This window comes from Grampus griseus (assembly GCF_964374135.1).
Source record: "Grampus griseus genome assembly, chromosome: 5".
NCBI lineage: Eukaryota > Metazoa > Chordata > Mammalia > Artiodactyla > Delphinidae > Grampus > Grampus griseus.
The window spans coordinates 18725482-18860639 of NC_138998.1; the positions used below are offsets into that span (position 1 = coordinate 18725482).

Here is a 135158-nt window from a genome sequence, read left to right on the forward strand (position 1 = left end):
TCCATCCCAAAACAGCAGATTACACTTCCTTCTCAAGTGTGCACGGAACGTTCTCCAGGATACATCACATCTTGGGCCACAAATCAAGCCTTGGTAGATTTAAGAAAATTGAAATCATATCAAGCATCTTTTCTGACCACAATGCTATGAGATTAGAAATCAATTACAGGGGAAAATATGTAAAAAACACAAACACATGGAAGCTAAACAATATCTTACTAAATAACCAAGAGATCACTGAAGAAATCAAAGAGGAAATAAAAAAATACATAGAGACAAATGACAATGAAAACACAATGATCCAAAACCTATTGGATGCAGCAAACACGTTCTAAGAGGGAAGTTAATAGCTATACAAGCCTACCTCAAGAAACAAGAAAAATCTCAAATAAACAATCTAACCTACACCTAAAGGAACTATAGAAAGAAAAAAAAACAAAACCCAAAGTTAGTAGAAGGAAAGAAATCATAAAGATCAGAGCAGAAATAAATTAAATAGAAACAGAGAAAACAATAGCACAGATCAATAAAACTAAAAGCTTGTTCTTTGAGAAGATAAAAAACATTGATAAACCTTTAGCCAGACTCATCAAGAAAAAGAGGGAGAGGACTCAAATCAATAAAATTAGAAATGAGAAAGGGCAAGTTACAACAGACACTGCAGAAATACAAAGCATCGTAGAGACTACTACAAGCAACTTTGGGTGAATAAAATGGACAACCTGGAAGAAATGGACAAATTCTTAGGAAGGTATAACCTTCCAAGACTGAACCAAGAAGAAATAGAAAATATGAACAGGCCAATCACAAGTAATGAAATTGAAAATGTGATTAAAAATCTTCCAACAAACAAAAGTTCAGGACCAGATGCCTTCACAGATTAATTCTATCAAACATTTAGAGAAGAGCTAACACCCATCCTTCTCAAACTCTTCCAAAAAATTGCAGAGGAAGGAATGCTCCCAAACTCATACTATGAGGCCACCATCACTGTGACACCAAAACCAGACAACGATGTCACAAAGAAAGAAAACTATAGGTCAATATCACTGATGAACATAGATGCAAAAGTCCTCAACAAAATACTAGCACACAGAATCTAACAACACACTAAAAGGATCACACACCATGATCAAGTGGGATTTTTCCCAGGGATGCAAGGATTCTTCAATACATGCAAACCAATCAATGTGATACACCATATTAACAAACTGAAGAAGAAAAACCATATGATCATATCAATAGATGCAGAAAAATCTTTTGACAATATTCAATACCCATTTATGACACCCATTTATGATAGAAACTCTCCAGAAATTGGGCATACCTCAACATAATAAAGCCCATATATAAAAAACCCACAGCAAACATCATTCTCAATGGTGAAAACTAAAAGCATTTCCTCTAAAGTTAGGAACAAGACAAGGATGTCCACTCTTGCCACTATTATTCAACATAGTTTTGGAAGTCCTAGCCACAGCAATCAGAGAAGAAAAAGAAATAAAAGTAATACAAATTGGAAAAGAAGAAGTAAAACTGTCACTGTTTGCAGATGACATGTTACTATACATAGAGAATCCTAAAGATGCCACCAGTAAACTACTAGAGCTAATCAATGAATTTGGTAAAGTTGCAGGATACAAAATTAATGCACAGAAATCTGTTGCATTCCCATACACCAACAATGAAAGATCAGAAAGTTAATTAAGGAAACAATCCCATTCACCATTGCAACAAAAAGAATAAAATACCTAGGCATAAACCTAGCTAAGGAGGTAAAAGAATTGTGCTCAGAAAACTATGACACTGATGAAAGAAATCAAAGATGACACAAACAGATGTAGAGATATACCATGTTCTTGGATTGGAAGAATCAACAGTGTGAAAATGACTATACTACTCAAAGCAATCTACAGAATCAATGCAATCCCTATCAAATTACCAATGGCATTTTTTATAGAACTAGAACAAAAAAACTTAAAATTTGTATGGAGACAAAAAAGACCCCAAATAGCAAAAGCAGTCTTGACGGAAAAAAACGGAGCTGGATGAATCAGACTCCCTGACTTCAGACTATACTACAAAGCTACAGTAATCAAGACAATATGGTACTGGCACAAAACTAGAAATATAGATCAATGGAACAGGATAGAAAGCCCAGAGATAAATTCATGCACCTATGGTCATCTAATCTATGAGGCAAAGATATACAATGGAGAAAAGACAGTCTCTTCAATAAGTGGTGCTGGGAAAACTGGACAGTTACATGGAAAAGAATGAAATTAGAACCCTCCCTAACACCATACACAAAAATAAACTCAAAATGGATTAAAGACCTAAGTGTAAGGTCAGACACTCTAAAACTCTTAGAGGAAAACATAGGCAGAACACTCTATGACATATATATATATATATATAGCAGGACATATACCTTGGGGTAAGACAGTAAAAGTCCATTGCCTCCCTTCTCACGTGAAGGCTAACTGGTCCTGGTACCCCTTAACTAAGGGTATGCTGAAAAAGGCATTAGATAAATATAAGACTCTGTGGTTTGTCTTGAGAGAAAAGGAGCTTGTATCCAAGAGTTGGGCTATGTTTGGAACTGCTGCATAGATACAGGGTGTTACCTTGTATAATTCTCTATAGTCTACTGTCATAAGCCAGGTGCTGTTTGGTTTTTTTCACCAGCAACATAGGGCTATAGAACAGGCTTTGTGCTGGTCTTATAACCCCTACTTTCTCTAATCCCATGATGGTAGCCTTTATTCCTTCCTGTCCCCCTGGTAGACGATATTGTTTTATTGCCACCATTCTCCCAGGGATGGGAAACTTTACAGGGTCCCATTTAGCATGACCCACAATTACAGGCTTGATCGCAGATTCTTTTTTTTTTTTTTTTCGGTACACGGACCTCTCACTGTTGTGGCCTCTCCCATTGCAGAGCACAGGCTCCGGATGCGCAGGCTCAGCAGCCATGGCTCATGGGCCCAGCCGCTCCACGGCATGTGGGATCTTCCCGGACCAGGGCTCGAACCCGTGTCTCCTGCATCAGCAGGCAGACTCTCAACCACTGCACCACCAGGGAAGCCCTTGATTGCAGATTCTTAAGCAGTACTTACTGGTGGTGGTTGTGAGGTCCAGGTCCTGTAGGACATCCACATCCAAAATATATCCAGGTATGGGTGAAATATAAACCAGATAAACACGGGGACTTAATCTTTCAATTTGTACATTCAAGCTCATATGTTTCACCTGCACCATTTGGCCTCCATATCCATCAATGGGTCATATTTCCCCTTGGAACTTGGATGGATTCCCACGGATCAGGGTGCACTGGGCACCAGTATCTACTAAATCCAGAGAAGTCATTTTATTGGTGCAGGAACAATAAATAGTTCAACATTGGGTCTCTGGTCACCCCTTATGACCATACCAAGGAGCAACCCTGGTATCTAGCCCTGATCCCTAGAACTGGGGGTATCTACCCCTGATCTTCATCTATCCAGAGTGGTAGAGTGTGGGCTTGTGCCCCTTCCTCTTGCTGTCAGGGGAGTAAACTGGTTTTCTTTGGGTAATGCTTTCTATAAGGTTAAAAGGACCGAATTAGGTTGTTTATATTTATTCTCTTTAGGGGTCTTGGCTAATACAAGTTCTTGCCATAATTGCTGTGGGAAATTCTAGTTGGGTCCCTTTAATTTCTTCACTATTTGTGGGTTTTTTTTTTTTTTTCTCTTTGGTGTTATCTACCCCTCTATTTCCCATGTGTCAGATCTTTTCAGTCTCACTTAAATCAGCTATCATGGCCACAGTCATCTGAATGGGTTGATTAACAATTGGGGCCAAAACTGAAACTAAGGTCCTTAACCAAGGTCACTAACCAAGTTCCTGGAGTAGTCTTCTGGATACGATCCTTCATACCTGCTGTAAATAACTCTTTATCAGGTCCTCAGAAATTAGGGACATTGATTGCATGCTTCATTCCTAATTCTCGTGCTATTTCTTGTAACTCTTCTATAGATGCCATCCTAGTGGTGGGGACGGCACATCTCACTCAAGTTGGCTAGGCGCCCTTGGCCACATAGAAACGTTGCCAGAGGCCAGGCTGCAGTATAACTAAGGCCATTTTAGACATTTCTGACCCATTTAACATGATGCCATCTCTCCCAGTATTCCATAAATGGGGCATCCAGCCTGCTATTCCTTCCCTACTCTTCTGGTTAAACCTGCTGGTTAATTCTATTAACTCAGCGGAGGAATATTCTGGCACTGTGGTTTTGGGGTCTGTAGGGATCTCCTCTCAATTATCTCCTGGTTCCCTAGTGGCCTGAATTTTAGTTTGGATCAGAGGTTGTGCTTCCTTTTCCTCCTCTATAATTACGTCTTCATCTTCTGACAAGTCATTATCCCAAGGATCACACCTCTTGAAGTCCCAGTTCTGTGAAATAACAGTCCTCACCTTTGAGTGGGGCAACCTATCACCCTGTATTTTAGCTATCTTACATGCCGTCACTACAATATGCTCTTCCTGTTGTATTTTCTTTGACATGAAGTTAGAAGTGGCAGAACATGCCCTCTGGACAGCCCTGTCTAACAACAAAATCTCTTTAGTCTTCTCTAGTTTCCTGCTGAGCTGTAATTCCTTTTCTGTGCTAATCCTTAGAGCATATAATGAAGACCATGCAACAGCTGAGATAGCTTGCTCACTCTTTTTTTTCCACTTTCACTTTCCTGCTGCTTCAGTCAATATATCTAGGAAGCCCTTTGGCATTTTCCAGGCACCCTGTACTCACACAGTGGCCCAAAGTATCCCACAAACCTAGCCAGGTCACCCCACATGGAAGAGGCTGGCCAGCCTGGGATTTCCCCCACCACAGCAGGCTTCCCCCAGCATGACCCCTTTACCCATTCCTGTGTCATTTTCTGTCTCCTGGCTGGCTCACCAATTGTTGGAGGATGGAGGGGATGGAAAGTGCCCACGAACTGAGAAGGTATCTTGACACCAGAAATCGAGGCAGGCAGCTCCATACAATCAATGGATTCATTTATTATAGAGTAAATTCCTCACAGGGTAGGATTGCAGACAAGGATCCAGAAGCATTTGCAGCTGCTCTCCACACCACCCAGGGGCCATTGGGACAATTTTATAGTTAACCTAGGGTATGAGGGTAGTTGCTTGGAAACAGGAGGCACATTTCTACGTCAAGATTTATGAATGGGTAACTAGTCTCACGGGCACTGGCAACATATCAGTGAAGGTCTTCAGGGCACAGGGGCCACCTGGATCTAAAGATCATTAAAAAATATCTATTGACTACAAAGCCCTCGATGATAGATAAGTGATTTCCCGCATAGTACAGCCCTGGGTAAGGTCAGTGGAAGAACAGGAACTGTGCAGTCCCAAGATGGCATCATTTACACCATCAGCCATACACTGGCTCATACAGGGGCTTCATGCCAATTAAAAAGTGCCCCCTCAAAAAAAAAAGTGCCCCCTCTACAAGAATAAACTACTAAAAGATGTTCTCTCTGTGTGGACTATTTGGAAAAAAGAACCTTTCTGGGCACCAATTTTTAAAAGGAACAGCATCTTGCAAGACACAGGGTTTGGCCAGTGGAGTCTGGGCAAGATTTTAGTCCCACTCAGGTCCACTCAGTGGGCATGAGGGCACAATTGTTTAAGGTGCCTCAAGAAGGAGGTCTTGGGACATCCTGGGCATTGTGACTCAATTTTCTGCATCAAGATAATTAGTTAAGATTATTGTTAGCTGGTGAAAGGAGAGACTCCACTATGTGACCTAACATGAGTCATTTCAATTAATTTGAACAATAGCCCTCTGAGGCTGAGATTTTAAAGATGAGGAAACTGAGGCTGCGGTCAAGTATGTATCTTGCCTGGGGTCGCATGGTGTCATCAGATTTTGATCTTCATCCTGCTGTTTTCCTTAGCATTCAGTCTCCTTCTCTGATTTATGTTTCTCTGTAGCACTAGTTGCTAATAATAAATATTTCACTCTTCATTTGTATATAGTTGGTCTCTCCCCAGTAGAACGTAAGTTGACGAGAGTAGGGATTCATGTCTGTTTTATTCACTGCTGTATCCCCACAGTGCTTAGAACAGTGTTTGGCGCAGAGGGCTCATTCAGTAATACTTATTAAATGAATGAATCATTCAAACATTGTGGTGCCTTCTCCTATACCAATCCATTTCTATAAACACCTTTTGGCAACTACTTACAGAATGCATTGAGGTATTCTAGAGAAAAAGATTACATCAGCACAAAATGTGCACTGTTATCATCAGGATTTTCTTCAACTAAAAAATAAAAAGTCTTTTACTCCCAAATTCATGTCCACATCAAAGAGAGAAACCCCAGGTTAATAAACTAGAGCTCTTTCTCTTTACTAAAATCAACTTTTGCCTTTGAAGACAGGTTTATTTATGTCTGATTTTTTCGATAATTAAAACAGAATCATCAACCCCTGTTATTCTCTGCTAGTTATTTGCATATAGCAATACACAATAATCTGATAAACTTTCTATGATGATGTGTTCGGAGCTTACAAAATAAATAAAGCCTTCAAAATAAATTCTTATTTGAGGGTACTTAAATCTGGCATGCTAAATATCATGTTTTGTAGCTTAAAGTTGTAACTAGGTATTGTTAGGCTTTTCGAAAGGAAAGAGGGCATTGTATTGTAGCATATTGTTGGAAGAACAAAAGGAGCATTTAGACATGAACTTTGCCCTCCTGGAATTTACACAATGAATGGTAGAAGCACAGTTATAAACACTCCAGCGCCTCCAACAATAACTGCTGACTTTTTATTTGCAATCAGAGAATCCTGGCAATGGACAACTAAGTTTTCCCTAGGTTTACGAGAACTGAACTGAAGTGGAAAATGTTATTTGCTTTAACGAAATAATTTCGTCTTGTGCAACAAAAAATTCTGTCAATCAAGCAAATAAAGGGAGAAAGGCTTATTTATAAAGTTGCCGGCTTCTGATTTCATTCCGTTGCTTCTCAGGCTCCAAGAGGAAAAGAAAATGAAGACTTCCTTGCTCTGTATTTTTCTAATTTTATGTAGTACCTCAGCCTGGGCGAAAGATAAACATTATTACATTGGAATTATTGAAACAACTTGGGACTATGCCTCTGACCATGGGGAAAAGAAACTTATTTCAGTTGACACGTAAGTCACTATTTTTTCTTGATTATAGACCAAATTTATAAATTATTGATTTAAAAAATAAAGCCAATAAGATGAAATATTTCTTTAATTTGTATATACAAAAACTGCAAAATATGGACTTGAAACATTAGACACTTTAATAAATCTCTAATTCCTGGGATTTTGTTTGTTTTTTGAGAGGCTGCCTTACTCCTTTCCACTTGGTATGAGGAACTGTGTGGGCTTCTTATTACCCCCTCTGGTTCTTATCACATCTCCCATCAGGGTTCAGTCTTTCTGTCTGTTTATGCAGAAGTTCTTTCATCTAAAGAATGACTGTATAAAATTTTATATTTCCTATACCGTTTACTGATTACTAGTGGTAAAAATAAAAGGTTTTTTAATCCTTCAAAGAATCATTTATAGAAATCAAATACAATTTTAATATGACTTTGCCTAATACTCGTTGGGTGACTCTGGACTGTTAATTACATTCATCTTTCTCAGACTCAGCATCCTAACCTGTAAAATGGAGACAATGAGAATACTTCAGGGGGTTGTTTAAAGAGTGGGTGCACGTAGAGCTCTTCGTACAGTCCTTGGCACAAAATACATGTGCAAAAAAATGTGAGATAGTTATTATAATGCCTCCTCAAAAAGCTCTATGTAAATTAAAGGTTTTCTTGTTTCAGTTGAAAGGTCCCTTATTTCCAGAAACATCCACCACATGAAAAACCAGGGGTATAGTTTTCCTTGAAGTTTTTTGTGATAGAAGTTTATCTATACAGAGGTCATCACTTTTAATAATGTTAGTTAAACATTTAACACCAAATTGAAATTTGTTATTCAAAACCATATTCACAACATTTAAAGATGTATTTTGGTGGTGAAAATATATTTTAAAGATGATAAATGTATCTTAATAGTGATACTTAAAAATGTATGTTAATGGTGACAAATGAAACCAATGACCATTAACTGCTGAGATTGTATCTTTAAAAATTGGCTATAAAGTATGCCAAATTTCATGACATTGACTCTGTTGATGGGTATACACTATTCTCATTAATTTTATGTACGTTTGAAATTTTTCAAAGCTGATAATAATACCTAATTGTTAAGTTATTAATTCAGTAATATGCAGTGAGGAAAGTTTCTGACCTAAAGATAACTAATTGTAAAGAAAACTAGTATATCTTACAATTATTTTTTTAAGCCTGGTTTTGAGCTACTGTTCTCTTCTTAGGGACATGACATATTTTTATGGCTTCATAAGGACCATTATTTTGTATGCATTCAGCATTTTCCCTAGCTAAACATAATATAAATTATGCATTTTTAATAGGGAAACTAGACACATTTTTTAAAAGGTCAGACATATTAGGGGAAAAAAAGTACTGTCCTACTCCACGCCCTCACCCACCATCCTTCTGCCATTATTCATGGTCAAAAATCAAATAAAATCAGTTTTACTGGGCATCAACTAAGTGCAAGACATTGCCCCAGGCACACTTTAGTAAAGTCTTCTCTAATTCTAGAAATTTAGAAGAGAAAAAGGCTTTGTTAAGAATTTTTTTGCAGGGAGGGGAGAGAATTCCTTTATTTTTAAATACTCTAAGGATTTTCCTGGCAGTCCAGTGGTTAAGATTGGAAGCCCTCCCTCTTGCAATGCAGGGGGCGTGGGTTCAATCCCTGGTTGGGGAACTAAGATCCCACATGCTGCACAGCACAATCAAAAAAAAAGATTAAATACTCTAATGTCCTGTGTGTGCTGGAGAGGTTATACAGCATTGGCTTGATCATCTTCTTTTGCTTCAGCAACAGCCTAGAGTTGTGCAGACTCTAGATGACAATGTTCACTCTGTCTGTGAAATTTTTAATTCATCTAAACAGCAAATATTGAATAGGCCTTTAGCAATTTTGCCAGTACTATGCTAACCTTTTTGTTTAGATGAGTTTAGGTAGCAACTTTTTGCTTCCTCTTTGTCTCAGATTTGCAGAATGTCCAGCTACTTAATCCATTCAGCCTTCTATAACAAAATACACCAGATTGGGTAGCTAATCAACAACAGAAATTAATTTCTCACAGTTCAAGAGATTGAGAAGTCCAAGGTGCCAACATGGTCATCTCTCTTCCGAGTTCATAGCCTTTTTACTGTGTCCTCACTTGGTGGAAGGGACTAAGGATCTCTTTGGAGCCTCTTTTATAAGGCATCTACCCTGTTCATGAGAGCTCCTCCCTCATGACCTAAGCACATCCAAAGGCCTCACCTCCTAATACAATCACATTAGGGATTAGGATTTCAACATATGAATTGGTGGGGGGTAGGACATAAATATGGCAAAGACTGATGTGATATCACCAGGCATGATTACTGACACTCGTTCTGTGAAGGCTAAAAAGGAGTAGAGATAAATAGGCTGAGAAACAGGTTGAAAGAGTGCAAGATAGTTGTTAGGCAGAGAATTAGGTTTAAGCTGATGTTGACCTTGAAGGTCTGGAACAATGAAGATGAAAGTATGTATTGAGATGGCAGAAACTCCATCTCTTTCATGCACCAGTGATCACTAGTACCTAGAACATAGGACACACTAAATAAATATAATTTTGAGTAAATGAAAGTGAATGAATAAAAGTATATAGGAAGTTAGACAAAATTATAGGCTGTGTTGTAAAAATTTTCCCTTGTTCCTAGTATGGACAGATTCACACCATAAATAAATAAATGAAATAAATCAGAAGATACAACGAAATAAGAAAAGTCAGTTTATGGAGTTATATGTGGGATAGTGGAACTGAAAACACTGGCAGATATAAAAGAGAAAATGTATGGATGTCTTTTAACTAGGAAAATAGAGTTTACTTTTTTTTGTCATATCAGTAATATTTATTTCTAATGGGGTGAGGTAGAAAGCAATTTCCTTATGCTCAGCACTGCCATTTACTTAGGTCTGTGCCTTCTCTGTCATTTCAACAAATCAATAAGTAAAGATCTATAAAATATAGTTCCTGCTCCTAAGTTATTTGTACTTAAATGAGAATAAAAGACATACATATGAAAACAATTAGCAAATGCAATACTTTGTTCTGGGCCCATGGTAGACACTAATTAAATATGTATTGACTGTTGGCTACAGAGTAGCAATAAGTAGCAATACTCCTCTTATCTTCAGGTTACTTTTTTTCCTGGTGACATATAGGATGCTAGAAATAAGTGAAAAAAATCCTTAAACACAAGAAGAGCCTTCACAAAACCCTTTTACACTAACTTCATAGGCTCTCACTCAGGCTTGGTGACTTAATTAACATACAGTTCTTACAAACATTGTTACCTAGTTTTCCAGCCCACTGTAGGTTTGAGAAATAAATCAGAAATATTATAGTGAAGATGTCATCATAAGCAGACCCAATGACCAGAAGAAATGACAGCTCAAATTTTACCCAAAGAAATAGAGAACAAACCAAGAACATTCCACACTATGGTATAATCATAAGTATTATAATTATAATATTGAGTGATCAGGATACCATAAATATTCAATAAATGTTAATGTTTACTATCATTATCAGAAAAGAAGTTGATTTTTTTCCCAGTACACCCTGTTTAAGAAAACAAGGAAGCAAACAAAACATTTTTAAAGAAAAAACTTGCACCGAAGGCATTCATTTTACCCCTTCAAAAATGGTCTTAAAATTTAAAATAATTCTTAAAGAGGTATAATTATGAGCTAAAGTAATCTGGAAAAGTCGCTTACGATGACTCATATTCCAAGGTTGCCAAATAAAAAATAGTAAGCAAAATCTAGTGTGCTATAAACACTTCATATAGGACAGCCTGTGTGCAGGAACTAATGAAGTAACTACACCATTTTATACATTTCAGGCTCTACAATTTATTATCACAGCTGCTATTTTCCCCAAGAACATATCCAAAAGAGGGCTGACACCTAGGTACCATTTTCATGCTGTGTTAATGAAGCCAGGCCAGTGAGAACCTGTAATTCACTTGAGTTTGTGCTATGCATACCCAGGTTAAGTCTTTGCCTGCCAGTTAATTTTTGACTGTTTTCCTTGTGATTCCTGTGTCTAGTAGGCAGAATTTTTTTAATGACCCACAAAGATATCCTACCGTAAAACTCCAGAACCCGTGAATATGTTGAGATATCACTCCCACGATTTATGTTATATTCAGTGATACAGTTGACTTTAAACTAAGGACATGATCTGGGTGGGTCTAGTCCAAAGCAGAGAATTCTCTAGTAGAAGAAAAGGAAGTCAGAGAGATTCAAAGAGGTTTGAGGGGGATTCAACAAACTGTTGCTGACTTGAAGATGGAAGAAGCCACTGGGAAGGAATATGGGTGGTCTTAAAGAACTGGGAGAGGTCCTTATCTGGTAGTTAGCAAGGAAGCAGGAATTTCAGTCCTACAACCATAATGAACTGAATTCTGGCAATAACCTGAGTGAGATTGGCAGTAGACTTCTCCACAGATCCTCCAGACAAGTATTCAGCCCAGCCAACAGCTTGATGCCAGCTGTGATAACCTGAGCAGAGAACCCAGTCATGCCATGCCAGACTTCTGATCCAAGGAACTGTGAAATAATAAATAGGTGCTGTTTTAAGCTGCTTTATGATCATTTGTTACACAGCAAGAGAAAACGAATATACTGTGTCTCAATGAATGAAGCTAAGACTCCAGAAACTTTTCACGTGCATTACCCACATTTTAGTAACCATGGCTTGATCATCTTGAGTGCACTCTGAACTTATGGATGGGAGTAGCATTATTATTATCTTACTAAGGCAGTGTAAAAAATGTTTTAATTCCTCTACCATTAAAAACTCACTTCTGGGTCTGAATCTACCAGAAATTAGAGGAATTGCTATAGGATTATAGGAATTGGGGGCGCTAAAAAGGAAGGATGTGTTTACTGAGAGGGAGACATATCTATTGTAATGAATAGAAGAGAACATGTTACAGTTGCCAACAGAAAGAACTATGATTAATGTGAATTACTTGTTCGGGTCAAAGAACAACCATAATAGGTTTTTTATTAACTGGATATCTGATTGGCAAACTTCCTGCAAGCTTCCAGTAACTGAAGCTTTGTCCCCAAAGCCGTGCTCTTAAAGTTAAATAGACATTCCTTAATGACAGTTTGATGTTTCTTTGGAGACAGAGCATAAGCAAACAGGCCTCCCCCAAGCTATCACGTGATGTGATGTGAAATATTTCCCAATTTGGTTAAGATTTAATTTTGTTTCAGAAAAAAAGACAAGATGGGAAACACATTTTGCATATTGCTGTGTGTATAAAAGGAATTCCAAATGTTAAAAATACTGGATAGATTATAATTTCAGATCAATTATTTTTTTAAGTAATTTTCACACCCCTCCCCCAAAAATCTTTGTACACAAAAAAACGAATTCCAAAACTTAGACAATGCTCCTCCTATTTCAGGAAATGATTAATACAGGAGAATTTCAATATAATGAAAGCATTTTGACAAAGTCTGCTACAGTTTATTGAAAAGGGATGTGACACATTTCTTAATGCTTTAGAGGCACATTTAGGAAATATAAATACACGCTATAAATGAAGTCTTAAGAATGTGAGGTTATTTTAAAACTCTGGCTTTATTTAAGATATGGATCAACAGAGCATGGTAGAACACAGACTAGAATCTTTATTTAAATATCATTGGGACCAATCCCCTAGCAATAAGAGTGTGTACAGACACTGGAGAAAATTTACCTCAAGGCTTAGACGGACCTGTGTGAGACTGACTTGTCCAGGTTCCTCTGGTGTGACCCAAGAGTAATTCCATCCTTGCACCGTAAGCTTTGCAGCTGCCGCTGCGTGCCTGACTGAACTGCCCTCTTCCTGACCTCCTCTCAGCAGTGTGGACTGGATGAATCCGCCTTTAATCTCAGTGGCCTTCAGTGCCTCAGAATTTTGCTGTTGGTAAAACATCTATTTATTAAGAATACTCCTGTCCGTACTAATGCTGCTGTTTCCAGGGAAGAATGTTTTCCTATGTATTTTGATGTCCTCGAAGTCTCTCAGAGTCTTTCTTAATTTTTTTTTTTCTGTTTTGTTCTAACAAAATGGAAACTGCAACGAACAATTAGAAAATGAAAACAAATATGAGAAATAAAGGCTTAAGCATGGATTTGCCATCCTGGGTACAAAAAAAGTCACTTCTTTATTTTTCTAACTTCCAGCTTGGCCCTTCTCCCACCATGATAGGGGAAGGGAACCCCATCTCATTCATCTTTCAGTGAACAAGTTGAGAATCCTGGGGTTTAAACAATCCAGGTTTTAAAAAATTGGGGTCCCTAGTGTGACAACTATGAGATGCTCATTGTTGAAACCCCTTGGTCAATTCAGAACACGGGGGCTCTACTATCTCCAAAGCCTGTTCCCAATGCCCAAATGCAGCCACCAGGACCACTGCCAAGCGGCCCTGCTCACTGGTCCCAGCACTCAGGCTCAATCAGGTGCCCCCATGCTGCCATGCCAGCTGACGTTTGACCACGACCAGGGTATGGCCTGGAAACAGAACCTGCCACCTTTCTGTCTCATGTCCTCCAGGAATCCCACTGCCTGTGGGACTGGGCCGCTTTCTTCCCCTTCCCCTTGCAGCCTCCCTTACTCAGGTTGCCCACGAACGCAGAGCGGCATCACAACACACAGGGGTATTTGTTAGCAAATGCGGATGCCTGACCCTCACACCAACAGCACAGAAGCAGAATCAGTGGGGCTGGGGCCTAGGAACTTGTATTTTATCAAGGTCCTCAGTAGATCCCTGTGCACATGAAAACTTAAGAAACATTAGGCCTGAGCCCTAGATTTTTTAAAAAACAGATCTTTAAATTTGGACCTTGCAACAGAGAAAGTCCAGAGCTCCCAGACAAGCCCTGCCCTCATCTTGAAGAGAGAATGGAAAAGTACCCCTCACTCTTTCTGATGAGCTTCTCGCTGAGGAAACAAGACAAAGTTTATTTCTCTTCAGTCACGTTATCTGGCCTCATATGGGTTGAATGGAAAATGGTAAGGTGTCAAAGGTCACCGAGATCAAAGTAGGCAAAACGCAGGCGCGCGCACACACACATGAACAAACACAGACCCCAGACCATCAGCTGGGGTTAGCAGTTTTTATTCTAGTGGAGGAGACCTCGGTTGTGGAAGGGCTTACCAAAGCCCAGGTTTTAAGTGGGTTCCCCTGAATGGCTAGATGGCATTGCCCACAAATAGATCCCACTGAACTCTCTGGGCTTGCATTAAGGACAATAACTTAAGAATCAGTTCAAAAGTTTGAATATCAAACTTGCTTTCTTTTCTTTTCTTTTTTTTTTTTTTCCTGGCTACTATTCAATTTGCTGATATTTTTAGGAAAGTTTTAAGCAACTATTAATCAGCCACTAACCTGAATATAAACATTCAACGTTCAAGTATTTTTGCTAGCAAGGGATTAAAAAACCACAGGGGTAATTCAAATGCAAAGATAAGTTTAAGACCCACACACATTGATGAATCAATTCCAACTTTGATTTAGTTTTGCTAAAAGAAATTAGAAAGATGGAATTACTTTAGCATTATTAGTTTTACTTTAGGAAAACAATATGCACTTGCTTTCACATCTCACATATCCAGATTGAATGCTTAGAAACTCAGATTTTTCCAGTGGCTGAAAGAGGTATGCCATAAGTGAGAAATGCCTTCATTAACTGCTTTATTTTAATATTTCACTTTAATTTTGTATTCTATCCCACAATGCCTCTGTGTTTTACCATGAAAACCTTACAGGAAATACTCTGGTAAGATGCATTACATTTTTATGGCGCATCCACACGTGGTGGTCTGCCATATAGCTGATGTGTGACACCTCACATAATTAAAATAACAGGGCTAAATGCCAGCGCTCCTCTTCATTTTTTGGAGGCATCCCTACAACAACTGGCAAACATTTAATATGATATGGTCATTCATTTCTCTTTCATCATAATGTTATCCCCAGCAGTGATGGCTTCTAATAGAGTTGTCTTCCTTTCCTTTGCAGGGAACATGCCAATATCTATCTTCAAAATGGCTCCAATAGAATTGGAAAAGTCTACAAGAAGGCCGTGTATCTTCAGTACACAGATGAAACCTTTGGGACGATTATAGAGAAACCTGTCTGGCTGGGGTTTTTAGGCCCTATTATCAAAGCTGAAACTGGAGATAGAGTTTATGTACATTTAAAAAACTTTGCCTCTAGGCCTTATACTTTTCATGCACATGGAATGACTTACTATAAGGAACATGAGGGTAAGTTCAGCTCATATGCTAGCTGGAATTTCCTCTTCCTTTTCAGTAGGAACACTTTTTAATTTCTGAGATTATGGACTTTCCTCTTGGATAAGACCTGTACTATGTTGTTTAGCTCTAAACTATTTTATGAATAAGTATTTTGGTTCATCCTAATAATGCTGTGTTTCTCTGGGTTATACTTGTTTTGTGTGAAGTGTGAATGTGATAGAATTTCTGTGTGGACTCATGTAGTGAGAGTCAGTGAGAGCTGGAACTTCCTTCCCAGTGCCCAACCCCTTTCCAGACACATGGTCAAAATAAGAGAAATGGGCAGTGTGCATTAAAGCCTGGAAAAGACAAAAATCCAGAAGGAGGAAACAGGAAAGAAGAAACAAGAAATCCCCAAGATGAGGATGATCTTATCTCTGAAGTTCCCACATGTGAACGTACTGTAGCCATTGTCACCTTCCATCCTAACTTTGGATAAACTCTGTCCCAGCTAAGGCAGCATGAGTAGTCTCATACAGTAGCCAAGTAGTGCAGGTGGCTGGATGGTCCCAGAGTCACATCTGAGACACAGTTAACCAAAAGGTCATTTGAATGTAGGACTTGGAATCCTTAAAGATGGTACAGGAAGAACGAATATTAGATTTGGTGCTTGTGACCTCATTCTTAGTACATGATGATGATGATGATGATGATGAAGGGAGATGGTGTTTTGTTGTGATTAAGAACAAGAGCTTCAAACTTAATAGACCGATGTTTGAGTGCAGCATTGCCTTTTATTGACTGAATGACCTTGGACAAGTTAACTTAAATTCTCTGTGCTACAGTTTTCTTATCTATAAAATAGGGACAATGAGAGTACACAATAATAGCTCAATAAATGTCAGCTATTATCATAGGCAAAAATGCCGAGACCATGTTCATTGAAATTATAAGGATCAAGTTTGGAAATTAGGATAAAATTAGTTTTAATTAATTATTGGTTTTCTATTTAAAAGAGGTATTGCTTTACAGGGTGAATGTTTTGATCTTCTATATTTTTAAATTTGTTTTTCTAAACCAAACAATTACATTCATAGCATAAAAGCTGACTGCCATCTTATTTATTTTTTACAATTTCATGATATATTATGGTTTTAATCATTTTTAAGGTATGAGCATTGTATTGTGGATATGTTAGAAGAAAAAAGAGTTCTTTTAGAGATACATACTCAATTATTTATGAATGAAATGATATGATGTCAGGGATTTGCTTTAGAATAATTCACTGATGATGACTAATTCACTATTAAGAGTAGGTGAGGGTATAGATGAAACAAGATTGGCCTTGAGTTGATCATTGTTAAAGCTGGGTTGTTGGGCACATGGAAGTTGATTATATTATTCTCTCAGCTTTTGCGTATGTTTGGAAATTTACAAAATTAAACAATCCCATGGTTACTTCACAGGCAAAAATCTGATATCATACAAGAAGCTTCAAGTGAGAGGAGAAAGTAGCCATTTTGCTCTTACTTCCATACCATAACCCCAGGGCAAAAGTGGTTCTTTAAATTGCAAACCAACAGTCATTATGCTGCTGACATATCTATTACTGCTCCTTGAAGGCTCAGTCAAGTATAAAAAATGATAACATTTTCTGTGAAACTTCCACACCCTGTAGCCATTTGCCTTTTATTCTTCTGTGCTCAAATAGAACACCACTGTGTTCCCACGGGGATACATACTAGATGTTGAATAAGTGTTTGCTGAATGAATTAATAGACCATCTATTTTCTCATTCAAGCTCAAACACATTCAATTTGTAATTTCATTGCATGTCATTTCCTAGGGGCCATCTACCCTGACAACACCACAGATTTTCAAAAAGCAGACGACAAAGTGCGGCCAGGTGAACAGTGTATGTACATATTGCATGCCAACCCAGAACAAGGTCCTGGTGAGGAAGACAGCAATTGCGTGACCAGGATTTACCATTCCCACATTGATGCTCCAAGAGATATCGCCGCAGGACTCATTGGGCCTTTAATACACTGTAAAAAAGGTACATTGTCTCATTATTATTCACAATAAATGACCAAAGACAGTAGAGAGGGAGGTTTGTTTTTTAAATATACTTTAAGTCTTATGTGTTATGATTGAGTAGGTAAGGTAGAGAGGCAGTGAGTCTAGAAAAAAAGGAACGGAAGAGCAGGGAAGGGTAAGGAGAAAAATGGATACGTGGAACAACATTCAGGTTACTGAACGTAAATTCCCTAAATGTTTCCAAGTCTATAAAACCGAAGTGACTGGTTTAGATTTCTGGTTTATTAGGAAAATAAATACAAAAAAATTTTTAAACTATAAATCACATGCTAAAATTCATGCTAAAAATTAAGTTCTACTGAAATAGTAATTTTCACTTCAGATTCTCTGGATAAAGAAGAAGAAAAAAATATTGACAAAGAATTTGTGGTGATGTTTTCTGTTGTGGATGAAAATCTCAGCTGGTACCTAGAAGACAACATTAAGACCTACTGCTCTGAACCAGAGGAGGTTGACAAAGACAATGAAGACTTCCAGGAGAGTAACAGAATGTATTGTAAGATTACATAAGATCTGTTAACTTTATCTTATTTTTCTCGGTCCATTAATTCTGCTACTCTTATTCCCTCACATGAATAAGTAGCATGTTTCTAATCTATGCCCTTGGTAACAAAGCATATTGGATGTGCAACCTGATATTCAGCTAAACAGGTCCAATCAAAACTCTGAGCAGGTAAAGCTGGATACATCAAATTGTTTCCAAACCATTATCAATTATGGTTAAATGTATATGCATGTTATATTTGTATACTTTTTATTCTCCCAACTCATTTTAAAAATTATTTGAGGCAGCCTAAAATTGTTAAATTATATTGTAAAGTATTGCACTATAATTAAGAAAATAGTTCAAACCACTAGTTCTAAAAGGTATTTCTTTTACATACATATTGTTCTTCACCACCCGTGCCCCCCCGAACCTTGCATCATTTTTTCCTACATTTTAGTTCACTTTATTTCTTCTAAAAATGTTTTCTTTACTGCCTGGGCTTCTCCTTGATTCTCAGACACAAAATAATGGGGTTAGTAAGATAGTCCATCACTTAGAATGTTTAGCTTCTTAAAAATAACCCTTACTCAGAAACTAAGGACACAAAAGTAACTGTACTATCAAAGAAGAAAAATTAATTAACAAAGTACGGATTTTTATTTCCAACTTTTGCTTATTTCTGGCTGAAAGATCCTCTTTCCATATTTTAATCCAGCCTCTGTTATGTGCTAACCAAAATAGGCGTTAGAGACTCAAACTTCTAGTCTGGCTAAGTCTGGTTTGGTATCCCTGTTGCATCTGGTTACCTCGCAATACTTCCCAGAACTGATTTCTATCTTAACTCTAGGACCTCTCAGCTTGAGCAGTGGCCCTTAGTTTCTTTGAAGAATCAGGCTATCCTGCTTTTGACCTCTTAGGTCTTTGTGGCTCTAGTCACTTGTTCCTACTGTCCTTTCCCTGCATTTCTTCTTTCCTCTTTCACATTTCTTCCAATTTTGTCTTTTACTCTTTAAAAAAAAAAGCTTCCCCTGTGTTCTTATTACAAAAGCAATCCACATTCACTGTAGAAAATTGGAAAAGTTCTGATAAACAATAACAAAAAACACTGACATCATCCGTACCACCACCACCAACATGATACATGATTGATTCCTAAATAAACTTCAGTGTTTTTTCTATTTACTGTATGTGTGCACATTTATATATACGTATGTATATATGTACACATTTGTATTTACAAATATACACATGAACATACCAAGGTGTAGAGTTTATAACAAAGAGAGCAAATAGATTTCATCTTCAGTGTTGTGTTCATGTGCTAATATTGTGTTGACAAAAATCTTGAGGCTGAATTCAGGTCCAAAATGAAAGAGTACTGTGATTGATTAACAATGTCTGATGGGGGTACAGGAGGGAAGAAGAGCAGCATGTGTGCCAGATATTTTCAATCCCAAACTGATTTTATTTAGAGGTAACTATCAATATCCCAGTCACCAATGTCTGTTAGTCACAGTCTCTGCTCTTGACTTACAGCTGTGAATGGATATGCTTTTGGAAGTCTCCCAGGACTCTCCATGTGTGCTGAGGACAGAGTAAAATGGTATCTTTTTGGTATGGGTAATGAAATTGATGTGCATGCAGCTTTCTTCCACGGGCAAACGTTGACTAATAAGAACTACCGTGTTGATACAATCAATCTCTTTCCTGCTACCCTCTTTGATGCTTTTATGGTGGCCCAGAACCCTGGAGAATGGATGCTTAGCTGTCAGAATCTAAACCATCTGAAAGGTAAGGCATCTTTACCTGAAATTAGCTGTCAGTTGAGAAAAGAGTCATGTCTCAGTTACACTATTAATGGGGTGATGATTGGAAATCAGAATCTAAAAGCTAAATAACTTTGGAATGATCTAAGCTTTGAACTGGTAACTTAATTTTATTCCTCTGACAGTATGCATCATAATGTAATTTTTTAAAAAGACTGGAGCATTTATAAAGTAATCAAAATTGAAAATATGTTAATTTTTGGAAAAGAAAAAATTGGCCCTGATGTATAGTCCTACCCTAAAAGTATAATACTGCATACAGCTTCCCAGATTTGTAAAATACACAATATTTTAAACACCAGAAGATTTGTATATTGTGCTGAAAAGTAGCTTGTTGTGTTTTTCTTGACTTGTTCTATTAAATATAACCAACTTTGTCCTTTGAGTCCAGCTATTCCTTAGCTTAACATGCTAAATCTCTCCTCCATCTCCTTAATATAAGGTAATAAAATACCCCCAGTTCTTGAAAAATATTAGTTTGCAATATTGGTCTTCTGAAGAAATTAGGTTTAATCTGGGTCTCTGAGCATGTTACTTTGACTTTCAAACACGATCTTATTCATCAAATGTGACCATGGCGGCAGAAGGCTCAGCACAGCAGGTGTATAGCCATTTTATCTAAGAGCACAATACTAATAACGTGCTCATTCTATTCCTCCCCCTCCACCCCACCATATCCCCTAAAACAGGGCAGAGCATCTCTTCATCACTTATCTATGTTTTCTCATTACAGCATTATTTATTTCAATGCTGACTCACTGATAACATAAAACAGCGAGGATATTCCCTGGCGGTCTGGTGGTTAGGACTCTGCATTTTCATGGCCAAGGGTCTGGTGGTTCAATTCCTGCTCCAGGAACTAAGATTCCACAAGCCACGTGGCGTGGCCCCCCCCCCAAAAAGTGAAATTAAATGGTGAAAGTTCATTTCTCCCCACATCACTTATCTATTAATGTGTCTTTTTTTTTTTTCTTTCTCATCGAAAGACTTCCCAAGCGAAACCCCACAGAAACTGGTTCCACATTTTTGAAAACACTAGTAGTATCACTTCTCTGTGCCACCTAGAGAATTGTTTTTCACTGCTTGACTTTTCCATGAGTGATTTATATACAACTGATTACTCTAGTTTATAGTATTGTTTCTAGCTATCTATTTCTTCAGTTTCCATCTGTCATTTCACCAGCAGCATTTACAAGGCAATAAGAGAGACAAACATTGGCTTCATTAACCAGTGTCTCCTCCTGTGTGGTTTTTAGCTGGTTTGCAGGCCTTTTTCTGGGTACAAGACTGTAAGAAGCCTTCATCTGAGAACGATATCCATGGCAAACATGTTAGACACTACTACATCGCTGCTGAGGAAATCATCTGGAACTATGCACCCTCCGGCATAGACACCTTCACCAAAGAAAACTTAACAGCACCTGGAAGGTAATTCAGAAAAAAAGATATTATTTCAAAATATGCTTTCCCCCCAAAAAAATCATAAAAGGCTGATTCAGTGATTAAAATTTTAATTGGTACCTGAAATTGAGTAACTAGACTGCTAAATATTTATTAAGGTTTGGTAGTGAGTCCAAGTTTGAGAAATAGGACTTTTGAGTCCATGAAAAAGAATAGATTTAAAAGTTTTCAAATGCTCAACAAAACTCTCAGAAAACATTGAATACAATTAGATCACTTCATTTGCTTTCCATTTCTGAAAACATAACATTGTAAAATCCAGCAGCATTAAGTACATTCACAAGGTTGTATAATCACCAGCACTGTCCATTCCCAGAACTTTTTCATCGTTCCAAGCAGAAATGCTGTGTCCGCTAAACAAAAACTCCCCATCCCCTGGTAACTTCTATTCTACTTTCTGTCTCTATGAATTTGCCTATTCTAGGCACCTTATGCAAGTAGAATCATGTAATATTTGTCCTTTTTCATTTGGCTTATTTTATTTAGCATAATGTTTTCAAGGTTCATCCATGTTGTAGCATGTATCAGAATTTCATTCCTCTTTAAGGCTGAATAATATTCCACTGTATTCATATACCATGTTTTATTTATCCATCTATCTGTTGATGGACATCTGGGTTGCTTCTACCTTTCAGCTGTTGTGGATAATGCCACTATGAACACTGGAGTACAAGTATATGTTTAGGTCTCTGCTTTCAGTTCTTTTGGGTATACATCTAGGAGTAGAATTGATCATATGATAATTCTATTTTTAATTTTTTGAGGAACCACCATATGGTTTTCCACAGCAGCTTCACCATTTTACATTCCCACCAGCAATGTACAAGGGTTCTAATTTCTCTTCTAATTGCCAACTTTTATTTTCCATTTTTTAAAAAAATAGCCATCTTAACAGGTGCAAAGAGGTATCTAATTGTGGTTCTGATTTGCATTTTCCTGATACTTAGTGATTCTGAGCATCTTTTCATGTTCTTGTTGGCAATTTTGGAGAAATGTCTGTTCAAGTTCTTTGCCTATTTCTTAATTGGGTTATTTCGGTTTTTTTGTTGTTGTTAAGTTATGAGTTCTTTTTATATGCTGGATATTAATCCCTTATCAGATAGATCTGCTTTGCAAGTATTTCCCCTTATTCTGTAGGTTTTCTTTTCATTCTCTTGACAGTGTCCTTTGATGCATACAAGCTACCTTTGGTACATGTCTGATGACTTCCATGGCCCCCCAGCTGTTTTTCCTGCCTCAGTCTTCCTTTCCTACTGTACATTCCTCATAAAACAGCCAAAGCAGTCTTTCAAAAATGTCAGTGAGATTATGCCACACCCCTGCTCCAAGTCTCTGCCCAAACATCACCTCTTTAGAGAAGCCTTGTTTGCCACGCATCTACTTGGAAAGGTTAAGTGATTCACTCAACGGCAAACAACAGGTCAATTGCTGGGCCTGACTCTACCCAAGGCTGTGACTACTGAAGCAGAGATTTAAGTCCCCGCCACACTGACATTCAGTTGCAATGACTCCCAAAACGGTATCTCCAGCCCGGAAGGCTCTTATAAATTGCAGATTTGCATTATGAACTGCTTAGTGGACACTCCACTTGGATGAGGCTCCTCCAAATCAATATGTCCAAGTCTGAATCCATTGTCTTCCCCACAAATCTAAGTTTCCCTCTCTGCATGAATGGTGTCGCCATCCACCCATCACACAAGCTCAAAGCCTGAGCACCACCCTTCATTCCCTCCCTCCTTCACTAATCCCTCCTTCTCTCCTCATCAAATGCTGCCTCATTATATCCTAAATATCTTGGAAAGTTGTTTGCTTCTCTCCAACCTCTTTGCTAATACCTCTGAAGTCATCACTACCTCTCACTGAGATTTTAAAAGAAGGTTGCTGACCCGTCTCCCTACCCTGCCTGCTATGCTCCTGCCCTAGTTTATAAGAGATGCCATGCTTGCTGTCTTCTCTGAGCCTTCCCACAGGCTGTTTCCTCTTTGCAAATACCCGCCCCATTCTCTCCACACACATATTCCATCATTTTAACTCTACTTCACCTCTAGATAATTTTAAAGAAACTCTTCCTCTGGAAAGCCTTTGGGGCCTCTCCCATCACTTTCCCCAACCCTAGGAAAAATGTTTCATAACACTCTGTGCTTATTACATGTTATCATATATATATATATATATATATATTTTTTTTTTTTTTTTTTTTTGCGGTACGTGGGCCCCTCACTGTTGTGGCCTCTTCCGTTGCGGAGCACAGGCTCCGGATGCGCAGGCCCAGCGGCCATGGCTCACGGGTCCAGCCGCTCCGTGGCATGTGGGATCATCCCGAACCGGGGCACGAACCCGTGTCCCCTGCATCAGCAGGCGGACTCTCAACCACTGCGCCACCAGGGAAGCCCTACATGTTATTATATTGATTGATTTGTAGTCTGTCTTCTGGGACAGATGTAAAGTCCATGTGGACAGGGACGGGTCCAGCTTGCTTATGGGCGTGTCATCAGCATATAACAGGGTTCCTGGTAAAGAGCAGATGTTCCATACATTTGTCAAATGGGAGAAGAGATGAATGGGGTGGCTTTGGCAAGTCAAATGCCTTTCTGAGATTTCATTTTTTCATTTATAAAATGGGGAGAATGGGGAGCCGATGGCAGAGGAGTAGTACGTGGAGCTCACCTCCTCCCAGAAATACATCAAAAATACATCTACATGTGGAACGATTCTCATAGAACGTCTACTGAACGCCGGCAGAAGACCTCAGCCTTCTTTAAGGGCAAGAAAATCTCCACGTACCTGGGTAGGACAAAAGAAAAAAGAAAAAAAAAGAGAGAGAGAGAAAGGACTTGGGACAGGACCTGTGCCCCTGGGAGGGAGCTGTGGAAGAAGAAAGGTTCCTACAACCTGGCAAGTCCCCTGACTGGCGGGGAGATTAGCCAGGACAGAGGGGGAGCTTCGAAGCCTCGGAGGAGAGCGCAGCAACCCGTTTGCGGAAGGTAAAATGGAGAGAAACCTGCAGGGATGGTTGGTACCTCCACCCTGAGCTCCCCAGCCTGGGACACTCGTCCACCGGTGTGGGTGGGGACTGGTGGCTTTAGCTCAGGCTTTGGAGGTTAGACCTGGGGAGAGGACTGGGGTTGGCTGAGCGAAGACAGCCTGAAGGCAGGGTGCCATTGTTGGGGGTTGCGCGAGGGGAGGGGCAGGACTGCCAAAGGAGCATCTTTCTCCCCGCCCCCCCCCCCCCCCAAAGCATGCGCTCTCAGGCAACAGGACGCTGCCTACGCGAGCTCCAGGGGTGGGGGCGGGCTGGGCCTCCGCCGCTGAGAGAATCGGGAGCCAATCGCTGCCTCCGTCATCACAGGGCCCGGGAGGGCACGCTGGTCACCACGTTTGCACGCCCTCTATGCAGGCGATAAGGGCCAGCACGTGCTGAGGAAAGAGGTAGAAGGCATCCCAACTAAAAGTGGCCCTCACGCCAGAAAATAGTAAAACCACACCAGCTACGCAGGGATGCTCCCGCATATAAATAACCTTCCAAGACTACGGTAGGTAACTGTTTCTCCTAAACTCACAGAGTAAGAGCAATATAAGCAAATGAAGAAGCAGAGGAACCACTCCCAGTTAAAAGACCAAGAGAATTCCCCTGAAGGAACAAACAATGAAACAGACCTCTTCAGTCTAATAGACACCGAGTTCAAAAAGGAGGTAATGAAAATCCTGAAGCAATTAAGGAAGACTATTGACAGAAATGCAGATTACTGTAAACTGGGGAGGATAATACCAACTTGTTACATTGTCATGTGAGTTTCAGAGGATAAATGAAACCTTCTGAAGGCTAATATGCAACAAACAATAGTTACTGTATTTTTAGACATTTCATACTTTATTAAAAAGATTCTATTGCAGGACAATTTATTAACTCTCAGGGGTTGACATGGACCCTCTTGAAATTTTTTTCACTTTGCTTGAAAAAATAAAATCTCTATGCCATGAGTCTCCACCCCTTAAGTGAACATCCTTCTGTAAGGTGCCTAGTACTATCTGCTCCTCTGAGGAGTATTTGGTAAATAATGGGTAATTTCTAAGCACAGGTCAGAATTTTTCTCTTCAGTTAGTATCCTATGTGACAACCTGGCTCTGTTCTGCTTTCAACTCCAGAATTAAACCTTTTTTCTTTTGACAGTGATTCAGAGGTATTTTTTGAACATGGTTCTACAAGAATCGGAGGCTCATATAAAAAGCTGGTTTATCGTGAGTACACAGATGCCTCCTTTACAGACCGAAAGGAGAGAGGCCCTGAAGAAGAACATCTTGGCATCCTGGGTGAGTCTGTGCAGAATACACATGACTAATGTACTCTTCCCCTGAGCTACAATCAACCTCAGGAAGAACAGAAGCTTCAGGACCTGTGGCATGATTTCTACGTATAAACTATGGACATGGAAGAGGAATCATCAATAAAATGCAGCAGCTTTTCCAAATGTAAATTACCCATAGTAAGTCTTCATCATTAAAAGCCAGGCTGACTTCAAATGATTACTTTTTTTTTTCTTCAAAGAGGTAAGGGGTTTGTGTGACTTTGTTTAAATAGCCGGTAAAGCTATTAGTTTCCTCTTTTAGCCAAATGTACATTCCCTTAGAAATAAAATTCAGCTACTAATGAGACAGGTTGGGTTTGTTTTAGAGCCTCCTACAGGCTGCCCCCAGGCAGAGCCCAGAGACCTGTTTTGCTCAGGCACTTGGGCAGAATAGCAAGTGAGTGGATTCAGACTGTCCTCACTCTTCACCTATTAGCTGTGTTACCTTTGAAAGTACTCAACTTTCTGTGCCTGTTCCCTTTCTGGAAAATGGGAACAATAATAACAATAGTCCCTACTTCATAAAGCTGTTGTAAGGATTAAATGAGTTAATTCACATAAAGACTCAGAAGAGCACATAAGAAGCTCTCAATAAGTATCATTTTATATATTACATAAAATATTTTTGTACTATATTTCTGTTTTTGTTCTATATTTAGTAATAATATTGATTTTGGTGATGGGAAATCCACAACAGTGGTGTTACTTTTCACAGCCAAGACAATTTAACTTACCCCCCTTTGGGTGGTCAAGGTTTATGGCATTCTCCTGACTCTTTGGACAAATAACACACATCTGGTCCACAGAAAAACAGGGTGAGGAGAGTGTAGATACTCTGAACAGTAATTTATAGACGTATGAAGCTTGCGAACTAACTTGGATAAAAATGGTAACAAATTTCATTACCTGAAGTTAACTTAGAAAGCCCCTCTCATCTTTTTCTGGCCTCCTCATGTCAAATTGATAATGGACTTTTTAAAAACCAAGCTTTCCATTTGCAACAATAAGCATGTTGCTTCCAGTGGTTCTTGCCAGAGGACAAGGCAAAGAAAACAACTGTCTTATGCATTCTGTATGCTATATATCAGGGAGGATAATAATTCTCTCTTTGTCCCTAGGTCCTGTCATTTCGGCAGAGGTGGGAGACACCATCAGAGTCACCTTCCATAACAAAGGAACATATCCCCTCAGTATTGAACCGATTGGGGTGAGAGTCGATAAAAGCAACGAGGGCACGTACTACAATTCAAGCAGAAGTGAGTACAGCACTTTGTAACCAAACAATAATGTTTAATAACCTACTGTGCTGGTCACCCCCAGGGAAATTGTCCTGCAAAAACCAAAGGCAGGAACTTCTGAGGAAACTTCTCATATACCGTTCTCAGAATCATGCCAGGAAGCGAGTAAATCTCTTCCTACCATTTCCAGTATGTTTGTGGAATTCTGTCCTACCTTAATTGGATGATTATTGACAATGCTGCTAGTAACTGATTTGGATTGCATCAGTTATACATTTCCGGAGTTCTATTTGGGTGATTGTTAAATTTGAAAAATATTCTTGCAATTATAAGATTCGATGTACATTTTAGAATATTTAAAAAATATAAAAAGGTGTAGCCAAAAATATTATCCATAGTTCTATAGACAACTGCTATTATATTTTTGTATGTCCTCCACTCTTTGATCTGTGTAAATAATAATTACATGTGTTTGAGATCATAGAATATAAATATACTTATCACTATAATTTTATACCCAGAGTTCGCTTTCTTAGCACTATAAACATTTTATAAATATAATTTCAGTGATGCAAAACATTCCATTACATGAAAGTATTTAGGTATTTTTGTATGTCAAGGCTGACAAATGAAGACCCTATTCTGGGTCTCAGACTTCTTGTATCCTCACGTGGAGGAAGGGGCTAGGGAACTCTGTGGGATCTCTTTCGTCTGGGCACTAATCCCACTCAGAAGGGCTCCACTCTCATGACCAGATTACCTCCTAAACACCACTTCGAACACCATCATATTGCGCCTTAAGATTCCAATATGTGAATTTTGGGGAAACATAAACATTCAGACTATAGCAGGCACCAATCTCAGACAGAGGTTTAGCGGAGACTTCCTGGAGAAAATTATTCCCATTTGTGACCTGACACTGGTAGGATTCCACTCTAATTCATAAAAGGAGCACAGAAGTGGGTTATCCTAGACTAAACGCAGTCTACTCCATGGCTCAAATGATGACATTAGAAAGCGTACTTTACCTCTCCAGTGTGACCTTTTTTACAGGTGCGCCTCCTTCTTCAGCCTCCCATGTGGTACCCGAAGGAACATTCACCTATGAATGGACTGTCCCCAAAGAAGTAGGACCCACTTACAAAGATCCTGTCTGTCTAGCTAAGATGTATTATTCTGCTGTGGATCCCACCAAAGATATATTTACTGGGCTTATCGGGCCAATGAAAATATGTAGGAACGGAAGTTTACTTGCAAATGGGAGACTGGTAAGTCCAATGAGGGAAAATGAAAATGATTTTCCAATCCCTTTGAATTATCATTATTATAAGGAAAATTCTGGGGTTTGAGGCAGTGAGGGTTCTACGCCTAATGTTTATTATAATTTTTACTTAGGCTTATATCTATATTGTGCAGAGATTCTCTGGCTAACGTGATTGTTCCAAGATGAGTTGGAAACAAGATTTTCCTTGGAATCCAAAGTCTATTATGATACCATTAGACTTCAACACACACATTTAAAAAAATCACCTATTAATGATAATAAGTCACTCAACATTCACTAAGGAAATATTGCTTAAAATATTTTTTATGTGGCAGCCTGGATGGGAGGGGAGTTCAGGGGAGAATGAATACATGTATATGTATGGCTGAGTTCCTTTGCTGTGCACCTGAAACTATCACAACATCGTTAATTGGTTATACTCCAATATAAAATAAAGTTAAAAAAAATGAAATGGGAAAATGACCCTTTGATCTATAAATAGAAATCCCTAATCCCACCATTGTTTTTAGCTCTAAAATAAATACTTTAATATAAATCTTTAAAAGAGAAAGATTCTTTTTAAAATGCATTCAATACAGTTATCACATCTTAAAGCATCATCATAATTCCTTAATATCATCAAATTTCCAATCAATGTTCACATTTTAACTGAACATTTGTCCTTTAATTGTTTCAAGTTTGTTGTGTGGATAGGCACTCAAATAATTACATACAGTACAATCAGTTGATATTTTTCTCAAGATATTTTCTTGCGTTTTTCTGTTGAAAGAGTCTTTTATCCTGTAGAAGTTCTCATGTCTAGATTTTACTGATTGCATTCCTGTGGTGTCATTTAACATGTTTCTTTCTCTTTTACTCTATTTCCTGTAAATCAGTGGCTAGATCTACAAGCTTGATCAGATTCAGGTTAGATTTTTTTTATTTTTTGCAGTACTACTTCATGTGTGGTACTGGGTACCTCGATCAAGGAGTATATAATGTATACTTGTCTCTCAGTCGGGGATGTTGTCAGCTACTGATAAACATTTCCTAGATTCATAAACTAATCAGGTGTTGAACAATAGTAATATTTGGATTCCATCATTCCTTCTGTGTTTATTAGCTACTATATTTGTATAAACAGAAACGTCTCTTAATGGACTATTTGGTTGCCCTGAGGTACATGTTATACAAGAAAGGAATGACAAATGCTTGATTCTTTCCCTTTATTTACAAGTTTTAGAATTACTAGTTCTCTCCTAGCATACTTCAAAGGTTTTTAATAGTTTATTTTATTTTATTTATTTTGCGGTACGTGGGCCTCTCACTGTTGTGGCCTCTCCCGTTGCGGAGCACACGCTCTGGACGCGCAGGCTCAGCGGCCATGGCTCACGGGCGCAGCCGCTCCGCGGCATGTGGGATCTTCCCAGACCAGGGCACGAACCCGTGTCCCCTGCATCGGCAGGCGGACTCTCAACCACTGCGCCACCAGGGAAGCCCTTAGTAGTTTATTTTTAAGTACTATTGTAAACTCATGGATTTAAGCATATTTAGTATGCTTCAATTCATTACTATTATACTTATTGATGCTCAAAATGTCCTATTTTTTGCCACTGGGGGACTTGCTCAGGTTGACTTCATTTTTACATGAACTTAGTAGTCTTTGAAGCTTCTTTGACTTCTAGTATAAAAAGCAATTTCAGGTTCATATTGTACATTTTCGGAGCCAGACCTGAAATCAGTCATTTCTCCCAAAAAGTCCTGGTTCTTTTCAGTAAGAAATTATTTTTAAAACTACAGTCAGGGCATTAGGGGTCCTCAGTGCTATTGTATTAATCATTGTTCCTAAGCCTTTTCAGTGAGCAGAATTGAAAGAAACGTTTTTTAATAAAATTCATCATGGGTTCATACTGATACTTTCTATTCAAATTCAGGTCTATGGATTTTGTTTGTTTGTTTACTTAACCTCATTGATCTTATATCTGTACCTCCCTTCAACTGCACTGAAAAAGCTGAGTTCTCAATAATACCAACATAAATATGCACTCATTTCATCCCACAATATAGACACAACAGTCTCAGGATTAGAATTATAACACTACAGCCAACAATATAATTACTGAAAACAGTTTTGCAGCCCTTTTTGTCTTTAGAGTGGATCCCACTAAGGATGTTCAGTCAAATTACAGATTTAAAGTCACTTGGAATAGTTCCTCCCTGTGGAGTTTTGCCACCCACAAAATACACAGGTTTATTTATTTATTTTAATGTATTTATTTTTTATTTTTTTAGGGATTTCTTTTTAAACTGTAACATTATTTTATAATTACGGAAAACATTTGCCTGACTCCAACATCGTATCTACAAAAAGCAGATTCAAAGAAATCTAGCGTCTATCCTTTCTTCCCTTTCACCTATCCCCTCACTATAGATAACTTTTTAAAACTTTATTCTTTTATTTATTTTTCACTATTATTTTTATTAACTTTATTTTTTAGAGCACTTTAATGTTTACAGCAAAATGGAGGGTAAAGTTCAGAGATTTCCCGTATACCTCTTATTCCCCCACACACGCCCTCCCCCAATATCAACATCCCCAACAGAGTAGATCCATGTATCCATCATTACAGTATCATACAGAGTATTTTCACTGCCCTAAAAGTCCTCTGTGCGCCATCTATTTATCCCATCCTTCCAACCCCCAACTCCTAGCAAGCCCGGTCTTTTCACTCTCTCCAGAGTTTTGCCTTTTCCAGATTGTCATATAGATGGAATCATACAATGTATAGCCTTTTCAGATTGGCTTCTTTCACTTAATAATATGCATTTATGTTTCCTCCAAGTCTTTTCATGGCTCAGTACCTTATTTCTTTTCTTTTCTTTTCTTTTTTTTTTTTTTGCGGTATGCGGGCCCCTCACTGTTGTGGCCTCTCCCATTGTGGAGCACAGGCTCCGGACGCGCAGGCTCAGCGGCCATGGCTCACGGGCCTAGCCGCTCCGCGGCATGTGGGATCTTCCCGGACTGGGGCACGAACCCGTGTCCCCTGCATCGGCAGGCGGACTCTCAACCACTGTGCCACCAGGGAAGCCCAGCTTATTTCTTTTTAACGATGAATAATACTCCATTGTCTGGACGTACTACAGTTTATCCATTCACCTACTGAAGAACATCTTGATTACTGCCAAGTTTTGGCAATTATGAATAAAGCTGCTTTATAAATAAACATCCATATGAAGGTTTTTGTGTAGACATAAGTTTTCATTTCCTTTGGGGAAATACCAAGGAACCCAATTGCTGGATTATATGGTAAGAGTAGGTTTAGTTTAAAAAAAAAAAAAAAAAACCTGCCAAACTCTCTTCCAAAGTGGCTGTACCATTTTGCATTCCCACCAGAAATGAATGTTAGAGTTCCCATTGCTCCACATTCTTGCCAGAATTTGGTGTTGTCATGTTCCAGATTTTGGCCATTCTAATAAGTGTGTAGTGGTATCTCATTGGTGTTTTAATGACATGTGACATAGAGCATCTTTTCAAATGCTTGTTTGCCATCTGTACATTTGTCTGTTAAGGTCTTCTGCCCATTTGTTAATTGGGTTGTTTTCTTAATGTTGAGTTTTAAGGGTTCTTTTTATGTTTTGATAAACAGTCTTTTATCAGGTGTATCCTTTGTGAATATTTTTCTCCCAGTCTGTGGCTTGTCTTCTCATTCTCTTGACAATATTTTCTTCAGAGCATAAAATTTAATAAAATCCAGTTTATCAATTCTTTCTTTCATAGATTGTGCCCTTAGTGTTTTGTCTAAAAAGCTATTGCCATATCCAAAGTCATCTAGACTTTCTCCTATGTTATCTTCCAGGAGTTTTACAGTTTTGCACTTTACAGTTAGGTTTATGAGCCGTTTTGAGTTAATTTTTGTGAAGAGTGTAAGGTCTGTGTCTAGATTCATTTTTTTGCATGTGGATATCCATCTGTTATAGTACCATTTATTGAAAAGACTATGTTAGCTCCTTTGTCAGAGATCAGTTAACTAAATTTATGTGGCTGTTTCTTAGTTCTCTATTCTTTTGATCTATTGATCTATTCTTTTACAAATACCACACTGTCTTGATTACTGGAGTGTTATAGTAAGGTTTGAAGTTGGGGAGTGTCAGTCCTCCAACTTCATTTTTCTTCAATATTATGTTGGCTATTTTGGGCCTTTTGCCTCTCCAGGTAAACTTTAGAATCAGTCTGTAGACATCCACAAATAATTTGCTAGGATTTTGATTCAGATTGCATTGAATCTATAGATCAAGTTGGGAAGAACTGAAACTTGGCAGTATTGAGTCTTCCTATCCATGAACATTTATTTAGTTCTTTAATTTCATTCAGCAGAGTTTTAGTTTTCCTCATATAAGATCTTGTACATATTCTTTTAGATTTATAACTAAGTATTTCATTAGGAGGATGCTAATGTAAATGGTATTGTTTTTAATTTCAAATTCCACTTTTCATTGCTAGTATATATGAGATTGATTGACTTTTGTATATTAACCTTGCATCCTGTAACCTTACAATAATTGCTTATTAGTTACAGGAGTTACCTTGTCAGTCCTTTTGGATTTTCTACATAGATGATCATGTGATCTGTGAACAAAGACAGTTACTTTCTTTCTTCCCAATCTGCATACGTTTTATTTCCTTTTCTTGTCATATTGCACTAGCTAAAACTTCCAGTATGATATAGAAAAGGAGTGATGAGAGGGGACATCCTTGTTTTGTACCTGATTTTAGTGGGAAAGCTTCTAGTTTCTCACCATTAAGTATTATCTTAGCAGTAGCTTTTTGGTAGATATTCTTTATCAAGTTGAGGAGTTCCCCCATTCTTATTTTACTAAGAGGTTTGTTTGTTTGTTTGTTTTGATCATGAATGGGTGTTGCATTTTGTCAAATGCTTTTTCTGTATCTATTGATATGACCACATGACTTTCCTTCTTTAGCCTATTGATGTGATGGATCACATTAACTGATTTTTGAATGTTAAGCCAAGCTTGAGTACCTGTGATAAATCCCACTTGGTCATGGTATAGTTCTTTTTATACATTTTCAGATTCTATTTGCTAATTTTTTAAGGTATTTTACATCTATATTTATTAGAGTTATTCATCTCTAGTTTTTTTGTAATGTCTTTGTCTGGTCTTGGTATTAGAGTAATGTTGGCCTGCTAGAATGAGATAAGAAGTATTCTCTCTGTTTTTGTCCTCTGATGGATTTAAAGAGAGTTAGTATAATTTCTTCCTTAAATATTTGGTAGAATTCACCAATGAACACTTCTGGGCTGTTCTGGAAGGTTACTAGCTATTGGTTCAATTTCTTTAGTAGATACAGGCCTATTCAGAGTGTCTGTTTCTTCTTGTGTGTTTTAGCAAATTGTGTCTTTCAAGGAATTGATCCATTTCATGTAGGTTGTCAAATTTATGGGCATAGATTTGTTCATAGTATTCCTTTATTATTCTTTTAATGTCCATAGGATCTGTAGTGATATCCCATATTTCATTTCTGATATTAGTAATTCGTGTTCTCTTTCATTTTTTCTTAGTTAGCCTGACTAAAGACTGATTGATTTTATTGATCTTTTCAAATAATCAGCTTTTAGTTTCACTGATTTTTTTCTATTGATTTACTGTTTTCAGTGTCATTGATTTCTTCTCTAACTCTTATTCTTTTATTTAAAGAATAAAAGAATTCTTTTCTTTTATTTTATTTAAAAAACAAACGTGTGTGTGTATGTATTCATATTCTAACTTTCTTTTTTCACTTAACAATATAATCTGTAAGTCTTTATACTGTAATATATGGAAATATTCCTCATTCTTTTTTTTTTTAACATCTTTATTGGAGTATAATTGCTTTACAATGGTATGTTAGTTTCAGCTTCACAACAAAATGAATCAGTTATATATATACATATATTCCCATATCTCTTCCTGCTTGCGTCTCCCTCCCTCCCACCCTCCCTATCCCACCCCTCCAGGTGGTCACAAAGCACCGAGCTGATCTCCCTGTGCTATGCGGCTGCTTCCCACTAGCTATCTACCTTACGTTTGGTAGTGTATATATGTCCATGCCTCTTTATCGCTTTGTCACCGTTTACCCTTCCCCCTGCCCATAGCCTCAAGTTCATTCTCTACTAAGTCTGTGTCTTTATTCCTGTTTCACCCCTAGGTTTTTCATGACATTTTTTTTTTTTAAATTCCATATATATGTGTTAGCATACGGTATTTGTCTCTCTCTTTCTGACTTACTTCACTCTGTATGACAGACTCTAGGTCTATCCACCTCATTACAAATAGCTCAATTTCGTCTCTTTTTATGGCTGAGTAATATTCCATTGTATATATGTGCCACATCTTCTTTATCCATTCATCCGATGATGGACACTTAGGTTGTTTCCATCTCTGGGCTATTGTAAATAGAGCTGCAATGAACATTTTGGTACATGACTCTTTTTGAATTATGGTTTTCTCAGGGTATATGCCCAGTAGTGGGATTGCTGGGTCATATGGTAGTTCTATTTGTAGCTTTTTAAGGAACCTCCATACTGTTCTCCACAGTGGCTGTATCAATTTACATTCCCACCAACAGTGTAAGAGGGTTCCCTTTTCTCCACACCCTCTCCAGCATTTATTGTTTCTAGATTTTTTGATGATGGCCATTCTGACTGGTGTGAGATGATATCTCATTGTAGTTTTGATTTGCATTTCTCTCATGATTAGTGATGTTGAGCATTCTTTCATGTGTTTGTTGGCACTCTGTATATCTTCTTTGGAGAAATGTCTATTTAGGTCTTCTGCCCATTTTTGAATTGGGTTGTTTGTTTTTTTGTTATTAAGCTGCATGAGCTGCTTATAAATTTTGGAGATTAATCCTTTGTCAGTTGCTTCATTTGCAAATATTTTCTCCCATTCTGAGGGTTGTCTTTTGGTCTTCTTTATGGTTTCCTTTGCTGCACAAAAGCTTTTAAGTTTCATTAGGTCCCATTTGTTTACTTTTGTTTTTATTTCCATTTCTCTAGGAGGTGGGTCAAAAAGGACCTTGCTGTGATTTATGTCATAGAGTGTTCTGCCTATGTTTTCCTCTAAGAGTTTGATAGTTTCTGGCCTTACATTTAGGTCTTTAATCCATTTTGAGCTTATTTTTGTGTATGGTGTTAGGGAGTGATCTAATTTCATACTTTTACATGTAGCTGTCCAGTTTTCCCAGCACCACTTATTGAATAGGCTGTCCTTTCTCCACTGTACATTTCTGCCTCCTTTGTCAAAGATAAGGTGACCATATGTGCGTGGGTTTATCTCTGGGCTTTCTATCCTGTTCCATTGATCTATCTTTCTGTTTTTGTGCCAGTACCATATTGTCTTGATAACTGTAGCTTTGTAGTATAGTCTGAAGTCTGGGAGCCTGATTCCTCCAGTTCCTTCTTTCGTTCTCAAGATTGCTTTGGCTATTCGGGGTCTTTTGTGTTTCCATACAAATTGCAAAATTTTTTGTTCTAGTTCTGTGAAAAATGCCAGTGGTAGTTTGATAGGGATTGCATTGAATCTATAGATTGCTTTGGGTAGTAGAGTCATTTTCACAATGTTGATTCTTCCAATCCAAGAACATGGTATATCTCTCCATCTATTTGTATCATCTTTAATTTCTTTCATCAGTGTCTTATAATTTTCTGCATACAGATCTTTTGTCTCCTTAGGTAGGTTTATTCCTAGATATTTTATTCTTTTTGTTGCAATGGTAAATGGGAGTGTTTTCTTGATTTCACTTTCAGATTTTTCATCATTAGTATATAGGAATGCCAGAGATTTCTGTGCATTAATTTTGTATCCTGCCACTTTACCAAATTCATTGATTAGCTCTAGTAGTTTTCTGGTAGCATCTTTAGGGTTCTCTATGTATAGGATCATGTCATCTGCAAACAGTGACAGCTTTACTTCTTCTTTTCCAATTTGGATTCCTTTTATTTCCTTTTCTTCTCTGATTGCTGTGGCTAAAACTTCCAAAACTATGTTGAATAAGAGTGGTGAGAGTGGGCAACCTTGTCTTGTTCCTGATCTTAGTGGAAATGCTTTCAATTTTTCACCATTGAGGATGATGTTTGCTGTGGGCTTGTCATATATGGCCTTTATTATGTTGAGGAAAGTTCCCTCTATGCCTACTTTCTGCAGGGTTTTTATCATAAATGGGTGTTGAATTTTGTCAAAAGCTTTCTCTGCATCTATTGAGATGATCATATGGTTTTTCTCCTTCAGTTTGTTAATATGGTTTATCACATTGATAGATTTGCGTATATTGAAGAATCCTTGCATTCCTGGAATAAACCCCACTTGATCATGGTGTATGATCCTTTTAATGTGCTGTTGGATTCTGTTTGCTAGTATTTTGTTGAGGATTTTTGCATCTATGTTCATCAGTGATATTGGCCTGTAGTTTTCTTTCTTTGTGACATCCTTGTCTGGTTTTGGTATCAAGGTGATGGTGGCCTCGTAGAAGGAGTTTGGGAGTGTTCCTCCCTCTGCTATATTTTGGAAGAGTTTGAGAAGGATAGGTGTTAGCTCTTCTCTAAATGTTTGATAGAATTCGCCTGTGAAGCCATCTGGTCCTGGGCTTTTCTTTGTTGGAAGATTTTTAATCACAGTTTCAATTTCAGTGCTTGTGATTGGTCTGTTCATATTTTCTATTTCTTCCTGATTCAGTCTTGGCAGGTTGTGCATTTCTAAGAATTTGTCCATTTCTTCCAGATTGTCCATTTTATTGGCATAGAGTTGCTTGTAGTAATCTCTCATGATCTCTTTTATTTCTGCAGTGTCAGTTGTTACCTCTCCTTTTTCATTTCTAATTCTATTGATTTGAGTCTTCTCCCTTTTTTTCTTGATGAGTCTAGCTAGTGGTTTATCTATTTTGTTTATCTTCTCAAAGAACCAGCTTTTAGTTTTATTGATCTTTGCTATTGTTTCCTTCATTTCTTTTTCATTTATTTCTGATCTGATTTTTATGATTTCTTTCCTTCTGCTAGCTTTGGGGTTTTTTTGTTCTTCTTTCTCTAATTGCTTGAGGTGCAAGGTTAGGTTGTTTATTCGAGATGTTTCCTGCTTCTTAAGGTGGGCTTGTATTGCTATAAACTTCCCCCTTAGAACTGCTTTTGCTGCATCCCACAGGTTTTGGGTCGTTGTGTCTCCATTGTCATTTGTTTCTAGGTATTTTTTGATTTCCTCTTTGAGTTCTTCAGTGATCACTTCATTATTAAGTAGTGTATTGTTTAGCCTCCATGTGTTTGTATTTTTTACAGATCTTTTCCTGTAATTGATATCTAGTCTCATGGCGTTGTGGTCAGAAAAGATACTTGATACAATTTCAATTTTCTTAAATTTACCAAGGCTTGATTTGTGACCCAAGATATGATCTATCCTGGAGAATGTTCCATGAGCACTTGAGAAAAATGTGTATTCTGTTGTTTTTGGATGGAATGTCCTATAAATATCAATTAACTCCATCTCATTTAATGTATCATTTAAAGCTTGTGTTTCCTTATTTATTTTCATTTTGGATGATCTGTCCATTGGTGAAAGTGGGGTGTTAAAGTCCCCTACTATGAATGTGTTACTGTCGATTTCCCCTTTTATGGTTGTCAGTATTTGCCTTATGTATTGAGGTGCACCTATGTTGGGTGCATAAATATTTACAATTGTTATATCTTCCGCTTGGATCGATCCCTTGATCATTATGTAGTGTCCTTCTTTGTCTCTTCTAATAGTCTTTGTTTTAAAGTCTATTTTGTCTGATATGAGAATTGCTACTCCAGCTTTCTTTTGGTTTCCATTTGCATGAAATACCTTTTTCCATCCCCTTACTTTCAGTCTGTATGTGTCTCTAGGTCTGAAGTGGGTCTCTTGTAGACAGCAAATATATGGGTCTTGTTTTTGTATCCATTCAGCCAATCTGTGTCTTTTGGTGGGAGCATTTAGTCCATTTACATTTAAGGTAATTATCGATATGTGTGTTCCTATTCCCATTTTCTTAATTGTTTTGGGTTTGTTATTGTAGGTCCTTTCCTTCTTTTGTGTTTCTTGCCTAGAGAAGTTCCTTTAGCAGTTCTTGTAGAGCTGGTTTGGTGGTGCTGAACTCTCTCAGCTTTTGCTTGTCTGTAAAGGTTTTAATTTCTCCATCAAATCTGAATGAGATCCTTGCTGGGTAGAGTAATCTTGGTTGCAGGTTTTTCTCCTTCAACACTTTCAATATGTCCTGCCACTCCCTTCTGGCTTGCAGAGTTTCTGCTGAAAGATCAGCTGTTAACCTTATGGGGATTCCCTTGTGTGTTATTTGTTGTTTTTCCCTTGCTGCTTTTAATATGTTTTCTTTGTATTTAATTTTTGACAGTTTGATTAATATGTGTCTTGGCGTATTTCTCCTTGGATTTATCCTGTATGGGACTCTCTGTGCTTCCTGGACTTGATTAACTATTTCCTTTCCCATATTAGGGAAGTTTTCAACTATAATCTCTTCAAATATTTTCTCAGTCCCTTTCTTTTTCTCTTCTTCTTCTGGAACCCCTATAATTCGAATGTTGGTGCGTTTAATGTTGTCCCAGAGGTCTCTGAGACTGTCCTCAGTTCTTTTCATTCTTTTTTCTTTATTCTGCTCTGCAGTAGTTATTTCCACTATTTTATCTTCCAGGTCACTTATCCGTTCTTCTGCCTCAGTTATTCTGCTATTGATCCCATCTAGAGTACTTTTAATTTCATTTATTGTGTTGTTCATCGTTGCTTGTTTCATCTTTAGTTCTTCTAGGTCCTTGTTAACTGATTCTTGCAATTTGTCCATTCTATTGTCCATTCTATCTCCAAGATTTCGGATCAACCTTACTATCATTATTCTGAATTCTTTTTCAGGTAGACTGCCTATTTCCTCTTCATTTGTTAGGTCTGGTGGGTTTTTATCTTGCTCCTTCATCTGCTGTGTGTTTTTCTGTCTTTTCATTTTGCTTATCTTACTGTGTTTGGGGTCTCCTTTTTTGCAGGCTGAAGGTTCGTAGTTCCTGTTGTTTTTTGTGTCTGTCCCCAGTGGCTAAGGTTGGTTCAGTGGGTTGTGTAGGCTTCCTGGTGGAGGGTACTAGTGCCTGTGTTCTGGTGGATGAGGCTGGATCTTGTCTTTCTGGTGGGCAGGTCCACGTCTGGTGGTGTGTTTTGAGGTGTCTGTAGACTTATGATGATTTTGGGCAGCCTCTCTGCTAATGGGTGGGGTTGTGTTCCTGTCTTGCTAGTTGTTTGGCATAGGATGTCCAGCACTGTAGCTTGCTGGTCGTTGAGTGAAGCTGGGTGCTGGCGTTGAGATGGAGATCTCTCGGAGATTTTTGCTGTTTGATATTATGTGCAGCTGGGAGGCCTCTTGTGGACCACTGTCCTGAAGTTGGCTCTCCCACCTCAGAGGCACAGCACTGACTCCTGGCTGCAGCACCAAGAGCCTTTCATCCACAGGGCTCCTTAATTTGGGATGATTCGTTGTCTATTCAGGTATTCCACAGATGCAGGGTATATCAAGTTGATCGTGGAGCTTTAATCCGCTGCTTCTGAGGCTGCTGGGAGAGATTTCCCTTTCTCTTCTTTGTTCTCACAGTTCCCAGGGGCTCAGCTTTGGATTTGGCCCCGCCTGTGCGTGTAGGTCGCCGGAGGGCGTCTGTTCTTTGCTCAGACAGGACGGGGTTAAAGGAGCCGCTGATTCGGAGGCTCTGGCTCACCCAGGCCGCGGGGTAGGGAGGGTCACGGAGTGCGGGGCGGGCCTGCAGCGGCAGAGGCCGGCGTGATGCTGCAGCCTGAGGCGCGCCGTGCGCTCTCCCGGGGGAGCCGTCCCTGGATCCCGGGACCCTGGCAGTGGCGGGCTGCACAGGCTCCCCCGAAGGGCGTGTGGCTAGTGACCTGTGCTCGCACACAGGCCTCCTGGCGGCGGCAGCAGCGGCCTCAGTGTCCCATGTCCGTCTCTGGGCTCCGCCCTCCCAGCCGCGGCTCGCGCCCCGTCCCCGGAGCCCTCCCAAGCAGCGCTCTTAATCCCCCTCCTCGCGCACCAGGAAACAAAGAGGGACGTAAAAGTCTCTTGCCTCTTCGGCAGGTCCAGACCCCTCCCCGGACTCTCTCCCGGCCAGCCGCGGCGCACCAACGCCCTGCAGGCTGTGTTCACGCCGCCAACCTCAGTCCTCTCCCGGCGCTCCGACAAAAGCCGGAGCCTCAGCTCCCAGTCCCGCCCGCCCCGGCGGGCGAGCAGACAAGCCTCTCGGCTGGTGAGTGCCGGTCGGCCCGATCCTCTGCGCTGGAATCTGTCCGCTTTGCCCTCTGCACCCCTGTTGCTGTGCTCTCCTCCGCGGCTCCCAAGCTCCCCCACTCCGCCTCCCGAAGTCTCCACCCGCGAAGGGGCTTCCTAGTGTGTGGACACTTTTCCTCCTTCACAGCTCTCTCCCGCTGGTGCAGGACCCGTCCCTATCCTTTTGTCTCTGTTTAGTTTTTTCTTTTGCCCTAACCAGGTACGTGGGGGGTTCCTTGCCTTTTGGGAGGTCTGAGGTCTTCTGCCAGCGTTCAGTAGATGCTCCGTAGGAGTTGTTCCACGCGTAGATGTATTTCTGGTGTATCTGTCCCTCATACTTTTTTACAGTGGATATTACTCCCTGGTGTAGACATGCCTCAGTTTATACAATCGGTCCACTATTTGGCAGGTGTTTCCGCTCTTTCCAGTCTTTGCTCTTACAAATACATTTGTTACAGGTAGCCTTGTTCATATGTCTCTTTGTATTTTGACAACATGTCTTTGGGATAAATCTGGTTCTGGTGGGGCAAAGGATAAACACATGTACTCTTTTGCTAGATATTGCCAAATTCCCTTCCATAGGAATTGTACCATTTTATACTCCCATCAAGTATGAGATTGGATTATCTGTTTTCCACAGTTCATAAGTGTATTGCCAAATTTGGGGATTTTTACCAGTCTGAAAAGACATAAACAGTACCTCTGTAATTTTAATTTGTGTTTCTCTTATTATTATTTGTTGAACATTTTTTCAAATCATTAAGAACTATATTCACTTCTTTTCCATGAATTGTTCGTAACCTTATCCCATTTTTCTATAAGGTTATTTTTCTTCACTGATTTAGAAGCTTTCTATATATTAGTTATAGAAAGTCTTTGTTTGAGATATTAGCTGTAAATATTTTTTATCTTAGTTTATCATTTGCCTTTATACTTTGCTTATGGATGTTGTTGTTTACCATGTGAAATTTTTATTTCTATCATCTTTTCCTTTATTGTTAATGGATTCCAAGTCATAGTTAAGAAAGTTTTCACAACTCTCAGGTTATAAAGGAATTCACCCATTCTGCCTTCAAGTACTTGTAAGGTTTCATTTTTCACTTTTAAGTCTCTGTTCCACTTAGAATTTATGCTGGTGTACAGTTAAGGAATAGATCAAATTTATCTTTTTCTAAATGGCTATCCAGTTATCTCAACACCATTTATTAAAAAGTCACACTTTAGGGGACTATGAGATTGATTGACTTTTGTATATTAACCTTGCATCCTGTAACCTTACTATAATTGCTAGTGGTGGTCTAGTGGCTAAGACCCCACACTCCCAATGCAGGGGCCTGGGCTCGATCCCTGGTCAGGGAACTAGATCCCACATATATGCCACAACTAAAGATCCCACACACTGCAACTAAGAGCCCGCTGGTCACAACAAAGGTCCTGCACGTGGCAATGAAGGTCCTGCTTGCCACAACTAAGACTTGACGCAGCCTAAATAAATAGATAAATTTTTTTTAAAAAAGTCACACTTTAGCCCATTGATTTAAATGCTCCCCTTAATCAGATACTAAATTTTCATACACAATTGAGTCCATTTCTTGATTTTCTATTCTATTCCATTGTTCTCTATCTATTCATGCACCAATACCATACTATTATAATTACAGAGCCTCTATAATGTGTTTAAATGACTTGTAGCCATACCTCAAGGCACTTTTTTCATCATTTTAATGGCCATTTTTGCTTACTTATTCTTTCTAATGAACCTTGTAAAAACGTACTTGGCTCCAGAAAAAAAAAAATCCTGAGAGTGTTTTATTGGGATTGTCTCAAATATACAAATTAAATTAGGAAAAACAGCCATTATTATAAAGTTGAGTAACCCTGCACAAGAACATATGTCTTTCCACTTGTTCAAGTCTACTTTTGTGTTTTTCAGGAGTATTTTATAGTTCCCCTTATATAGGTTTTGGATTTTTTTAAGTGTATGCCTAGATATTTTATTTTTATTTGTCTATTATAAATGGTAATGCCATCATTTAAAATTTTTAAATATGTTACTGAAAAAAATGGTTTTCTACCTTTTTTTTTAACGATTTTTACAACCATTTAAAAAAATTTTATCTATTTATTTATTTGGCTGCATTGGGTCTTAGTTGTGGCACGTGGGATCTTTGTTGCGACATGTGGGATCTTTTGTTGTGGTGCATGGGCTCTTCATTGTGGTGCGTGAGCTTCTCTGGTTGTGGTGCATGGGCTCCAGAGAGCGCAGGCTCAGTAGTTGTGGCACGGGCTTAGTTGCCCCACCGCATGTGGGATCTTAGTTCTCTGACCAGGGATCAAACCTGTGTCCCCTGCATTGGAGGCGTATTCTTAACCACTGGACCACCAGGGAAGTCCCTGGTTTTCTACCTTTAAATTCCATTATTTTATCTTGTGCTTACCTTGGAAAGGAATAAAAGGAGACTAATGTTTATTGAACTCCGTTTAGGCACTTTTGCACATTTTACTTCATTTAACCTTCACAGCAACCCAAGAGGCTAAGTATTGTTATCCCCATTTTTACAGAAGAGGAGCTGAGACTCAGTGAGTTGAGATTTAAAATGTGAGGTTTTTTCTCTACATATTTTGTTTTCTTCATTTGTCAAATGAGAGTCACAACACAGGAAGGTCTACAGGAACTATTAAAAGTCCTCATCCTGAGGACCTTCCTGGCAGTCCAGTGGTTAAGACTCTGCCCTTCCAATACAGGGAGTGCAGGTTTGATCCCTGGTCGGAGAGCTAAGATCCCACATGCTGCAAGGTGCAGCCAGAAAAAAAAAAAAAAAGTCCTCATCCTGGTTTTTTCATGTATTAGCCATGTGGCTTCAGATTGGATAAAATATTCAGAGTAAGTTAAATAGTACCTTGTTTAGTGTCTGAGATTAATGAAAATATCTCTATTATTTTACCACTAAATATGACATTGGCTATTAGTTGTTACTTTTTATTCTATTTCTGGTTTACTGGCACTGTGTTTTCTGTTTAAAATCACTTGAGCTGCTCAAAAAAAAAAAAAAGAAAAACCAAAAATAAAAAAAAGTACTGTGCTAGGCACAGAATTCATTGGTAAATAAGACCTGCTCTAATAGAGTTTATATTCTAATGTGTGGTGTAGCAGAAAGGAAGGGGCAAAGGGAGTGATGGCATGGAAAGGAGAGGAGATAAGCAAACAGAAAAAATAAAAATAACCTCAGGAATTGATATGTGTTTTAAAAAAACAAAACAGGGTAATGTGATAGTGAATAGAAATTAAAGTTTAGATAATGTGGAAGTATTATTTGAGGTGAGATCTAAATTTTAAAGAGGCAGCCTTGCAAAACTCTGAGGGAAACACAAAAGGAACAGCTACTGCCAGAATGTCAAATTTTATAAAAATTTATTTTTAGATTTCCTTGAATTATTACCTATCTTTTCTCCTTTGACCAATAAGTGTGACCAAGTACATTAAGAATTTCCTATTGAACCATCCTTGCAGTTCTGGGGAAAAAAATATTACTTTGAGCATGTGTTTTTTTAAAATGTATTTCTGTGTTGAATTTGATGGTGTTTTATTTAGAATTTCTCATCTAAGTTATAAGTAATATTAGTTTAGATTCTGTGTGCTTTTTTAGTGATATATCATAGTTGTACTATCTGCATTAAATAAATCGGGAAGAATTTTAATACCTTTACATTTTTGTAAATTTCTTTTGCTTTTATTAACTCATTTCTTTTTATTTTTCTAAAATTTTCAGATATTTACAATATTTATTTTTATTTGGCTTTGCTTAAAATAAACATTTCAGACTCTCAGTTTATATGTTTAACTATTTTCCATACATTATGACTTGTAGTGTTCTCATGGACATTACTTACTAAATTCTTAGAAATTCAATTTTGTTTCTTCTTTGATCTGAGTTATTTGGACAAAATATGATTTTTTTTTTTACTTTTAGTCCTTTTATGAGTAATTTTCAGTTTTGTTGCATTATAATTAGGAAATGTGACCTGTAAAATTTTCACTGAGGTTTTCTCTGCAGGTCAGTATGTAAGTGATTATAGAAGTTCCCTGCTGGAATCCTGACACATCTGAAAATGTCACTTTGTTGTGCTTTGCCTGTATAGAATTTTTCAATCATAATCTTTTCCCCAAAAAATGTAATTGCTACTCTAACTTCCTCTGACATTTATTGTACTTGAGGAGTCCAATGTTCATGGTAACTTTTAAAATGGATTATTGTAGAAATTTGTCTCTCTGAAATCCAAAATTTTTACCAGTACATTTTTAGGTATAGTTCTATATTACTAATTTTGCCTTGTTTTCAGTGAGGTTTTTGAATCTGAATACTCTAGTCTTTTCCCTTTATAGTGGTGAATATTTCCACCATTATTTATTATTATTATGTCTCACCCTTTTATAACGTCTCTCTAAAATCATTACTAGGTATATATTTTTCATCTTTGAATCTTTTCTTCTGACTTATGGGAGCTTTCTTAAGACCATCTGCATCAGTGATTCAGTTGTCTGCAGGATCTAACCTTCAGGTTAGTTGGATTTTTAAAATTTGATAAGCATGTTTTTCATCCAAAAAAATGATCTCAGGAAAAAGATATGCAATAATCTCTCAAGTTTTCTCTTCTTTAAGAGAATAAGTTTTCCTCAGGGATTCATATGCTTTGATTCTTTAGACCAATTGCCTTCGTGTCAACTACTGAATCATTCCATAGACCAGATAATGTTTCTGCTTCCTTATTTTTCACCAAGGATAGGGGAAGGGGAAGTGAGAATGTCCAGATGGCTGGAGATTGAGTGAATTCTTTTTCTTTTTTTGTAATTTTTGAATTTTATCTTTTTATACAAAGTGTTCTTACTACTTATCCATTTTAAACATATTAGTGTATATATGTCAATCCCAATCTCCCAATTCATCTCATCACCACCCCGACCCCTCTGTGGCTTTCCCCCCTTGGTGTGCATACGTTTGTGCTCTACATCTGTGTCTCAATTTCTGCCCTGCAAACCAGTTCATGTGTACCATTTTTCTAGGTTCCACATATATGCAATAATATACGATATTTGTTTTTCTTTTTCTGACTTACTTCACTCTGTATGACAGTCTCTAGATTCATCCAGGTCTCTACAAATGACCCAAATTCGTTCCTTTTTATGGCTGAGTAATATTCCATTGTATATATGTACCACATCTTCTTTATCCACTCGTCTGTTGATGGCCATTTAGGTTGCTTCCATGACCTGGCTATTGTAAATAGTGCTGCAATGAACATTGGGGTGCATGTGTCTTTTAGAATTATGGTTTTCTCTGGGTATATGCCCAGTAGTAGGATTGCTAGGTCATATGGTAATTCTATTTTTAGTTTTTTATGGAACATCCATACAGTTCTCCATAGTGGCTGTATCAATTTACATTCCCACCAACAGTGCAAGAGGGTTCCCTTTTCTCCACACCCTCTGCAGCATCTGTTGTTTGCAGATTTTCTGATGATGCCTATTGTAACTGGTGTGAGGTGATACCTCATTGTAGTTTTGATTTGCATTTCTCTAAACATTAGTGATGTTGAGCAGCTTTTCATGTGCTTCTTGGTCATCTGTATGTCTTCTTTGGAGAAATGTCTATTTAGGTCTTCTGCCCATTTTTTGATTGGATTGTTTATTTTTTTAATATTGAACTGCAGGAGATGTTTATATATTTGGGAGGTTAATCCTTTGTCCATTGATTCGTTTGCAAATATTTTCTCCCATTCTGAGGGTTGTCTTTTCATCTTGTTTGTAGTTTCCTTAAGCTTCCTTAGGACCCATTTATTTATTTTTGTTTTTATTTCCATTACTCTAGGAGGTGGATCAAAAAAGATCTTGCTGTGATTTATGTCAAAGTGTGTTTTTCCTCTAAGAGTTTTATAGCGTCCGGTCTTACGTTTAGGTCTCTAATCCATTTTGAGTTTATTTCTGTGTATGGTGTTAGGTAGTGTTCTAATTTCATTCTTTTACATGTAGCTGTCCAGTTTTCCCAGCACGACTTATTGAAGAGACTGTCTTTTCTCCACTGTATATCCTTTTCTCCATTGTATATCCTCCTTTGTCACAGATTAGTTGACCATAGGTGCGTGGGTTTATCTCTGGGCTTTCTATCCTGTTCCATTGACCTATATTTCTGTTTTTGTGCCAGTACCATATTGTCTTGATTACTGTAGCTTTACTGGCTATTGTATATCTACTATACTACTGTAGATTACTGTAGTATAGTCTGAAGTCAGGGAGTCTGATTCCTCCAGCTCCGTTTTTATCCTTCAAGACTGCTTTGGCTATTTGGGGTCTTTTGTGTCTCCATACAAATTTTAAGATTTTTTGTTCTAGTTCTGTAAAAAATGCCATTGGTAATTTGATAGGGATTGCATTGAATCTGTAGATTGCTTTAGGTAGTATAGTCATTTTCACAATATTGATTCTTCCAATCCAAGAACATGGTATATCTCTCCGTCTGTTTGTATCATCTTTAATTTCATTCAGCAGTGTCTTATAGTTTTCTGCATACAGGTCTTTTGTCTCCCTAGGTAGGTTTATTCCTAGATATTTTATTCTTTTTGTTGCAGTGGTAAATGTGACTGTTTCCTTAATTTCTTTTTCAGATTTTTCATCATTAGTGTATAGGAATACAAGAGATATCTGTGCATTAATTTTGCATCCTGCAACTTTACCAAATTCATTGATTAGCTCTAGTAGTTTTCTGGTGGCATCTTTAGGATTCTCTATGTATAGCATCGTATCATCTGCAAACAGTGACAGTTTTACTTCTTCTTTTCCAATTTGTATTACTTTTATTTCTTTTTCTTCTCTGACTGCCATGGCTAGGACTTCCAAAACTAAGTTGAATAATAGTGGTAGAGTGGACATCCTTGTCTTGTTCCTGATCTTAGAGGAAATGCTTTCAGTTTTTCGCCATTGAGAACAATGTTTGCTGTGGGTTTGTCATATATGGCCTTTATTATGTTGAGATAGGTTCCCTCTATGCCCACTTTCTGGAGAGTTTTTATCATAAATGGGTGTTGAATTTTGTCAAAAGCTTTTTCTGCATCTATTGAGATGATCATATGGTTTTTATTCTTCAATTTGTTAATATGGTGTATCACACTGATTGATTTTCGTATTTTGAAGAATCCTTGCATCCCTGAGATAAATGTCATTGATCATGGTGTATGATCCTTTTAATGTGTTGTTGGATTCCGTTTGCTAGTATTTTGTTGAGGAGTTTTGCATCTATGTTCCTCAGTGATATTGGCCTGTAGTTTTTTTCTTTGTGACATCTTTGTCTGGTTTTGGTATCAGGGTGATGGTGGCCTCATAGAATGAGTTTGGGAGTGTTCCTCCCTCTGCTATATTTTGGAAGAGTTTGAGAAGGATAGGTGTTAGCTCTTCCCTAAATGTTTGATAGAATTCTCCTGTGAAGCCATCTGGTCCTGGGCTTTTGTTTGATGGAAGATTTTTAATTGCAGTCTCAATTTCAGCACTTGTGATTGGTCTGTTTATATTTTGCATTTCTTCCTGGTTCAGTCTAGGAAGGTTGTGCTTTTCTAAGAATTTGTCCATTTCTTCCAGGTTGTCCATTTTATTGGCATAGAGTTACTTGTAGTAATCTCTCATGATTCTTTGTATTTCTGCAGTGTCAGCTGTTACTTCTCCTTTTTCATTTGTAATTCTATTGATTTGAGTCTTCTCCCTTTTTGCCTTGATGAGTCTGGCTAATGGTTTATCAATTGTGTTTATCTTCTCAAAGAACCAGCTTTTAGTTTTATTGATCTTTGCTTTTGTTTTCTTTGTTTCTATTTCATTTATTTCTGCTCTGATCTTTGTAATTTCTTTCCTTCTGCTAACTTTGGGTTTTGTTTGTTCTTCCTTCTCTAGTTCCTTTAGGTGTAGGTTAGATCGTTTATTTGAGATTTTTCTTGTTTTTTGAGGTAGGCTTGGCTTGCTATAAACTTCCCTCTTAGAACTTCTTTTGCTGCATCCCATAGGTTTTGGGTCTTTGTGTTTTCATTGTCCTTTGTCTCTAGGTATTTTTTTGATTTCCTCTTTGATTTCTTCAGTGATCTCTTGGTTATTTGGTAACGTATTGTTTAGCCTCCATGTGTTTGTGTTTTTTATGTGTTTTTCCCTGTAATTGGTATCTAATCTCATAGCGTTGCGGTCAGAAAAGATGCTTGATATGATTTCAGTTTTCTTAAATTTACTGAGTCTTGATTTGTGACCCAAGATGTGATCTATCCTGGAGAATGTTCCACACGCACTTGAGAAGAAAGTGTAATCTGCTGTTTTCGGATGGATGTCCTATAAATATCAATTAAATCTATTTAATTAAATCTATTTAATTAGTCTATTGTGTCATTTAAAGCTTGTGTTTCCTTATTAATTTTCTGTCTGGATGATCTGTCATTGGTGTAAGTGAGGTGTTAAAGTCTCCCACTATTATTGTGCTACTGTCGATTTCCTCTTTTATAGCTGTTAGCAGTTGCTTATGTATTGAGGTGCTCCTATGTTGGTTGCATATATATTTATAATAATATAAATACAGGTTTATCCTGTATAGGACTCTCTGCGCTTCCTGGACTTGGGTGACTATTTCCTTTCCCATGTTAGGGAAGTTTTCGACTATACTCTCTTCAAATATTTTCTCGGGTCCTTTCTCTCTCTCTTCTCCTTCTGGGACCCCTATAATGCGAATATTGTTGCGTTTAATGTTGTCCCAGAGGTCTCTTAGGTGTCTTCATTTCTTTTAATTCTTTTTTCTTTATTCTGTTCAGCAGCAGTGAATTCCACCATTCTGTCTTCTAGGTCATTTATCCGTTCTTCTGCCTCAGTTATTCTTCTATTGATTACTTCCAGTGTAGTTTCATTTCAGTTATTGTATTGTTCATCTCTGTTTGTTTGTTCTTTAATTCTTCTAGGTTTTAGTTAAACATTTCTTGCACCTTCTCGATCTTTGCCTACATTCTTTTTCTGAGGTCCTGGATCATCTTCACTATCATTATTCTGAATTCTTTTTCTGGAAGGTTGCCTATCTCCACTTCATTTAGTTGTTTTTTTCTTGTTTCTTCATCTGGTACATAGTCCTCTGCCTTTTCATCTTGTCTGTCTTTCTGTGAGTGTGGTTTTTGTTCCACAGGCTGTAGGATTATAGTTCTTCTTGCTTCTGCTGTCTGCCCTCTGGTGGATGAGGCTAGCTAAGAGGCTTGAGCAAGTTTCCTGATGGGAGGGACTGGTGGTGGGTAGAGCTGGGTGTTGCTCTGGTGGGTAGAGCTCAGTAAAACTTTAATCTGCTTGACTGCTGATGGGTGGGGCCGGGTTCCCTCCCTGTTGATTGTTTGGCCTGAGGTGACCCAACACTGGAGCCTACCTGGGTTCTTTGGTGGGGTTAATGGCAGACTCTGGGAGGGCTCACACCAAGGAGTACTTCCCAGAACTTTTGCTGCCAGTGTCCTTGTCCTCACGGTGAGACACAGCCACCACACGCCTCTGCAGGAGACCCTCCAGCACTAGCAGGTATGTCTGGTTCAGTCTCCTATGGGGACACTGCTCCTTCCCCTGGGTCCCGATGCGCACACTACTTTGTGTGTGCCCTCTAAGAGTGGAGTCTTTGTTTCCCCCAGTCCTGTCGAAGTCCTGTAATCAAATCCCACTAGCATTCAAAGTCTGATTTTAGGCATTCCTCCTCCCTTTGCCAGACCCCCAGGTTCGGAAGCCTGACGTGGGGCTCAGAACCTTCACTCCAGTGTGTGGACTTCTGTGGCATAAGTGTTCTCCAGTTTGTGAGTCACCCACCCACCAGTTACGGGATTTGATTTTATTGTGGTCGCGCCTCTCCTACCGTCTCACTGTGGCTTCTCCTTTACCTTTGGTTGTGGGGTATCTTTTTTGGTGAGTTCCAGTGTCTTCCTGTTGATGATTGTTCAGCAGCTAGTTGTGATTCTGGTGCTCTCGCAAGAGGGAGTGAGAGCACGTCCTTCTACTCCGCCATCTTGAACCAATCTGTGTGTGAATTCTTGTTCCAATTCACTTGCAGGCTATTTCTGCACTTAAGATGTATCTGCTTCCACGTGCTCTGCTTTACAGGAATTCTTTGAGCTTTCATGACTGTGAATAGCACCTTCCCTAATTTCTAGCACAAGCACAAAACCCCTGCCCCATTTTAACAATTAAATGCCCCATTTTAACAATTTGGGGGTGGGTTCAAGTGAAACTGGCAGAGCTGGCAGAAAGGTAGGGAGAGGAGAGTCAGAACTTTTAAGTGCAGAGAGAGGCTTAGATTATTGTGTTGAGCCAAAAATCTACTACGCAGATACCAATCAAAATTCTGGTGGTCAACAGGAGTATATTGTGAGCTCCATTCTCAAACAGGAATGGAAACTTCAGTTCTTGTCCTTCCTTTAGCATGTTTGTGCATAAATAGTATTGTATATATGGAAGTCTTTCTGCTTTACTTATTCTGTCTTCACCTCACTGTTCTTGTTTTGATTTACAGAAGGATGTAGACAAGGAGTTCTATTTGTTTCCTACAGTGTTTGATGAGAATGAGAGTTTACTCCTGGATGATAATATTAGAATGTTTACAACAGCACCTGATCAGGTGGATAAGGAAAATGAAGACTTTCAGGAATCTAATAAGATGCACTGTAAGTACTGTATCATCCACCAATATCAAGTTATTTCAGTGCTGCACATGTAATGCTTTTTTTTTTTTTTTTTTGCTGTATGCGGGCCTCTCACTGTTGTGGCCTCTCCCGTTGCAGAGCACAGGCTCCGGACACGCAGGCTCAGCGGCCATCGCTCACGGGCCCAGCTGCTCCGCGGCATGTGGGATCTTCCCAGACTGGGGCACGAACCCATGTCCCCTGCATTGGCAGGCGGACTCTCAACCACTGCGCCACCAGGGAAGCCCTGTAATGCTTTTAATTAAACCAAAATACTAATAGCTTTGCCCATTGATTAATTTTCAATAAATGATTAAATACCATAGTGCTCTAAGGGTAGTACTGTTGATTATTTAACATGTAAGTCAATTGAATCTTCGTTTCACTTAATTCAAAATAATAAAACATATAATATATGCCAATTAGATGCATGGTCCTTAAAATGTGGTCCCTGGGTCAGCCACCTCAGCATCACCCAGGTACTTGTTAGGAATGCAAGTTCTTGGGCTCCATCCCTGACCTACTGAATCAGAAACTTTGGGTGTGGGGCTAGAAATCTGTTTAACATATCCTCCAGGTTGTTCTGATTTATGCTTAAATTTGAGAGCAATTGGATTAGATGCTTTTCTCATCTATGGCTTAATAATGACAGGCTCCTTTTATGATCTCTGCTGTCAAGAACTTCAATGATTCTCATCCTTGACTACATGTAAGAATCCCCTAGGAATTTTAACAAACTATTAAAACTATTTTTTAAATCCTCAGGACAACCTCCAGAGACTTTTATTTAATTGAAACAGCATCAGATTAACTTCTAGTGTAATTCTAAAATACAGTTAGAGGGACTTCCCTGGCGGTCCAGTGGTTAAGACTCCATGCTTCCACTGCAGAGGGCACAGGTTCAATCCCTGGCAGGCGAACTAAGATCTCACATGCCGAGGGCATTGCCAAAAATAAATAAACAAATGGTTGACTTATATGGTATGTGAATTGTATTTCAATAAAGCTGTTAAGAAATAAAATTTTAAAAAAAATAAATAAAATACAGTTAGAGTTTAGAGATAGCAAGCTGATTGATCATAATGTCCACGCCACTAATGGACAACATATGAAAATCACTATAACTAGAAGGAAAAAAAGTAAAGTTGTATTACAAACTGATGTTGTTTTTTAAATTGAATTGATAATAGTTACACCACCCACAATCTTTAAAATACTTCTTTTGATTTTGGAGGAGTCAAGAATATTATCTATTAAAAATAGCAGTGAGGGACTTCCCTGGTGGTGCAGTGGTTAAGAATCTGACTGCCAATGCAGGGGACATGGGTTCGAGGCCTGGTCCGGGAGAATCCCACATGCCACAGAGCAGCTAAGCCCGTGTGCCACAACTACTGAGCCTGTGCTCTAGAGCCCGTGAGCCACAACTACTGAGCCCGCGTGCCACAACTGCTGAAGCCTGCACGCCTACAGCCCATGGTCCACAACAAGAGAAGCCACTGCAATGAGAAACCCGCGCACTGCAACAAAGAGTAGCCCCCGCTCGTTGCAACTAAAGCCCATGCGCAGCAACGAAGACCCAACGCAACCAAAAATAAATAAATAAATAAAAGGATCTATCAAACTGGATGGTAGAGTTATAAAATAAAAAAAGAGCAGTGAGAGGAAACTTCCTGCATATACTCTTCCCTGTTATTCAAGATGAATCAGAGAATTTTCCATCTAGAGCAACAAACACATTCCCAGCCTACAGTGCCCTGGAAGAGCTGTTATTATCCACCCATTTTGGTGCTCACAAATACGGCCCTTGAGAGAACTGAGAAGTGACTCGCTGGGAGGAACAGTGAGATTCCCAGGGCCCAGAACTTCAAGAACCCTGCATTCAGCTCTACGTCTTTCAGCCCAGGCCTGCCTGGAAGTGCTGGGTACAGCAAGGAGTTGCAGAGACACTCCTGAGACATAAAGGGGTGGGCAGGCCTGAATGGGTCTTTTAAAAATTAAATAAACCCAGTTGGCTCTGGAAAGTCTGGGAGGTTGTCATGAAGTAGGACGTAAGATTAAACCACTTTCAAAATATCATTTCCCAACCTTTACAGCCATGAATGGATTCATGTACGGGAATCAGCCTGGTCTCAACATGTGCCAAGGAGATTCAGTTGTGTGGTATTTATTCAGTGCTGGAAATGAGGTTGATGTACACGGGATATACTTTTCAGGAAACACTTATCTGTCAAGAGGAGAAAGGAGAGACACAGCAAACCTCTTCCCTCAAACAAGTCTGAGGCTCTTCATGCAGCCTGACACGGAAGGTATATTCCTTTAAAGTCAAGACAAGTTTCTGTTGGATCGATTCGTGTGGTTTCAGTTTAAAATTCAGTGTTGGAGGATAAGCTCATCCCTTCTCCAAGCCTCCCAACTACTCTTCCTTCCCTTGGAAGATATGTCTGGGCTATTGTCAGCTAAGTATATGCCAGAGAGGTCCATTTCCTGTTTGTTGGGGGGAGGGAAGGGAGTGACAAAAGTGTACTGAGGTTTCTCCCATTTCAACCTAGTCAAATCCTCAAGATGGTCTCCTTTTCAATTATGGGCCTTTAAAGATAGCTGGCAAATCAGACTAGAAAGGGAATGACTCCCACAAAGGCTTTGCATCTAAACTTTTTGTCCCCTAGATGTAGTGTTGGCTTATTAGTTGTCTACAATTGAATAGGCTATATTAGAACTCTAGCCATGCAAATTCAGAGACACTGACAGAACTGTCTCTGAATGAGTAAAACACACTAAAACAAAAAAGAATTTTAACCAAAACATGAAAATATGCTAACTTGCCTCAGGTTTTATTTGGTTCATAAGATGCCACTGAAACGCAGGACATGTTCAGTGTCACCTTTCCTTTATTAGGCAAATGTAAATACAACAGTGAGCAAAAGAGATATATCAAGTATCTGCTTTCATGGAGATGAAATTCTAATGCAGGGAGACAGACAACAAGCAAGTATATTAATGCGTATATCAAGTGGTTATAAGTACTATGAAGAAAAATAGGGAAGGGAAAGGGGCTGATGACTGATAGGGAAAGGTGGGTAAAAATACTCGGAGGAGGTGAACTGCCTTTTTATTTACCATTCCAGGGACTTTTGATGTTGAGTGCCTCACAACTGACCACTACACAGGTGGCATGAAACAAAAATACACTGTGAACCAGTGCAGGCAGCCATCTGAGAATTCATACCACTACCTGGGAGAAAGGACCTACTACATCGCAGCGGTGGAGGTGGAATGGGATTATTCCCCAAGTAGGAAATGGGAAAAGGAGCTGCATCATTTACAAGAACTAAAGTAATTCTCCAGATTCCGATTCCCAATTTTTTTTAGCTTTCTCTTTCAGTAGTAAGAATTATGCTAAATTAAAAACCAACGAACAGTTGCATTAAACAATAACAACAAAAACAACAACAAAATTCTTCCTAGGGACCCTCCTCATTCATTTCTGCTTCTCTCAATTTTCTCACAGGAAAATTTTCATTGATCTCATTTGATTCTTTGCAGTTACTCATCTTATTGTTTTCTATTAGACTCTCTTCTCATACTCATGTGCCCTTGTCAGATTTTCAAACTAAAACCAAAATTAATGCCTACATTCAGAGCTAAAATAATTTTCTTTACCAACTATTTGTTGCTTATCTTTAGTCCAGATATTTCATTATGAGTCTAGTAATCAGTTATTTCACATTCTTAAAACTATTTATTATATATGGAAGAATATTTTAAATTCTTGAGGGCACTACAGCAGATATGGTCTCTGCTCTCTAAGAACTTACAGGATAATATGCTTCAAAAACCACCAATAACATGTATGCTGTGGAAATGTAAAAGTGAGGTCAGTGAACAAATATAAGTAAAGGATGGTTATTGGAGCTTCAGAAACAATACATTTAGTGCAGCATCACCTGACACTTCCAGGTGTAGCTCTTTTATACTTTGCCAAGCACTCTCCCCTCTCCCATCTCCCATTATGCACTAACCCTTTGGGGATATGATTTGAGAGATCAGGGTAGGCTTATGTTCAGATCTGGAGTGCACAACATGACTGGTAACCTACAGCAAGGCAGGTGGTTAGCTGGTCAGTTTGACAGCCATGGTGAGTGTGATTTGTGCTGTAAGGGAGTAAAAGTTTATTTCAATGATTGGGATAGAACTGTTAAAAGTATGCAGAGCTGTTAGGAGTCAATGAAAGCTTTAGATCAGGGAATGGCTGGATAAAAAGGCCATTTCTGTTCCTATAGACCAGAAATACTGCAGTAAGCAGAGAACACTTCATTGATGAAATCTGGACTCATAACATTTTAGAGCCATATAGAAAACTTAGAGATGACCTCATCGAATACCTCATTTTTTTTTTTTTTTTTTTTTTTTTTTTTTTGTCATGCTGCGTGGTTTGCAGGATCTTAGTTCCCCGACCAGGGATTGAACCTGGGCCCTCACAGTGAAAATGCAGCGTCCTAACCACTGGACTGCCAGGGAATCCCCTTGAATACCTCATTTTAGGGATGAAGAAACTAAGGCTCTGACAGGCAATGACCAGCTAGACATCATTTTAGCTAGTGACAGAGTCAGGGCCAGGACTCCGATGACTCCACTCCTAGCTAGGTACAATTTCTACAACACCTGTCTATTGATAAAGTCTTATTCTTTCTTGCTCAAATGGGACAGTGATATTAAAAACTAGCATAATTAAATAAAAATATATTTTTGTTCAAAATTTAAAACTTAACTTCCACTTTCCTTAAGACAAATACTAACCTTAGTCGTGTGTGTGTGTGTGTGTGTGTGTGTATGTGTTTTAAGTCTTTCAAATGCATTTTTAGATAAGGAAGAATTTTACATAGGCTCAAAGTACAAGAAAGTTGTGTATCGGCGATTCACTGACAGCACATTCCAAGTTCCTGGGGAGAGAAAACCTGAAGAAGAACACCTGGGAATTCTAGGTACTGCCCTAGCTCCAGTTCATCGGGTGTGGGTTGGTGATGTGGTAATCCATGCAGTGAGAGTCAGTCCATGTCTATGGGCTTCATTTTCTTGGTTCATTTATTAACATTATTCAAATAAAAATGAAAAACAAAATCTATTTAATAAAATGAGAAGCCTATATTTTCTAAAAATATGGCATAAGAAAATATTACTTACTTCTATCAGAAACAATGTATAATATCCCATGTACTAATGCAATTATATATATTTGGTGTTTATCAAATTGATGCCTTTATTTTTGATGAAATTGCTAGAAATTACTTTCTACTGAAATTCTTAACCAAGTTCTCCCTGTTATTCTACTACTCCCCCCCCAAAAAATCATAGCTATTTACTTTTAAAATTAAGATGTAAATGATCAACTTTAAGAAGAAGTATACATATAAACAAGGAAATAAGGAAAAGGGAAAAGTTTTATGGTGCACAAGGCTGGGGAAAAGTTGACTTCAATTTTTCAGGAATCACTTTAAGACAGAATGTCTAAGAACTCCACCAACACTGGTCTTGGGAATTTTCTTTAAAATCATCAAGTGAAGGGGAAGCCATTCCCAAGCCCACTGTGTTCCTACACTAACAGAATTCCCTGGGGCTTTCTTATCCTCCATTCCTGGAGTAAGACACCCAAGGGAGAGTGGCATTGTTTTTGGGTCACAGAAATTCTCTCAGGCAGGAGACAAGCTAAAATTGGCTAGAGGGTAGGAACGGGTCGGGTAGCCCCACCCATCCTTTCAAAGGCAGTACTGTCCTTAATTCACAGGAAGGTCTAGAACTTTCAGGCCAGAACCTCCCCTAGGACTCTTGATGAGAGATGCACCCATAGTCTCCATCTTTAGAGACAGCCATAACCAGTGTTTTTATCCTGAATCCTCTGGGACCGGGTATCGATCCAAGAGTACTACAGCATGAAGCGAGGCGGCAGGGGGGACACGACAAAGACCACATCCTTAACGATAAAAAAAGTTACCTGATCTTTGCTTTTATTACTGAGTTAGAGCTTCCAATCTGATAGCTATATAAGCCAGTCTTCCTTTTCACTCTTGCCAGGTCCACAACTTCATGCAGATGTTGGAGACAAAGTTAATATTATCTTTAAAAACATGGCCACAAGGTCCTACTCAATACACGCCCATGGGGTGAAAACGGAGAGTTCTACAGTGACTCCAACCGCACCAGGTATTCACAGTGTGGGGAGGGGTACATTTTAATAGACGTTACAGCCTTTCCACAAACACCTGTTATCCACGTGAGTGCGTCTAGAGAGAGTGAAGAAGCAGGTGGTTGAGAGGGCACACACAGAGATGCGGCTGTGTGATATATGCCTACATGCACATACCAAAAAAAAAAAAAAAACCCACAGAACTGTAAAGAACAAAATCTGATGGTACTGAACACGCTCACATACTCAAGGTTGAGTCAGCAGAGATGATCTCCCCAGGCTCAGCTAGAACACATCCCAGACAGCATCTATCATGTGGCTGAAAGTTTCCATGCCTGTATCCAAAGACAGGGTCCTAAGGGCAGATGCTGCCACTTAGAATTTCAAATCCCTCGAATCTAGCCCAATATCTGGCATGGACTAGGAACTCAGTAAATGTCTCTTTAATTAATACAGAGTAATAAGTGCAATAGATTAAATACATAAATGTGTATTTTCTTTAATAAAAGCTATATTTTTCTTCTATTCGTTGGAAAGTTGGCTTCCAGGAAAGGACCATTTCTCAGTAATTTAGCAGTTCTCAAAGTATATCAAGTGAGAAAAAATAAATTACTCTAGAGAGTTGGTCTTGTCAGTATAAGGGAATAGAAATAAAAGGCCCTGGCTTCATTACCCTCACATTCTTCCAAGATAAACAGTAAATAAATATAGATATAATATCAAATTGTAGAAAGTGCTATGACAAAGATTAAGGCAGATGAGAGAAAGTAAGCAAAAGGGTGTTATTTTAGGTAGGGGGTTGGTCAAGAGGGCTTCTTTGAGGTGCCACTGGTGAAGACACCTAAATGATGAGTAGTAATGAGCCTCAGGGAGTTGTAGAGGGAGAGCATTCTAGGTCCTGAGATGGAAGTGGACTTGGTGTGTCTGAGGAATGGCCAAAGGCCAGAGCAGAGCAAACGGGGGCACAATGTGAGGAGATGAGATCTAGGCAGGTCAGGGAGCCGGATGCGGTAGGAGGGAGGGGGACATCAGAGGCCATGGTTACGACCTTACATTTCATTCTGAAATCCCATGTGAGAGTTTGAGCTGGACAGTGATGATCCGATGAACACTTTTTAAAGCGGCAGTCCCCAGCTTTTTTGGCACCGGGGACCGGTTTCGTGGAAGATGATTTTTCCACAGACAGTGGGGCGGTGGAGGGGGACTGTTCAGGGGGTAATGTGAGCAGTGGGGAGCGATGGGGGGCGGCAGATGAAGCTTCACTTGCTTGCCCGCTGCCCACCTCCTGCTGTGCGGCCCAGTTCCTAACAGGCCGCGGACAGGTACCGGCCCGCAGCCCGGGGGTTGGTGTGTGAAAAAGTGACCGTAGGGGACAAGGGCAGAAATCAAGGCTCAGTTAGGGGACTATCGCAATAATCTGGGTAAAGAATTAGTAAGACTTGTACCAGGGTAGAAGCAGCTGAAGTGGTGAACTGTATTCTGGTTCCATTTTAAAGGTGGTGCTAAAAGGACCTGCTGAAAGGTTGGCTGTTAGGGCAAGAGTCAAGGACAAGCCCAGGGCTTGGGCATCAAACACTGATGGCAGAGCAGGTTGGGGCGGGGAATGGAGAAGAGACAATAGGAGTTTAGATGAAGAGACAAAATGTTCAGGTGATGAATCTACTCTTTAAATTTTCAGTGAAACATTCTGTTTACAAAAAGGGTGAGGACACAGGGGCGGGTAAGATGGAGGACTTGAGGAAAAAGGAAAAAGTCTACCATATCCCGAGACCGTCCCTCAAGTCCTGCTTGATTCCCTCGTAAAGGAATTTGTCAAATTCTAGCTAATTAAACTCCGACAGCTGGAATATATGATGGTGAGGTCTGCATAAATAGACAGTGAGTGGCCATGGCTGAAAGTCAAGGTCTTGTGAGTAGTTGTACAGGATGCCGTGAGGTGACTGGCAGCAAAGATCAGGCTGGAGAGAAGCCCAGGGCAAGTGGAAGAAGGTAAAGACCTTAGGAAGATAGGAGGGTGGAGCTACTTGAAAGTGTGAAGGTCCAGGGTGTGGTCGTGTCCTGTATGTGACAGAGTTGTGACAGAACAGTGTATGGTATGACAGAATGGGGCGGACAAGAGAGGTCACTGACAGGTCAGTGACCCATGAGATCAAGCGGTCTAATGGTTCCTTGCCAGGAACTGTGAAATCACTGAGGATAATGGTGAAAAAGGAAAACAGGCAGGCAGTGGTGAAGCTGTAGGAATTACACAGGATAGTCCAGAAACACAGACACAAAGAAGGCAGCGGGGAAGCAGCTAGCACTGGGGGAAAATCGCTTAAGAGTTGAAAAGAAAAAAGTGTATTAGAGAAGCAGACTTCAAACTAAGTCTAAGGAAAGATCTATTGTGAAGTTTCTTCAAATTGTGATACTGAATTGCCACCTCCTGGCTTTGTAGCGTGGCCTGTGTTTCATGGCTAGTTAATTTATAACTGAAAAAGAATATATAAAAGTGTGTCTTACAGTTGGTCTTAAAACTAAATTCTTTTTTTTTTCCAAATTCAGACAAAATTTACTTAGAGAAAATTATGTTTTAATTGTTGGCTTCATTATCCTTTAGGTCAGAGGTGTAACAATTTTCCTTTTTAATATTCCTTTCATCATTGAAGACAATGAAACTTCTGCCTGTTTTCTGAGAAGAAACAAATAGTAATGGATGGTCACAGGCCTGAGCACTGGGATGCCTGTGATCTGTTGTACTTTTGCTATTTATTAGCTTTATAACATAGAGCAAATATCTTGTGTGCTCCTGACTTTCATCATCTCTGAAATAATGGAGGTTATTATGTTTCCTTCTAGTAAAACTAAATTCTTGAAAACAACTTTGAGTACTGCTGCTTTTTAAAACTAATTACTGTGACATTTCCAGTTTCTGGGTCTTTGGTTATCAAGGCTTTGATAACAATTTGACATACATACATCAAATACATACCAAATATAACCAGATACATTAACACTTGATTAATTTAGGTGAAACTCGCACTTACATATGGAAAATCCCAGAAAGATCTGGAGCTGGAATAGAAGATTCTCCTTGTATTCCATGGGCTTACTATTCAACTGTGGATCGGGTTAAGGTAAACTCTAAATCATTTGTGTTTTGTGCAAATTCCCAAAATAGACACACAGTTGAAGGAAGATGAGGTTAAGAGTTTTCCTGTGGTCCAATTTTATGTTAAAATTATAGGAAAGTAAGCTGCTCTGAAATTCACTTTGGGTTTTTGGGGTTTTTTTGGTTTGTTTAAGAATATAGTTATAAATGTATCAACTCTGTAACTGCTGATTATGGGTACCACAGGATTAAGTATTAATAATGGTATTCTATTTCCCTTTTGATATGAAAATACATACTAAAGAACTGAGGTACATGATTTCAGAGCTCTATTATCACATAATAAAAATGCTGATCTCAGCAGTAAATCACAGCACAGCTACAGCTGCTGTTTGATTAAATACTTCAAAGCCAAAAAAGCACTCAACAACTATAAATCAGAGCATGTACCAAGACTCTTTTGTAGAATTAAACCTCTAGTCCAAATCTCTCTCCTGAGTTCCAGACCTGTCTATATACCTGCCTATTGAACACTTCTACCAGCATGTCCCACAGGCACAGAAACTCAGCAAGTCTACAATGGAAACTGAGATCTCCCTCCACCTCCTCCTGTATTCCCAGTTGTGATAAATAGCACAAGTACCAAACCTAGTCATTTGTTCAAGCTAGAACCCTGGATATAGAGTATCTAATTCTTACCCCTGGCTCACCCAGGCAATTCACCCACCTATACAGAGCTCAGTCCATTCCTTCTATCTCCACAGATCAGGTGCTAGTAATTTGCCTCAACTACTGCAGTGGCCTCCTAGTCTCCAGTCTCTTCCCCATCCAAACCTTCCTTCACTCTACCACCAGGATCACTGGTCTAAAATGCATATACTGCCATTCCATGTTCAATATTTCAAGGACTACTTATGACCCACAAGACAAAATCTAAAATTCCAGAACATAATACAGCTCAAAGGCCATTCAAGATCTAATCTGCCATTACTGATGCCCAGTCAAACCAAAGTTCTTGTAGATTTAAGTCCACTGTGGTGTTCCCTGTGTTCACTGGCACTTTTTTGTACCTCCATCGCAGCAAGTGGTTCATTTCTTCCATTCATCTATTGTCCCTAGTAGGAGGTAGGGTCTTTGTTTGATTCATCTCTGGATTTTTAGTGACTGGCATAGTCCCTGGCTTATGATTCCATAAGCAAACCAGCACTGTTCACTTGGGGCTCTTTTCAACTGCTGCTCATTAGCTGAGCCAATATTTGGCCTCTGCAACACATTTCTGTTACTTGAGCATCACCCACACAAATTCGACATTGTTCCAATTTAACTACTCCAAGTGGAAAGTTACTGACTTGACAGAACCACATTGGGCAAAGTCTACTACCTAAATCAGTCCCTCCAAAGTTCCTGAGGTCATGGGGGATAAGGTCCCAGTTCTCTGAAATCCCGACCTATATCAAAAGGATGACTAAGTTTTTGCTTGTTTTCAGGATCTCTTTAGTGGATTAATTGGCCCACTGATTGTTTGTCGGAAACATTACTTGCAAGTATTCAATCCCAAAAAGAAACTGGAATTTTCCCTTCTGTTTCTTGTTTTTGATGAGAATGAATCTTGGTACTTAGATGACAACATCAAAACATACTCTGATCACCCTGAGAAAGTAGACAAAGCCAATGATGAATTCATAGAAAGCAATAAAATGCATGGTATGATACATTATTCTAAAACCTATTTTTTCCCTTTTCTTCTTTCAAATACTATGGAAACTATTCATTTGTTTTATAATAAACCACTTCTGCCACACTTCACATGTGAGGTAGAATTCTGTTCAAAGCAAAAAGGGGACTACATTTGAAATCATCCATTAACTTCTCTCCCAGTTCCAAAGTCTCAATCCCTTTTAAATGCAAAATTAGGAATAAGTCTTTTGGTGCTAAGTGACTATAAAAGTAGTGTGATATTATTGACCTTAAAGTACCCATTTCCCCTATCTGTAGTGAAATAAGTTCTATTATCTCAAAAAGATCCCATATATTAACCTAATAAACCTATTTTCTGTGAAATAGCTGTTGGTTTAAAATATCCTGGAAGGTAATAAAAACTCATGTGTCTTCCCCAGCTATTAATGGAAGAATGTTTGGGAACTTACAAGGCCTCACAATGCATGTGGGAGATGAAGTCAACTGGTATCTGATGGGAATGGGCAATGAAATAGACTTGCACTCGGTACATTTCCATGGCCACAGCTTCCAATACCAGGTAAGGGCCAACCATGGTCATTATTCCTGCTCTATTGGAAAATGTTTTAAAGCAAATGAAGAAAATATTTCCTCAGAGAGACTTATGAAAAGTTTAAGGTTTTAAGAGACAATATTTTACACATGGTACTGCATTTATGTCAAATATATATAGCACAGGGAGCTCAGCTCGGTGCTCTGTGATGACCTAGATGGGTGGGATGGGGGTGGGGGATGGGAGGGAGGTCCAAGAGGGAGGGGATACAGGTATACATATAGCTGATTGACTTCGTTGTACAGCAGAAACTAACACAACATTGTAAAGCAATTATACTCCAATAAAAAAAAAAGAGAGAGACAACTAAATTATTTTCAGAGTGTGACACACAGCAATTTCAGTCACCATTACGAACCTTTTTACACCTTGGGCTCTCCCTTAGATTTCGTTTTTACTGGATTTTCTTGGAGTTCTGCTCACATTTTCCTGGGCAAGGCCTTTGAACAGAATTGTCAGCAGAGAGGGTAGGAATGTTCACGTAATGATGGATTAGAGAGTAGAGACAAGACTTTATTATAACCTTTGCCTCTTCTAAGTTCTGGATCTCAAATAGCCTGAAGTGAACAAGATCGGCACAAGATTGGTGTCAAGCAACTGATTGGTCCCTAGATCTCAATCCTACTTTGACTTCTCACCCAGTGCTGATTTCAGCAGGAATCAATAACCCTTTTGGAATTGCTTTTGTCTCACCTTCACGTTAACACAGAAAATTCAGAAGCTACCACAAAGCACACTGCAGAACCATTTTATTCTCGCTTTTTGTTTGACTTATTAGCAGACTTTCAATTCCATCCCTGCCGAAATACCGCCCAAATACTCTGTCAAGACTCTACCTGAACTGCCCCTGGTTTGGGCTTCTCCATTGGCCTCCTTTCCTGCTCCCTTCATTACCTACCAACCTTAAAGTTTAACAGACAAGCTCATCTAGGGTAGGTTCGGCAAGAGTGAGATTTAAGACTGAAATGAGGCCACAGCTAAATTCCTTTGTGTAACTCAAGTGCTCTGATAAAAAGGCAAACCAGGCCTTCCCTGGTGGCGCAGTGGTTGAGAGTCGGCCTACCGATGCAGAGGACACGGGCTCGTGCCCCGGTCCGGGAGGATCCCACATGCTGCGGAGTGGCTGGGCCCGTGAGCCTGCGTGTCCGGAGCCTGTGCTCCGCACCAGGAGAGGCCACAACAGTGAGAGGCCCCCATACCGCAAAAAAAAAAAAAAAAAAAAAAGGCAAACCAGAGTCAGATGTTCCTGACTGATGAATTCACTTTCATCGTATCTTTCCTTCACACGCATTTAATAGCCCACAGTGCAAAGGGTTTAGCAAAGACCACTACCTCATTGTTTGTATTAGACATAGCAATGTGCAGGGTCTCTTTCTTTTTTTAACGGATTTATCCATTTTCTAATATCCCTGAGCTGGCCAATGAAATGAACTCTCACATATAATAAACATTATATTTTTCTAATTAAGCACAGGGGCATTTATAGTTCTGATGTCTTTGACATTTTCCCTGGGACATACCAAACCTTAGAAATGTCTCCAAAAACACCTGGAATCTGGTTACTCCACTGCCATGTGACTGACCACATTCATGCTGGAATGGAAACTACTTACACCGTTCTACCAAATGAAGGTAAATATCCACTTAGTAATTCTAGAAGGTATATATCACAAATATAATTAAGATGTACTACTTTGCCTATATATCAATACTTCCCCCCAACTGAAGCTTTTTTGAATTTGCTGCCCTGATTCTTCCTTCTCTACCTCCAAATAGGAATTTTTTTTACTGCTAAGTGGTGTGGGATACTGCTTATCTTCTGACAGCTGGTACTGATAACAGCACCAGTAGTCTCTACACTAATACAAATTGACACCAATTTGATGCAGTGTAATTAATATTCCTAAAACTGACATGTGTAAGAGAGTAGTTGTGACTTAACAAAAGACATTTAAAATATAATTTCTTTCTTAATAGAAAACATTAACTTTTATTCTAGGAAGTACCTGGTACAGGAAAAAGCATCCCCCCCCCACAAAAAAACCCCATATAACTAATATAATTTCAAAGAGTCAATCAGGCAGAACAGTGTCTTTCTGTGCTTCTGGGGGAGGGGAGGAATTACTGATTATTGTTTTGTCAGTGATTGTCTTAGGCCATTCGGGCTGCTGTAACAAAATACCACACTGAGTAGCTTATAAGTAACAGAAATTTATTTTCCTAGTTCTGGAGGCTGTTAGCCTGAGGTCAGGGTGCCAACATGGTTGGGTTAGGGTCCTTTTCCAGGTTGCAGACTTATTATACCTTCACATGGCAGAAGGGACAAGCTACTTCTCCAGGAGCCTCTTTTATCAGGGCACTAATTCCATTCACCAGGGCTCCACCCTCATGACCCAATCACTTCCCAAAGGCCCCACCACCTAACACTATCACCTTGGGCATTAGGCTTTCAACATATGAATTTTGGGGGCACACAAACATTTAGACCATAGCAAAGATCCAGGAAAAAAAAAACAGAATCTATTTTTAGATTCTAAAATCTTGCTGCTTCGCCCACCCCAGCAAGAACACTCCCTCCTATGCAGGCACATGCATATACACACACACAATAAAAACACAGGAAACAAGCAGCCCTTTTATGGATAAACACTAAAAACTAAAGAAATGCATTATATAAAGAGTAAAATTCCTGCTACCAACAAGGGATTAATTTCCAAAATATACAAACAGCTCATACAGCTTAATATCAAAAAAAAAACCCAATCAAAAAATGGGCAAAAGACCTAAATAGACATTTCTCCAAAGACATACGGATGGCCAATGGACACATGAAAAGATGCTCAGTATCACTAATAATTAGAGTCATGCAAATCAAAACTATAATGAGGTATCTCCTCACATCAGTCAGAATGGCCATCGTTAAAAAGTCTATAAATAGGGCTTCCCTGGTGGTGCAGTGGTTGGGAGTCCGCCTGCCGATGCAGGGGACACGGGGTCGTGCCCCGGTCTGGGAGGATCCCACATGCCGCGGAGTGGCTGGGCCCGTGGGCCATGGCTGCTGGGCCTGCGTGTCTGGAACCTGTGCTCCGCAGCAGAAGAGGCCACAGCAGTTGAGAGGCCCGCGTACTGCAAAAAAAAAAGAAAAAAAGTCTACAAATAAAAAATGCTGGAGATGGTGTGGATAAAAAGGTACCATCCTACATTGTTGATGGGAATGTAAATTGGTGCAGTACAGAGGTTCCTTAAAAAACTAAAAATACAGTTACCATATAATCCTACAATCCCACCCCTGGGTATATATCTGGAGAAAACTCTAACTTGAAAAGATACATGCACCCCAATGTTCAAAGTAGCACTATTTATCAATACAATAGCCAAGACACAGAAGCAACCTAAATGTCCATCGACAAATGAATGGATAAAGAAGATATGGGGTGTGTGTGTGTGTGTGTGTATATATATATATATATATATATATACACACACACACATACATACACACAATGGAATATTACTCAGCCATAAAAAACAAAATAATGCAATTTGCAGCAACATGGATGGACCTACAGATTATCATATTAAGTGAAGTAAGTCAGACAAAGACAAATATCTTATGATATCACTTATATGTGGAATATAAAAAAATGATACAAATGAACTTAGTTACAAAACAGAAATAGACTCACAGACATAGAAAACAAACTTATGGTTACCAAAGGAAATACTGTGTGGGGGGAGAGGGGCAGGATATAAATTAGTAGTTTGGGATTAACATATACACACTACTATATATAAAACAGGTAAACAACAAGGACCTACTGTATAGCAGAGGGCACTATACTCTGTATCCTGTAATAACCTATAATGGAAAAGAATCTGAAAAAGAATATATATATATTTGAATCACTTTGCTGTACACCTGAAACTAACACAACATTGTAAATTAACTATACTTCAATTTTAAAAACTGAGGTTAAAAAAAAAAGTAAAATTCCTGCTTTTTGGTTGCAGGCTTTGGTGTTTCCTGAGTCTTCTGAGTTCAGAATTGTTGGAATTGGCAATGGCAAATCCAATGAGGGGAAATGATGTAGAGAAAACAACTTGTGTTTCCTCCTCACACTGGCATAAAAGAGAACATATAAATGGAAGAAAATACAGAAGTAAATATATTTCAAAACCTAAAAATCACTGAAAGATTACCTGTCAGTGCAAACGAAAAGTTTTAATTTCTGTTCCTGGGTCTTACACAAAGACCTCATAACATGAAAAACTATTTCCACTAAAACTCTTTATTACAAAGTGTGGTACTGAGAGCACCAGAACACCAAAGGCTCAGACAAATATATAAACCACTGGGTCTAATGCCAGTAACTGCTGAACAAGGTGAAGAGTCAAACATGAGAAAGAAAACCTTAAGTAGAGCTTAAAGAACATTAGCACACATGTAAACCACACAAAAGGATGGTCCTGCTCAGACTGATAATCAAAAGTGAAGGAATACCAAGGCAGGCATTCTGGAAATTCATGTGTGCAAATGCCTGACATGTAGAGGATGCTGCTACAGGCTAAGCCTACACACAAAGACCATGAAAAAATTCCTCCTGTAGGATAAGCCTGGAAGGAGATAAGCGAGATGACTGTTTCCTTGGTTAAGAAAGGGGAGACTGTTTTAAAAGCCCTACTAAAAACTGTAGAACGATTAGCAATGCGAAGGCAAAACACATGTTGGAAAAAAAGATTAAAGGGAAATTTGACTTTTACTAAGAGAAAAGGTATTGCATGGAACTGAAAGAAGCAGTAATGAACAAAAAAGATAGTTTGAACTATTCACAGAAAAATGAGGAGCCACATTTATCAGTCTGAATTATCTTTAAATGAAAGTTTGATAAAGCTTTGGCCAAGTTTACCTTAATTCTAAATCTTAGAAGAATTTCAGCCTACCACGACAGAGACAAGGGAGAAATCAAGTTATAGTGAAATCTTTCAATATTTTGCACAGGGAGACAATTTTCTCCACAAAGAAAAGAATCACTAGAAAAGAATTGTGGATATCCTGTCATGCTTAATGTAATGCCTTATTTCTACCAGAGGAAGCATAATAAAGACCTCCTCTGACAAATATAAAAGGTACTTTTTTTAGACTGACACTTCCATGACAGTTAGATAACCTCTTGGAGCTGTCTGAGGGGGAAAAGCTTACTTAGCTCTAAGGTCCTTATAGGCAGGGAGTGTATATTCTGTACTTCTAGTAGGTGCACAAATCCAATCCAATACCCTGCTTGGTAAATATCTAACCACATATTAACTCAATAAAAAGGAATTTTAAAAACTTTTTTGGACACAACGTCAGACTTATAGAAAAGTTGCTAGAGCAGTACCAAAAAAATTCCTGTATACCCTTTACCCAGGTTCCCCAAATGTTAACATTTTGCACAGCATCATGTACTTTCTCGTCCTTTCTCCTATCTCCGTATCTCTTTATACACACACAGACTACAGAAATTGTAAATACATATACTCCTATTTCCTAAGAACAAGAATATTCTTATACATAAACAAAGTACACCTATCAAAATCAGGAAATTAAAAACAATCCAATACTACAGACCCCTTCCATATTTCACCAATTATTCTAATCATGTTCTTCAGAGAAAAAGAAAATCCAACTCATGCCCTGAGTTCAGCTGACATGTCTTCTTGTCTCCTTAGTCTGGAGCAGTTCCTTGGTCTTTGTCTTTCCCAACTTTGACATTTTTAAAGAATACAGGGCAGTCACTTTGTAGAATGTGACTTCAATTTGGGTTTGTCTAACGTTTCCTTATGATCAGATTCGGATTATGCATTTTTTGGCAAGATTCTCCCAGAAGGGATATTGTGGTTTTCTCAGCATACACGTCAAGAGACACAAGATGTTGATTTGTTCCCTTACTGGTTGTGTTCATTTTGAGCATTTGGGCTTATGGTGGTGTCTGCCAGGTTTCTCCACTATAAAATGACTAATTTTCCCTTGATAATAAATAAATATCTTGCAGGGAGGAAAGTTAATTTGTCTTTAAATAAAGCAGTACTAGAGTGAGAGATGTGTTTTAAATATATAAAGAGCAGAAAAATATAAATGAATCAAGAATAAAGAAAATAACTTTTAAAAAACTAGAATATATTTAAAGCACCATGTGCCATTTTTTTTAACCATATGATATATACTATTTTTAATAATGGTCTTAAAATTTCTTTTTCTATAGAGACCAAGTCTGGATATAAGAAATAAATTGGTGATAAATGAAAAAAAAAAAAAAGAAAAAACAATGATTCATAACAATGTTATGTGAAAGTGTTGAATAGAAGGCTTACTTGGAATGGCTATAAGCATTAAAAAAAAGACTGAAAACATATACTTTTGTGCATTTATGGGGATAACTGTGTTACACTGTTGCATATGAAAAGATCAATAGACTGTATTATGACACATGACTGACTCTAATACACATATCACCACCATTAGGGCTTTACAAAACTGTATTAAAAAAAAAAATCTATGAGCAGATGTTGTCCTGGACAGTCCTCAAAGGATCACTATTAAGATTCAATGATTTCAATAATAAATAAAAAAATAAACAAACAAATAAGATCCAATGAAATGTTTCCAAACTTCGGCTTCCCATCAATCCCTCTAACATACTGCTGACATCAGTCCTCATGGACCAGTGGAATAGGGGCACAGGTGTAGAGGAAGTAAAATGAAAAATTAAACAGATAAAATAAAATATTAGTAATAAAATTTCAAAACGGTGAGGCCAATATTGAACTTCTAATCTACAGAACTGTAAGATAATTAAATTTTGTGTTGTTTTAAGCCACTAAGCCTGTGATAATTTGTTACAGCAGCAATAGAAAATCAATAGGGTACCCTTTGAAGATGTCAATTATACCTAAATAAAACTGGTAAAAATTTTTTTGTTAATTTTAAATTAAAAAAATGTTTAAATAAAATAAAACAAATTTTTAAAATAAAATAAAATGTTGCCAATCTGAGTTTTGTGAACCCTCGAAATGATGATCAAAAGGAAGTTAATATGGAACTGGAGAAAGGCAGAGTTGAGAAACAATCTATAAATTAAATCCTGGCAAAGACGAACGTTGCCATCAGGAGAAAAGTTTTCAAAATATCGTTGTGGAAACATCAGGTGAGTAACATTTTTGCCCAGTCTTAACTAAAGTCAAAGCACACTATCAAGGAACTGAACTGGGACTCAAAATTATTTAATAAGAGGCTAAAAAAAAGACACAGTTCTTTATATTTCTTTATTTTCACATACACTCTGGCTAAAAGAGCAAGAGTCCACATCAACAAAAAATGGAAACAAGGCTTTGGCTGAAAAACATGCACTCAACAAATCACGTTAATAGCCAGACAAGAAGAAAGTCAGCTTTGTAAACTTCTATTTCATTTGATTCAGAGAGAAACTTAGCATGTATTTTAAAAGTAACAAGAAAATAAAGTTTGAAATCTTTTACTGTGGGAAAACATTAACATCTTTCTCAAAGAAAATAACTGTTTTTAAAAGGGACCCAGTAGAAAAATCTGGAAAAATCAGAAAGGTTAAATTGTGGACCACTTGGAATGACATTCTTTCGAGCATACTTACAAATTGTTTGTGTTCCCGGGATGAAAAAGATTGTCATGTCTCCAACAACAGTAAATTGATGTTCCTTGGAATAGAAGTCAGTCTCTACCTTTAAAAATATATGCCTTCTTTGAGGAAACTCCTATATCTTGTAGCTTTTTTATATTCTGGACAATTAAATGGACTCAGGTCATAAATTATGAAACTAATACTATCACTGAGGTAAGCAGCCTGAAAGCATTTGCAATATATGTACATGTTCAATATAAAAGTCCTTTATATATATATTTTTTATCTGGCATTCAGTTTTGAAAAATTCAGTCTCATGTGTGGTATATTTCAAATGATACCTTTAAGTCAATGATTTCTTTCGACTGCAGTAAAGAAGATATGGCAAGAAAAATGCTGCAGTGCCATCTTCTGGGAGGACATTTAAGAAATCCCTTAGTTGTAGTTCCACAGCAACAACTGACAGTGTTTCTGTTTGTAGGAAAGAATATCTGAGTTAGAACTGAAATTCTGTCTTTCATCCTATTCTCTTATCACTCAACCAATTAGAAGCTAATTCAGGTGACAAAATGTTATAACTACGAGAGAGAGAGGAAAAAAACCCCAGAAAACCAGTCTTTTAAATCCAGACTGCTTAATGGTTCTAACAACTTCTTATTTATTCTTTCTACAATCGTTTGTAGGAAAATACAATCAATTGAACACTGTTTTTAATGTTAGGACTATATTGCAGCTGATTTATAAAGACTGTTTGCTAGGACAGGAAATACTATTAATTGTTGGATGACATTTTCCTAAATCAGTTCCTCTCTATTATAAGATTTTTATGTTATTAATAAGCACGAATATGTTTTCGAGACCATTTACTTTGTTTCTCAAACTGCAAAATAATGTGTTCTAATGAATATTTTAAATATTAAGGAATTTAGTAAACATTTTTGTAAAGGTAACTATGTTATTTTATGATTCTGTTGTTTCTCGATGCATGCATGCTGCCCTCTGCTGGGAAGAGAAGGGGGTGACATTTAAGAACAACGTTCCCAAACCTTCTTCAGTCCATTCCGTGTGTGATTCTTGCATGCCCACCACTTATTCTATTTGCAGAGTAACCGGAATATAAAATCTCTGGCTCAGGTGTGCGTGCATCCATCCAAAGTCATCTGTCCAATATCCAGCAACCTAAACCATCCCTTACACAAAGGAATGACATGCTCTTGTGGCTAACAAGTTAATGAATAGGGTGACGTATGAGAAAGCTCCCTAGCTCTGGAATCGTACAGACTTGGGCAGCGATCACACGCTTCTACTTATGCTCTGGGTGACTTTAAGAAAGTCAACCTCCTGGGTCTTGGTTTCCTCATTTATAATGTAGTGGTACCATCTGCTAGCTTCCAGAGTCCTTTGTGAATCAATTTAAAATACAATGATGCACATCTGACACAAAATAGAACTTTAATAAACAATAACTGCTAACTAATTTGTAAAACCCATGAATTACCAATGTTTTCCTATCAAACGAGTTTATTTTGCCTAAACGTGGAACCTGTAAGTAGTATCCTAGATACAGAAAAACTGAGGTGGGGGCCAGTGTAAAGTAGGTATAGAGCCAACAAAAATCTTGCCACTGCTCTATTCTCCTCTTCCTCCAACTAGTGACAGGCTAATACAGGTTACAACTCCAAGAACAAGGTCAATATCTTAAATCCACAGAGTACTTTAAATCCTCCAGTGTGTCTAGAGAATACGTGTCAAATGTTGAAAATAGTTATTTCTGGCTGGTGAAGTTTAAAATGACTTTTTAAACTTTGTAATTGACTATAGTACTAGAATTTTTATTGATAAGCACAGCTCACTGTCACAAAAACAGTCATAAGTACTGCCTTGAAACAAAGAAGTCAACCACTAACCCCAGTTTCAATGGCTCTGCATTAGTGCAACAGTTCTCAACTAGTACAGTTTTGTCCCCCAGGGGACATTTGGTGATGGCTGGAGACACTTCTGTTTTAACTGGGCAAGTGCTGTTGGTATTTAGTGTATTTAGTGAGTAGAGGCCAGGGATGCTGGTAACACCCTAAAATGCACAGGGGACACCTACACACAAATTATCTGGTCCAAGATGTCAGCAGTGACAAGGCTGAGGAATGCTGCATTAGAGAGTAAGAAATCCAAGCTCCTAAGCATATTATGTAAGTCCCTGACCTCCATCTCCAACCTCACCATCTTGCAATTTTTGCCTAACATTTTACTCTAGAGTCAGTCCTGAACCTCCCATTGGTCCCAGGCAATTAAAAAAACTGGCTTGCTTCAGGATACTCAGTAAGTAGCAGACTTGGAACTCAGTTCCAATTCTCCTAATTCCAATCCTGGTCCCTTCTTGGTATACCACAGCTGCCAACAGAGAGACTCCCCATGAAAACAGACCTGAGGTTATTCAGGTGTCTTCCCTTCAAATCAATCAATAGTTATAGAATACTCCATATGGAGAAGCACGTTGCTGGCAAGGAAAGTGCATCATGAAAAATGAATAAAACACTATACCAGCTCTGGAGGTATTACAATAAAGGTAAATCCCACACAGCATTTAGTTCCCATAAGCCACACACATACACACATGCACATGTGTGTGAATACACACATATTAAAGACACAGAAAAATGGAACATTTGGAGGAAAGATTATGGGGTAGTTATGAGTTTGTGGGTGTGGATCAGAAAAGGATGAAGAAAGAGTCGTTTGACTAAGATAATGATGTTACTGGGGTGTGAAGATGTGGGCTATCTGTACTGGAAAGTGATCGACCAACAAGAATAATCAGTTCAAATTTATGTGATAAATTTGGTGCAGATGGGGCTGGGCAATCAAACACCTGAAGCTTCCACCTTCTGACAACCAAAAAATCACTCAGAGAGGTGGGTAGGACAAATAGTACAAAGGCCCCTCCCTGTCTTCCCAATCAAAAACATACAACTTAATGGGAATTTCCAGAAAAACACCATCCAATGGCCACTTGGCTTTGCCTAACACTTTGAAAGTCAATTCCCTCAGCTGGAAAATACAATTCCAACACTGTCAACTCCTAATATTTTGTGCACACTGGTATCAATATAACCATACTTTTGTCATCAGGCCAACCATTAACTGGTGATATTAACACACAAGAGTAGTGAAACTGATAACCATATAGCTATCAAGATTTATAAATGACTATGAATTATATAAAAATTCAAACAATAACTACCTACGCTGTAAAATACTGCATAATTTAGACACACTACACTTCTAAATCTTTGAGAAATTTATCATTCCTCAGTACTTGCTTACAATTATGATTAATAATGAAAATAATTTTAATTTCCTACATGAAGTAAATTAAGCACCCAGACCATTAATATAAAACGGACTTTAACGGCTATTCCAATTTTTAAAATACTGAGGCTGTGAGTTTCTCTGACTGCGATACTTTGTTAAGTGTCTGGAAAGATTAACTTAAAAGCATCAGCTCTAGAGCTAAAAGAGATAAATGAATATCAAATGTGGCGGCGGGAGCACATGAATGTTAAAAATAAGCTCTCCAGTTGATTCTGTGAAGACCCTCTTCCCCACACTTGAGAATCACATGAAAAACGAGAGACAGCAAGGCTTCAGCCAGTTATGGAAATGAGTACCCTCAACTCAATTTATAATCAAGCAAAAAAGATTATTTTACCTTTTAGTGATGATAAGTAAAGTTGATATTTCTCTCCACCACATTTTATTCTCTGACAAAGTTCAGGCAGCAGTTTTTTCCACCACAAAGTCTATCTTAGGGAAAAATGAATACTTTTTAAGTTTGATGCATTTTACACTCAGATTTCCAACAAGAAGAAAAAGATTGTGCAGGGAAGCCCAGGGCAAAAATATACATCATCTTGGTTAAGGAACAGACTTTGTTAGAACAGTCTTCTGCTTAAGCTAGAGCATAAAAGTCAGATCTGTAACTTGAAAATCTAATAATATATACACTGTACATATGTACACCGCTGTTTTCAAGAAGAAACATAGACGTGTCTTGTTTCCATCTCTTAGGTAGCAAGAAAATTCTAAAGTCAAAAACTCTTCTAATTTCTAAAGACCAGAGAGTCCACAAAGAATTTTCCCATCATTTATTATGTTTTCCAAATCTTCAGGTAATAGCCTACTTCATTGCCAAACAAGAGACCTTTAGTGAAGATAACATACAAGCACCATAAATTTTAACCGCCTCTAATGGTACTCAAAACATGTAACATATGGCTGCTGAGCCTGCGCGTCCAGAGCCTGTGCTCCGTGACGGGAGAGGCCACCGCAGTGAGAGGCCCGCGTACCGCAAAAAAAAAAAAAAACATGTAACATATATGCTCTTTTAAGCCACACAGCCCTGTGAGGTTGGACTGGCATAATCTGTCCCCATGTTGCAGATAAGGCAACAAGATTAACATTTGATTATCACTGATAAAGCCTAAAACCATAATCTGAAAAGCATACCCGATTCTCTTCTTTCAGTTCATGATTAGCATATGGGATGACTGCCTCCGGGCATCTCTCTAACAGCCTGTCTATGCACCGTTCATACTCTTCCAAACGCGTACGACACAGAACATGGACGCTGAGGCCAGCAACAGTGTCTTCTGAGAGTGGCTCCAAGAATGGAATAATGGAAGCTATGTCAAATGAAGGACCACATATGAGAGACTATGAACAGAAAAGTGAAATGTTATGGAATGAGGCACCCAAAACACTAAAGCACAACATACAGAATACAGTTTTTAAAAAGAATAAATCTCACTCACCAAAAAAAAAACAGAATGTAATTTTAGAGCACACGCATATATTTACTTAGTAAGTCTAATTAGACCAAAGTATTAAATAATCTTGAAACCACTTCTAGTTTAAAGAAAAAAAGATCTGTTTAATACAAAGCTATGATTTTTTAAAATAACGGGGTTGTGTTTGCTCTGAATAGACTGTAAGTTTAAACTAATGCGAATGCTTTAAGATTCTATCCTTAGGATAGAATCAACATGGTGGTCAAGATTTATGTCCAATGATGTTCACCTCAAGAATATTTATAATACTGAAAAACCAGAAGAAATCTAAGCATTAAATAAGAAGGGATGAGTAAATAAATGATGATATATTCAAATGATGGTATATTTTATAGCTATCAAAATTGTTTTCAAAGGACAAAATGCTCATGATAAAATTAGTAAAAAATCTCAATACAGGGCTTCCCTGGTGGCGCAGTGGTTGAGAGTCCGCCTGCCGATGCAGGGGACATGGGTTCGTGCCCCAGTCCGGGAGGATCCCACATGCCACGGAGCGGCTGGGCCTGTGAGCCATGGCCGCAGAGCCTGCGAGTCCGGAGCCTGTGCTCCGCAGCAGGAGAGGCCACAGCAGTGAGAGGGCCATGTACCGCAAAAAGAAAAAAAAAAAAAAATCTCAATACAAAATTATATTCAGAGCATGGTCAGTTGTATAAAATCTACATAGGTACATGCACATCTAGAAATGCCTTTGGAAGAGCATCGAAATTTGAAACAGAGACCAATTCACTGGAATGGGAGGACAAAGCCAACTTTCTTTTTCACACTTCCCTGTATTTTCCAAGGTTTCTAATAATAAGCATGCACTACACGAAGAACCAAAAATAAAATTTCACATTTAAGAAAACTACAGCAATCGTTAAGAACCTAATAATTTGTATCAATACCGTTTGCTACAACCTGAATGACACAGAGCAGCTATTATTTCAGTAGTCAGAACTTGACAATATTTTACTTTTAAACATTTAAACTATAAATACTACTTTTGATTCCGCCACCAAAATAATCTCTGCTTTCCCTTTCTTCTGGATAAAAAATGAAATGCTCATATCCTGATTTTCTTCTTCTTGTATCCTTTTTACTGCAGCGTCTTCTCAGACTCACAGGAGGACATGGAACATGAACTATCCATTTACAGTCAGCATCGTGATTTTATTCCAAATATCTACCAAGCAATGGCTAGGAGAGTAAGGTTGGTCCCTTTCCTTCCTGCAAGTTTAATATTCACCTTCATCTGAAAAATTTCCTGACAATAAGATAGCAAATATGAAATAAGGTGGTTAAAGTGAAATGAGTCAAAGCTTGGTACAAAATGGGTTACCCATGAACTTTTAAGTAGTTATATCCATATCATCAAGAAGTTTAAAAATAAGAAACACCAGGGAATTTCTTGGCGGTCCAGTGGTTAGGACTCCGCACTTTCACTGCTGAGGGCGTGGGTTCAATCTGTGGTCGGGGGACTAAGATACCAGAGCCACACAGGGCGACCAAAACAAACAAAAACCCTCAAAATAAGAAGCACCAGACAACACATATATCACTGGATAAAAAACGGCCCACAGGTTACTACTACTCTTTAAAATACTCTTAGTGTTGTGTGCTTCTTAGCAGTGTGTTCCTTTCTTTTTTTTTTTTTTCAATATTGGAAATGGACTCTCCACCCCCAACACAGGCACTATTTATTCCCTTTTCTGATCTACATCCCTCATGCTCAGCTGGCTCTGCGGGGCTGGAACCCACAGAATTCTCTACACAGTCACACCTGTGGCTCTAAAAGGGGTGGATGGCAAGAAGGCGGGGGGAGGGGACCAGGACAATTCTGGTAAAAGGCAGGGCACTTACTAGTTACTGTGTCATTCTGAATAGTGGCTTTTTGACACATAGATGATTTATAGATTGTTTTTAATTCTTGCACAAATATACTATTACAGTGATTAAGAACAAGGGACAAAGATTTATCTCAAATCTGTGTGGTGGTGGTGGGCTGGTGGGTAGAGGGAAGACATACAATTTTGAAAAAGCTCTCCAAGTGATTCTGAACCGACCCCCCATTCCTCTAGGTAAGAGCAGGTGAGATCTTTTTGTTTCTTGATGGTTAGTTTTTTCTTAATGACTAAGACTAATTGACCCCAGATAATTTAGAAAGAGTTATAATTAGGAAAAGGATTTAGAAAAGTTTAGACTGACTCAACTTTCTATCCTTTAATGGCAAGGATTCCCAGAAAGAAGATACTCTTATTATTTATTTTTTATAAATTTATTTATTTTATTATTATTTATTTTTGGCTGCCTTGGGTCTTCGTTGCTGCACACGGGCTTTCTCTAGTTGCGGCGAGAGGGGGCTACTCTTTGTTGCAGTGCGTGGGCTTCTCATTGCGGTGGCTTCTCTTGTTGCGGAGCACGGGCTCTAGGCACGTGGGCTTCAGTAGTTGTGGCGCATGGGCTTAGTTGCTCTGTGGCATGTGGGGTGTTCCCGGACCTGGGATCGAACCTGTGTCCCCTGCATTGGCAGGCAGATTCTTAACCACTGTGACACCAGGGAAGTCCCAAGATACCCTTTTTAAATACCTTAAAATGGATTCTAAAGATCACTGAATTATACTTTTTCAAGCAGAGATTATAAATATGCTTTGAAGATTTATCAGGGGATATTTTAAAGCACTTATTACAATTAGCATTTTAAATATGTAATTAGTACATAAATTATAGGAGGGCAAGGTCTTGCCTGCCTCGTCCAATGCTGTACATCAATCACATTTACAGTACATGATTGAGGAATATTTGTGGAATGAACAAATCTGAGACTAAGTGCTCGGCAGCCTCTGTAGCATAAGGGTACTAGAGATAAGAACCAACAAGAACCGCCTTTGGCAATTTAAAAAAAAATGTAAGTAACTCTATTCCTGGTGACATCACAGGCTGTCTAGAGGCTAAGACTAAGCAATATGGTCTCTTGAGCTTCGCATCCTGACACCCCATCCCCAATTTGACATTTTGGTTTCTATAAGCAATAACCACACTTCCACTAAGTTCCCAGAGTAAATCAGGGGTTGCACACTCAAAAGCTTAACAAGGTCAAACCAGACGATGAAAACCAGATGATGAAAACACACGAAGGCGGCTGAGTATAAGGAAAATGGATGCCAGACACTGAATCTGGACCAGGGAGACATGGAGGTGGAACTGTGGCAGACAGGACAGCATGAGCACTGCCCAAGGAGGGGAGCCAGTAGGTGGCTCCGACCTTCAGGTCTCAGGCAGTGAGGGCCCAGGGTTACTGCTGAATGCAAGTTCTGCTGAGTTTCTCAAAGAGGAACTTGAAACTCAAAATTCTGAATTTGAAATCTCAATTTTCATATGTTGGCAGCTACACTGGGAAGACCAAACACAACAGATGTGAGGATTATACTCAGTCCTTAGGCCACTGATTACATTAAACAAAATCACATCCACATTGAGCCCAGCCCAATCCACCAAGTCAAATGTGGACTTTATTTCTCATTCTCAGTCAAAAACATTCACATTCAGAATTCTTGCAGGATGGTCTACATTCTCTTGATCATGTTTCTTACTTTTAAAAAAATCCTTTCAGGAGCCAGAGAAGCTAGCTACTTTGACCTATCTCCTATAAGACAGATAGTAGTGCTCGGTTTGGGCTAGAGGCCTAAACTGTGTGAGTGAACACTAAAATAAAAGTGAATCTCGTCAATGAAAACACCGCGAAACACTTGCCATACTTTCATTTCACAACGTGTTTTTAGGCACGTCCTGAGAATGAGGCAAGAGTCACAGGACTTGGAAGCTCACTCACCGACTGGCAACAAGACCAGACTTCCCGTCAGCAGTTTCAGGCAGAGGCAGGAATTCCCTCCACAGCTCTTGAGTATGCCTAACTATAGATTCTGTCCCCAGAATGATACACTCTAAATTAACTGGACACCCAGGGTCTTACCAAATTTAAGTCCTATACTATATGGTAATATGCATATTCATGAGAAAAGGAGGCATTTTTATTTACCTGTAATTTTGAAAGGTCTTCCATATAATTTTTATCAGCCAAGGATTCAGAGGATATTAAGACATTAACCCACGGACTGATTAAGCCATAATGACTACAGGTGTTTATCTAAAATGTAAAAGAAATTTATCATAAACAAAAATACAACAAAACAAGACTTTCTTCATCCATCCCACAAACAACAAGCAATCCCTAACATTCTGCCGTGTCCCAAAATTTGGTATACATTTTCCTGGTAATGGGAAGAAAGTCTTAGAATGCATTCCCCTGGAAAAGGTTTTAGTTTTGCTGCTTCTCACTGAATAAATCCTCACTAAATATTTCCTAATATTTTAACTTTCAAAAAACTGCAAAGAGGCACTTTCTCACAAAAAGGGCAATACTTCCTTTAAGCTAATTACACTCAAAAAAAGTTAACAGTAATACTGAAAATAATTTTTATTTCTACTACTTTCCTTGGGAGGCAAAATCTCTTCCATAAGTTCTCAAGACAATTCCCATAAAGACTCCCTTATTCAAGCAAACCCACATTAGCCACTCTGTCACTGTGAGGGACAAAGGGGCTGCCAGGGGTCGGGGGGAACAGGAAAGATAAGAGTAGAGTTGTTAGGGCTGCTGCAGACTGCGGAACAGCTCTTGTCTGTGCAGCTGACAGGAAATGGAAGTCTGGTAAGGAAGTCTCTCTCCCACAAGCCTTCTGCAGTTCCTCTCCCAGCAGGGAGGTCTGCAGATGTCTCTTCTCTCATGTTCCGCTTCATGACTGTCGCCTAAGGGAGCACAGATGGATTTGGGGAAAAGCCCTTTCTCCCACACTTTGGCTACTGAAGTACCACTGTAGGTAAGTAATACAGGAAGAGTAGAAGGCACTCTTTAGGATACAAAAGTGTTTAAAATGTGGGCAACTTCACTCACAGACAAGTTTTAAATGTATTTTTAACTCTTGCTTTAAAAAGATATCCGGTAGGGCTTCCCTGGTGGCGCAGTGGTTGAGAGTCTGCCTGCCGATGCAGGGGACATGGGTTCGTGCCCTGGTCCGGGAAGATCCCACATGCCGCAGAGCGGCTGGGCCCGTGAGCCATGGCCGCCGAGCCTGCGCGTCCGGAGCCTGTGCTCCACAACGGGAGAGGCCACAACACTGAGAGGCCCGCGTACCGTAAAAAAAAAAAAGATATCCGGTAATATGAATTACAACTGATTTTATGCCGTTAAAAATAAGAAGGGTCAACAAAAATTAAAATAAAAAGAAATAAAATTTTAACAAAAACATAAAACACACACAAAAAAACCCAAAAACAAACAAACAAACAAAATAATAAGGGTCATTATCATAATGTGTAATGTACATAAAGTTTAATTCACTGTACTATTCCATTATCTTACCAGATCCTCTGATGTTCTCAATGGTGTGGTGTCAGGTGGCTGCCTCTTAGATAATCTCCAGATGTACTGTGATGTGAGCTTGAAAAAGAGTTCCTGAAGTACCACATCTGGGAGACACGCTACCAGCTGAGCTTCCCAAAAGTCTACTAAGAGCTGAGGAATCGTATCTTCATCTTTACCACAGAGCACCTTGAGAACAGTGAAACAAGCCCCCATAGCTCAGATAAATATAGTACTGATCAAGTTACAGCTGGTCTGAACAGCACTCCATCATGTGGGCCATGTATTCAATAATTTATCTCTAGCATTAGTGCCATGGCAAAAGCGAATTTAGACATTTTAACAGACTCCAGGTTGCATGAACAGAATTTTTCTAGATACATTTTCTTAATCTGTACTTTTATAAGTGGTTATGTGTAAGCCTCATTTTTCAATAAACAAATGAAAACTCACTTCTCTTATTCTGCTCCCCGTCCCCCCCACCAACTTCATCAGGCCATCCAGAACAATTGCATTTTCAAAGTGACAGACCTTAAAGAAGGAATCTGCTTCTTCAATTCCAATTTTGTTGTTCTTCTGTAAGCCAAGGACTGAAGCCACAAGCAATCCAGGCTGAGTCTCCTTCAAGTGAACTGCAAATTCAGTTGGAACAATCTGTCCTTTCCTCTGTTGAATCAATAGCCGAGGTTCCAGAATGAAGCCACATACCAACTTCATCTTCAGATAAAAAAAAATTTAGGAACAGAATAAACATTGCATTCATCTTGGAAATACACGCTAGTGAATTCAAGAATCAATGATAAGCCATTAATAATTTATTGTAATCTTAATTTTTTCTTTACAAAGACAAGTTCTAAGGACATCATTGGTAACTGTCTTTGTAGAAGTTATTATTACTTAATTAAGCATCAAGATGTCCTATTTTGTAGACAGCTTTAAATTGAGGTCTATATAGGATTTTTCAAAATTATGAAAAGAAAATTCATCTTTCTAGAATTCTACTCTTCAAAGTAGAGGACATCTTAGTGCTAACCTGAGACATAATAAGTGCTCAATTAATGTCACTTCTTAATTTCTTTCTCTACTGATTAACTTTTTTGGCTTATGTCCCTAAATGGCCTCTTTTCCAACGGGAAGCTACCTTTTCTTTGATACACCATTCAAATGCCTAATCTCCCACACAGGCATTTGTGATCTTCCCAAATGCAGGCTATTTCTGCAACTACTGGACTCCTAAGACTCAAGGTTAATAACCTACTTGCTGTACTTGAATATACATCACTGTTCTGTTTTCAGGGAGAAACCACACCACCCCCTCGTGCCAGGTCAGACTGTCAGCTCAGGGCAGAGCCTGTATACTCTTCACTGCCAAGCACTGTGTTCTGAACATACCTGACACTAAGTTGAAAAGTCTTTGGATACCCATTGCTGCCATTTATCTTTCATTTTTCTTTTTCATTTGCCAAATCCAAAGCCCAAGCACTCCCACTTTGGGCCACTTCCTTTTTAATACTAAGTCTATCTTCCCTTACAACTAAGAAAAAAAATGAGCTACACAGAAGCCAGAAGAAAACTAAACACCTCAGGACCACTGAGTCCTATTTTAGCTTGCTGTTAATACCAGGCAGGGCACCGTACCTCTGAATGGCTTTTCATTTCATTTCTGTGCATGTCAAGATCTCTCATTTTCAAAGCCATTGCTGCCTTGGTCAATGTCACTAAGACTGATGAAAATCCAGAAGTATCCAGCTTCCTTAAATAGCTTATGGCAGTTAAAGGATCAATACTCTTCATAGAAGGACTACAGAGAATATGGGGCAGTTGCTTCGGCTCAGCGACATAAAACATCTGAACCACTTTTGCTGCCAATTCCTTTGGTGAGCGTAAACAAGAAATAAAAGGTCAGTCAGCTGATAGAAAGCAACAAAATCAGCAAAAAAAAAAAAAAAAAAAGATAAAAAGCCAAGATACAAACATTCCAATTAAGATAAAATTACAGTACTATGCTTCGATTTAAAAAGAGTTTGATGGTGATAGCGTGGGAGAGCTGAGATGACCTAAAGTGATCTCTTTGCTGAGTTATAATGAAGAAAAAGCAGGGAAAGTGTATACCAAGTTGTGGCCAGCATTTCTAATTTTAACAAGAGTTCAGAAGAAGAAAACAAATATTGGATTAAATTATACTCAAAAGTCCATTATAGAAAATTACTGTTTAATACAAAATTTACTTATATTTAATGTACAAAATATACTTAATATTTATAAGAGAAAATTTCATTTCTCTTAAAACCTTAAAACACTTGGTATCACAATACCCAACTTTGCATACTGGCATTCAACTCTTTAAAAATACATGAGGAGCTAAAAATGATCCTTGATAATGTCTGAAGGTTGCTGGGCCAGGATTTCACAAGGGAAACTTTGGACACCTGGAGAGTGGGGCAACTAGGGTTGTGAAAATGGCTGCAGATGAGAAGAAGGCAGGCAAAGCCCAGGTTCTATGTCATTCTTCTAAAGACATGCCACTGTCAAATTGGGCAGGTCACTCAACCACAGTGGACCACACCCCCCTGTCTATGTAATGAGAAAGTATGAGAAGATGATTATAAGTTCTCTTCCAAGCTGTAATTCTGAGTATTATTAATGAAGAAAAGGGCACACTAATTACCTTTTTTAGGAAAAAAAGACTATAATACCAATGAAAAATACTTGGAACTTGATTTCTCAACAGAATTACATAAAATAAATTGCTAAAATGAAAAATTAAAAATATTAGATATAACTAAATAGAAAACTGTATTCACTTCACTTAATTCTTCATCCAGGTTTTCATAAAGTGAATGATTAATGTAAAAGATTAATCCCCTCTCGTATTTCTGCGTTCCATCCTCTAATGCCCAGTCCACTCGGGCCAAAACTTCAGCCATAGACAAACCAGACATCTTATAGTATGGCAAGGCGAGGTGGGAATACTGGGTGTCAAGCCTAAAGGGAAGGAAGTAAAAAAAAAACAAAAAAAACAACTTCAGATTTGTCATGTTTAAGTTTGGATGTCTAACACATTTAATAATAAAACAGACATGATTTCCGGAAGACATAAATCTCAAAATACTTTTCTACAGCCATTAGGAGTTGGAACAAACTCCTGAGTTTTGTTCTGCAAAGTCATCCTAATTAATGTAGCTTCTTTTTGCTTGCTCATAAGAAAAACAAAAACAATTCATTAAGTGAATTTTAATATTCATAATGTGGCTCTAAAATAATGGTGTTTATAAGTAGGAAAAGTCTTTTACCAATTTATAATGATTCCCATGGGTCAAGTAAGCCTTGGAAACAATTATATATGAAAAATATTATAAAGATCATTCTCATCTGGACAATGGCTACAGGATTTGTTCATTTTGTGAAAATTATTGTGACTTGTACACTTATTACTTGTGTACTCTTCTACGTGTATAACTCCATTAAAATTTTTTTTTAAGTTTCCTCAAAAAGCTTAAATATTGAGTAATGGTTACCATTAAATCTATTAACATAAAAAAAAAGATCATTCTCAAAAAGAGAAATCACTATTGATCCTAGTGTCCTTTTCTGACATCATAAAAGCACTGACTACTAAGATTAAAATCACAGAGTGTCCAACTTGTATCTCTCCCTTAAAGCTCATAGTAATATGGTTGTCTCAGGGATGTTCACTGGTCATGCCCCACCCCCACCCAAAGGTCTGAAAAGAAACTTCAAATTCCTAAGTTAACTGATGGGAGACTCATGAACTGCTCATCCAATAAACTGTAAGTCCTTGAAGGCAGGCAACAGGTCGTGCTCATCTCTCTAAGCTTAGCCCAGTACCTGACCCACAGGATGTGCTAAACAAATGCTGTGGCATAAATGAATAACTAAACCACCTCCCCTCATGCGTCCTCCCATTTGTCAGGTAACTGCCAGAGGTGGAAAAGTTAGTAAGCACACCTGAAGCTCAGGATGGCTTCTCTGACAAGTTTCCAAGTAGCATCACCAACCTGCTGTAGCAGTCTCCAAGGTGCCCACAGCTTTCTTTAAATGCTTCTAAAAGCTCGGCTTTTTCTCCAGGTTCCAGCTGTCTGGCATCCATCAGGGCAGCTCTCACTAACAGGTGAGCCTCGCTGAGAAGGTGGATGCAGCTCTGCGTTTTTGCAGTCTTGTAGGTGTTACTGTAGTCTACCTAACACAAAAAAGGCAAGCAGCTAATGTTGCTTTAGACATCTCCCCAAAGTTTCCCAGTTCTTAAGAATATCTACCCAGTTGGTTACTAAAGTCAATATCTGAACACATTAAATCCTAAAAAATAAAAAGTGGTTATTTGTCATTCTGATAAGGCCTAGCTAAAGTGGTTTTCTTTTCCCCCACGATCTATGAGCCAGTTTAACACACACATGATTGTAACTATTCTCTTGTTAAACAGTGCTAATCATTAGAGAAGGTACAATTAATACTGTAATGCTAATAATACTGTTAACTTAGCAATAATTTGATCACAATTTGATAAGGCTAATGAACATATCTGAAAACCTTAACTTTATTTTTAAGTTCTATGATTTAAATCTTTCTCAAATTCAGATTGAGTATGCTTCCTTTATCTTAGTTTCAATCTGTGAATTTAGGTTCTGCTAGATCTATTTCTGTAACTTACAGTGGGCTTATAAAAATTATCACTAGCTAGGACTTCCCTGGTGGTGCAGTGGTTAAGAATCTGCCTGCCAAGGCAGAGGACGTGGGTTCGATCCCTGGTCTGGGAAGATCCCAAGTGCCTTGGAGCCACTAAGCCCGTGGGCCACAGCTACTGAGCCTGTGCTCTACAGCCTGCGAGCAACAACTACTGAGCCCATGTGCCGCAACTACTGAAGCCTGCGCACTCTAGGGCCCGTGTGCTGCAACTACTGAGCCCGCGTACCGCAATTACAGAAGCCCAAGCGCCTAGAGCTCGTGCTCCATGACAAGAGAAGCCACTGCAATGAGAAGTCTGTGCACCACAACGAAGAATAGCCCCTGCTCACCGCAACTAGAGAAGGCCCGCGCACAGCAATGAAGACCCAACGCGGCTAAAAATAAATAAAATTAAAAAAAAGATTATCACTAGCTAATCTGAGTCAATCAGTATTTTTAGACCCCAGTAGGCAAATCACCTAGATGACGTCTAAGACTTTCAATTAAGCAAGACTGAAAACACAGAACAAAGCTGATAAAATTATCAGCATTAAAATGCCAGGGCCAAATCAGGCAAAACCTTCACCCGATGACCAAAATTAACATTACTAGTGAAGGGCAAATGAATATTCTGCACCTCCCAGTGTGATACTCTGAGAAAGATACGTCACCTACACAATGTTCTGGCCAAGAAGAAGAATATACAACCTGAATCTAATCATGAGAAATGATATGAAATGAGAAATGAAATGAAATGAAAAAATAAATTTTTAAAAGGTGGCAGGGGGAGAAATATTTTTCAAAACTGTTATAAAACGAAGAGTGGAATCTAAAAATACAACAAGCTAGTGAATAAAACAAAAAAGACACAGACTCACAGATACAGAGAACAAACTAGTGGTTACCAGTGAAGATAAGAGAGGGAGATTAAGAGGTACAAATTACTACGTATAAAATAAATAAGCTACAAGGATATATTGTACAACACAGGGAATATAGCCAATATTTTATAATAACTACAAATGGATTATAACCTTTCAAAACTGTGAATCACTATGTTTATACCTGTAACTTATAATATTGTACGTCAACTATACTTCAACAAAAAAAAACAAAAAAAATTTTTTTAAATAAAACAAAGAAAGGCTGTGAACATATTCTGGATTAAAGGAGCTAAAGAGACGTGACAGTTAAATACATTACTTGATGGATCCTGGACCTGGGGCAGGAGGTGCTGGGGGCTTCTACTAGGCCATTATTGAGTCAATTGACAAAACTGGAATATGAACCATAGACTAAAGTATTGTGTCATTGTTAAATTTTCTGAAGCATGTGTGTGTGTCCTGTGGTTATATAAGCAAATATCTCAATTCTTAGGAAACATGCACTGAAATATTTAGGAGCCTTAGGCTATGACGTATGCAATATACCTTCCAATGGATCAGGAGAAAATAGACATGCGTGCTTGCGCATTTGTACAAGAGTGCAAAAAAGAAGAAAAGAGAGGGAGAAACAAAGGGAGTATAATGTTGGCTATGGGCAAATCTGTGTGGGGAATACACAGGTTTTACTTGTACTATTCTTATTCTTGCAACTTTTCTGTAGGTTTGAAATTATTTCAAAATAAAGAGTTGATAAAAATTGTCAGGGATGAGTAGGCAGTTGTCACTCTTAGAAGAGGAAGAAGGATGCCTATGGGACAATGCTACAAGTGCTGCAGTGCCCTGGGACTATCTGCTAATATTTCAAAGAAGTGTGAGACAGGGACATATGATCTAAGATTTCTTTCGGCTCCATTTCATGGTTCTCTTTGCTAGGGTTCAAAATAAAGGCCAAAGGCTACTTATGTTTAGACTGGCTAATCAATTCTCATAGAAGAGTGGGTATGAACAAGGGAATCTTATTTTAGTGAAGGGAATTTCTCCTGGCTCCTCAAATATCAGGAGCTGTGAAAACAAGAAGGTGAAGATAATACACTGTACTGTCAGACAGAGCCTGGAAGCTGGCTGGCTGTGGCATTCTGCATGTACGATAATTAGAATCAATTTCTAGTCATCAATTAGACTCTAAAAATTTCTACCAGTAAGAATTAGAAGTCTGAAAGGAATACCATTTCTTTGTACAGTTGCACTGGTGAGATCGTATTCACAATATACAAATTCCACCCAGCCTCAGCTACAGGAGGTGTTTTGAGATTAACACTGGTACCTTTTCTAGAACTAAAAGCAAAACAAAGGACAAGAATTATAAGACATATTATTAATAAACGGGAATTTTAAATGGTAAATATTAGATACCTAAAATATTGTAATTATGATATCATTTTCATTTAGTATTTTCTTTGTTGATTAACTACACAGTCGATTTTTAGAGAACATTAGTGCACAATGCTACGTAGGCCAAACAGCACTTAACATACTGCACTCTCGCGGACTGATAAACCAAGCACTTGCAATTCATTCCACAAGTATTGTTAAATAGGCAATAAGTTCACAGAACAGGCAAGAGTCCTCAAAAGGAAGAAAGGCTTGGATATGGCCTTCATGAGGCCAAGGGCTGCTGGGAAAATGCAAAAGACAGAACTGAACATCTGCTGGAGGCACACTACCTTATCTCTTGCTTTCACTACATGATGCATTTTCTGTAGTATGCAATCTTTTAAAAATGCAGACCCTAGACCAAATGCATTTTCAAATAAATCAGAATTTTTTGAAAAATCATTTAAAAATATATACTACTTTTAAGATGTCAAATGTGTGAGATTACAAGCTATTTTTCCTCTCGCCAGAAAGCTTTTAGGATCAGTCAGTCTCAGACCACTTTGTGCACACTCTAAGTGAGCAGTTACCCAAGGGAACCTGGTTATTCCTGCCGGTGGAACAAAGCACAGGCACAAATAATTCAGAAAAGCTTAAACTTATGTTGAAAATGGAAAACAATGTTAGACTTGAAATACAATCTGTGTTCCTCTCCTGCAAACAGATTTCTTTCCTACTTCATTTTCCATAGAGGACTGTTCAAATTAGATTGCATTCCCTACCACTAAGTTCACAGTATAGAAAACATCGAATAGAAGCATTAACCTCTCTGGAATTAAGCATTCTATTCCAAACAATGTGAAAGCAAAAAACCGAAGTGTCAACCTGAGATTAGAATAATAATGCACTTTTACTCTAAGGTAGATTAACACATAATCTATACATCATGAATGTGCTTTAAGGTAAGAAATGCATTGTTAATTTCTTTTTCATTGAAATACCAGAAAATAATCTTTGGATAAAAATGTAGCCACTTAAAGGCCAAAGAAGAAAAATAATAAAGAGCCTTGTCACTTGGATCAGCATAAGAGGCTCTGTCTTACTTGTTAATTACACAAAAAAGGCATGCCCTTTAACTTCTTATCTAAAACACCACAGATATTTACTGAACTAATTTTATACTTCACCTTCTTCTAAAAGTTCAAGGTCAATTATAAAGGATATTATAGAGATCATCAGAAACTTCTTTTCTTACTCTGGAATAAGAACACCTAGAAAAGCTATCTGATCATTCAAAGCTTTCATTTAAAAAAATATCAACAAAGATGTATGCAAAATATAGCAGTAACAATTCATTGCAGAAACTTTCGCAGGAATGTCTGGGGGTGAGGGGATGCTTACAGAAGCCTCTTGGGTGACTCTCTTCTCTCAGGAATTGTTTCAGGGTCTGCCTTGGTCAGAAGTATAATGTGGTTTTTAAAGTGACAGATGGCTTTCAAGCCTATGAAAAGCTGTATTCTTAAAGCACAGACATCCATACTGACAGGTGGGCAAGCCTAATAAGGAAAAAAAATCGGAAATTTAGCTAAGGAATAAAGTGCATGAATTTTAATCTTCAAAAATCAATGTATTTGATACAATGTCTCCTTCCCCCTCACTCTCCTCCCAAATAATTCAAATTCCTATTCTTATCAGAGTAAGAGGTTATCCTATCTAAACTATTTAACCAACTATCTCATCCATGTGTCTGCCAAAGGGCTACTTAGTATCTGTTGACTTTGATTTAAGGAATGCAGAGAGTGGGTTACACCTGAGGCCCCTCAAAGCTGCGGGAACTCTCTGCCTTACAGAGACCCTCCAGGAGCCCAGCCCTGGGCTGATTACCTGCCACCCAGGAAATTCCCCACTAACAGTGGGCTGGCTCAGGGTACGTTCAAGTGGCCTCTTTAGACAAAACGAGACACTATAAAAGGACATTGTACTTCAGGTAGAGTACATAAAATGGTTTCTTAGTGGTTGCGTGTGTACGAAAGAAACACTCTCATGTTCCGATGGCTTCTGTTAGCTCTGTAGATGTGAACCCTGCCTGCAACAGCCAACAGGCTGGGGTGTGTCAGGCAAACTGGAGGAAATCCTGGACCAGGAGCCAGCCTCCTGTCCTTATAAGGGACCATTCACTCAAGTAGAATGGATACGGAATATAATGGAAGAGCTCTTTCTGCGACTCACAAAATGATGCTGCCAGGCCTCCCCCTCTCCTCCATTAATGCTGTTTTGATTCTGAGGTCATCTTCATTGTCCCTTTTGTACAAAGCACATGGGGGAAAACCTCCATCTATTTTGACATTCCTAAGAATAGTTAGGTTGGCCTTGGCGATGCTGAGCCAGCATCTCAGAGGAAAGGGAAATGAAGATCGCGTGTACTTTGGTCCCGACTCTGAGGTTGTGAAACCTTTCTCAGACACCGCAGCTCCCAAAGCCTGAGTCAGCAAGGGAGCAAAACGATGGTGTGCTCATTCAGGGGCATCTAGGATTTCAGAATGGTGGAATCGCAGGGAAGGGGGAGCCGGGAGGTGTGATCACCGTCCTTCCCTCTGCCACCTTCGGGAGGACTGGCCTCAGGGGCAGCGTTCCCCACCAGCTGCCCATCTCTCCTCTTTTCTACCTTCCTTTCTTCTGTGTTCCTTCCCTCTGGTTTTATGAGACTCTGAGAAGGCCTAGAACTGAGATTTATTTCCAAATGCAGATTGATCCTACCTCAATCTGTTATGTACCCCTCACTCCACCATCACTACCTACACAAGTCTATGTCTCTCTGAGGCTTAAAGCAAAAAACAAGGGGCTTCCCTGGTGGCACAGTGGTTGAGAGTCCACCTGCCGATGCAGGGGACACGGGTTCGTGCCCCGGTCTGGGAGGATCCCACATGCCGCGGAGCGGCTGGGCCCGTGAGCCATGGCCGCTGAGCCTGCGCGTCTGGAGCCTGTGCTCCGCAACGGGAAAGGCCACAACAGTGAGAGGCCCGCGTACGGCAAAAAAAAAAAAAAAAATCTCCTGAAAAGGCTATGTGTATATCTTAAACACAGACAGAAAGGCATGGGAAAGCTATGATTCTTATTTCCCAAGAGGCTGAGGGTAGGCAGTAAGCCTGGTCAGCAGCAGAAAGTGATAGGCAGCCCGTAACAAAAAAGAACTCAGACACAATTTCCAGAAAACGCCAGTGCATTTCACAATTTGGGTGACAGTGATAATGGAAGAGTGCCTCGGACACATTAAGTACTACACACCATCATCACTGAACATTCATTTTTCCAGAAAAAGGCGTTCCAGGTGCCAGATGGACATTAACATGTGAAATAGAGGCCATCATAACTTGGGGGTTCCCTACAGCACGGATATGCACAACAAACACCCATTCAAATAGCTTATGCTCCGGGGGTAAAACTGCACATGAGGAGTATGATGCAAATGATCAGCGTATTTCTGAGAACAGAAAATTCAAGGTCAGAAAACAGAGAATTTCATCATAACACTGCCTCTGTTTATTTGGCGGTCAAGAGCTTTTCAGAGACTAAGCGTATTACTACTCACTAAAAACGAGGTTATTGATCTAGAAGGTCCATTTACACTAGATCAAAACTACAGAACTACAGGAAAGTTGTTGAAGGCTTTGTAAAACGATTAAAGAATTAAAGGCATATCTGATAACAGTATAAATAAATCATCCGAATGCACTGTATTCACTTTTGTGCTCTTGAATATACTGATTTCTGTACTGTTTTGTTCACAGCTCTATACAATGGCCACCAATACTTCTATTAAATGAATAAAATTGTAGTACACCATAGCTGTGAAGTGCTCTCTCTGAAGTTACACTATATATATATTCTTTACCAAATTTTTAAAACTATGCATTCTATCTAAATTCTGAGTAAAATGCTTTCAAAGTAATCTTAAAAATTACCATCTACACCACGAATCACAAAATGCTTATCATTTTACATTCCAACATTCTAATTGAAAAAAACAAGACTTTAATGTTTGCCAGGCTTAGACACAAAGAGCAAATTTGCAAGCACTCATACTGTGATCTTTAGGTTGCACCGTCATAAGCCAGCTCTAACCTTCAGGGTGGTGTCCACATACGGGTCCTCCTCCCGAGCGGCCGCCGCACTGCACCGCACTGTGTAACACTGCAGGTTGTTACTGAGGAAGAGGAGAGATGCCACTGAACAAACTGGAGGCCAGGAACCAATGTGCCCACCGTTGGGAGGATTTCACAGGAGCACAGAGCAATGGCAGGGGTCGGGGAAGACCCAAGTATGTGTCAATGCTGACAAGTTAGGCTACTTCTTAACAAGGAGAGTACCTCAGAAACCCTATGGAGTGCTTTTTAAATACATGACTGGTCCCCACTCACTCCTACCCAAATCATAATCTCTAGGGGCTGAATTAAGACACATATATTTCTACAAAGCTCCTTGTGTGACATACACTCCTAGTTAAGAACCATGGATCTGGGTCAATACCCTCATCTTATAGACAAAATGATGCCCCTGGGATCTGCCCAAAGTACAGAGAGGTGACTATTAAAGCCAAGGTTAGAACCCAAGTTTATTGATTATTATCTCGGGATGAAATGGAGCCTGGATTATGCTGCCCAACACACTTAGATTATGCAAACCCAATCCAATGGTAGAGAAAATCAGAGACTGTCTGAAGGAACCTTCAGAATTACCTAGTCCAGCAGCTTGTTTTTAAAGATTAGGGCCTGCAAGGTACATGATTGGTCCAAGTCCTCTCTGGAGAATGGAGTTAAATTAGACCCCAGGTCTCCTCACTCTTCACACTCCTCTAGCTCTTTCCACAACCCCAGGCTATGTCTGCACAGCAAAGCAACCCGGAGACGCCACAATAAGTGCTTGGAGACTTACAAGTCAACCCTCCAACACTGACATTGAAAACCATCAATGTTTAACTTAGAAATTGATACAAAACCCATCTTGTCGTGGGTTCCCAGGAATGATTTTTAAAAACAAATCAGAGGGCTTCCCGGGTGGCTCAGTGGTTAAGAATCAGCCTGCCAATGCAGGGGACACGGGTTCAAGCCCTGGCCCGGGAAGATCCCACATGCAACTAAGCCCGTGCACCACAACTACTGAGCCTACGAGCCACAATTACTGAAGCCCGTGCGCCTAGAGCCTGTGCTCCGCAACAAGAGAAGCCACGGCAATCAGAAGCCCATGCACTGCAACGAAGCGTAGCCCCTGCTCGCCACAACTAGAGAAAGCCCGTGCGCAGCAACAAAGACCCAGCGTAGCCAAAATAAATAAATAAATAAAATTTTTTAAAAAATCAGAACGTGAGAGAAGTAAAAATGAACTCTATTGAAATAAAGAAATGAAGGACTAAAGCAAATCTAACAATAACCTTAAAATAGAAGAAATACTTCTTTAACAAGAGAATCATTCTGACATTTTCACAGCTGCGAGACTTGGCACGATGTAGAGGCGTCAGTCAGGACTCTCCATCTGTTTGCTGGGGCTTCCACTTTGGTCTCAGCCCACTGTCAACTGTGTCCATGTCCAGAGAGCTCTAGGATGTGACCTCTGGAGTCATGACAATAGCTGGGACGGTAGCACCGCCGCTTAGAAATCTGGGGTAGAGGGTGCCCTCACGAAGAAAACTAAACAGAAGGGACTTTGAGATACTGCGAACCAAAAGAAGTACCTGCAGTGGGGCCAGGATGACAGGTCAGAGTAGCTATGACCACAAAGATGACCTTTAGGTTCTAGAGAGAAAAAGGCTGCATCCTCCAACTCACCTCCAGCAACATTAATCCAGCTATTAGCGGTCGCTGGAATACTAAGCAGCAGTATAAGAGAAGAACAAAGTGAACTGAAGTGTGCTGGCCTGGAAAGACGTCCAGGATACGCTGCTAAGCGAAGCAGCAAGTTGCTCAAAAGTGGACATCGTACGATCCACTTCTGTAAAAATCAAACCATAGCTGTTTATGTATTCTTTTAAAAAAAAAAAAGTTGGATGAATATAGACCAAGTGTTGACAAGGTTGACTCTGAGAAGGCAGATTATGGGAGGCCTTCCGATTCATGTATGTCTACGAGGATAACATTTTATTACATGATTTTATATTGTTCTTAGAGTCTTTTAAAAAACATTTTATTGCTTTTTTTTGAGGGTATATAAACATATCACTATTCAAGAAACTTTTCAAGACAAACTTATGGATCAAGATATTTCTAAAATACTATCTATTGGGTAAAATAAAAAATATGTAAAAATTAGTTCAACAATATAGGAGTTTAAATATAGGGGTGGGGAATCTTTATTAAGAATCTGAATTTACATATAACAACCGCTATTCTAATGTCTAATGCTTCCATAGTCAGGTTAATGATGGCAGAGTATCTTTTGGTGCTAATATTACGAAAAGCTTCAATAATTTCCCACCTGGAAGCAGGCCAGATTTTAAGTCTCTTCAAGCCCTCACTATACTATGTTTTCGGGACTCTACATTCCAAACTAGTTCATGACATACTCTGGGTGGAGGGGCATTTAGAGGGTCCACTCACTAAATTCTCAGTGTCCTGTACATTTATACAATCAGATGGATAAAAGATAGTCTGTTGTACAAATATTTGGGGGCAGAAATAAAGATTGTCTTCCTTCTTTCTCCCTCTAATTTTTCCTTGGTTTCTGAGAAGCTGTAGTTTTCTGGATTCTTCCGCATCTTTACAGACCCTTCTCTTTTTCCCCTCGCTTTCTAAACATGACTTTCACCAGTTTAGTTCTCCAACTACTTTTCTCTGTCTACACATTCTTGGGGTCATGATCACTACTTTGATAATGAGCTCTTTTTTGTTGGTAATAAAAATATCTAACCTTTCCTCTTTTCCCTAATCTTCAGTCCTATGTGTCCAAAAACCTATCAACATTTCCTCTTGGTATTCCCTAAGCACCTCAAACTCCAATGTCTAAACCAAACTTTTCTTTCACCCCATGCCACAGCAGCCTCCATTCTTTCATAAAAGCAGGCTCAAAACTGGTGGGTTTTCTCATGTCTTCTCCATTCCCAGTATCCCACTAGACATCAAGTCTTGTAATTCTCTCTCATCCATGCTTCCTTCTCTTCTCACTGCTACTGCCCAGCCCAAGTGCAACCCCTCATTATCCTTACTGAACCATCCCAATAGCTCATTATCTATGTTCAAACCATCCTCCACAGTGGCCACCACTCATTTTCCTAAAGCAATGCTCTATTCACATCCCTTTCTTTGGTCAAAATCTCAAAATATTCCTTAATTTCCAAAGCCCTGAGTTCTCTCTCAAGCACTGTTTTCCCCATTTCTCTATGTTTCAGCTCCTTTACATTTAAAGGACATAACTACACAACACTTTGGAAATTAAAAAGACTAGCTACCTCCACACTGTTCGTTTAAGGAACACACAATAGCATTTCTCCCTACACCACCAGGGAGTGAAAAGGCAGGGGAGTACCCCCGCTAGGAGTGGGTGTCAGAATCTCCAGGTGGGTCCTGTGCTGTGTGAAATACACTCCAGCACCTGCTGGAGATTCTGATATTACCACTCAGCTGAAAACAAAACAAAACAAAACAAAAATCACTGTCCTATGCAATTAATTATTGGACACTCCTGCAAACCTGGACATAGCTTTGTTTATAGCTTTCCCTCTATCTAGAATGTCTTTCTCTTCCAATCTCTATGTGTCAAATTCTAACTAGCTTCCGGGCTTCACTTCAAACGCAAAAACCTTACCCGTGTGACTCAGCCAGAAGTAATTTCCCTCCTCCCACAGCCTACGCCCCTTTCACGAAGTCTTAAGACATTTTTCACTAATCTCCTAGTGTTTGCGTCCCTGGTCTCTGGCCCTCTCTTATGTTGTTGCTTCAGAAAGCAGATGGTGTGCCTTATTCACAGGTGGTTGGCCAGAGGGCTTAATGCAGTGCCTTGACTATAATCTAAACTGAAAAAACAGGAAATAAAACCATAAGCATCACTTACTGCTGAGATAAAAGGAAATGACATTAAAGCCCTGCTCAGGAGCCCAGTTTACATGCCAGATTACTAGGGTAAGGCAACTCAGAAGACATCCACCACCAGTTAGCCACATGACCGTGACCACCCCCAACCTCTGGATCCTTTCCCCATCTACGCTACTCAGAGGGTAGAATCAGGCAGTCTTTCTGGCCTCTTGACAGTCCTACACCATTATCAATTAACTCAACTCATACGGAAAAGATAGAACAGCAGTGAAAAAAAATTAGGAAATCTAAAACAAAGTCTAAAGAGATGCCCTGACTGGCCCCACTGACCTTTCATTAGAATTCCCTATGAAAATCTTCCCTCATGAAGAACTTTATACTTCCTTAGAAAGATCCCCATCCAGGCTAAGAAAATAAAACAAAGGCAAAACCGGAATCTACATCTCTGACATTAAAAAGGCAGGTACGGGCCATTAAGAAAAGAACAAAAAACCCACAGATGTATATCATTGATGTACAGTGCCATGCGACGGTGCACATAATTCTCATTTAAGGATTTAGAAAGCACCTCAAGAATTTACAGAGAAATAAGTGACTCAGAAGCCAGCAAGTGACTGGAACATACCTCGTGATGACATGCAAAAACTGTGGTGTGAGCACCGCCTGCTGAGACTTCTCAGGATACTGGTAGACTGACATTAATTCAACAGATTTGACAACCATGTACAGATAGCCCACATGAGGTAATGAGAAAAAACAAAAGAGGCTCAGCAACTCTTTCTCCTGAGATGAATGTTTTCTCTCAGAAGTAAGAGACCCTGCATGAAGAAAACAAACAAAAAAACAAACCAACCATGAAACCAGTAAATAAAGGGAACCAATATTTTGACTTTTCTATGCAAAAAAGTCTATAAATGGAGAACCAAAGAGTTGCTTAGGGGAAGTTGCTCTTTATATAAGAATGCCAGTAAAAAAAGAAAAAGGAGGGCTTCCCTGGTGGCGCAGTGGTTGAGAGTCCGCCTGCCGATGCAGGGGACACGGGTTCGCGCCCCGGTCCGGGAAGATCCCACATGCCGCGGAGTGGTTGGGCCCGTGAGCCACGGCCGCTGGGCCTGCGTGTCCGGAGCGGGTGCTCCGCAACGGGAGAGGCCGCAACAGTGAGAGGCCCGCGTACCGCAAAAAAAAAAAAAAAAGAAAGAAAGAAAGAAAAAGGAGTGATATAATGTCACCATTTGAAACCCCTAATAAATTAACAGATCTAGGTGATCACCATCAATGGTTGTCAACCATTGATTAACCAATGGTTGTTAACAAAAAGAGCCAACCTAATACTATGTACCTTCCAAGAGAACTCAACACTACTTGTTACCAAAAAAATCATGATCATCACCATCACCTGATCAAGCCTGTCTAGAACAGCACTGTCAATAGAACTATAACGTGAGTTACATATGTAATTTGAAGTTTTCTAGTAATCACTTTTTAAAAAATAAAAAGCAGGCCAAATTTTAAAAATATATTGCATTAATCCAACACATCCAAAATATTATCATTCTAATAAGCAATCAATAAAAAATTGAGATATTTTACATTTTTTGTTGTACTAAGTCTTTAAGACCTAGTGTTAATTTTACATTTACAGCATATCTTAATTTAGACTAGTCACATTTCAAAGTGCTCAATTGCAACATGTGACTAATGGCTACCGTACTGAACAATGCAGTTTTAGATCAGAGGGAAATACAGGGATACAGGAACATGTTAAATGACACTGTGGGGAGTCAATCAGCAAAATCCAGATTGTGGGAAATTCTGCAGTTATAGTGCAGTTTCTTGCTAACTAAATTGCAAAGAAAAAAGAAAGAGAGGGGAAGGCAGAGCCTACATATTAAGAGAGGTAGAAGACATCAGAACCAATTGCAACGTATGAACCTTACTTGAAATCTGATTCAAACAAGTAAATTGCAGAAAAAATTGTTTTAGACAATCAGGGAAATTTGAACTGACGGGTATTTGATGATATCAAGCCATCTTTAAAAAATGTGAAATTACATTTGGGGTTTGTTTAAATAAAAGAATCCTTTTCTTTTAGAAACACATGCTGAAATATTTAGAGATGAAAAGGTATACACTCTTGGATTTGCATAAAAATAATCTGGCATGGGGTGGGGGGTGGTTATGAGGCAACACTGTTGAAGTTGTGTGATGGGTACATAGGGGTCACTGTACTATTTTCTCTACATCTGTGTGCTTGAAATTTTTCATAATCAAAATGTTTTTAAAAAAACATATAGCTCTGATTGATACCCTTCAAGGACACCATCAATAACAGAAGAAAGTTCAATTATGGCACTTCCACAACTGGCCCAAAGCAACTGATCCAGTTTCTACTGCCTCTTCTTTCCTACACACATCTGTGCTCTAGTTAGACAGAGCTGCTTGCTAGTCTCCAAACACACATGATGGTTTTACACCTTGCCTGTGTTGGTTCCCTTTATGTAATACCTTACCAAAATGTCCAACTTCTAAAAATTTTACTCATCCAGCAGGGCCCAGCTCATACATGTACTACCCATCCCCTCATCTGTCCACTAAGTAAACATCCATCAGACACCTCAGACACCTACTACGTGCCACTGTTCCAGGTTCTGGGTATACCACAGTGCACAAGACAAAGTAACTGCATTCATTCTAGTGAGGGGGAGTGGGGTGGAGAATAAACAAACTCTGCAGTATGTGGAGAGGGAACAGTTTAAATAGAGAAGTCAGAGGAGTTCTCTGTGGCAAGGTGATACGTGAGCTGTGAATTGAAGAACTGGAAGACACCAAGTAACGCAAGCTCTGAGGGAGGTTCCTTCTGAGCACTGGAAGGGTAAATAACAGGTCTTAGATAAGAGTGTGCTCGGTGTATCTGAGGAAGAGAGAAAAGTCACATGGATGGAGAATTGTAAGAGGGTGAGTGGGACAAGAAGAGCTCCGAGTCAGGGTCACGGAGGCCATGAAAAGGATTTGGGCTTTTGTTCCAGGTGCTGGGGGAAAACCCTGGATAAAGAGCTAACCCTCTAAGGTGGCTGTGTGCCCTCTGGTCTCCTGCCTCATGTTACACCTCCCTCTCCCTTGCTTCTCTCAGTTCCGCAAAGATTCTCCCTCGGCCACAAGGCCTTCACTGCTTCCTCTGTACCAACCCTATCCCCAAATCGGCCCCTATTCACTCTGCAGATCCTCTTTCTCAGGAAGCCTTCCCTGACCCCAGGAGGAGGTCAGGATCTTTTGTTATACACTCTCGAGACAGGGTTCCTCTCTCACAGAGTGCTCAGGTCAGAGTGTAATTGTGTACTCTTTCTTGTGATCATTCCATTCATGTCTGCCTCCCCCCCGCGAGACAACAGGCTCCCTGAGTACAAGTACTCTGCATACTTTTGCTCATTATTGGTTCCCTAGTATTCAGCACAATACCCGACATAGTAGGTACTCAGTAAATGTTTGCTAAAAGAAAGAAAAAAATAATGAAGGTTATAAACCCATTTAATCAGAAAAATATTCCTATCTTTCCCTAGGCAACTCCTAAAGATATTAAGCGGGCCAGGACTAAGTACAAAACTTAACAGTGATTCTTAATCTCGGTTGCCCATCATATTGCTGGGGAGGTTTTAAAAAATACTGATGCCCAGGCTGCATAGCTGACCAATTAAGTCAGAATCTCCAACACGTAAAGACTGGGCAACAGTATCTTGAAAAGCGTCCAAGTAAGGCCAATGTGCAGTAGGGTTGAAAACCACCGCTCTAAATGGATTTCCATTCAGTCCACATTCTCCCACCTGGCTCACAAGGCCATCATAAGCAGCTCTGGCAAATGACCCAGCTGGACCCAGATGAACCTTAGCTATAACAGGGCTTCCATTTCCCTTTTGGGACCTAGAGACCATTTCAAACAGGGAAATGGGTTCTGTCAGTCACATCCTCTCCATGGCTTCTCCTAGCAGTCACGACTTCCCTTTCTAGCACTTACTGTTATTTGCTAAGGAATCTGCCCAAGGCCACAGGGAGCCTCAGTAGAAGAACCTAATCTACTTCCCACACCGGTCTCCCCTCCCGTCCGAGGGCTTTTTCACCTCATTGCACCGCAGCACTGTCATGCTTACCAGTTTGGTAAATGGGCAGCAGCTGAAGTGAATGCAACTTGATGTCATCCGACAAGACACAGGATGAAATATCAGGAGCAAAACGTCTGTGAGTTTAAAGAGAGAGAGAGGGGGGAGAGATCTAATTTCCATGTACTTTAAGTAGGTAAATATATATTAAATGCTGGTGAATAAAAAGCTTTCTAGTACCTATAGAGCAGGTGCTGAACGTGGAAATATTTTATTTTTTCATCAGCTAATCCTGTTGACTCCAGTGTAACAGCTATTCCAGACTGTTTGCTTTTTTCACCAAGAAGTTCCATGGGCTTTTGGCAGATAACAAAATCATCTGACTCAAGCTGCAAAGTCTCATTACTGATGTCTTCAAAAATAAAATTGAAGAAAATTATTTAGTAACTCCAAGTACCCCTCCAATGCAAATCAGATTGCACAATATCCCCCCACCAATTAAATAGACATAGGAATAATTTATGCACACACATCTCACGTATTTATAAAGCACTATGATTTTGAAAAGTCTCAGCACTTGCTCATTTATCCCTCACAACTGATAAAGTACAATGGGCTATTATCATCATCCCCATTTTACACACGAGGAAATTGAAACTCAGAGATGGTATTCCTAACTCGAGGTCATTCAGCTAGTAAACATGAGGACTGGGTCCAGAACTCCTCATCCAGCAGCAGCTGTTTCATTATTTCTCATGACAGATATATGTGGAAATACATTTACATGCTACAGAATAAGATATGGGCAGCCAGAAGATAAATCCAAATCCCATGTATTAGGAACAACTACATCATAAATAATGTGGCTTGCAATACACATACTAGAGCCTTTCAGAGATTGCCAGAAATAAGGGTTTTCTCTGCACCCAACACAAGAAAGTAAGCTAAATTCATTATTTACCTTCTGACAGTTTCACTGGATTGTTGGTCTTACGTGGATGGTGGTTAACACGCTCTCCATTTTTGGGGTCTGACTCCAGTTTTAGGATTAAAACCTCTAAGTCTGACATGACAGCGACATATCCAATACAAAAAGAAATTTCAACAGGGGTGATATTATCTATATGGATAATTAAAGAACGCTCAAAGTCCAATATTGAGAATTCTTCATTAATGATCTGATACTTCAAACTAAATAAAACTAACTTATTTGTGCAGCCAACAAGAAGGTCTCCTTTCACAGGGCAACAGGAAATGCACAGGGGGGCCTCAGAAAGCGGCATTTCCACAATAGACATCTGGTCTCTGAAGGTTTCACTGAAGGGTGCCTCCACGTCATGTCCGACCATTCGGATACACACTCGGGAGTTTTCAGTCCTTTTACTTCTCCAGTTCACATAAGCGCGCAGAAACGTAGCTTTGTTTTTCTCTTCAATTGCTACCAAATAGTCTCCTGAGAAAGAAATAAGATTATACTTAGAATTTGTAATTAGAAACCACCACTTACCTTGCACCATGAAAAGGAACTATAACTGAATCTAATGTGAATGTTTGAATTAAAGATTGACTAGAACGAAACTCTAAGTAACAGGATCTTAGGTGTATTTTTAACTAATAGACATTTAGATTCTGAAATACAATTTCCCCCCATTTTAATGTCTTCAGATAACGCATTAATTATTCATGAAGCTTACAGAGAAATTCTACGATTTATTCCTATGAGAGCTCTAAGTGTTACCGCAGCTCTGAATCTACAGCTCTAACGAAGTTCTCCTGACATAAAGAGTTTGGTATTAGTGTGATGTTAAAATTAGGTATAAATTCAGGAACTCTGAAGAGGTTAGCAGAACTTATACTACAACCTTCCCCTTCCCACAAAAGTCGTATCTTTATGTCAACTCTGAGAAACAGGATAAAGCCATACATATTAAATAAAATTTCAATCTAAGTTAATTTTCCCTTAATTGTTGATTTTCTTGGATTATTTTAAATTACAAAGTAATTTTGGAATCACTCTTTGTTGTGAGAAGTCAAAGTGATAAAGAGGTGCAAAATGAAAAGTATTATGATCTCTCCCCGGCAGTCCGATCCACGAGGAGACAATGTTAACACACACAGCCTAAACCCGTGTCCTTCTAAACCTTTCTTTCATATAAACCTAGATCATAGAGTGGTAGTTTGTCATTTTTGTTTTTGTTTTTACCAAAATGGAATCACACTAAATATATTTAACCATCTGCAACTTTAAAAAATTACCAATGTATTACCAAAAGATTACCAAATATCTTTCCCTCCAGGTTAGATAGATATCTAACATCCTTTTCAACATCTGCAAAATATCCTGTATGTACATGTGCCATAATTTATTCAACAATTCCCCTACTGAGATACTACATTCAAGTATTTCCAGGGTTTTTTTGCTACTATACTTTATACTGTAATAAATTGGCCTATACCGCTATATTTATTTAGTGGCGGGGGTAAGTTTCAACGGCATAGATTCTCAAAAGTAAGACTATCAGGTCAAAGGGCAGGTGCATTTTTAACACATATTGCCAGATTATAAGCACAGTTATGTAATAGAGATTCATGTTGTCAACAGCGCTGTTTAAACAGCACTACTTTCCCACATCTTCACTAGAACTGACTCCATGTGATGGGGAAAACATGGACTCTAATGGTTATTATAATTTATATTTTCCGGACCACTTATAAAGCTGGCCATCTTATCCTATGTTTATTCAGCCATGTATAATTTCTCTTCTGCAAGTTATCTACTATTTTATTAGGTTGATTTTTCTTATCGAGGAAGAGCAGCTCTCTGAGTAAAAGTGATAATTAATCCTTCATTGGCCATGAAGAGCAAATCATTTTTGGTAGTCTATAGTTTGACTTTTGACTTTGCTATGGTTTGACTTTGTATGGCATCTTTTACAATATGTAACCAGCTATGTATCTTTTCCTTCTTGGCTTCTGTGTTTCCTAACTTGCTTAAACAGTCTCTTATGTTCTCCAATTACATAAACACACACTTACATATTCTATTTTAGTGGGTTTTTAAATTTAATTTTTTTTTTTTTTTTTTTTTTTTGGCTGCATTGGGTCTTCGTTGCTGCGTGAGGGCTTTCTCTAGTTACAGCGAGCGGGGGGCTACTCTTCATGGCGGTGCACGGGCTTCTCACTGCGGTAGCTTCTCTTGTTGCGGAGCGCAGGCTCTAGGCATGAAAGCTTCAGTAGTTGTGGCATGCAGGCTCAGTAGTTGTGGCTCACAGGCTCTAGAGCGCAGGCTCAGTAGCTGTGGCGCATGGACTCGATTGCTCCACATCATGTGGGATCTTCCTGGACCAGGGATCGAACCCGTGTCCCCTGCATTGGAGAGTGGATTCTTAACCCTGTGCCACCAGGGAAGTTCTCATTTAAATTTTTAATCTTTAGAACTTTGTGGGTCAGAGGGTATAAGTCAGTGTTATTCTGAAAAGAGAACTTACTATATGCTAAACATTATTAGGTAAACAAGCCCTTTTCCAATGAATTGAAACTGAAATGCTGCTGTTAGCACACGAACTTCCCATATACAGATGCAGCAAGCAAGCGGGGGCAGCCCCTTTCTGCAGACACCAAGTGGGCTGGCCAAGCCCCTCCTCCTCCAGAATGAACCAGCCTTCAACAGAAGCAAACCTTCTCCTGTGCTGGTTCCTTTGATGCCACAGAGGTGGAGCCTTGTACCTGTTCTCTCCCCAGAGATCTTGGTGGAATGCCTAAATATACCCCGTAGGCCCCATACATTTGCTCACTCTGTTCCAGAGAAGCAGTCTGATGGAGCTGGGGGCAAAAGATGCCTTGTGGCCTCCATCTTCCTTGAATTCCCTCAGTAAATACATTAAACAAAAATTTTTATTGTGGTAAAATATAAGTAAAACTTACCATTTTCACCATTTTTAAGTGTACAACTCAATGACATTAAGTACATTCACACTGTTATACAGCCATTACCACCACCTCCAAAACTTTTTCATCTTCCCCAAAACTCTGAATCCATTAAACAATAACTCCCCATTCCTACCCTCTGTACACGGTTTTTATTACTTAAATAATACAGTATAGCACCAATGCTGAACAACATGATTATGTGCAATACATAAATATGAACTATTTGTACACATCTGCAGATCTAACTCAGAACTAAGGTACATAAAATTGAAAGCAAAACTAAGTGCATTAATAATAAAAGTGAGGGGCTTCCCTGGTGGCGCAGTGGTTGAGAGTCCGCCTGCCGATGCAGGGGACACGGGTTCGTGCCCCAGTCCGGGAAGATCCCACAAGCCGCGGAGCGGCTGGGCCTATGAGCCATGGTCGCTGAGCCTGTGCGTCCGGAGCCTGTGCTCCACAACAGGAGAGGCCACAACAGTGACAGGCCCCCGTACCGCAAAAATAAATAAATAAATAAAAAATAAAAGTGAGGGGGTGGAGTCAAGATGGCGGACTAGGAGGACGAGGAATTTGCATCTCTGCATGACCAAGGCACCTACCAGGCACCGGTGGGGGATCACAGACACCTAAGGGGACAGGAGGAACCACCAGCGACCGGGTCCTGAGCCTAGGCACCACCCCATGCTAAAATGTCACCCCCCCACTGGCCGAGGTCCCACCCCACCCTAAACCCCACCCTTGCCTAAATTCCACCCCTGCCTAAACTCTGCCCCCACAGCCAAGACTTTTTTTTCTTCTTTCCTCTTTTACATTGGGGTTCTGTTTTACCTTGCTGATTCATTATTGTTGATTCATTTATATTTTTATTTTTCCTAATAAATCTTTTATTTTTCTAACTTATTTTATTCTTTATACTTTGTTATTGATCTCTCCTTTTGGCTTGTTCCCCCCCCCCCTTTTTTTTCTTTTCTCTGTTGCAGTTTTATTTTACCTTGTTGCAGTTGTATCAATTATATTTTTATTTTTCCTAATCTATTTTTTATCTTTCTAATTTTTTTTTTATTCTTTGATATTGTACTGATCTTTTTTTCTTTTCTTTTCCTTTTTTTTTTTTTTTTTTTTTGCCACAACACAAAGCTTGTGGGATTTGGTTCCCAGACCTGAGGTTGGGCCCAAGCTCCTGTGGTGGGAGCTCTGAGTCCGAAATGCTGGGCTAAAAGAAAACCTCAGACCCTAGGGAATATCAACCAGAGTGAGGCCTCCCAGAGGTCCTAACCTCAGCACCAAGACCTGGCTCTGTCCAGCTCCCTGCAAACTCCAGTGCTGGACGCCTCAGGCCAAACTACCAGTAAGACAGGAATACAGCCCCACCCATCCAAAAAAAAAAAAAAAATGAAATGACAAAAAAATACGTTACAGATGAAAAAGCAAGGTAAAAACCTATAAGACCAAATAAATGAAGATGAAATAGGCAACCTACCTGAAAAAGAATTCACAGTAGTGATAGTAAAGATGATCCAAAATCTCAAAAGCAGAATGGAGAAAACAGAAGAAACATTTAACAAGGATCTAGAAGAACTAAAGAGCAAATAAACAGTGATGAACAACACAATAACTGAAATTAAAAATACTCTAAAAGGAATCAATAGCAGAATAACTGAGGCAGAAGAATGGATAAGTGAGCTGGAAGATAAAATAGTGGAAATAACTGACAGGGAGCAGAATAAAGAAAAAATAATGAAAAGAATTGAGGACAGTCTCAGAGACCTCTAGGACAACATTAAACACAGCAACATTCAATTACAGGGGTCCCAGAAGAGGAAGAGAAAAAGTAAGGGACTGAGAAAATATTTGAAGAGCTTATAGTTGAAAACTTCCCTAACATGGGAAAGGAAAGAGTCAATCAAGTCCAGGAAGCACAGAGAGTCCCATACAGGATAAACCCAAAGAGAAACACGCTGAGACACATATTAATCAAAGTATCAAAAATTAAATACAAAGAAAAAATATTAAAAGTAGCAAGGGAAAAACAACAAATAACATACAAGGGAATCCCCATAAGGTTAACAGCTGATCTTTCAGCAGAAACTCTGCAAGCCAGAGGGAATGGCAGGATATACTTAAAGTGATGAAAGGAAAAAAACCTACAACCAAGATTACTCTACCCAGCAAGGATCTCATTCAGATTCCATGGGGAAATTAAAACCTCTACAGACAAGCAAAAGCTAAGAGAGTTCAGTGCCACCAAACCAGCTTCACAACAAATGCTAAAGGAACTTCACTAGGCAGGAAACACAAGAGAAGGAAAAGACCTACAAAAACAAACGCAAAATAATTAAGAAAGTGGTAATAGGAACAAACATATTGATAATTACCTTAAATGCAAATGGATTAAATGCTCCAACCAAAAGACATAGACGGCTGAATGGATACAAAAACAAGACCCATATATATGCTGTCTGCAAGAGACCCACTTCAGATCTAGGGACACATACAGACTGAAAGTGAGGGGAAGGAAAAAGATATTCCATGCAAACGGAAATCAGAAGAAGGCTGGAGTAGCAATTCTCATATCAGACAAAACAGACTTTAAAATAAATTATTGTAATAAATTACAAGAGACAAAGAAGGACACTACATAATGATCAAGGGATCAATCCAAGAAGAAGATATAACAATGGTAAATATTTATGCACCCACAATAGGAGCACCTCAATACATAAGGCAAATGTTAACAGCCATAAGAGGGGAAATCAACAGAAATACAATAATAGTACGGGATTTTAACACTCCACTTTCACCAATGGACAGATCATCCAAAATGAAAATAAATAAGGAAACACAAGCTTTAAGTGATACATTAAAAAAGACGGACTTAACTGATATTTATAGAACATCCATCCAAAAGCAACAGAATACACTTTCTTCTCAAGGGTTCATGGAAAATTCTCCAGTACAGACCATATTGTGGGTCACAAATGAAGCCTTGGTAAATTTAAGAAAATTGAAATCATATCAAGTATCTTTTCCGACCACAACGCTAAGAGACTAGATATCAATTACAGGAAAAAATCTGTAAAAAATACAAATACATGGAGGCTGAACAATACGCTACTAAATAACCAAGAGATCACTGAAGAGAGCAAAGAGGAAATCAAAAAATACTGAGAAACAAATAACAATGAAAATACGATGACCCAAAACCAATGGGAGGCAGTAAAAGCAGTTCTAAGAGGGAAGTTTATAGCAATACAATCCTACCTCAAGAAACAAGAAAAATCTCAAATCAACAACCTAACCTTACACCTAAAGCAATTAGAGAAAGAAGAACAAAAAAACCCCAAAGGTAGCAGAAGGAAAGAAATCATAAAGATCAGTTCAGAAATAAATGAAAAAGAAATGAAGACAACAATAGCAAAGATCAATAAAACTAAAAGTTGGTTCTTTGAGAAGATAAACAAAATTGATAAACCATTAGCCAGACTCATCAAGAAAAAGGGAGAAGACTCAAATCAACAAAATTACAGTTGAAAATGGAGAAGTAACAACTGACACTGCAGAAATACAAAGGATCATGACAGTTGACAACAAGCAACTATATACCAATAAAATGGGCAACCTGGAAGAAATGGACAAATTCTTGGAAAAGTACAACCTTCTGAGACTGAACCAGGAAGAAATAGAAAATATAAATGGACCAATCACAAGCACTGAAATTGAAACTGTGATTAAAAATCTTCCAACAAACAAAAGCCCATGACCAGATGGCTTCACAGGTGAATTCTATCAAACATTTAGAGAAGAGCTAACACCTATCCTTCTCAAACTCCTCCAAAATATAGCAGAGGGAAGAACACTCCCAAACTCATTTTATGAGGCCACCATCATCCTGATACGAAAACCAGACAGAGATGTCATAAAAAAGAAAACTACCCAATATCACTGATGAACATAGATGCAAAAATCCTCAACAAAATACTAGGAAACGGAATCCAACAGCACATTAAAAGGATCATACACCATGATCAAGTGGGGTTTATCCCAGGAATGCAAGAGATTCTTCAATATACACAAATCAATCAATGTGATACACCATATTAACAAATTGAAAGATAAAAACCATATGATAATCTCAATAGATGCAGAAAAAGCTTTAGACAAAATTCAGCACCCATTTATGACAAAAACTCTTCAGAAAGGGGGAACAGAGGGAACCTAACTCAAAATACTAAAGGACATTTATGACAAATGATGATCCAACATAATTCTCAATGGTGAAAAACTGAAAGCATTTCTTCTAAGATCAGGAAAAAGACAAGGTTGCCCACTCTCACCACTATGATTCAACATAGTTTTGGAAGTTTTAGCCACAGCAATCCAAGAAGAAAAAGAAAAAAAAGGAATCCAAATCAGAAAAGAAGAAGTAAAAGTGTCACTATTTGCAGGTGACGTGATACTATACACAGAGAATCCTAAAGATGCTACCAGAAAACTGCTAGAGCTAATCAATGAATTCGGTAGAGTAGCAGGATAAAAAAGTAATGCACAGAAATCGCTTGCATTCTAATACACTAATGATGAAAAATCTGAAAGACAAATTAAGGAAACACTCCCATTTACCATTGCAACAAAAAGAATAAAATACCTAGGAATAAACCTACCTAAGGAGACAAAACACCTGTATGGAGAAAACTATAAGACACTGATGAAGGAAATTAAAGATGATACAAACAGATGGAGAGATATACTGTGTTCTTGGACTGGAAGAATTAACATTGTGAAAATGACTATACTACCCAATCAATCTACAGATTCAGTGCAATCCCTATCAAACTACCAATGGAATTTTTCACAGAACTAGGCAAAAAATTTCACAATTTGTATGGAAACACAAAAGGCCCCGAATAGCCAAAGCAATCTAAAGAAAGAAAAGTGGAGCTGGAGCAATCAGGCTCCCTGACTTCAGACTATACTACAAAGCTACAGTAATCAAGACAATATGGTACTGGCACAAAAACAGAAATACAGATCAATGGAACAGGGTAGAAAGCTCAGAGATAAACCCATGCGCATATGGTCACCTTATCTTTGATAAAGGAGGCAAGAGTATACGATGGAGAAAAGACAGCCTCTTCAGTAAGTGGTGCTGGGAAAACTGGACACCTACATGGAAAAGCATGAAATTAGAACACTCCCTAACACCATATACAAAAATAAACTCAAAATGGATTAGAGACCTAAATGTAAGGCCAGACACTATCAAACTCTTAGAGGAAAACATAGGCAGAACACTCTATGACATAAATCACAGCAAAATCCTTTTTTGACCCACCTCCTAGAGAAATGGAAATAAAAACAAAAATAAACAAATGGGACCTAATGAAACTTAAAAGCTTTTGCACAACAAAGGAAACCATAAATAAGATGAAAAGACAACCCTCAGAATGGGAGAAAATCTTTGCAAAGGAAGCGACTGACAAAGGATTAATCTCCAAAATATACAAGCTCATGCAGCTCAATATCAAAAAAAAAACAACCCAATCCAAAAATGGGCAGAAGACCTAAATAGACATTTCTCCAAAGAAGATATACAGATTGCCAACAAACACATGAAAGGATGCTTAACATCACTAATCATTAGAGAAATGCAAATCAAAACTACAATGAGGGGGGACTTCCCTGGTGGTGCAGTGGTTAAGAATCTGCCTGCCAATGCAGGGTACATGGGTTCAATCCATGGCCCAGGAAGATCCTACATGCCGCAGAGCAGCTAAGCCCGTGAGCCACAACTACTGAGCCCGCATGCCTAGAGCCTGTGCGCCACAACAAGAGAAGCCACTGTAAAGTAGAGTAGCCCCTGCTCGCAGCAACTAGAAAAAGTCCACACACAGCAAGGAAGACCCACTGCAGCCAAACATAAATAAATAAAATAAATAAATTTATATAAAAAACAAAACTACAATGAGGTATCACCGCACACCAGTTAGCATGGCCATCACCAAGAAATCTACAAACAATAAATGCTGGAGAGGGTGTGGAGAAAAGGGAACCCGCTTGCACTGTTGGTGGGAAAGTAAATTGATTCAGCCACTATGGAAAACAGTATGGAGGTTCCTTAAAAAACTAAAAATAGAACTACCATATGACCCAGCAATCCCACTACTGGGCATATACCCTGAGAAAACCATAACTCAAAAAGAGTCACAGGGGCTTCCCTGGTGGCACAGTGGTTGAGAGTCCACCTGCCGATGCAGGGGACACGGGTTCATGCCCCGGTCCGGGAAGATCCCACATGCTGCGGGGCAGCTGGGCCCGTGAGCCATGGCCGCTGAGCCTGCGCGTCCGGAGCCTGTGCTCCGCAACGGGAGAGGCCACACAGTGAGAGGCCCACGTACCACAAAAAAAAAAAAGTCACGTACCACAGTGTTCACTGCAGCACTATATACAATAGCCAGGACATGGAAGCAACCTAAGTGTCCATCAACAGATGAATGGATAAAGAAGATGTGGCACATATATACAATGGAATATTATTCAGCCATAAAAAGAAACAAAATTGAGTTATTTGTAGTGAGGTGGATGGATCTAGAGTCTGTCATATAGAGTGAAGTAAGTCAGAAAGAGAAAAACAAATGCCATTTGCTAACACATATATATGGAATATTAAAAAAATGGTTCTGATGAACCTAGGGGCAGGACAGGAATAAAGGCGCAGAGGTAGAGAATGGACTTGAGGACATGGGGAGGGGGAAGGGTAAGCTGGGACGAAGTGAGAGAGTGGCATGGACATATATACACTACCAATTGTAAAACAGATAGCTAGTGGGAAGCAGCCGCATAGCACAGGGAGATTAGCTCGGTGCTTTGTGACCACCTAGAGGGGTGGGATCTCGAGGGTGGGAGGGAGACGCAAGAGGGTTATATGTATGCATATAGCTGATCCACTTTGTTATACAGCAGAAACTAACACAGCATTGTAAAGCAATTATAATCCAATAAAGATGTTAAAAAAAAAGAATAAAGCTGAAAACTAGGGCTGAACACTGCAATAAATCAGAAGTAGTGCCTCGAGTCCACAGACACTGACAACAGCATTCCACTCTGTCTCTGTGAATTCATAAATTGAATAACACAATATTTGTCTTTTTGTGTCAGGCTTGTTTCACTTAGCAAAATGTCATCAGGGTTCATTTGTGGTGTAGCTTGTGTCTGAGTTTCATCCATTTTTAAGGCTGTATGGATATCGTACATTTTACTTACCTGTCAATGAACATTTGGGCTGCTTCCACCTCTTGGCTCTAGTGAAAAATGCTGTGAACACTGGTGTACAAATATCTGCACAAGTCCCTGCTTTCAATTATTCTGTGTACATACCCAGAAGTGAAATTGCTGGATCATATGGTAATTCTATAAATTTTTTGAGGAACCATCATACTGTTTTCTACAGTAGCTCTATCACTTTCCACTCCTACCACCAATGTACAAGGGTTCCAATTTCTCCACATTCTCATCAACACTTGTTATTTTCTATTTGTTTTGATAATGGCCAACCTGAAGTGGTATCTCACTGTGGTTTTGATTTGCATTTCCATGATGATTAGTGATGCTGAGCATCTTTTCATGTGCTGGTTGGCCACTTGGAAAAATGTCTATTCAAATCCTTGGCCCACTTTTGAATTGGGTTGTTCTGTTGTTGAGTCATAGGAGTTCTTTATACATTCTGAATATTAATCCCTTATCGGGTATACGCTTTGCAAATATTTTCTCCCATTCTGTGGGTTGCCTTTTCAATCTGTTGATAGTGTCCTTTGATGCACAAAACTTTTTAATTTTGATGACATCCAATTTTTCTATTTTTTTCTTTTGTCAGTGCTTTGGTGTCACAGTCAAGTTACTAAATGAATTTTAAAACTAAGAATATTTGTTTAGTTATAATAAAAGCTTTCTATCGTATGTCTATAAATATATGCTTATTTCATTGGTAAAGTCTATATAGCAACTGTTTTATATATAATTTGCAAACTATAGATAGTGCCTATGCTGTCTTGTATTAATATGTTTTCAAATTAATAACTTGTCTTACAAATGATGAACTAGAACTTGCTGTGTCTACCTGGTCAGCCTTTTGAACAGAGCTTTAGAGTTCTCTCAGTTAATCCTCACAACTCTTAAAGACATTATATCCTTCTCCATTTTATAGATCAGGAATCTGAGACTCAGATAAGCTGAGTAACCTGCCTAAGGCAACACAGACAACAAACGGATGGCATCGGGGTTTAAACCTTGATCTGGTTAGCTCAAAAGCCAATGTTCATTCCACGCTGCCTCTCAAAATGTTCCAAAGGAGATATAAGTCTAGAGGATTCTGTGGAGGTTATAGCCCTTTATAAGAGAAAGGAATTAAACTTTTTGAGGTATTATGTGCCCAGGGCCTTATCTTACTTATTTTACAACAGCCTGTCTTCATTAAGTAAATTAAAAAATCATCCTTATATTTATCCTTAAGCTGAGAGTCATTGATTTTTTTTAAAAATAAGTAAACTTTTCCTTTTATGCACAAGATCATAAACCTGGTTAACACTAATACCAGATTAACGAAAAGGCTGCACTCCTACGACAAAATGGATATCAGAAGGCAGAAATAACATACAGTGTATGAAAATATGTTTTATGATTTTAAAGAAGTTGAGGGAGGGTACGGCTTGGGGGGAGATAATAGACATTCTAGGGCTCTTTAATGTACTTGTGCTAAAGGACAGGCAATGAGGGTCACAAGGTCTTGTCCTCTCTGCCTCACCACCTCCAGACACCCCATAAGCAAGTGTCCAGCACCAGAGCTCCCCACACAGCACTCAACCCTGGCCACCAGGTCTTTCTCCCTCAAGAGCGAGTTCTCACATCTCCTCTTCCTCCCTTCACACACAAAACCTATATTAAACTTCCATTACTGATGATGATATTTAGGGCCCATCCTTCAAAATTTTGACCTACATTCTAATACCCCCAAACTTTATGAAAGGAGACTGGCATTCTGCTAATTAGAAATGGAAAAACAACACAAAAACTTGAAAATGTTTTCTGTTTGGATAAAAGACCTGCAAAGCATTTACAGTAAATATAAATCCCTGATCTAAGATTCACTTTGTTTTTGACAGGGTGGGGGGGGTGGAGGAGACCCTGGGCTGAGAGCAGGAATCCCCATGTCCATGTTACTGTGAGTGGAAGGACAGAGACAAAAAAGAAAAAGCTGGAAAGTGTAAGACGAGTTATCTGGCTATCAGCATAGCTAGGAGTCCACTACCTGTGGATTGATAGAAGCTGTACCCAGGCATTGCGTTCAAGCTGAAAGTTACCCTTGAGCTATCTGACTCATGCTAATGCCACACCACAGGACTCCTGAAGTTTCTTAAGACAGCCAACTGAATTACAAAAATATCTTTGTTTTTCAAGGCTTCAGTACCATACTACTCACCACCTACAGCAGCCAGTAAGGCTGTAGGTCAGTGATTCTCAATCCTGACTAAACACCAGACTCACCCGATGCTGGGCCACACCCCAGGAAACACAGTTTCTCTAAGGTCGTGGTTCAGGACACAAGTAGCGGCATCAAAGGATTCCCCAGAATCACCCCTACTGACAGACAAGAAAGCTAGAGGTTTACATAACGCCTGCCACTTCCAATTCTAGATTAAATGTCCATTTGGAAGACAAATGGTACAAGTCATGTAAACAGTGTCTGTATGTCTGTCTCTCCCTCACCAGCAGACACACACATACTAATGTTGAAACTGGTGAGTTTGCCACTCAGCAGAGCTCTTGAAGGTGAGAACTCCTGGGTCTGAAAAGGAGGTGGGATGGGGAAAACTACTAATATTGTGAAATGATTAGGAGAGTAATATCATAAAACATACCAAAATCAGAATCTTCTGCTGAAAGAGAACTTACAGATCTAATAAGTGGTTTTCAAACTGGTCTGTGGGCCTGCGGGCCCCTATTACGTCCTCACTAATCAAAAAGAAAAAATAATAACAGTATAGTAAGTTGCCCATAAAGAAAGACATCCCATGTTTGGAGCTAAGTGTTTCTCCTGTTATCAGTGTAAATAACGATGACGGTAAACAGTAGGGCTTTTCATTTTTTTAAATATATATCTTTACTTGACAAAATGAACAGTCAGATACTGTGTATGGTAGCCCCACAATTCTTTGCTGATCCACAAAATTCCAATGTCTGGAAATCACTGATCTAGCATTCAAATTACTTCTTTTTTTTTTTTTTAAACAGACACTGAGACCCAAAAGTTTCTATAAACTCACATCTAATCAGTTGCAGACAGAGTAGCGATTAGGCAGAGATCTCCAATCCTCCAGGTTCGTGCTCTCCACTTTATTAGTAAAGTACCTCAGCCAAAGGCTTTTCCACCCTAAATACTGCAATTTACACCTTTACACCCCTCTTGAAAAGCAGGATTCAAATTTTAAGTGTCTTATCAGGCAGTTAAAAGAATCCTATGGTGAATTTTTCTGTCATCTTAAGTACCTAGTTTTAAATGTTGGATTTTTCTAAAATAGGGAGACACCCACACAGTACCCCCTTGGCATTGCTTCACGTTTCTGGTGGAAAAAGAGTAGTGGATGCTGTTACCCTGTTTGGGGAAAAAGGGGTCTAAGACCTGAGCTCTATGTATACAGATTTAAAAATCAGCATGTAATGTGAGCTTTCAAAAATCGACAAGAAGTAGATAAAGGACTGGCCATAAGCTGGAATAACTGTTGAAGATGGAAGTAACTGGGGGTTCAGGATACTATTCTCCCTACTTTTGTGTGTACTTGTTTTCTATACGAAAAGAAGTTTATTTGGTTTGAAGTGTCTGGGTTGAGTGGAATCCAGCCACCCAACCAAGGTACTTCCCGGCGAGGACGCCAGAAAAGCAGGAACAATCAGCGTCCCCCGCCCACCAAAGGCGGGCTCTAACCTGTGGTTGCCAGGACAGCCGCACAGCGCACAACTTCCATCAGCCGCCAGACCTGGCAAGACCGTCCGGCAAGCACAAAGTACTTCTCCATCCAGAGCTATAGGCGTCGCTCGGTCCTCTAGGAAGGAGGCCCCAATCCGGGGCCCAGGAGCCCCCTGACCCCACCGCTACTCACCGGCCTCACTGTAGGCCAGGCGCAGCACCCTGCCCAGCGTGGAAAAGGCACACCTTGGCTGGCACAGCCCCTGGCCGGCGACTGCGAACGCCTCCACCTTGCAACCGGCCGCCACGAACAGCGCATCACGTCCCCCGCCGCAGAAGCGTTCAGGCTCCAACTTGCAGGGCACCACCTCCTGCGACCCGAACGGGTGCAGGTTGTACAACTGCACCATCTCAGCAACCTGCTGCGGGCCGCCCGGCGGTGCCCGCTCCGGCCAGCCCGCCCCGCGGGGCACCCGGTGACCGCCTCGCGGGACGCGGAGGCTGGACCACTTCCGCGAGCAAGTGAGCTGAGCGGAGTCACGTGAGTGCCAGCAGGCCCGCTAGAGGCTCGGATTCTTAAAGAGGCCGCGACCGGGCGAGGGTGGAGCCGGAGGAAAGGTCGCGCCCGCCCCGGCCGCCGCCGCGCCCCGCAGGCCCTTAGTCCTTTGGCCTTGGACCAGGCCACTCAGGGCTGACCACGCCTCCGCGCCCAGGAGTTGGTGGGCACAGGGGTCACTGTGTCCTTCCCTTCGTCTTTTCACGTTACTGATTTGGACCAGGCGAGATGTTTAGACCCTTGAGTACATTTAAACACTTGATCATCAGTTTCTTGTACCATTTTATACTTGCTTCAGCCTATGAGCTTCTGGAGAACAGGACTGCAAAAACCGAAGTGGAGGGACTTCCCTGGTGGTCCAGTGGGTAAGAATCCATATTCCCAATGCAGGGGGCCCGGGTTCCATCCCTGGTCGGGAACTAGCTCCCGCATGCATGCCACAACTAAGACCCAATACACCGTACATAAATAAAATTAAAATAAAATTAAATAAAATTAAAAAATAAAAATTAAAAAAAAAAACTGAAGTGGAGTGCACACAGCTCAACTTCAGGCTAAACACACTGAAGAGTTGCTCAAAAGTACTGAAAATTTCAGAATTGTTTAGTTGGAAAGAGCAACGCCTAGAACATGCTTGGCAAAAAAAAAATTGCTGAAGAATTGTGGATGTCATCTAATGAACTCCAAATATTTGAGAAGATTAGTCCGAGCCCCAGAGGATAGATGCGCTAGGGGTGAAATCCACTGGTTCTCACTCCAGTGCTCCTAAAACTATCCTCTAATCTGTATTCTGTACCTATTCCTGACATCTCAATGTGGAGCTCCTGGTTGCAAATTCCAATTTTTTAAAAAAAAGCAGATTTAGATGAAGCGGGTATTGGAGCTACTCTTTCCAATTCATCCAGAAAAAAATGTAAGTACAGTATGGATTGAGGGATGCTGTCTTTTGGCACACAGGAAGAGAACTGAAAAGCAAAAGCAAAATTTCCTTTCGTCGCCCTCATGAGCTCTTCTAAGAATTTACAGATTAGGTGCGATTGGATTGAAGTCAATTAAACTCTACCTCCATTTCCTAAACCCTCTAGATCAGGGGTCCCCAACCCCCAGGCTGCAGACGGGTACCGGTCCCCAACCTGTTAGGAACCGGGCCGCACAGCGGGAGGTGAGTGGCGGGCAAGCCAGCGAAGCTTCATCTGCCGCCCCCCAGTGCTCCCATTACTGCCTGAACCTTTCCCCCCTAACCCGGTCCGTAGAAAAATTGTCTTCCACGAAACCAGTCCCTGGTGCCAAAAAGGTTGGGGACCGCTGCTCTAGATGAATAAAGTTGCCCTAAGTAATATCCTCTCCTTCAGCCAACCAATAGGGACTCTCTGGGAGACTACAGTTCACCAAACTCAGTGAGGCCAAGAAGTGGACAAGGAAGTTGCTCTGGTCAGCCCCAGCTGGGGCCGAAAACTCATGGAAGGCTCCTATAGAAAACAGCTAGCCTAACACAGCCCACAACCCATTCTTTTAGATACAACACTCATGAATACCCCCGTCTCCACAAATACCTGCCTTATGACCCTCTTTTGATTAATTTTCTGCTTCAAGCCTGAAAATGACAATTTCAGTACTAAATTAAAATTCCAAGACTAAAATTACAATTTTATTTTAATTTCACCTACATTAAAAATGTCTGTTTGGGAGGAAGAAGTGAGATTTGCTCAAAGCCTGGAACTCCAATCCCTTCTAGAGATGGCCACTTCTCCCTTACACCTGCACCTGGCTCATCTAAGATTCTTAGGGACTAGACATGCCAGCCAAGGGAAGGTGGGGAATGTGCCTGGTTTCCGTGTTTGTCCATAGCTGTAAACAGGAGCTGTCTATTCCTGTTACAAATGCAGGGGCAGCAGTGGGCATGTCATCATTTCCTTACCGGAGGCTATGTTAGTCTGCTAGGGCAGTCATAACAGAATACCACAGAATAGATGGCTTAAAAAACAAAATTTTTTTTTCACAGTTCTGGAGGCTTGAAGTCCAAGATCAAGGTGTCTACAGTTCTGGTTTCTCCTAAGGTCTCTCTCCTTAGCTTGCAGATGGCCACTGTCTTAATCCACTTGGGCTGCAATAAGAAAATACCACCAATTGGGCAGCTTACAACAACAGAAATTTCTCACAGTCTGGAGGCTGGAAAGTCTGAGATCAAGGTGCATAGAATAGCTGGGTGAGGGTCCTCTTCAGGTTTGCACACTGCTTACTTCTTGCTCTGTACTCACTTGCTGGAAAGGGCTAGGGACTCTGTGGGATCTCTTTTATAAAAGCACTAATCTCAGGAATTCTCTGGTGGTCCAGTGGTTAGGACTCTGCACTCTCATTACCAAGGGCCTGTGTTCAATCCCTGGTTGGTGAACTAAAATCCCACAAGCCTGTGGCAAAAAACAAAACAAACAAACAAAAACACACTAATCTCATTCATGAGGGCTCCACCCTCATGACCTAATCACCTCCCAAGGCTCCACCTTTTGACACCATCACACTGGGTATTAGAATTCCATATGTGTTCAATGTCATTAGTCATTAGAAAAATGCAAGTCAAAACCACCATTGGAGACCATTTATTATAATGATTAAAATTTAAAAGACCCATCATAACAAGTTTTGGTGAAGATACGGAGCAACAATGTGAATGTCAAATGGCACAACAACTTTTGAAACAGTTTGACAGTCTCTTAAAAAGTTAAACATAAACCTACCATATGATCCAACCATTCTACTCCTAGATGATTACCCAAGAGAACTGAAGGTGTGTACCCTTTAAAAGACTTGCATACACATTTTCATAGCAGCCTTATGTGTAACAGTCAAAAACTGGGAAAAAAACCAAATATCCATGAACAGGTAAATGGATAAACAAATTTTGTTTTATCCATACAATGAAAATACTACTCAGCAATGAAAAGGAATGAACTCTTGATAAATACAGCAACATGGATAGATCTCAAAATAATTATGCTGAGTGAAAGAAGCCAGACAAAAATAGCACTTACTATTATTTATATAAATAATTATTTATATGAAATTCCAGAAGATACAAGCTAATCTATAGTAACAGACAGCAGTGGTTGCCTGGGTCTGAGTGGGGTGCAGGGATGTGAGGGAGAGATTACAAAGGAGCACAAGTAAACTTTTGGAAATGATGGATAGGCTCATTATCTCGATTTTGGTAATGGGTTTATGGGTGTGTACATATGTCATAACTTATCAGATTGTGTATTTTGAATATGTGGAATTCTTTTAAAGACCACAAGACATATAATGGCTAAGAGACTTACCGGAAATCATACTGCTCCTTAGAGGCAAAGTAAAGATCATTGTATGAACCTCAATTACATAGTAGGTACTTCATAAATATTGCTTCAAACATTTAAAATAAGAATGATGGGGCAATATAGGGGTAGGGTATTAAGAGGTACAAACTATTAGGTATAAAATAAGCTACAAGGATATACTGCACAGCAGGGAGAATATAGCCAATATTTTATAATAACTATAAATGGAGTATAACTTTTAAAAATTGTGAATCACTATACTGTAAACCTGTAACTTATAGTACATCAACTATACTTCAATTTTTTTAAAAAAGCGAGAGTATCACCTTCATACTCAAAGCATTTTAATGGTTTCCCATGATATTCAGATTAAAACTAAAATTTCTTAGCTCGGCCTGAAAGACCCTACATTATCGGTCCAACCTCATTATCTCTCTTCAACCCCATTTCCTACCACTTTCTTTCACTGCACCCTGCACACAGATGCCCTCTCTCTGTTCCCTGAACATCCCCCGCTCATTCTCACCTCAGGATCTTAGCTGTTCAGGATCTTACTGTTCACTGTGCCTAGAACTTATTCCCAGGTCTTCCCATGACTTACTGCCTTGCTTCTTTTTAGGTTCTTCCTAACATCACTTCCCTGACAGTCCATGTAACATACCCTCCACCCCAGATTTCTGGTATTATCACCTCACCCTATCTTACTTTTCTCATTCTTATTTACCTTTTATCACTATCTAGCATCATATTATACATATATATAATATGTATTATACATACATGTTTGCTTTTTGTCTTTCTCCTCCACTAGAAAAGAAGCAAATTGGGAGTAGAGACTTTATCTTCTTCACAGCTATATTCCCAACACCTAGAATATTGCCTGACATACAGTAGGTCCTTGATAAGTATTTGGTGAATGAATGAGCTTGGACCCAGTTGAATGGGACCCTTATGGTCTCATAGTTATTTAATTTCTCACTGCCTCAGTTTCCTCATTTTCTACCATAAAGAGTTGTTGAGAGGATTAAATGAGATAATTCATTTAAAGCATTTAGCACTGTGCTCAGCACATGGCAGGTGGCTCACACATTCCTTTATTCTTTTATATGTTGGTATCTTAACTGCTATTTCTACGATATTTCTGTGACCAAGACTCTTTCCCCCAATTTAGGCAGTGGGAACCAGGAAATTATATACTCACCACCCTCAGGGAAAGGATGACAGAGCAGAACCAGAGAATCTAATTCATGTCTTTTAAGTTTTAAAAGTTTAGATGGGTTTATAGGACAAAAAGATTTGGGAAATTATGCCATCAGGTGGGACCAGTTGCCTCCCAAACCATTGACTGTTCAAAGTGTGCTAAATTGAGGTGAGAGAGGGAGAGTTTGAGGGAAGCAAAGGAGTTAAAAGCAGGTATGTGTCCCTCAAAGGAGTCCTGGCTCTGCCCAAACCCAGCCTCCCCACCATCACACAAGAGGGGCCCAGGGGAGGATGAAATAAAAAAACTCTAAAGAATCCAAGAGGTGAGGACCAGAAAACAAACAACAAAAGCAAAATAAAGAGCTGGCAGGCAGAGATGCCAAATGCCCTGTAAAAGCAGTACTGAGCTGAGGATAGACAGACAATGGGGTCTGAGCAGCCTCATGCCTCCCTGTGTACCCCAGGGCAGCCAAGGATAGTGGGGAGGTGGGAGGGCCATACTCAGCCCCTTTGGTTTCCCACAGTCCTAGACTGGAGGGGAAGGAAGTAAGGAAGGGAACAACGTGAAAAAAGCCTTGCAGTCACAGGCAGAAGACTGACTATGGAAGATCAACAGAGAAGACAAACATCTCAGCAGATGCCAGCCTGGAGGCCATATACACCCGCTTTTCTTCTTTATGGGTTTGCTGAAAGCAAGAGCAATAATCACAACTGAAACTAGAGACATAATATCTTAATAGAAACCTTGTTGTCAATAGGAATTTTAGAGGCCTCAAGCAGAAGCGGGTTCCACCTGTGGAGATCTTGGAAGATTGCCAGGGACTCACTGGGTATCCCTCATCTCCACTGATGGTCTGGCACTTAGACCCCGGAATGTGCAAAGGTAGGGCATTCAGAGACTGGCACTTGGACAATAAGGTGACACAAAGATCTTAAACTCTTGCTCAAGTAAATCTTACTACTTTTAGTGCTTAGGTCAGTTTGATGACTTCTACAGAAATGGAGAGTTTCTCTCAAAAGCACACCATGCCCAATTCATTGATTAACCCTGTGCTACAATATGTCCTTGTTGTTTATTTTTAGTAGTGTGTCTCTGTTAATCACAAATTCCAAATTTATCCCTCCCCCTTTTCTTCTTTGGTAACCATAAATTTGTTTTCTATATCTGTGAGTCTATTTCTGTTTTGTAAATAAGTTCATTTGTATCATATTTTAGATTCCACATATAAGTGATATCATATGATATTTGTCTCTCTCTGTCTGATTTACTTCACTTAGTGTGATAATCTCCAGGTCCATCCATGTTGCTGCAAATGGCATTATTTCATTCCTTTTTATGGCTGGGTAATATTTCATTATATTGTGTGTGTGTGTGTGTGTGTGTGTGTGTGTGTGTGTGTGTGTGCGTGTGTGTGTATATACCACATCTTCTTTATCCATGCATCTGTTGATGGACATTTAGGTTGCTTCCATGTCTTGGCTATTGTAAATAGTGCTGCTATGAAGATTGGGATGCATGTATCTTTTGAATTAGAGTTTTCGTCTTTTCCAGACATATGCCCAGTAGTGGGATTGCTGGATCATATGGTACATCTATTTTTAGATTTTTAAGGAACCTCCATATTGTTCTCCATAGTGGCTGCACCAGTTTACGTTCCTACCAACAGTGTAGGAGGGTTTCCTTTTCTCCACACCCTCTCCAGCATTTATGATTTGTAGACTTTTTGTTGATGGCCATTCTGACCGGTTTTAAGTGGTACCTCACTGTAGTTTTGATTTGCCTTTCTCCAATTAGTGATGTTGAGCATCTTTGCACAGGCATCAGTATCTTTTAAAGATTCCGTTTGCAACAAAGTTTGGGAACCACTGTCTTAACAGACTCCTTTTCCTTTTGTGTTTAGGGTGCTGTATAAATCAAAGCCTTTACCTGGGACATTGTTTCATTTTTCTAAGTAATGTGTATTAAACTATTGAAAGTACCAGGGCTGTCTTCAAGTTGTGAACTGCGTTAACTGCTTTTCAGACAAATGGTCAATAGTGACCTCTGGTGGTGTGATGAGAACCTAAAATAAAAATCTAATTTTGTCCCTGTGGGAATGCTGTTAACACAGGGAAAAGGTGTCAATGACCACTCTCCACTACTCCATGCCCCTCTGCCACATACACATATTATCCAGAAAGGGAAATAGAGAGTAAGTTGACCAAGATCACACAAGAATCATTGATAGCTGTGGAACTGAAACTTGACTGGTCCTCCAACTTCCCCTTCCTCTCAACGGCATTCTCCCTCAGAGTGGTCTCATCTTCACAACTTCCCAGTATGAGCACCACCAGTGTGCATCAATACTTTCCAAGTTCTATTTCTAGTTCCTAAGCATGACCTTGATTCCTGCAAATGCCAAACACAGTCACATAACTGATCTGAGCCAGAAGTGCCTGGAGAGGAGTGATGATCTCTCTCCTCTATGCCCTACAGTTTTGATTTCTCCTGTGGAGTAGAAGACAAAGGTTGCACTGTTGGCAAGCCTTCTGGTTAAGGTTAACCATTTTACAAATGGAGAGAATAAGGCTCAACATAAGATATTGCCTAGACCATCCATCTCAACACACCCCATTCTCTCTGTCTTGAATCCAAGAGGCTTCATATCAGGTGGGGAAACTGAGGCCCAAGTACAGAACTGTCCTCTCCAGGTAGGCTTCTGAAAACGCCTGGCTAATCTAATCTCTCATTAGAGCCCCAGCTCTAATGAGACCCTAGAGGTATGACATTCTCACCATGAGGTAATATGGAGTGATGCTGAGGTAAGTACAAGGGCAAAGTATGGGGTCGTAGCGTCTGAAGGAAGAAGCTAGTATATCAGTAGAGGTTGAAGATTTAGGGAGGGTGGGGGTAGGGTGGATCCTTGTACCCACATTGGCAGAGTTGAGTCCCTGAAGCAGAAATGGAGTGGAATTTGTGACTGAGGAGCAGGAGCAAGGCAGAAGGGGAATCTGGGGCCCCATTCAGGTAGCTTCCTTGGAGACTGAGAATAGCCAGCCGCGCCACTGCTTCTACCTCTCCTTCTGCAACAGATGCCCAGTGGCCACCAAGGCATGATACCCAGGGCACTGGGACCCTTGGGAACCAATAAAACCTTTCAGGCCAGCGTGAGTTGGAGAAAAACCCCAGATCTTCTACCCATGCCTCCGCCAAGCACTAGGCAGCTTCAGGCGCAGCTGTGGCAATCCCCACCTCTTGTACTCCCTCTCCCATCTCCACTTCCCGGACCTTCTAATACACCATGACCCAACGAACTTTCAACTCTGAACGAAACCCTGCGGGGAAGTCTGGAAAATATAGCTCTGGATGAAGCCGTTGCACTCCCAGAGGATTCTGGGAATAGTAGTTTTCGGGCTCTGGATAGCCTGCCCAACTCCTGCGAGTCACTGCACTTTGGAGCCTGGCGCTTGATCTCGCGGGCGGTAGGCAGTGAGGTCATCCCCTGAGGCTTGGATTGGTGCAGCCTGAAGGCAAGCCGGTGGGCATGCGCAGCTTTTGCTCCTCCCTCTGCCTCTTAACGGTGGCTGTATCTGACTTTCCTACAGGATAGGATTTAGGCCTTCCAAAGCTCGCAATCTGGAAAGAGCTAACAGGCAAACTGACGAAACCATGTAAGTCAAAGAGCACGCGTTTTAATTGCTGCGTTGGGCAGAAGCATGTGGGTGGGGAAGGTTTCCTTGAGCGTTTGAGGTTCTCCCTGAAACCTGAAGGCCCGATAGGCAAGAACTTGGCAAGGCATGTGGCCATGTTAACACAAGTTCGTGTGCCCCACGCACAGTGAGGCCAAACAAATTGAAACGTCGTAGTGTGGAGCAGAGAAAGGTTTATTGCAAGGCCAGGCAAGGAGAAGAGGTGGCTCAGGCCCTGAAAAGCCTCCCCAAAGGATTTCGGCAAAGCGTTTTAAAGGCCTGGAGAGGGGTGGGTGGTGGCAGGGCACGTGATCAGCTTGTGCACAGTTCTCTGATTGGCTGATGGTGAGGCAGCAGGGTGGTGTCACAGGGGTTAACATTATCAGTCCTTTGGTTCCAGGGGGCCTGAGGATCTGTGCTGTTGGTCATCCGGTAGTTGTTCCATTTGGTGGCGGTGGTGGGGTTTCACGTCTGCAAAACCACTCAGGAAATGTGCATCAAATGCTATTATCTAGGCCTTTCGGAGAGGAGCCACAGCAGAGGATACGGGGGAAGGCCTGTCCCGGGAAAGCCCTATAGAGTCCTGCTCCGTTAGGCCAAGGTCCCTGGTGGAGGAATCGCCCACAGGGCCAAAGAACAGAGCGGAAGTGATCAACACAACGTCACCATTTTGTAGGGAGAGAGATGAAGGTAAGGGGAGGGGGCGGGGGAGAAGGACCACCTAAAGCGGAATTGAGCAACGTGACTATTATCCCCAGGACAGTGTGGAGACATTAGAGCTGTAGGCAGAGACCTTACCTGCTCTGAATCGGATATTAGAAAAACTGGGCACCACTGTGAAGCCAATTGGAGGGGTTGAAGTTGGAGTCAGGAATTCGTGGGAAGAAATGATAATGGTCTGGGGTAGAGTAGGAACAGTGGAGATAGATAGATGATATTATGGCAATGAGATATATGTAGGAGATGGGCTAGAAAAAGAATGGTTATTGATGTATGGGGGATGATGGATTCCTTTGGGCCGTCGTGGGGTATCAAGGTGCCAGTTTCATGATAGGGAAATTCACACACGTGTACCTGAACATTCTTATACAAAGATGTCCTTATTTATAAGTAATCTCATTGTAAATGTAAACTTAAAGGAGATTCCTAGCCATGTGTACAACATGTGCCTATGGACTCACAATCTTCCTGATAAACAGACATAACATTTACACAAATGCACGTTGTGTTAAACAGGGAGGACACAAAAAATCAAACTTATGTCCCTTTCTGGGATCTAAGCTCCTCACCCCTCCCCTCACACACAGCAGGGTCTGTTCCTTTTCACCATGTGCTGTTTTTCGTTTTTTCTGTTTTTTTTAGAAACTTGGCTTCAGCCTCATGTGCTTCTCTCTCTCTCTTTTTTTAAAAAATTTATTTGGCTGCATCGGGTCTCAGTTGCGGCACTCAGGATCTTTGTTGCGGCCCGTGGGATCTTTTGCTGCAGCACACGGGCTTCTCTCTAGTTGTGGTGCAGGCTCCAGAGCACGTAGGCTCAGTAGTTGCGGCACGCAGGCTCAGTAGTTGCGGCACCCAGGCTCCAGAGAACACAGACTCAGTAGCTGCAGCTCACAGGCTTAGTTGCCCTGAGGCATGTGGGATCTTAGTTCCCCAAACAGGGATTGAACCCACGTTCCCTGCATTGGAAGGTGGATTCTTAACCACTGGACCACCAGGGAAGTCCCTCACCGTGTGTCTTGAACAAGTCATTTAACCTCTCTTGGTTTAGCTTCCAAAAGGCAACCGCTTAGGGAGTGACTTTGTAAGGAGGATGTGACACTTTAAACATGACTTTTAAATACTAAAGGATTTCTAGTGTGCCTGTCCATGGATGATGGCACCTGGAGATAAGAGATGCCTCCTTAGAAGAGAGGAACCCAGTATGACAGCTTAAGGAGAAGTGGAAAGAAGGGTTGAGATAACACATCTTACAAGATTTGGAAATGCAAGTATGGTGGTGAGGTGGGGATGCGTGAGATCAGGATTTATTTGTGTTGATTTAACCAGATGGAGGTTATGGTGAAGAAGTTAACAGCTTCCTTCTAACCACAGAACTGTCAGCATACATATTTGGGGTGGAGGTGGGGGACAAACTGGGAAATGACAGGGAAACCAAAAAGTTGTTTTCTTCTCATGCTCTCCCAGAGGCAGGCTGGGGCCACAGACAGTGCCAGGCTGAGCCAGGGCAGGTAAGGGCCTTCCCTGTTAGGCAGATTCTTGTTGGCCAAGCTGAGCAGAGGCTCCACAGGGCTTGTAACACAGGTCCTTGGCAGGAGGAAGATAGAAGGGACCTAGTTTACCCACAGGGACAGAGAAGTGAAAACTAGCTAATGGTTTTATTCCCATGAGAAGTAGAGAAGAGTACAGGGAGACCTCAAGTTGAGCAGAGAGTAGGGGACTTCCATTTCAGAAGAAGCCCTAAGTCTCCATCTCCCTCTGGACTGGTTCTCAGATGTGAGGTAACCGAAGGGGGGCTATAGCAGGGCAAATCTTAGCCTATTGGCTTGGAGGAGATGGTGGTAGAGGGATGGTTTTTCCCTGGGGATTGTATGAGGTTTTTAAGTTCCTGAGAGATTTCCACACCTGGAGAAATCTTCCCAAATAGAGGCGGCCTTTGTTACTGTTTTTTTCTCAGACCTACCCAGGGGTCCAAGCTGCTTCCTTACAAGTATCGGCGGTGTCAGGGAAAGGACAGATAGAGGCTGCATTGGGCAATGGAGGGAGAGGGGGTTGTCATTCAGCAGAACCTCCCATATAGCTAACACTTGGGAGGCCCTTATGGCCCCAGGACGTTTATTCTTCTAAACTGTTCTTCCCAATGACTGATCAGTAGGGCAGCCCAGTCTATTTTCCTGTGACAAGCAGATGGGAATTGAATCAGTGTGACAGTATAATGACCTCCACACATAAACTAGATTGTCAGCTGCTTAACACCTCCAGTGTCTAGTAGAAGGCTCTGTCACATAGGAGGTGACCAAGAAATATTTTTCAAATTACTAAATGAAAAATTGAATACAAACAGTATTTAGTGCTGTCTTAGCTAATGCAATAAAATAGAGAGGCCTGAGGGGGAAATTAAGATATGTTCTCGCCTGGAGAGAAGAGACCTCTCTAATTTTGACAAATCCTAGAAGAATCATACTTTAACCATCCATTATGCCTCTGACTTAATATTTTTTGAATAGGCTAAGTGTAGCCCTTATTGCTTATAGCATGTATTCTCAGGTTTTACTACCTCCAGCTTCAGGAGATAAAAATACAGTAACATTCAATGCCTATTTTAAGAGTTGTATAGATTTTCATTTGGAAGACAAGTGGAGTGAATTTTAGATCTAAATTCCAAAAACTACCTCACAACTTCTTCTACTCAAAAGATAATGTGAAACTTTTAAGTCTGAACACTAACCGCTAATTACGCAGGGATCTTCTATTCAAAATTTCCATGTTACATGGACCGCTTTGAGGAACACTTTGAGGAGGACTAAAAATGCCCCCAAGAAATTTAAAAGCATCAGTAGCACCTCCATAGAAACTACAGAATGAGCAGAAAGCTGACTGTGGTTGGTCTATGCAAGAAATGTACAAATTCTAAGTGCCAAAGCCTAAGGAATGGCAGAAGGAGGACAAGGAAAGAAGAATATGAATTGGGAGACTAATTGAGTTATCGCAGGTTCTCTGGTGAAGGAGACCTCCGTTGCTGTCCTCTAGACATAAAACTTTTGTCAAGGTTGTCAGATTTGTATGACTATTTTCTTTAAAAGTAAAAATATAGGTGTATTTTGTATAAATGTAGAGAAAAAGATCTGATTGGAAGCAGGAGTGATTTGGATAAATTGTCTGAGATATCTAAGAAAAAGTTTTCGATAAGTTTCTGAGACGTTTTCGGGGGTTACCAATTATCTTCTTTCAATTGTATTAATGTAAGCATCTATAAGAGGAAGCATCTTTTATGTAGCATCGAATCTGGTTTTTAAGTGATTTCATTAATTATATCAAGTGCAGGGAAAGTTAATTTACTTCATGGATTCAATCAACAAAATTACTGAGCACCTAGACTATCTTCTAGGTACTGCAGGATATAAACTGTGAACAACACAAGGTCCTTTTTTTGGTGGAGCTTATCTAGGGAAAGGAGACAGGAAGTAATCAAGAAAACGAACAGGGTAATTCCAGTTAGTTGTAAGTTCTATGAAGATGATATAGCAGGATAATGTGATAGAGTAAGGGCAAGCAAACTATGGCCTGCTGTCTGTTTTGTAAATAAAGTTTTATTGGGACACAGCCACTCCCATTCATTTAAGTACTGTCCATGGTTGCTTTTCTGTTACTGCAGCAGAGTTGTGTAGACAAAGCTGAACATATTTATTCGCTAGCCTTTTACGGAACAAGTTTGCTAACCCCTGGGAGAGAGGGTAAGTGAGCAATGAGTATTTTAGTCAAGTACTCATTTAGTCAAGGAAGGCCTTTCTGAGGTGGCTTTTGAGCTGAGACCTGAAACGTGAGGAAGAGCCCAGCATGGAAAGGTCTGGGGGTCCACACAAAGGGAATAGGAATTTCAGAAGCCTGGAGGCCGGAACAATCTTGGAGGCCTGAACAAGCTTGGAGGTACCTATGCCATAAAAACAGAAAGAGGGCCGGTATTCCTAGAACATCGGGAGCCCAGGGAAATGTGGAATGAAATGAGATAAAAAAGAGAGAGGCAGGGCTAGATACTAATGTACTGTGGAAGAATTTGGATTTCATTTTAAGGCAAAGATAATTTATTGGACCATTTTTAGCAGGGGGATATGATATCACTGACATTATAAAAAGATCTCTCTGGCTGCTGAATGAAGAATGGAACTAGGAGTAGGGTTAGATGAGGAAAACAGAAGGTAGGAAGGAGTTCATTCAGACCATCGCAATATTGCAGTTCAGGTGAGAAAACAGTGGTTTGGACAGGGTGATAATAGAGAATTAGGTACATTTGTGTTATATTTTGGAGATAGATCTAATAGGAGGGATAAAGTGTGTGCTGTGAGAGCAAGAGAAGATACAAGGATGACTACAAGTGTTTTTACATGCTGTTTACTGAAATGGGGGAAACCAGAAGAATTAGTGCGTTGAGGAAGGGGAGAGGTGGAATTAATAGTCCTGTTTCAGGGAATTCCCTGGCGGACTAGTGGTTAGGACTCTGTGCTCTCACTGTTGAAGGCCTGGGTTCAGTCCCTGGTTGGGGCACTAAGATCCCACAAGCCGCCTGTTCCGGCGAAAAAAAAAAATAGAGTCCTGTTTGTAAGTCCAGCTTTGTAAATTTAAGATGTCTGTTACATATGAGTCTGGAGCTCATAGAAGAAGCTGGGGTTAGAGATACACATTTGGGAGTGATCAGCATACAGACAGAATTGAAAGTCATGTGTAGGTGGCAGTGGTTCTTAACTGAGAATAATTTTGTGCCCCAGGGATAACTTTGAAGCCAGCATGAGGAAAAAAGCAAAGTGAAACGGCTTGAAAATTTACCTCATGTATGATTCAGCCTAAGAACGGTCTCTACTCCCACCTGAAATTTTTACCTTATTTTTATAAACTGTTAATTTCACAAGTACTTTCTCAAATACCTGTAGTTTAAGAAAAACAATTATGTGTCTTTAAGTTTAGTCTGTAGTGTGATGCCACTTATTAATTCCTTTTTTTTTTGCATTTTTTAAAAACTTAATTTTTGTGTGCTTTTAATCTCTTTGTGTATATTTTCAATTATTAGATTAAACTGTATAATCTGGGGGAAAACATTACGCTAGTCTGGGAATCAGGAAATGAGGATTTAGATTATAGGCCTTTTGGGATAAGTAATCCTCAGTGATGATGAAGAAAAATGTGTAATTTTGTTGTGTTTGTTTTGGGACTTCCAACCACCTCAAGGATAGAAATCTAAAACAGTAATATGTGTAATGCTTCCCTTCCTCTTTGAATGGGGATATTCGTAAATAGGCAGCTATTTATATATTATGTAATCCTACTAGGATAACAACATCCTAGTTGTGCAGTTGTATTACAGTAAGATTTTTAGTCTGATGTGGACTTTTATTTTTTTGTTTGCATGGTGTTTAATGTGCGGGGTGGAAGAAGGGTGAGGTGCCAAGGGAGCTAGTAGCAAAAGAAAAGATTATTTTTAGGCCAGGACATCTTCTTTTTTGGGGTGGGGTAGGGTGGGTAGGGTAGGGAACAGCAAGGGTTTTATCATGCAGATTGCCTCTTCTTCCTCTGGGGGATTGGGAAGGCCCAAGTAACAGATTACTTTACTGGTGCTTGACCAGAAAATTCCAGATGGGTAGATTAAGATGACATTTCTAGGAGAGGTTGAAACTGCAATTAGATCAGGTACTAAAACTAGGTTTGGTAGCATGGGCTTTTAGCATGAGTGACACCATTTTTGGACTACGTTTTTCTTTTTAACAGACCAGAGTGGTGCTTTCCTGAAGCTGAGACAAAGATCCTGGGCACGAGGCAAAGGAGGGGACAGATCCCAGGCAGGCCTAATTCTTCGGCAACTCTGGTCTTCAGCCAGGTAGGAGCACAAAGTGAGCCAAGGCCCTAAAGGAGGAGGAAACAATTATCTCCTGGGAAAGGCCTCCGTTATCTGGAACACCACAGATTTCTCAGGGTGGGAGTTGGGAATCAGAGTGTCTTCTGGTTCTTGATGAAACATTTCAGTCTGTTTCAAGGACTTGGACCTGGGAAAATGATTGGCTTCTGGAAACAGTGTTATTCTGGGACTTAGGAACAACTTGCTGATGAGCGCCAGGAAACAAGCCACAATCAACTATATTCCTTGTTAAGTGCTGGAAGACTCATTAGATAATAACTCTATTACAACAATAATAGTAATAATAATAAGAGCATTTATTGAATGCTTACTTCAAGGCAGGCACTAGATATTCATTACATTACTTCATTAATAATTTACTTGGCATTCATTTTACATTACTTCCTCTACCCCATCAGCTGTTGTTCTACCCATGAATCTGCCCCCAAATCTGTAGCAGTCCTGCTTAAGTGTAAGAAAATTCAGTTGTAAATAACGAAGTCACAAAAGATTTTATTTTCTATCATTTCCTCTGACTTGTCTTATTTACAAAAATGGTTCAGAAATATTATTGTACCAATGTTAATTTCCTGATTTTGATCATTGTACTGTGATGATGTATGTTAAAATCGATGGGGTAAGAGATACGAGGTAACTTTTTGTACTAATTTTGCAACCTTTCTACAAGTCTAAAATGAATTAAAACAGAAAGTTGAAAAACTATAATTTCTTTATGACATTCAGTTTGTATCTTTTATTATTTCCTTACAGCAAAAAAACAATACATGTTAAATACAGAGACTATTTTACATTCATATAAGCAAAAAGAAGAAAATGTAAATCCCCTTATCAACCAGCTAGAGATATCTGCTATAAATATCTAGATGTAAATTCATTGAGATGTGTGTGTGTATATGGATGTATAGCATGTATTAATTTCAATTACTGACTTTGCAAGGACAAAACGTCATAATTTTTTATTGAACTTAATTTGTCTTAAACCTTCAGTTTGCCTAAAGGGAGGTAACTTAATTTAGTCACTTCCAGGTAGTTAAGTCATTTTAAGACTTAAAGTCAATTAAATTCAGGTTTCGAATTCAGTCTCCTTTCTCTAACCCTCTAGGGGGCTTATGTTTGGACTTCATTCATCTTCTGTGGCCACCCACTGCTGGTATAACTCATCCCACCTCATCTTTAGGCACCAGCCTTCTGCTTCTGCTTGCTAGAATTGTGATCCTGGAGACCCACCAGAGACTCCAGTAGGATTTGCAGGACGGCCTTTGGGCCCCTTGACAGAACCACCTCATTAGCCTTTATTCCTTTCCTGCCCTGGCACACTTCTGATCTCTGAGGCTTTCTCTAAGATCTGCAGAATCTTCTCTTTCTGACTTACTTCACTCTGCATGACAGACTCTAGGTCCATCCACCTCACTACAAATAACTCAATTTCGTTTCTTTTTATGGCTGAGTAACATTCCATTGTATACATGTGCCCACATCTTCTTTATCCATTCATCTGTTGATGGACACTTAGGTTGCTTCCATGTCCTGGCTATTGTAAATAGAGCTGCAATGAACACTGTGCTACATGACTCTTTTTGAATTATGGTTTCCTCAGGGTATATGCCCAGTAGTGGGATTGCTGGGTTGTATGGTAGTTCTATTTGTAACAAATACCGTATGCTAACACATATATATGGAATCTAAGAAAAAAAAAAAGTCATGAAGTACCTAGGGGTAAGACAGGAATAAAGACACAGACCTACTAGAGCATGGACTTGAGGATATGGGGAGAGGGAAGGGTAAGCTGGGACAAAGCGAGAGAGTGGCATGGACATATATACACTACCAAACGTAAAATAGCTAGCTAGTCGGAAGCAGCCGCATAGCACAGGGAGATCAGCTCGGTGGTTTGTGACCACCTAGAGGGGTGGGATAGGGAGGGTGGGAGGCAGGGAGACGCAAGAGGGAAGAGATATGGGAACATATGTATATATATAACTGATTCACTTTGTTATAAAGCAGAAACTAACACACCACTGAAAAGCAATTATACTCCAATAAAGATGTTAAAAAAAAAAAAAAAAGATCTGCAGAATCTTGAGGCTACTCTCTGGAAAATGAATCACAGTTTCCTTTTCTCGTAGGATCTCTAGGAACTTTGCTAAGCTACCATCCCTCGTTCTGTGGCAATTGGCCCAGGCATTCCAGGCCCTTTCCCTAAGATTCACTTAGAGATTTTCTCTGAACTCGCCTACGTCATTCCCAAAAATCCTCTTCCATTGAACTTTGTCTCTATCTCCTTTTGGGTGAATGAATTGAAAAAATAGTAGGTTCTTACAACATCATATATTCTTCCAGAATCTATTAGTTATGACATAAACTTGGAAGTTTTTGTATTGAAGCCAGAATTTTGGAAAGTCAGACTCTTAAGTTATTTTCTTTGCCAAGGGCTTCAAAATTCTAGTTTAGTTAACAAACTATTAAAGAACATTTTTTGAGACAATTGTGAAAATTGGACTATGAACTCATTATTAGAAGACATCAAGGATTGATGATTAATTTTGTTGGATGTGAGAATGGCCTTATGGTTATGTATGTGAAGGCCATTATAGGCAGGGTGGGTTGGGAAGTGACAGGAGTGGGAAGTAGGAGACATTATAAAAAGCCATACATGCCATTCTTTTGTGTTTTTTAAATTTTTTAATTTAATTTTATTATCTTTTATTTTTTTGGCCATGGCGTGAGGCATGTGGGATCTTAGTTCCCCGACCAGGGATAGCACATGTGCCCCCTGCGGTGGAAGCATGGAGTCTTAACCACTGGACCGCCAGGGAAGTCCCCATGCCATTCTTTTGATTGCATGCTCACAGCATCAAACAGGGGAATGACATGTTTAATTTGCATAAAGGGGGGTAGAGGATGAGAAAGCATGCTTATGACTAGTAGTTGGGTGGCTGGCTGGAGGAATTTTTTATTCCTTCCCCTCCCTCAGCTCCCATATCCAAATCCATCAGTAAACGCTTTTGGTAGTCTTAGCTTCATCACCTCCCCGTTCCAAGCTATCATCATCTCTTACCTGGACATAATCGTTTTCTAATTATCAACTAACCAGTTTCTCCATTTCTGTTCTTGTTCCCTATAATCCATTCTCACAGAGCTGACAGAGTGAATTTTTTAAAGCCTAATCTAGATTGTCATTCTCCTGCTTAAAACATTTAATGGATTTCTATTGCATTGAACATAAAATACAAACTCTACCACAGACCATAAATTTCTATGTAATCTGGCCCTTATCTTCCTCACTATCCTCTTTGTGACACTCTCCTCCTTACACATCAGTCCAACACACAAGCCACTGTACGGTTCCCATTCTCTTTTTTCCAGTTACAAATGTTTATTTTTCAGAAAACATTTTCCCGTCTGAATTCGTAAGTGTTGTGACATTTTAATCAAACTAGTACAAATAGCACTTCTTTTTTAAAACTAAAAATAATAAAGAACAATTAAATGAAAGTATTCAAGTTTAAGTTCAGCTACTAGATCTGAGATGTAAAATAGTGACAATATGGACAAAAATGTTGACTTTAAATAACAAATTTTTACTTCATTCAATCCACATTCTTTAACCATGGGATAGTCATTATTCATAGGTTTCAAGTCTTGAAAGGGTCAGGTTTACCTGATAGGTATTGCCAGATTTGAAATTTATCTTTCAGTCTGACGAGCATAACTTCTTTATTAACTTTACACACAAAACATTTTCAATTTGGGCATTTTCTGGCATATTTTTCAAGAAATTATTTAGATCTGGCACATTCAAAATTGAACTATACTGCCATTTGCCTCATAATACTTACAAAAGAAAGTAAAATAACTAAAATAGGGCTTCCCTGGTGGTGCAGTGGTTAAGAATCCACCTGCCAATGCAGGGAACACGGGTTCGAGCCCTGGTCTGGGAAGATCCCACACGCCGCGGAGCAACTAAGCCCATGCGCCCCAACTACTGAGCCTGCGCTCTAGAGCCCGCGAACCACAACTACTGAAGCCCGCGCGCCTAGAGCCCGTGCTCCGCAACAAGAGAAGCCACCGCAACGAGAAGCCTGCACACCGCAACGAAGAGTAGCCCCCGCTCGCTGCAGCTAGAGAGAGCCTGCACGCACCATCAAAGACCCAACGCAGCCAAAAATAAATAATTAATTTTAAAAATAACTAAAATAACTTGAAATGCCACTCCCTTCATTTTCCTTCTGTTTAGTGAGATGAAGTAATAAGTTGCTGAAAGTTTTATTTCTCATTCTACTGCAGCTTCATATTTACAGATCGAATAGTTTAAGACAGTGAACAAATGCCTCCTGAAAAACTCTTTCATTGACCATCTCTTACTCTGCTGACGGAAGTGTGAAATGGACCACTCCTTGAAGGGCAAGGGTCAATACTAATCACTTTCTCAAATACATTTCCTCTTTAATCCTGCACATCTCTTGACAGTTAACACCTAGCCCTAAGCACAGGTCAGGGCCACCACCAGCTTCTTACCTCGGTGCTGTTGCTGCACCAGGTATTACACAAGGCTCCCAAGGCGTAGAGACCAGCCCTGCCAGCACCTTGGCTGGCAGCGGGACGAACTGGCCCACCCACTCAAAGCTGAATTCTCCTGTCTCCTCAGATTCTCAGAAGCCGTCCACGGAATACTCGGGAGCGACTCCTACAGTTCCCCGAGGAAAACCAGCTTCTTCCCACCCTGCAGGGACAGCCACATGCCCTCAGGGGAGGCTGGGCCACTTCCAGCTGCCACCAACAAGGTTCTTGTGCTCTCATCACATTTTATGGCTTTCTTCTAGTAGAAATGAAAATTCCCCCCCCCCAAAAGGTGGGGGTGGTGGGAGAGGGGGAGAGGGAGAGATGGAGAGATGGAGGGGGAACGCCATAAATCTAAATTGCGATTAAGCTCTCTGTACCCGGTGTGGCTCATTGATTCGCTCGTGGGGCTTAAAATGCATATTTTGAGGGCAACTACCCGGATTCACCGCAGATAAACGAAGGAAAGGAGCTTACGCAGTGGAAGACACTACTACATGTCTCATAAGATAAAGGGAAAATTAGAGGCAGGATGGTGGTAGGACCTGAAGAATGGGGCCGAGGCTTAGGGCCTGAGGGAAACAGCGGAAAGGAGAGGCGTCGCCCTTTCACTGAGTCGGGGAATCAAACAGAAACGTGTACACCCCGTG

At 39.7% G+C, this 135158-nt stretch overlaps 2 protein-coding genes across 6 annotated transcripts; one reads left to right on the top strand and one right to left on the bottom strand.

The window, feature by feature from the left end:
- Positions 1 to 7028: 7028 nt before the first annotated feature.
- CP (ceruloplasmin) lies at positions 7029 to 80783 on the top strand. 4 transcript variants are annotated; one of them, XM_082654061.1, is made up of 20 exons: positions 7029 to 7191; positions 15235 to 15482; positions 17299 to 17511; positions 17875 to 18048; positions 19576 to 19830; positions 21122 to 21293; positions 25498 to 25637; positions 26791 to 26928; positions 27964 to 28178; positions 51047 to 51197; positions 53309 to 53521; positions 54341 to 54548; positions 56058 to 56197; positions 57285 to 57413; positions 60406 to 60512; positions 61975 to 62191; positions 62605 to 62744; positions 64247 to 64409; positions 76340 to 76444; positions 80654 to 80783. In XM_082654061.1, exons 1-19 carry the CDS (start codon positions 7046 to 7048, stop codon positions 76441 to 76443), a joined length of 3273 nt encoding a protein of 1090 aa, XP_082510187.1. In that variant the 5' UTR covers positions 7029 to 7045; the 3' UTR covers position 76444; positions 80654 to 80783. The 4 variants fall into 4 exon arrangements, with proteins under 4 accessions (XP_082510187.1, XP_082510184.1, XP_082510185.1 ...); XM_082654058.1 differs by lacking the exons at positions 76340 to 76444; positions 80654 to 80783 and adding an exon at positions 69020 to 69753; XM_082654059.1 differs by lacking the exons at positions 76340 to 76444; positions 80654 to 80783 and adding an exon at positions 66789 to 69008.
- HPS3 (HPS3 biogenesis of lysosomal organelles complex 2 subunit 1) lies at positions 70273 to 115107 on the bottom strand. Of its 2 annotated transcripts, none has more exons than XM_082654065.1 (17): positions 114784 to 115107; positions 100665 to 101156; positions 99944 to 100115; positions 99755 to 99840; positions 96238 to 96430; positions 91714 to 91795; positions 88993 to 89147; positions 87444 to 87552; positions 84670 to 84851; positions 83455 to 83635; positions 82289 to 82522; positions 81182 to 81367; positions 80651 to 80839; positions 79271 to 79378; positions 74915 to 75121; positions 74118 to 74208; positions 70273 to 70882 (listed from the first exon to the last, which is right to left on the bottom strand). In XM_082654065.1, exons 1-17 carry the CDS (start codon positions 114998 to 115000, stop codon positions 70755 to 70757), a joined length of 3012 nt encoding a protein of 1003 aa, XP_082510191.1. In that variant the 5' UTR covers positions 115001 to 115107; the 3' UTR covers positions 70273 to 70754. The 2 variants fall into 2 exon arrangements, with proteins under 2 accessions (XP_082510191.1, XP_082510190.1); XM_082654064.1 differs by having other exon boundaries at positions 96238 to 96395; positions 99735 to 99840.
- Positions 115108 to 135158: the final 20051 nt, after the last annotated feature.

What these genes read in the sequence shown, in the direction of transcription:
- CP (XM_082654061.1), top strand. Translation starts at nt 7,046, where the DNA reads ATGAAGACTTCCTTGCTCTGTATTTTTCTAATTTTATGTAGTACCTCA. An exon ending in TTTAATACACTGTAAAAAAG is followed by an intron (nt 17,512 to 17,874) that starts GTACATTGTCTC and finishes TTTTCACTTCAG; the next exon opens with ATTCTCTGGATAAAGAAGAA. An exon ending in GGAATCTAATAAGATGCACT is followed by an intron (nt 51,198 to 53,308) that starts GTAAGTACTGTA and finishes CAACCTTTACAG; the next exon opens with CCATGAATGGATTCATGTAC.
- HPS3 (XM_082654065.1), bottom strand. Translation starts at nt 115,000, where the DNA reads ATGGTGCAGTTGTACAACCTGCACCCGTTCGGGTCGCAGGAGGTGGTG. An exon ending in TGCAACTGTACAAAGAAATG is followed by an intron (nt 84,852 to 87,443) that starts GTATTCCTTTCA and finishes TTTTTGTGTTAG; the next exon opens with GTAGACTACAGTAACACCTA. An exon ending in TTACTTATCATCACTAAAAG is followed by an intron (nt 70,883 to 74,117) that starts GTAAAATAATCT and finishes TCCTACAAACAG; the next exon opens with AAACACTGTCAGTTGTTGCT.